Source organism: Orussus abietinus, unplaced genomic scaffold, assembly GCF_000612105.2.
Source record: "Orussus abietinus isolate OABI.00-Male unplaced genomic scaffold, Oabi_2.0 scaffold22, whole genome shotgun sequence".
Lineage (NCBI taxonomy): Eukaryota > Metazoa > Arthropoda > Insecta > Hymenoptera > Orussidae > Orussus > Orussus abietinus.
The window spans coordinates 448,328-577,156 of NW_019394596.1; the positions used below are offsets into that span (position 1 = coordinate 448,328).

Sequence of the window (128,829 nt, forward strand, 5' to 3'; positions counted from 1 at the left end):
TCGGCGTAACTCGGTATCGATTTTCCCGGTAAATCCGCCGACGAGAGGGCGGAACCCCCCTCGACGTGCCTAACCACCGATGCCGAGGAATCGGAGGGAGGGGGTTAATTTCCTCCCGCGAAGCGCGGCCCCGCGGCTTCCGCTCGGCGTTTCCGCGTCTTCCGCGCGGCCGGGAAAGAAGAGCGTGCCTCGGACGGCCGGAAACCCGGGGCTGAAAATTCCATTCATCCGTATTCAGGATACTTCGCTTCCTTCTGTCGAAAGCTGCCAGACAGGTGCACTTCGCATCTCAATGCGCCTGCGACCTGACTCTGGTCTGAAAAGCAAATGGAGGTGAAATCCTCCCCGAGACACTTCGCCGGGCATAAATAAGAGTCCCCCCGACCATCCGAAACCGTCGAAGACGAGTCCGTCGATCTCCGTCGACGACCCAGCTCCGTCCTTATAATGAATTCCCAAAAATTGGAGCGCAAACCGCGCGTCGTCCTATGTATATAAAGAAAAGAAAAAAGGGCCAAAATATCGGGGCAAAAGATAAGAACAAAAAGGGAGACAGAGAGAGCAAAAGCTAGATATCCGTCGACGGAGATCGTTGCGTCCCGAGGTCGACGTCGCGGCGCTAAGTGCTCCTTTGATTTTTCGCCGAGTTTGCCATCGCCGCTCATCGATCTCGGCCCCGATTACGGCCTTTTTATTTCCCCGGCTCTTGGCATCGGTACGTCGTTCGCAAATTAATCGTGCCAGCCCGTCCGCGGCGGTGTACTCCGGTTACCGACATTTCCGTCCGATTTGGCCGCACCGAAGGAACCGAGCCCGCCAGATTGGATATCGCGCCTCCCGTCGACGAAGTTCGATTTTCGATCGGCCGAGAATCGACGATTCGATTTTCACCCCGGGCCGAGATCCCCGAGGGAGACCACGAAGAGGGTCTCCCAGATCCGGAGGAATCTTAGCCAGACGATAAAATCGCGTGATAGGCCTCGAAAGCGAATCAATCGAGCCTCGACCGATCGATCGATCGGCCTTAGGATCGCCCTTAGGTGTTTTTGCACCGTCAAGGGGAGCTGTCTCCACCGTTATATAATACACAGGGGCTCGTGCATTATTCATCAAGCCGATCTAAATATCCGTTTCTTCCCGTCGATTAGATTCGCCGTTTCCTCGGGGGCCCGCGGTCGGCGTCGCGGGGAGGAGGGGGCCGACGTGGCCGTCGACGTCGGCAGGCGCCTCTTCTTCGCGTCCCCGTTTCCGTAACGACGGCTTAACCGCGCGGTTGAACTTCGTTAGAGGGCAGAGCCAACCAACTTCGAGAGCCTGTAGAAGGATCGGTCGAACGTGTCGGAAGTGCCGGAAGTGCCGGCCGCGAGGACGGGCGAATAAGTGGGACCGGAAGGCGAGGGTCGAGCGGGAATTATCGAGGACCGTGGAATCGCCTAGGGAGAGACATCAGGGGTTGTTTTTTTTCACCCCCGGGAAACGTACCTCCTCGAGGAGAGCAATAGTTCCACCCCGGTAACGGTTAGTCCGGCAGAAGTCGGTCGATCTCCGTCGTAGGATCCCCCCAAAGGGGTTGCATCCTCAAGGAGGGTAAAAGGATTCTTCCGCAGGCTCGCGTCCCTCCGGAAAGCGCCCCCTGGCTGGATAGTCGGTCGGCTTATCCCGGGAAGTTAGGAAGACGAGGGAGGTAAGGTAAGAGGGGGTGGCAAGGAGGATAAAGAAAGAGCGGGAGGCAATTTGTCCTCCACCCTGGAATAAGAGGACGGGCGGCGCGGAGGAATACCCCCGGCCCATATTTACCGAATGTTTCTCCCGGGCAGACATTTTATGCGGCATTATTTCTACCCAAGTACGGACCAGGAGGCGTCGTATAAAAGAGAGGCGCGCCGGGCCCTCCGCCTCCACCACCCACCCCCGGCGGAGTATCGGCGGAATTTCAAACTCCGGAGTTCCCGCAACACCGATCGGGGGGGTAGGTCCTCCATTTTCCTGGGAAACTGTTCCCGATCCCCGAGATTTATCGGCCGGTCCCTCGACCCGTTGCTCGATCGCTCGGCCCCGATTCATCCGTCCTCCCTCGGCTCCGGAATCATATCTTCGATTTCCTCCTCGTTCACCCTCCACGCGCCCTCCCACCCCTCCGGAATCAACGGCGCCAGGACCGGACGAGAGGGGCCCTTCAAGGACCTACGACCTAGAACCCACACGTGGCGGTGGCCGAGAATCCACCCTCGCCTCGATCCCCTAACGACCACCGACAAATTACCCTCAGGACTCCGGTCCGACTACTTCCTCCGGGCATCCCCGGATCCCGGCAGAGTGAATCTCTCGACGGGATAACGCGGGATCCTCGTTCGCGTAAAACCGGGATGGCGCTCGCAAGACGCGTTTCGGTTTTTACGAGCGGCGCCTCGCAAGCTCGGTTAATCGGGGGGATTTGATCGCGGGACCTGAACGGCGCCGGTTGAGGTCCGAGTATCCGAAATTGCCACGTAAAGGTCGAGTCCAACCCCCAGGTGAGGTCGCAAAGGGAACCAGGTAACGCGGAAGTCGAACGGCCAGGTCGAGGGCACGTTAAATCGCTCGACCCACGTGGGGGAGTTCGACGGCGACGCCGGCACCGGTCGGCCGCGACGCCGCGTTCCTCGCCGGAGACAATCGATAGTTACGCGCTCCGGATGCGTCGTCCCGTTCCTCGGAAGCCTCGGACCTCGGAGGAATGCACCTCCGTTGGGGGGTGCACTCGGAATGGGTGCGAGACTGGGGGCAGTCGAGGTGCCACCCCCCTGCGAGGCGTTCGGCGATGGAGGACCTCCGGGGTACGTCCAGGTCTACCCGGGAGAGGTTCGTCTCGTTAAAGTCGGGAGGTCGGTCGAGCCAAAAATCGAGTCCCTCCGGAAGGGGCGGTAAAACGGCAGGGGAAGAGGTCGCGCCAGGTTGTAAACATCGACTCCTGGAGAATGGGGAGCGCGGCGAGGGGTGGGGTGGGATTTCGGGAGCGTCGGAGATCGGCAACAATGGCGGCAGCGTCGCCAGGTACTCACGTATCGCTTCCGGCGGGTGGGCACATTGCCCGCGGGCGTCGAGTCCTCGCAGGGTCGAAGGACGAGCTACCGGGCGGCGGGCGTGCCGGCGCGGCTCGGCCGCTGGTCCGGGGTGGCGGTGTCGGCGGCGGTGGCGACGCCTCCTCCTCTCCGTCGGTGGGCGCGCATCCCGGGGCGAGGTCGGCAGGGCCGCCTGGAACTCGCGTCGCGCTCCCCTCCGCCGGGCGCTGCACCCCCCGAGCCCCGACGCGGTCGGCGAGTCGGCGGACTGGGCGCAGCTCGCGTCTCCGTCCTTCCCGCCTAGGCCGCGCGCCGCGGCGCGTCTCGTCGGGCCGCCGGCATGCCCGGTGCTCGGTCCCGCCCGCCTCCGCTCCGCGCCGCCCGGGGCGGACTCACTCCGGGCGAGGCCGGCGGCGCCACCCGGCCTGGCGGCGCATCGCGCGGTCCTTCCGATCCGATCCCGGCTGCCGCTCGCTTCCGCCCTCCCTCCGCCGCTCCGATCCGCGCCCAGTCTCCGGTCCGCACACACTACGCGCCGCGGCGCTCCCGCATCCGAGCTCCCTTCGATACTGACGCTACCCGCCTCGGGAAAGTTCTGCCGCCCCGTCGCGCTCCGCGCGCACTTCGGAGCCCCGCCGCGCGTCCTCTCCGCGCCCCGGGAGCCAATACCACCCCATGTGGAAGCCCCGACGCGAGACGGCGGCGACGAGTCGCGAACTCCGCCGAGTCCGCCCGAGCCCGCCCGAGCCGGCGCCCACCCCCACCACCGCCGCCGCGTCCGGCGCGAGCCCGAGCGCCGCCCCGAGAGGCCCAGTCGATACGGGGACTCGCGGTGCGAGCTCCTCTCGTTAGAGGGTGCTGACCGGCCGACCCGGCAGGGGCGCCGGCCGCGCGATAAACGCCCGACCGTTAACCGTTCCTTTTAACGCGCCGTTCAATTTCTCCGGGCTAAATAGCCCCACCGACCGCTCCGCCGCCTTAACGGCTCCCCGCCCGAGAATCTCCGCGGAGTCGATTATTTCCCGAGCACGCGTTTCCGACCCTCCGACCCTCCGCCCCGCCGACCAGGAGTTTACCTCTTCCCTTGACGAAGGTCCAACGACGCCCCGACCGCTTCTTTCCGTTTCCGGGGTGTCTTCGTCCTCTTCGAGGCGGTGACCCTCCCGCGACCTCTTCGATTCTCCGGACGAGGCGAACGAACCCTGGAATGAAAAGAGAGGGCCAAGTTACGAGGGCGTTAACGTCCATCCGGAAGCGCCGTTTAGCCGCCGTTAGGGAAACCCGCTCCGGTTAATCAAACTCCATTGTTGGCCGCGAGATATGCGTTTATCCCGCGTCGACGATGCGGCGAGCGCATCTCTCGTTACTCCGATGGAGTTCCCGCGATGTTGGCTTTGCGGTTCTCCCGGTAAAGAGCCTCGGCATGTAGACTTTTCGCGCTTTTACGCACCGCGCACGGCACCAAGGGGCGAGACGCCCCAAAGAGACGCCACGCGTCTCGGTTGCGTCGGGATCCCGGGAGCCATTGTTCCCGAAACGGGGACGACGCCGGAAATGATATCGAGATACGCGATGATTCCTCGATCGCGCATTCGACGATCGAAGAATCCTCGACGTCCCGACGTCGCGAGCGAAGAAAAATCCAGGCCGAGGGCGTCTTGGGCCCCTTGCGGAAAGACCGGAAATTCCGCTCCCACGGAATTTACGTAATCGCCGGCAAAAGTGCACCGCCTCTTTATACGAGCGGTATCAACGGCCGATAAACGCCGCCAAGCGTTTGATTCAATTTGCGCCCCGGTTAACGCGCTCCTCCTCGGCCGATAATTTGCAACAATATATATACACATACATATATATATATACATATATATGTATATACGTATTTACCTCTCTGTTTTTCTGCTCGAGCGCCGGAACCGGGTTAAGGTAAACCCCGAGTGATGCCCCCTATCGATAACCCGCCCGATTAGCCGACCCCGGAGTTCGCACTTCCTTCTGAGGCTAGGTTCCGGGTTCGTCGATTTTCGATTTTTCTTTTCCTCTCCACGGGGAATTTAAGTTAATCCGCAGTGCACCGATAAAAATGCCCACGTAAATTCACATAGTCGTTGGTCATTTTGATGCCACAATGAATTTCACTGAAATGACGTCGTCTATGTATCATCACATTCAGCAACTAAGTCGAGTCAATGAAAACTATAATGTTACATCTAATTCAATTAAAACTGCCCCGATACGGTAAACATACGACGTCACGCGTATTTATACATTTTCTAATGTGTAATTAGCGATGTTCTTTTTTTTCCTTCTTTTTAATGCAAACCTTTATTTATGAGGCACGCAAAAATGTATGCAAATTTCCCTGGATTTTTATCAGTGTAGGATGATCGGGGGATCCTGCGTGTTTGCCGATCATTAGTCATTTCGAGGTTCTGGCAAATATTTGGCCTCCTTCCGGGCCCTCGCGATACCGTTTGCCGAGGGGCCGTTTCCACGCGGGGAACAAAGTACACCCGGAGCAATTTCCGGGACACTTCGGGGGCCGCCTCGATGATAGATCATCGCGGAATCACTTCGAGGCCCCTGCTCCGGTGGAAACGCTCGGCTCGGGTTTCCCCTGACCGAGGGATCTCCCGTTTACACGGGCTGGTTTACCGGTTCAGGGTGGCGCCTTTACGTCGGCCGAGCTTAATTTACATGCGAGGCAAATACGAGGGCGCCGGAGTCGAGCCACGTCGGTCTCTGCTTGGACTAATCCTGGACATTATCCGATGCGAATGACCGCCCGTCCCGATTAGAGTGGGACGGCTCTTAGAGTTCATGCAGTTACAGATTGTCAGAGGAAGTTGGCCCCCCTGGGCTCGTTTTAATCCGCTTAACCCTTCCGCCAAGGTGTCCACACGGGGTGCGCGGACAGGACGTATAGAAGATGCGTTCCAATTTTGGGCCTCCACGTGTCTTCGTCGTACAGTCCATTCGTTGCATCTACGTATCTGGATGCACCGATGGAGTGTGCATCGAGAGTCATATGCCACGCAAAAGGTGAAAACGTATTTAATCCTGGCTCCGAGAACGATGTCAAAAGGGACGCCCGAAAAAATGGAGCACCAGGCTAAACATCGCAGATGACTAGGTCAGTGTTTCGCGCCTAAATATATTTGGTTTCTCCACTTTCGCAAAGATGTCGGAGTTAAGGACGATCCGGAGACTTTGAAGACTCGAAAAGACCAACGGGACGTTTCCCGAAGACCGGCGACAAGGGTGGCGTATCCTGGAGAGCCCGAGGAGAGGACGCGCCTTCGCAAGTGGTAATAACGAGGGCCGGTCCGACGCCGACGCCGGCTGACGTTACCGGGTTATAAGATGGTAATGCATACGGTGCGGTAACTATTATGTGTCGCGCGCCGGGCCGAGGCAGTTAAAATGGTAATTACCGAGGTAAGAACGAAATTTCCGACGCCACGGCGGTAAATATTAAACCCCCCTTCCCAGCCTAACCGATGGGGATCTCCAAGTCGTTAAATCGAGAGACAGCCGGGACAACATCCGCTCTTTCTCCTGTCTGTTAAAAAAGGATTACAGAAGAACAAAATTGGAAAAAAAAATAAATACATCTTAATTTATAAATAACGATTAAAGGAAGAGGTAACATCTGCCCCTCCTCGCAACCCCCCATTACAGCGGTGCACTCTGGTATGAGAGTTTCGGGAGAAATGCTCCATAATCAGCGATCAAAGAAATAAACATTAATTCCCGCGAGATTCTTCCCTCCCTTTCTTTCGACGAGCGTCGACCGCGTCGTTAAATCCGCAATCGTTAAATGCCTCGTTAAGTGCGTGACAACGTTTCATCGGCGATTCGCGGATTCGGTTTGATTTACGGCCACGGGTCCACTTCCGGTGCGGCTCGTCCGCTCGAATCGGCCGCAGGGGCCGAGGACCTTGCGGGAGCCGCGACGCGGCTCGATCGATAACGCTCGATCCTCGTAAAGATCCGACGTTAAAGTCCCGGCGATTGTATCGAGCGTCGACGGAATGTCAGACGGGACGATAATTCCCGCCACTACGGCGACGCCCTGGGCGCGTCCGCTCGGCAGCGTCGCGCGTGACGCGGCCAATTTCCCGCGAAAAATCGACGTCGCGTTTCCGTCTTCCCCTCGATCTGCCTTGGGACATCCCTCGTCCACCCGAAATTCCCGTCGCCCTCTTACATCGAGCCCCGGGTGCGATCGGAATTTTTTCATCGGGAGGCGGCAACCAATTCTCTCCCGCCGATCCTTCCGACGCGGAATACGTTTCCGTCGACGGATGGATGGTATCGCATCAGCCTGCGTTCCAGAGGACATGGGAACTCCTGAGTCGATCTTCCATAAAACGCCCGAGACCCGGGACCGCGACGGACCGGAAGCTGGGGAAACCGGAAGCGCCCCGCTGCGGCCGTTTCCGGATGGACGAGGACTCGTCGGCGTCACGATTGTCCCTAGTTACCGCAGTCTCGCGCGCTCGTGAATCGCCGATTACGAACGGCCGCGTCGGAGTAAAAGCCGCAATTGACGCCGCGTAAAGGGCATTTATCCGCACATCATTCGCAATTACTATCGCCCGCCCCACCCCCCGGAGGGCGGAACGTGTTTTCGGACTGGCGAGCTCAAAAATCAACTTTCCTGCAGTGTGCATTAATTATCACCCCTGGCTCTCCCGCCGTTCCATCCGCCCCGCCGTTTCGACCATTCCTCGCGGATTCCAGTGCGGAAACCGCACCGACGCGACCCCGGAAAAAATTGCGCGCGGAAGCGTTTCGACGGGCGTCGACGTTAACGCGACCAGTCGGGGGGGAAAAGGGGAGGCTTCGTTTATTCGCCCTTCCTCCCCCCGAGTAGTTGCATCGGGACGGCGGGATTCCGCAAAAACGCGCCGCGACGCCGGCCATCGCCTATTGCCGGCGCACTCGCGCCGGGGAAATCTGCAATTCCGCTGCGTCGCTCGGCCGGTGGTGTCTCGACGTAGCGGGGTTTTCCGCGTTTTTGCGGGAGGATCCGGCGAGTCCGCTGATAAAAGTGCACCACCGGCCGGATTTGCACATCCGCGGGTGCGCCGCGACGCTTTCTCGCCCGTAAAACCGTTATTCTAATCGTAACGACGATCGTTATAACGCCGGTCTCGGTAAATAAACCGCGGTTTATGCACCTTCGGCGTTCTTGCCGGATGGTAAGTCGCAAGTTTCGACCCCCCGCCGCGGTAAACCGCCCCCCGGCGACTCGGGAGACCGATGCACTTTTGAGTAATGGCGGCTGAACGCAGCGGGAGCACTCCCCTCGAGTGCGGGAATATATCGCGGCCCGACTGTCGTACGGAATCCATTGGAATAAGACCGTTAATATCGCTCGCGCGATTATATGCCGCGTCTTATACCGCAAGGCAGTCGGCTCGTTCCGGCTCCCCCGGATAAAATTCCGCTTTCAATGAAACATTCGACCCGACCGAGGGAGAAGATACCAACTCGAGGTGCGGATTCCATTTCCGATATCGAGAGGTCGATCTCCCCCTTCGGAGACATTCCCCCTGCAGGAAGCTCGAAACGGAGAGCGACGCGGTGCGGCGGAAGTGCCCGCCGTCGCGGCGCCGTGCTTGCCGCAGTTGCGGCATCCGCGCGCAGGTGCAACGCTAGGAGCCGCTTCGCGAGGTCGTGGTATCGTGGACACCTTCCGGTCCCTCATCGCGCGGAACCGCCGCGAATCCGGGGAGGCGGGGCAATTCCGCAGCGGCGACGGGGCCGTCGCGCGTCTGCTTTTACCCGCTATGTACTTCCATCCGTATCCCCCGAGCCCGCACGATGCATATTTATCATATGGAAATATCGGACCGGAGCTGGCCGCCGTAAAATTCTCCTCGGTACTTGAAATTTTCCTCACGGGGGCGAAATTCCGCATCCGCCGCAGGGAGATTCGCCGTGCCGTAGTCGAGAATTTCCGGAGGAATCCCGCGGAGGCAGCCCGAGTTCGCCAGGGTCCCTCGATCGCCATTTTCTGGCCTCCACTGTGAGAGCATCCCCGGAATCGCCGGGCCTGTAAAAATGCCAACAATCAGATTACTCGACGCCGCGAGGAAATCGCCGGAGTCGATCTCCGGTTTCGGAAAACGAGAGAATCGCGCCTCAAAGGCGGAACATGAATGTTTCATCCCGAGCCGGTCCAGTAAATCTATCGAGTGGTTCCGAAGCGCGCCAGCTGCGGCGAGTGGCCATCTCGTTCCGTATTTCCCTCCCGCCTAACCTCCCGTCTCGCGCAGCTGCCTTTCATTAGTATTCATTCGGGCGAGCCTGCCGAAACCGCGGCCCCCCGATGGCCGAGGTCGAGGGCGAACACGCGAGGACCTCCACGCATCGATACCCGAGATATTATCTCCGGCGCCCAATCAATGTCGAGCGATCGCCCCTCGCGACACCCCGGTATCGATACGCTTCTCGCATATGAATATAAATACAAGGAGTAGTGATCGGTCCCTTGGACCCATCCAGCCGGGGGGTCGCCTCCTGGGGCGGGATTTCCCTTTAAACGGGCGCATTAGCGGCCGCAATCCGGATCGATCCCGGCTCCCAATAATATTTTGCCAGGCCCGACGGCGCCCCTTCGCAAGGGCTCGCCGTGGAGAGGCCGATGGAGAGCCGATGGAGGGCCCGATGGAGAAGCCGATGGAGAGGCCGATGGAGAGCGCGCGAGGGCGGGTGGAACCGCCCCCGGGGTGCCCGGGGTGGCGGCGTGATCGGTCCCGCGCAGCTCGTCGTGTCGAACCGCTCTGGCGCACGCGCAGTCGCTATTGATCCTTCGGCGGTGGCTCGGTGCGTGGCATCATCCGCCGGGCAGTGGTCCACCGACCTTACGCACCTCCTTGTCGGTCCCTCGCTCTTCCCTCCTCGTCTCGGGCCGGGTCGTTCGCGAGACCCGCCGCCGATGCGCCGCCGATGGGCTTAGCCCTCCGCGGTGATGCTCTCCGGTCGACCCTCCGGCCGACTCTCCGGCACCCCGAGCGAGCCCTGCGAGGGGATCTCGCGCTCCCCGCGGCGCCGCTGCCTCGGTCGGTAAGGTCGCGCCCCTCCTCCGCGCCGGACCTGCACGAGCCCTGACTACTGACCAGTGGAAGCGGCCCGGCTATGCCAGCCGCCGCCGGGGACCGTAGCGCGACGAAGGCGGACCTCGACCTCCTCTCTGACGAGATTACGAGTACGTGCGCTCCCCGCTGTGAGTAGGGCTTCGTCTTATCGGCTCGATTCCCGTAACCTTCGCCGAGCCGGAGCGGGCTGACCTTCCTCGACCCGCGCCACTTCTCGCCCTCCTGGAGTGAACCCTGAAAGCGGTCATCAGTTACTCGGTGTCCCCGGACGCGAGGCGGATCTCTCCCCGTGAAAGGGACTCCCTACGTCCGGATGAAACGGACAGAGGGGAAGAAAATGGGAAATCGAAGCGACCTCCGATTAACTTTTCCCACGGGTACTTCGGTCACCTGGTTCTAGTTTCGCTTCTTTTAAGTGCCTCCCTATCCGGGAACCAAGGGAGAGGTCAGGAGCAACAGGTTCGCGATTATACGGGGAGGATGCCACGCGAAACGTAACGAGGACGGGTTTAATAGATGCTTACAGTTTCGGTAGTCGAGGCGATGCTTCAAAACCACCCCCGGTAGTTTCGCGTGGAAAACGAGGACTGTGGGTGGAATTTATCGTTTAAATTGTTTATGGGGAATTGAACCACCCGTTCCGTTTCGTTTGACGGTATAATAGGTTGGCGCCCGGATCCCGGAATGCTTCTTCGGGAATAAGAGTGCCCTTAGGGAATAATGCAGTGACGCTAGCTAGCGCGATAACTGAATGAGCATTGACTCCCCGGATAATCGTTCGCCGATCGATCCCAAAGTGCTCCTCGTTCGACTGCAACGGGGTTAACGATCGTGCACTTAGTTTCTCGTTCGGTCAATTTGATCGCGCAGCCACGCACGAGCGGATCGATCCTACCGCTCGTAGTTCGAAACGTCACGTCGGGTTACGATCAGGGAGTAACAGAAAATGAGCATCGGTCGCGAGGCTCGTTTGGACCCGTCATTGTCAGGGGAACTTTCGATTGGCCCATATTGACCGAGCTATTCGGGTCCATTGATCGTCGGTTCCCCCGATATCTCCCTGCACCTAGGCATGATGAGCACCTTATCGCCCCTTTGACTTTGAAATCGGTCTGAAGGGGTTTAATCGTTCGCAGGATGTTCCTCGAGGATACCACGTGGCTAGTGTACCAGGCAACTGGGTGAGATGTTGCAACACTTGTTCTTCCCGATTCTCGCAGCAGGAGTCTGCCTAGGCAATCCTGACGCCAAAAGACTGTACGATGATCTCCTGTCGAACTACAATCGACTCATCCGACCGGTATCCAACAACACGAACACCGTCGTCGTCAAATTGGGCCTTCGTCTTTCGCAGCTCATAGACCTGGTGAGGGATCCCTCGAGATTAACGATTACTTCTTCATTACCTAATGGAAGAACCTAGATAACTTCCTACCTCTTCGTCTTTCCGCAATGTTCATCATTCTAATCGAGATCGTTGTCCTGCATTCCAGAACCTGAAGGACCAAATCCTGACGACCAACGTGTGGCTCGAGCATGTAAGCGAAGAACGGAAGATCTCTATAGAATCTCTGATGGTGCTGGAATTGAGGTAGTTAATTGAATTTATGGGTCTCTTTCAGGAATGGCAGGATCACAAGTTCCAATGGGATCCATCAGAGTATGGCGGCGTGACTGAACTTTACGTGCCAAGCGAACATATCTGGCTACCGGACATTGTTCTGTACAATAAGTGAGTACTTCAATCGGTATTTCCTCCAGAGTGGGCAAAACGAATCGTCGTTTCAGTGCCGATGGGGAGTACGGAGTGACGACGATGACGAAAGCCATCCTGCACCACACAGGAAAGGTAGTGTGGACCCCGCCAGCCATATTCAAGTCATCCTGCGAGATCGACGTTAGGTACTTCCCTTTCGACCAGCAGACTTGCTTCATGAAATTTGGCTCCTGGACCTACGACGGCTTTCAGGTGCCCCTGCAAACCTAGCCGACCGCTTTAACCCTCCGTCCGTTAATAATCGCAACTGATGCTCCTATCTTCGACTACCATAGATCGACCTGAAACACATCAACCAGAACGTAGGGGACAACAATGTAGAAGTGGGTATCGACCTGCGGGAGTACTACCCAAGTGTCGAATGGGACATTCTGGGGGTGCCAGCAGAGCGGCACGAGAAGTACTACCCCTGTTGCCACGAGCCGTACCCTGACATCTTCTTCAACATCACCCTGCGCCGCAAGACGCTCTTCTACACGGTCAACCTGATCGTGCCCTGCGTCAGCATCTCGTACCTGTCGGTGCTGGCGTTTTACCTGCCGGCCGACTCGGGCGAGAAGATCGCCCTCTGCATCAACATCCTCCTCTCTCAGACAATGTTCTTCCTCCTGATCTCGGAGATCATCCCCTCGACCTCCCTGGCATTGCCCCTACTCGGGAAATACCTGCTGTTCACGATGATCCTGGTGGGTCTGTCGGTGGTGATAACGATATTCATCCTTAATGTCCACTACCGGAAGCCGAGCACGCACAAAATGGCACCCTGGGTCAGGAAGATCTTCATAAGGCGACTGCCGAAGCTCCTGCTGATGAGGGTGCCCGACGATCTCCTGAACGACCTCGCCGCGCACAAAATCCAAGGACGCAGATCCGGCAGATCCGGAGGGAAAAAGGACAAGTTCAATGCCGCTGTCGCAGCAGCTGCTCAATCCGCGTCCATGGTCTCTTCACCCGACTCGATCCGTCGCCAGCGAATCGAAGGTGAGGTCGACTCATTCCTTGATATACGCCCATCACCTCGGCCCGGTTCACTCGTGCTCACGAATCATCTCATCTTTTTTCCTTCCACGCTCTTCAGGGTCGTACGGTGACGATCTATTTCTATCAGGTTGCAACGGACTGCACACGACCACTGCTCACAATAGGTTCCTGGTCGGTGGGTACGGGGCTGGCATGGGTGGTTACAATGGTCTTCCTACCGTCATGTCCGGTTTGGATGAATCCTTGAGCGACGTCACGCCCAGGAAGAAGTATCCCTTCGAGCTGGAGAAGGCGCTCCACAATGTGATGTTCATCCAGCACCACATACAGAGGCAGGATGAGTTCAATGCGGTAAGGACGAACGGATATTCCACGTTTCCTGTAATCGACGATCGAGGTCGAGGAACGACTAGCAGCGATTCTTTTCAAGGCTGCTTCCCAGATGCCGGCAAAAAAAATTTGTCTCGACCCTCGTGATCTTTCCCATTCAGGATAAAATTGTTCTCTTTGCTGGAACTCACGTATATGTAAATGAGGTCTTTTCGCGTTTCCAGGAAGACCAGGACTGGGGCTTCGTCGCGATGGTTCTGGACCGCCTCTTCCTCTATATCTTCTCGATTTCTTCCATCGTCGGTACCATTACGATCTTGTGCGAGGCCCCGGCCTTGTACGACGACACGAAGCCCATCGACATGGAACTGTCGTCGGTTGCTCAACAGCAGTTCCTGCCGCCGAAACAGGATTTGTTCGACAAGACAATGTAGCCACTGCGCCGGACTACTTAGAGGTCTGACCTGTTTAATATTTAATATATTACCCGCCGTTAGACTACGAAATTTTCGCTGCGCTATACTTCTCGATTTTTTCATCGATTCTATACTCTTAAACGATTACTATTATATAAACGACTCGGTAATTATCGACACTGTACTTCTTATTGAGCCCATGTCGGTCGTTCGGCCCTCTCTCCGCCGTTCGGTCGGATCATGAAATAAAAGGAAGCTGATGTCTATCCCACCGAGTATTACTCCCTCTTCGCCATCCTCGCAATGCTAAAGTACACCGCAAAGCGTTCTACAAACGATACGTAATTAAATAAATTTCTTAATGAAAGTGCACACTTAAGGTACACCGATGACAGGACTTGGCACATGTCCACGATACAAGCACGTCACTGTACAAGGATTTAATTTCTCCTAGGACTTCCTCCCCTCGTCGAATATAATTAAGATCGTACTTTATTGTACTCGTAATATCCAGCGTACATTTTAATTAGCCGCTCAAAACGCGACGTAATTAAAGCGTCGGACAGTCTCACGCTGACTTAATTCAACAACGATTAAATCTTTCGCGACCACGCATCGTGTTTTTTTCCCTATTTCCTTCCCTATCGTCAAAAGGCATCCCCAAAATAATATTACATGCGTATAACATTCGAGTTAGTACAACATCGATACCTTAATTGTTCGTTAAAACGTACTTCGGTTCCAAAGAGATTTAAGGTTGTGCAGTAACCGCATAATCAACGACCAATCACAACCGCAGAAAATAAAATCCAGTTAGAAGAAGTAATCGCAACTTCCTCGAATTCCTCGTGTAAATTCTGCCAAAATAGTTGTTCGCTAAAAAACGCCTTTCGCATATCGGCAATGCGCGTTAATATTAATACGGTAGCTTCGCTTTATTGGTCTGCATCGTTATGCGTTCTTCCTTAAACAGGATTAATTCCTATATACATATATAGACTTGGGATGATTAATTTACAGAGTATTACTAAATTCACGGATAGGAAGAACGCAGAGTTGATGTCAATAATTATTAGTTTAATATTAACAGCTCTGCAATTTTATTTTCATCGGTGCGCTGAGGACACGAACGTTTGAGTGTACTTTCAGGACCATATCCTTATATAAACGTTAAAATGTACTTCTATAATTCTTGAATCATACAATACGTCGTGTGCACATGTAGCTGTACATATACAAGTATCTGTATACACAGATAAAGTACGAATAGCTAATCCAAGTACGTATGGTAAAAAAAAAAACTAAAAAAATCCGAAAATTACAAAACCTCGGTAATAATATAATTCGCGAGGGTGTACATACACTAACTCTTTCTGTCGGACTAACTACTGCTAAATAATTTGCGATCATCTCCCTTGGCACATCGAGGAAAGAATATAATTACTTTTTTTTTCTCATATTCTGGGAATAACAGTAGCTCAGTTTGAGAGATGATCTTAACGCGACGGAAATTTACTTGGACAGAAAACAGTCAACGCGGCACATACGTTCCTCTCCCACAGAGCTCAATATACATCTACTTACTCTAATCCATGAAAAATGTTCATCCATCAAAAGGTTGTAAAACGTCGTTACAAAAGGTTGTAAATACCGATACAAAATTCCCTATAGTACTTTACATACCACCTCGATAAACTAAACAGGGGGCTCGTAATAACTCGAGGAGCGGAAAGACCTTAACAACGGTAGTTAGTAAAAAAAAGAAAAGAAAAAAGAAAAAAAATGGCCGAGACAGTCAAAGTTTCGAGAATGGGGAAAAATAGTATCTCGGGTGATCACAGTCCTTTCTAGATAAACTCCCTAGGTTCCAAAATGAACAATCCACCCGTCTCCGAAGGAAGGCTCGGCCAAAAAGGAAACATTCACCACGTTTACTTTCTATTTCGCTCACTCCTCCATCATAAACACTGTTAAGTTCGTGTACAACACAAAACTAAACGTCATATCTTTGATATCACTTCGCCTTATCTATAACTAACTACGTAGCTGCCTAAGATGTACTTCTTAGCCTAATCAGAGATTCGTCGAAACGGAGACGCCTAATTTTAGAATTTCAAACCGCGCATCGGTGAACGCTTTGACGTACGCTATTTCATTCCACGTACTGTCTAAAAGTACGTGGAAGAAAGGAAAAAAAAAAAAATTGAAAAAAAGCGAGTGTCGCTATTGTTAAACGTTCGGGACTCCGTCGTGCTAAGTAACAAACTCGGCATGTCCGAATACGTATGCCTGAAGCGTAAGGGGACTAAAACGTTCAACCTTTCCAGGTGCCGATGTACGTTTTGCAATTCGGACAGAAGTGATGAACACTCAAGAAGGCACTCATACAATACGGCAGGCATGAGCAAAGACAACATCTGAAACACAAAAGCAAACATGATAGCACCTAAACGTGACGAGTAAACGGTAAATACCGAGGCGGGCGGGAAGTCGTTAATCCCGGATTATCTCTCCTCTTTTTACATCTAGCATAACGAGGCGACATTGGAGGAAGATGAAAGGAGGTACCAGGTACTAGGGGATCTAAACCCAAATCACACGATTCAATGACTACACCCGAGCCCGACTACTGGATCGTGAAAGGAAGTCTCTGCTATCGCTAATGCACTGCTTTACCTTCCCATAAAGGGAGGGAACTAAACCATACCGATACCCTAGGTGAACTCCGATTACCGCAATTACTTTTCTTGCCCGTAATTCGAAATGTGCCTCTCCATCCGCGAGGATATCCCATAAGATCTTTACAAGGTCGAGCAAAGAAAAACATCTCGGAATAAAATATGATCCATTTTGAAAATATGACCGAAAACGACGCAACGGCGTCCGCTGTACGCGCATGTATGCCGTGCTATACATAATTGCAGACGTACGCGTTCGCAGGCGCGCAATTGCGCTATCGGAATTGTGCTCACGTTGCAAAGAGCGTACATGGGAGGAGGTAAACAGCGAGGTAAAAGTGCGGAGGCAACGAGCAAGGAAGAAGTACGTCCAAAAACGGCGGATCACTGTTGGAATACAAAACAAAACCGAGGAACGTTCTAGGTGGCCTCTCCGCGGTAAAGGAGATGGTACGTAAGTTATTTACTAGCTATATAAAGAGAGCACAATTGGAGAACCGGTACTTGAATATTTTCCGCGATGCACCAGAAAGTTCGTATATTTTCGTTCGTCAGGTATGTAGAGCACGTATGCGTGCCCCGAAGTCGGTGCAGAGGTTCTGGAGCGTTATAAAAAGGCACGGCAGTTCGTTACGTATTCACCTGAAGAAGTCACTTCATCTAGAGGGAAGATAAAGGATACGGTAATTTCTGTAACACGACGCTTCAATAAACCAGGGAAGTTGACGCTAGCCTTGGCAATCCCAGTTTGTATTCGACAAACGGCGGGATCTCGGTCTTTACATATGCAAATGTACACGCTGTGTAATCGTGTTATCAGTCTACTCTAATTTTACAGGTAACGGGGCCGCAACAGTGAGTAATGCGCCTCACGGTAGAGTGCTGAATAATAATATGTTTCGCGAAAGATATGGCAAGAACTGACGTAACTTCACACTTGACTAATTGAATCATCGGATATAGATTTCGTATCATGCAAATGGTTTTCCTTCAGTTGTTTTGCCGATAAGGGCAATTAGTTTATCCAGAGACGATGATAGGAGATATACCCGACTTATGAAAAAGTAGTCAGGACTTCGATAAGAATGTAGCGTGAAGAATATCGAGAACAAATTATCGTACTTGTTGTTCCAGTTTTGGGAATATGTGAAATAAGACTTACCCAAGTAAGCAGAGAACGATACAGCAAATGTGTGCACTAGGTTGATGGTCTGAAACGGTTGTAGTCTTTATGTCCATGTGACACGTTGGACAGGTCATTTTTACAGGGTTTGATCCCAGAATGTAAGACACGTGATGGTGAACGACTCGTACTTCGGAGGGAGCGGTAAATGTTTGCGGGGGATTGTACGGAGGTTGTGGGAACCGATTGGTATCTTTTTGTCTTCCATCCGGTGGCCTCGTTATCGGTGCCTGAACTGGATCTGAAAATTATTTTGCAATATTTTTATCGTACCTCCCATAGATATACGGACATTAATTTAATAATAAATGCAGTAACTCTCTACTTACAAGGCGCTGGAGTTGGCACATTTTGAGTTCCCGAGCTACAAAATTGAGCGATAGCTTCTTCATAAGACGGAGGAGCTAATAAAGGTGGAGCAGACGGCTCGTTACTACTACTGGGATTTCCTTGATTCTTCTCCATGTCTTTCTGTAAAAATCCAATTTCCACGCGTTCCTTTTATTTTATTATCATTTATTCCTTAACACTTTATGGCATGTATACAATAAACAGAAGATAAGCTCAAATCAAGAGCAATTTGTAGCCGGCTCTTAATTACGCCATTTAACATACCATTATAGCACCACTTGCAAAATCCTAAAGAAAATGCAATTCCAATCGCTAACCTTAGATGGGAAGCAAGACAAACATAACCCTGACATCGACATATCTTATCTTTGGGTCATTTTATACTGAAAAAATTCTCATTGACGTAACGAGAGATCTTTTCTATTTCCAATCGCTCCATGCAGCGTTCATACCGGATGAATACGAACAAGATTTGCATTAACTCTTTTTGAATGCCAGTCGAATCAACCAAAAGGAATATAAAATTCAACCAAAATAACCAAAAACGTCTCTCTGGATATCACTCATCACCGTAGACCATTCCGAGAAGCTTAGTACATAAATGTTAGAGACACGTATCTACATATTCATAACAAAAAAGGCGAGCGTATCATCGAGGAAAAATTACGGGCCACTAAAAACTTACCGGAGAGGAAATGTTTTGTCAAGGACAGTATAATCGAGTATACCTGAGTCACAAGGACTACCTGATCAAGAGGATCAAGGACCACCAGCCTCACCTTCATAACAGGTCCAATCACTTATTGGCAAGGAACCGATACGATTTCACCGGACCTCGTTCACTAGTTGCAGAGTTACGAGGAAGTTCCTGGGCGAGCGAAAGGGAAAGCGTCCGGCCGACTTTTGGTTCGTGCGAGCGTAGACTCGTCAACGTTTGCTTTGGCGGGGCCGACTCTCCACGAGCGAATCGCGCGAACGTCACAACATGCCGCGGGGAAAAGGACGGAATTCCGTGACGCAAGCTGCACGCCAGAGATGAGTTGGGAGATTGCTTACTGGTAGGGTCGCGCGATCGCATCCTGTGCTGCCCTCTGGTTTCGTACGTTAGCTTCCACCGTTTTTTGCCCCCTATTTGCAGATAAAATAAACAAGGTAAGTGAAGAGTAAAGTCAAAGAGGGCGCCACGAGTGTTCTTCCCTTATCATCAAAAGCGGGCAGTGTCGGTAAGCGTAGGTAAGCCACCACCGTCAACTGCCGCATGGTATTACTATCACGAATACGTGAGCCGCCAACGGCGACTGGTAGATGGAACAGCCATCGCGAGTGCGCGAGCCCCTACCAGAAATTCGTTGCGCCGCCTTTGGGGGCAAAAAACTGTGAAAGCTAACGTACGAAATCAGAGGGCAGCACAGGATGCGATCGCGCGACCCTGCCCGTGAGTAATTTCCCAACTCATCTCTGCTCATCTCTGTAGATACATGCTGAAACATGCCACAATGCAACGGAGAGAGATAAATTTATCAGGATAATAATCCGTGTGAGAGAGCGAAAATATTACCAATGCAACTATTAATAGGAAGTACTTCAAGAATATTGTTTATAATCGTTTAATTTGTAGGTTAGTTCTGCTAGAAAATTATTCCATGAATGAGAGTGCGCGTTGCGTATGAAAACTGGCATTCGAGTATGGCTACATATATATATTGCTTTCGCCAAAAGGCGTCTGTAGCGCTCGCAAAGCGAGGTTAAGTTAAGGTATACGAAGGTATATTCGAGGTATATTCGGAACTACTTGCCTCTCTGACCTTCTCGATACGTTAGAGGGCGAGGTGCCGTTCGAGGGACAAGAAAGCAGTTAAGGAAGGATCAGGATGTTGCTTATCGACGATAGAAAGGTAAAGGAACATTCTTTTTGCCATGCAGTATATGATGGCTCAAAGGCACTATGTATTGTCACTTTGACATTTCTCTTAATAAACGTTTTCTACTTTCTTGTACATAAAATAAAACATTCATGACGTTTTGGGAAGCGTCTCTCGACAGAGAAACGAATATTTGAGATATTGAAGAACCCGTCACTGGGTTCGCTGCGCTTCGTAACTCATCGATAGTCAATTTAAAATATTCTTTAACGGTATACCAGTTACTTTTAAAAAGATACAATTATTGAAGTACAATAGACTAGTAAATATATATGCTACAGAATTTTAATATGATGGCAGTGATATAGGTAGAGTAATTAGCGATTGGATAATTGTCACATTTGGTTGGTAATATTGTACGTCATACCAGTCAAAAAAGTGTAAACAAGTTTTTGTTATGTACTCATTGACGTCGAGGTGACAATAGCACGAGTGCTTAGTTAAATTTTTTATTGCGCTCCAATTTTATTAATCCAAAATAATATATGTTAGCATTTCGACTAATAACAAATGTTGAAGTTTGTATTAAACGGTATAATCGTCCAGCAGTAGTAATATTCTTGTATATTAGGTCAGGTTGTAACCGTATTTTGTTAAGAGGTCTTAAGACGATGGATTCATTAACAAATATCCATTCTTTGTATCTGTCACTTTATTTTTAAAACAACCACTTCACCGCATTCTAATCTAAACGTTCCTCCTTCTCTACATTGATAGGATAATAATTTCTCTTTAAATGTTTTTAGGAAAAAAATCATATTTTTCACAATGCTTAGCGAGAATTGAGTATAACAGTCGAGATACATTATTTATAGGAGAACACAATCACGGTCTGGAGAAAGAGTAGTGTCTCGTACTCGGTGACCACTTTGATACCAGTAGAACGAAGAGAAGGAAAATCAAGTAAACCTTTAAACCTTTATTGAAATCGAAAAATAGCGCCTTAAAGCCTCAACTGAAGCATTGATTATTCAGTTGAGCACGTGGTGCGATAATTCGGTACACACGGTTGGAAGGACCTAGGAATATAGCGCGATAAACGTTGGCCTGGGGCCTGGTGGGGGAATCTCGATAATATGAAAATAGGAGTACTTAACGGACTGCTCGTAGCTATCGGTAGACAGTCGGATAATGACTTTATCGCCGATACGTTGATGCGTGGAGTTTTTTTAGTCAAATACTCGTTACTCCGACGGATAAGATTTCACGCATGCGGCTGAGTACGGATCCAGCCCTGGTCATGTTCAAAAGCCGCGGAGAGTACTTATTATCAGTGAGTGAATCAACATTCATGACTCATTCGTCATATGTACCTTTTCACTATCAATTCGCTAAAAGAATTCGACGCATTTAGATGACTAAAGGTTTTTTCGTTTTCTCTCTTTCGCTGCAAGTACAAAATCCGCGGGTTTGCTAGATGCGTACATGGGTGAATAATTAAAACAATTAAAATGATAACTGACTTGTCAGAAATTACTAGTGCGAGTGCAACGAAGTTCATCGACAAGATCGCCTCATAAGGGTGAATCCGGTGGAATTATTCCTCTTGTAACAATCGGAGGAAATGACTAATTATCGAGGAAGCCTAAAACTCATCAGGTGAGTTTATCGGCACCTTAAGGGGATGTGAAAGTGGCATCCGAAAGCTCAATCGTTCATAAAACATTTCTACGAGCTGGGTGTCTCAAATCGTTTCATACTTTAAAACGTGAATATGGAAACCCTAAGGTAGGTCCTGAAATTTCATTTTTTATAAACTATTTTTAAAATACCTATAAACAGATTTGAAAAGAATTGAAATTTCATGAGTTTCAGGACCTTCCTTATAGTCTCCCTATTCACGTTGTAAAGTTTCAAACTATTCGGTAAATCGAGTTGGGAGAAAAGTTTTATAAACGAAACCTCTTCGATGCCACATCACCTTAATTTCTCATTATTTTTCAAGGGCAGTGATAGGGAGTGCATGAAACATTGGCACGCGAATGTTCGGTTACTTGTTGATTGCGGTAATTGCATTTCACGATAAGACGGTTGTGAGGAAAGTCCTTTTCTATTTTATCTTTTTTAATTAATGCTTATCTTCTGGAAAGATGTCCCAAGATGGCTGCCTTAGATATTCACGCATTAATGTTTCGAATAATTTCTTCCACTGGCCCCGAAAAATAGTGAGGACCCAAAGTGTCGGTAAGTTCACCAGGCAAAAACTTAGTTTGCAATTAACCGGCGCGATAACGCAGTCTGGAGAAATCAATCGGATACGTCGATAAGATAAAAATGTAACATTGAGTGAAGCGAGAGGAGGAGAGAAAGAAAGAAAAAAAAATGGGTTACCGTCCTCGACGATGCAGTAAAACGTGTCGTGGCGCAATAACTGCACCGAGATCCTTCACTTGCACGAGATTGCACGCGCACGCGTGATCTACCTGGAAGAAATGTTACGAGTAAACAATAAATATAAATTTAAAATAACGAAGGAAAGGACCTTCATTTTATAATTGTTCGCGGTTTATGACATCTCGTTTGCTGGATTGTTCAGGACAGAACCCTATCTTTGAGTTCGAGGGTCAACCGGAGATAAAAAAGAAAGCTCATATTGGATATGTCAACTGACAAATAACTTTTTCTTGCGATTAGTGGACAGCCAGTCCGAAGGGGGAGACGGTGATACTAAAGTGGGGACCTAAAAAAAGCGAAAAAGGATAGGCTAAAGGAGAAGTAAAATGCAAATTATGGCCTGAGCCGCTCGCAGACGTTCTCAGGCAGCTGGACGGTAGGATCCGTTTTGAAAATCGACTCTGTGATAGGAGTTTTTTGTGGTGGAGTTCTTTTCGGCCGCACACTTTCTACTCGGGATGTTAACATACGTGCAGTTCGCGGTAAGAATAAATACGTTATCGGTTAACTCCGGCGTGGTGGAAAAGCATCTCCTAGGACTATCAGGAAGTTCGGCCGGAAGTCCGAATCTTCCTGGCTGAACCGGAAGCTCTGGTGTTAAGTAAAACCTGGTGTTTAATACGATTACACGTTTGAAGTGGGGAAAGGCACGAGGATCGTCGAGTCGCCTGCAAAAACCGGATGGATGTTTCGTCATTTGTAACAGAATGAAATGCGAAGCTCTGCTGACTTCGGATCTACTCGAACTGCGGTTTAAAAGATTCCAGTTTCTTGCACTGATAAAAATCTATGGAAATCTACGTACATTTTTTACCCACTTCATAACTTAAGTTTCACATGGGAAAGCGAAAACGGAAGAATTGCAAATTAGAAAATGTATAAATACCCCTAAAATTGTATATTTACCGTATTGATGCACTGTTTACTTGAGTTTAATGTAATGTTACATTATAATTTTGTATAATGTTCAATGTAACTTTCCTGTAATTTTTATTATGGCATCGAAATAACCAATGGTTGAGCATGTATATTGATATGGGCATTTTTATCAGTGTCGGTGAACATTTCTGAAGGCTCGTTGAAGTGAAACCAGAAGGGAAAAGTCTCTAGCTGGTCTTATAATTATTTTTCAATTTCACAATTTCGTCATTAAAGACGCGAATAAATAGTTTTTACTAGCGTCACCGTGATCGTAAGTCTGATTGAGGGTAAAGGGTTTGTCCTTCCGACTTTATCTCGTCGCGTTTCTTTAATACGTCTGCAACATTTGGAGACTGTGATAGAGCGTTTATTGGAACCGAACCAGCAGGATTTAGTGACATATTCTTAGCATTACATGCACGTGGCACGTGTTAAATGTCGCCCCTTCGTGTTGGGAAATTTGTAAGTTTAACGAATCGTTCTTGGTATAATGAGCGGTATGGAATCCACAACTCGACTTCTTTGCGCGTGGCTGGACGTCATGACATTGCGCAACTACCGACTGATCGTCGGTTAAAACGTGTATGTGTAATGTGAGAACGTGTGGAATGTTCAGCCCTGATACTATAAGGCCGTTTTGTCGTTTGATCCTAAACGAGTACGATAAGACTGGCCTCTAGCACGGTGACTCTCCTGTCAGTCACGGTCGATCCTATTTCGCTCCTCGACCGGTCAATGGCAGCATTATGTCAAATTTCCGTATTACACGAAATATTTCCAGAAGCTATGGCTAATCGATCTCTTTTTCCCAGAAATTATCCCTTCGGTTATTAAGAGCGCCTAAAGGCGCCCGACGTTTGGTCCAATATTGCCTGCACGGTCAGACGAATTTCGCCCTTATGTCGAAATGGCTTCGCGTTCAAAGGGTTAAAGACAGAACTCGTAATGGATCCGAGATCCAAGAACCTGGAATAGATTTTCTCGAATCATCGTAATTATCAACGGAATAACGTAAAGTCACCCCGGGGAAGCTCAGTGCACTTTATCAAACCGGGACTGTAAACTGATATCACGGCGGTATCGAAAGTCTGCGGTCTATAACTGAAACTTGGTAACAAAATCCTTGTTTCACAAATCGCCGATCGAGCGAGACTTCACGCGAGGGGTGAGACTCGCATCGAGGCGCTAAACTCGTCAGCAATTGATCAAATGCAATTATCAAATGCAATCTACGGAATTTAGAAATAAAGGATCACGCTTGATGAATCTTTCATTTGGTGATAACGATACGTTATCTAAGAATGATGCGATTGTATTACTTTTCACGTGCACATGGAAAAGTACCCTTCTTTTTCGACGGAACGAATTTTGACAAGTTGACATGTGACGTTGACACGTGCAGAGTATGTAAACACACGTGTACGCCCTTTTTCAGCAATCCCAATTTTGTTTAACTACAGAAGTAGGTTCTTCTCATTCTTAATTGTATAGGCCTTTGAATTGTGTAATCTGTCATTGATAAAATTTCGACCGAATTAAGTCTCACGAAAGGTACACGCGCTCAGCGTCCGTATTTGTGGTAATGTCTGATAATGATTACCTTAATTACATACGCATGGCTTCGTCGTGAAATCTCGACGTGCGTTAACAGCTGTCTATTGTTCCCAGCAGGATTCTCATTTTGGATATTATTCAAATTCATCTTTACACCGAATAGAATTTAAATATTAAGCCGAAGGAATTAATTGTTCGAAAAAGAAGAGATGAAAAAAAGAGACCTACGAAATATCGGAGCATGTCGGAACCATTGCGCCGTTTAATTACTCTTTAGGCGAGGTTTTCATTAAACGAGTACCGTCATTTAATGTGCATTTCCAACGTCCTTGGTATGTGGATCGTAATAATTGAATAGTCCCTGTGGAATACTCGCAATTTCCGCGAAACGTCCAAGTCATTACGAAATCATTCCCCGGAACGTTGCGTGTATCGTAAATGCTGGAAAAATTAATATCTCTCATCGTCTCTTTAATCGGATCATCCAGATGATATTTTTATATCGCTCTAGATTTCCATTCCAAACAATATTACGTCACATCGCACTTGCGTCGATACTACAAGTCAGTGCGCTATCGTTCAATTAGCAAACTCGTTACGATCTGTGAATTTAATGCTAATGAACGAATCCCTCGGTTATTAATAGCCGACGTGATTCCTGAAATTTTTTGTCCCAACGGAAGGAGTTAATTAATATTTGAGACAGTCTTTGAATAATGGACGGTTCTTCTTTAACGATCAAGCACATTCCAGGAGAAGAGGAAGAAGGAAATTTTTGTCTTGATTCAGTGGTTAACTCTATGAATGATCTCTCATGTTCTTAACTACTAAAGCAGAATATCGTCGGGGTCACTTTAATCGGGGTCGTTGTTATCACGCGGAGTTCCTCGAGTTCTTTCCTTTGCGTAAGCGGACATAACCATTTCACGTACATGGCGAGATGCCAAAACTCTCTCTTACGTCTCGATTTCGGTCGAGTTTCTCCAAAAGGTGAAACTCCCTTAAAACGTGTTAGCCGAGGAGATCTTAATTTTTTTTCCCTTTTTTTTTTCTTTTAAAGACCGACCTTGAGATTCCTCGATAAAGCTAATCAATACCCTCGAGTGCAACCAATGTCGAAGAGGAAAATTTATGTATTTTCCTACTTACTTTCGCTTCTTCCTCGAAGCCGAGGAATGATATCGTAAGGTCGATTTTTCCAGAGCTTAGGCTTCCAAATATCGAACCTAAACATCGGAGGTTCAACTCCACTGATGGATGTAATTTAAATTAATTATTGGGTTATCGGCGTTGGTCAATAGCTCGCACATCGTTAAGTCGTTCGTAAGGAGACATTATCTCGCAAAGGAAGTATATACAGGTCGCTGGAAATTTAATGAGATTCTTAATATTGAATTTTTCTCCAGTAAGGTACAAGGCACTTATTGGAGACGGTGAAGTAACAGAGAAAACATTTACAGGGGAGGGGCCACCAACGGAGCCCTTCCGATAGTCAGGCGTTTCGGGAAAGGACGAAAAGGGACGCACAAAATGAACTCCACGAGGAACTTTTGCGGCTCAAGTCGACGGCGCCGCTCAAGGATCAGGAACTCATCGGCCGCGAGCTCGAGGGATTCGAGAGACTTTTTGAGAGATTCCTTAAGGAAGAGGGCCCTCCCTTCAACTGGGATCACATCGAGAAATTACCACCAGAAGCGGTACGGTCCTCCTCGAGTGCCCTGGAATTAGTTCAGGCTTGAAATATCTCTGAAAAAATTCGAATATGCGCTAACTCAAGCCCTGGTCATTTCAATTAAACTCCTTGTTCGATCGTTCTTCAATTACTATCTCAATATAGGCGGTGTCGCGAGATTAAGAGCGATAAAGAGCGATCAAAGGAAGGACGTTCGACGGCTTTGTGTATTGTGTTCTTTTATCCTCAAGTAAAAATTCCTGCCGATTTATGTGTAACTCCGTTTGTCTTCGGGTTTTAGGTGCAGGATTATGATACTTTATCTGTCCCGAAGGCTGAACTAATTAAGGACATGTTGAATAAACTGATAGTGGTGAAACTGAATGGAGGTCTTGGGACTACTATGGGTTGTCATGGACCGAAATCTGTTATCACCGTCCGCAATGATCTGACTTTCCTGGATCTCACCGTGCAGCAAATCGAAGTGAATATTAATCTTGGATAAGCCCTTTAAGCGACTTTTTCCCACTGACCGATTGATTTAAGATATTGATGTAGATGTATTATTTTTAATCTTATTGAGATTGTTTATGGGTAGCACTTGAACAAAACCTACAACGCAAACGTCCCACTGATCCTGATGAATTCTTTCAACACCGACGAAGATACGAAACGGGTCATCAGGAAATATAAAACGATCGATGTGCAGATTTACACGTTCAATCAGAGCTGCTATCCGCGCTTTGATCGGGAGTCACTTCTACCTATTGCTAAAACTTACGATGTGCACGGAGACATCGAGGCGTGAGTTCTTTTTGGCGTAAACTCTCTTCCTCGTTACGAGGCGTCTCGTAGAAACTGAAAGTTCTTTTCATTTCAGGTGGTATCCACCAGGACACGGTGACTTCTACGAGAGTTTTCAAAATTCTGGACTGTTAGATCAATTTATACAAGAGGTAATGAAAAAAAGATACATCAACGAGCGATCAGTACGATAAGGTTTCGCTTGACTATTTTTTTTTTGTTGTATCTTCAGGGTCGTCAATATTGTTTCATCTCTAATGTCGATAATTTGGGAGCGACCGTTGACCTGGGCATCTTAAACTTATTAATGTCACCACCCAATAACAGCTCTCCTGAATTCGTCATGGAAGTGACGAGTAAGACGAGAGCTGACGTAAAGGTAATATCGCGGACAGATAACTCTTATTTATTGTTCTGTTTTTGTCACTTATATAAGCTAGTTCATTTTCATGCAAATGGATAAGTTCAAATGTAAATCTTTCTTGGTAATAGGGTGGCACCTTAATTCAATATGAAAAGAAACTGCGACTTCTCGAGATCGCGCAGGTACCTGTGGAACACGTGGATGACTTCAAGTCCGTGAAGACTTTCCAATTTTTCAATACAAATAATTTATGGATCAAGCTTGATGGTATGGAAATTCGTTTCCTATACATTTGTACTCTTTCAGGAAAAAATATGAAGAATAATCTTTTATTAGAACGTATACGTCCAATAATTTTGACTTTGCTTTTTGCAGCCATTAAAAGGGTACTCGATGAGAGGACACTTAATATGGAAATTATTGTCAACTATAAAAATTTCCCTGGAGGAGTAAATGTCATTCAGTTAGAGACTGCAGTTGGAGCAGCCATGAAATCGTTTGAGGCTAGTTTGGGTAAGCGTCTTTACGCAAATGAACTAATTATCGGAAGAATCTTAAAACAATGACTGTCATAATTCAATGCTTTTTTTATTAGGTATCAAAGTACCACGTAGTAGATTCTTGCCAGTGAAAAAGACGTCAGATCTGTTGCTGGTTATGAGCAACCTTTACAGTTTGCGCAATGGATCATTGGTAATGAGTCCTCAACGCATGTTCGCCACAACGCCCATCGTTAAGTTCGGCGACCTTCATTTCTCTAAGGTACCTTGGAATGACAATTAACAGTTAATACAACCGTGATAAGTTCTGAATTTATGAGCATTAAAATTCATGAATATTATTCATGCATGGAATCGTGAAATATTTGTAATGGATAATTCAGATAATTTGAATGAAGTGATAGTTAATACACGGAAATTTTGTCTTAGGTGAAGGAATTCCTAGCGAGATTTGGTACCGTTCCTGATATTCTGGAGTTGGATCATTTGACAGTGTCAGGTGATGTCACGTTCGGGAAAAGGGTTTCTTTGAAGGGTACCGTCATCATCATTGCCAATCATGGCGAACGTATAGATCTGCCCTCGGGTAGCATCTTAGAGAACAAAATAGTATCTGGTAATCTTCGTATTTTGGATCACTGAACGATTACAAAGCACTTCGACTTCTTTTATAAAATGTACCACTGGCCAATAATCGAAAAATGTGCGAAGGGCTGCACAATTACTCTACGGTGGAAAATGAGTCCTCAACGCACAAGCGTGTAACTTTAAAAGTACTCTATATAAGGTTCTTAGTCCAGTCGCTTTAATCATGTAACTATAGTATAAACACGGTATGAGTTTTTCACGATTTTCTTCCAATGTGATATATCATGACGAAGGTCTTGTTTAATATCGCTGGGTCCAAGAAAAATAAACTCTCCATCCTCTTGCTCGTGCCTGTTTCCTAAGTAGAAACAGCTTTTTATTGTACATTGTCAGGGTGTTAGCGTGAAATCGAAGTCTGATCTATCTATTTGTCAATTACATGTTCAATTAAGGTAGTGTAAAATTTATCTCGACGCTACGCATCGGATCAACGTCTAAATCTAGATCTTATAAAGATACAACTTTACGAATTACGTGGATCCTGGTCCTTTCTAGTTTGTACGAGGGTTGCTCAAATGTAATGTCCGGATTTTCATTCCGCGCGAAATTGAAGATCACGAAGGCGGAATTAAATTGAAGGAATAATGGTACCAAATATTCCGGGTACCAAAATGAACTTTGCGAGAGCACTTGCCTAGCCTCGGTAGCATTACGATCAGGATGCCATCAATCAGTTGTATACTTGCGAGCGGTGTGATCGACGCTAAAGAAAATGTAGTACTTAACTTGTAGCGACTTATGATTGCTTGGCAGTGATACCGTGGTGATAACATTCTTCCGTAACAACGCACTTTCTCGATGCACCGAATGATGGCATTTATCGCGCCGCTGTTTGGCACGGGTTTGCTGAATCGAACAGAAGGGCACGGTAGCCTGAAAGAATTTGAGAGATTACTTTTGGAACAACCCCGGTACGACAGAAATCCTGCTTCTGCATTTTCCCAAGACGCGTGTCGCGGTCAACGAGTCACGCGTACATTATTTAACGCTAAAAGCGGTTTCAAGCCTCTTGGGACGTTGTAGCCATCGTAAGAAAAATCATCCGTATAAAATACCTCGGGATGCTTAAGGTATTCCTGAAATTAGACTCGGAGATGTGACGCTATGTATATCTAGAATACTCTCGGGCAGAAGCTTGAGTATCACGGCGAGTATTTCTCCCGGTTCCAAAACCGTCGTGAAAAAGTAATGCAGACGTCTTGAAGTTTAGCATTTGCGATCGCAGTATCTACGACCATTGTCTAGTGGGCGCCTAGGTATTACAATTCTTAATAACGAAGCCTTCGATCGTCCTCCAAATTCTCCTAGAATTTCCCCCTTACGATCGAATATTTTATAATCACTCGCTACGTCCAGTGGCCTTCGGAATACTACTTGGTAGTGCTACGTACAAGTGTGACTTTGTTAAATCATTTACATCTTAGTCTAGACTAAGCTTAGCTCCTTTAACGCTAACTTTTAAATTTATATCACACTAAAGTCCCCTATTTCTGCACGGTACCCTCCACGGTATCGGGCACGGGTCGAGGGATGTGCAGGTCTTGTTTGCGGATCCCTGGAAGAGAATGACGGAGTAGGATGAGTGTTAAAAGCCTTCGCCATCGTTACCGAAGAAACGTCTGTTGGAAATCCGTTTAGGGACTCTCACCTGTCATTGCTTGGCAGCTTTATACCTCGCGAGCTTCAGTTGCACCGGGTTAGATACTTTCATATGTACAGCAATGTCCTCGACGGGAGACTCGCGTACGTCCTGTCCACCTACTGATATTACCCTGTCGCCTTTCACGATTTTCCCACTCTCTAACGCACTGCAGCCTGCAACCTGTTAAAGCAAAAGGACTCGTGATAATGCGAAAAAGAGACAGAAAAGTATATTTGATCCCTTACCATGTCCGACACGTAAGCTCCCTTGCCGCTCTTGAAGCCAGTCAAGCAAAGACCTATTCCTTTGCCAGGTTTCTTTTGAAGCTCAACATCTATCTCTTCCGGTGGTTTCTCATCACGAAACACTATCATTAGTACCTGAGAAATATTGACAATGTGCTAATTAATCCAGGCGATTTAATGGTTTCGTTTTATGCAGCGTCCAGGAGCTTAGTTATACCATTTCTACTCGCCATAAAGGAACGATTGAGTAAGGAACATTTCTTTTTTTTTTCTCGGGATATATATTGAAACATCTTACCGGGCCCACGGTCACTTTGAGGACCGCCTCGTGTGCTTTCGCCTGCTCTATCTCCTTAAAGCTTTCGTGACACATCTCGATTATCTGATCCCCCGGTTTTAATCGACCGTCCTTTCCTGCTGCACCATCCGGAAACACGTCGAGTATGAACACTCCACCCTGAAAGCAAAGAACGGAGTGAAATCGTTCGTTCAAGAACCTTACCACGATTCGAGTATCTCTGGCATATCTTTATCACCGTTTCCCACGCGAGAAATGTCCATCGAGTGGCATTTTTTTTACGGGAAAACGGGAGAACACTGAGATTTTTCTCGGTCTTACCACAGGAGTGTCGGATCCTCCCGTTACGTCGAAGCCGATCGCTTTATCCTTATCTTTCGGGAATTCAATCGTCGTTTCTCTTCCGACCAAGATTTCGCAGTCTTTCGGGTCTTTCGGTGGTTCCGGTTCTTTCGGCTTCTCGGGCTCTTTCGCTGAATGAATTATCGGATTCGTTTAACCAGTTTTAAAAAAATCCCACATTCAGAGCGATCCCCTCTTATACCGTGCACTTACGTTTTTCTTCTACCTTCAACTCTATTCCTTTGGCCTTTGCTTCCTCTTCTGCTGCTACTTTACTTTGGTTCGGATTGCAAACGGTTAGCCTCACAACACCTTCTGTCTTCTTAAGAAGATTCGTCGCCTGCGGGATTTAATTCATCAGTTCAATTGTTCATTGTCTACCGATTGGTGTGAAAATTACCCGCTTACAGTGCACGACACTCTTTGCCAAGGATATGTGGTACTTAGAAAATCGTTCTTTCTACCTCGGATAATAAATCATTGTAATCGTTACCTGGTCGTAGGTAGATCCTAGAAGGCAATCCATGTTCACGGCGAGTATCATGTCGCCGACTTGCAGACCAGCCTGAAACATTGAGTGGACATTTCTTTTTGTTTTTTGTTTTTTTTTTTTTTTGCCGAATTTCATTTGGAACTCTAATGACGATATCTAGTGGCTATTGTTTTCTTGCGATGCTGGAGCGAATTTACCATTGATTATACCCGGTTATAGGAAGAACTCGGAAATCAATCATGGACGACGGGGCTCTTCTATTTACCTGTTCGGCGGCACTCCCTTCCTGAATATCCGATACGAATATTCCTTGCCCGACTTCGGCGTGTTTCCCTTCAATTATCATAATGCCCAAGCCGTATTGACCCTGCGCAGAAATTAAACGGGATGTTTAAAGAAACTCTCTCGTTGCACCTTTAAGAAAGCGCGGCCCTATGCTTGCCTTCTTCACGGATATCAGTCGCACTCCTTTGTACTGATTAAAAAGTTCCTCGTTCTGCAAAACGACAAAGGACACGTTTTAGACGTCGATCCTTATTAACAAGATTTACGGGGTATTAAACTTCGATCGCAGTAACTTACGTCGTCGATGGACGGTGGAAATTGTACGATCGGCTTCACGGCGAGATCGTTCAGACCGGAAGGCTTCCTGAAATTTAATTTCTCACTTGAAATTATCCCGGCTGAAAATGAGAAGATGTGACATCGCGTCCGGGAGATATTTCGATTAGAAATCAATCTAACCGAGGGAGACAGAAATCCAGAAATCCCGTAGAATGCCAGGAAAATCGTACCCGATATTTAACCGATCCACTTAGACTTCGTGTTCGGCACTTTTAACGTTATTTCATAAATCTTGGGTGTCGCGGAAAATAGAGCCGTACTTACCGCATGACTACGACTTTGAATATGGCACCGGGCATTCCCTTAATGACGGCAGAAGCGTTCAGGTGACATCTGCCTTGCAATACTATACCGTTCACCTGGAAGGAAGGAGAAGAGCAAAATAAAGAAAAACTATAAATACCCGAACGCGTTCCTACCGTGAAATCCGGGCATGTATACGGCGCGACGCGTGACGTCGAAAATCTCAGAGGGCAGAAAACTCCGACATTAAGAGGCGAGGCCGGAAAGAGAAGAAGTGCCACCCATGCGAGGTGCATAAAATTCGTAAATAACATACCTCCAATATCTCGTCCCCGATCTGTAGGCCTCCGGTTTTATGAGCAACGCCTTTCGGATTGAGGCCACATACAAAGACGGCCATCCTATTTCTGTCTTTATGTCCAGCCAACGAAATGCCCAAGCCCCTTCTGTCCTTCTCCAACGCCACCAATGCCACAGGGTGTCCGGTCCCATGATACTTCTTCTTTACTTTGTCTGGAAAGAGAAGTCAAAGATTTCGAGTTACCTATGCTCGACCTGGCGTTTCCCTAGGTTCTTCTCAATCCGAGGCGATAAAACGCCCCGCTTTATTTCGCGTTAGGAAAAGCTCGACTCCTATTCTCGATTATCATGGGGATTCCTTTCCCACGCGGATTGATCCCTATGAAAAATGATATTTCCCGCGGAGTAGCGCGATTGGTCAACGAGTTTACGATTAGAGTAGGAGGGAAAATCTTTAGAGAAATATATGAGAAAATGGTCCGACCCATTTGCAGCCTTCCGGAGGGTCTGCGAAGCAGGAGGGAATCGAAGTGATCGATCGTGCTCGAGTTAAAGCGAGGAATGACTGGGAAGTGTCCTGAGAAGACGAGCGCGATGATAACGGAGGACTAGCTTCCCAGTACATTGCCAAAGGAGCAATTTTATAAAATCCCTGATAAGTCTATTTTCTGACCCATCGGAAGTGACGTGAAGTCCAATATGGATACCTCCCCAAGGTACTTAACCTGGGCTCCCTTAACCCTTTCCATATTTTTCATTTAATTCCAACAAATTTCACGTTTCTCGAATAATATTCCTTGGGACGTTATCCATATTTTTAATTTAACTCGAAAAAAATTCCACGTTTCTCGAGTCACGGAATATTGCCTAGAACATTTTCCATGTTAACAATTTAATTTGGGGAAAAAAAAAGAAAAATAATAATGTCAGGTTTTTTGAGTTCCTCGAGCGCTTCCACGTGTCGTTTGATATTGCTCGGATATCCCCTGCGATTCGAGATGAACGAAACGCCCGGTATATATGCCTCCTCGGCGTGTATATTTACGCTCGAGTGCTTTCAGCGTATCCAAAATTACGATGGCGGGTACACGTAATTTTCCTCCGTGCGAAGGCCTAGGAATCGCGATTTTAATCCCTTCCTAAGGGGCTTCTCGTGCGGCCGGCGGGTCGTCGAGCAGCGATCGGGGGTGCGACTCGTTTCAATAAGAAAAGGACCGGTCTCTACCTCGATGGGAAAACTCGAAAAGATTCGCGAATCGCCCTAAGGTGCCGCAATCTCGACCGATGGCCGCTTAACTTTCCCACCGGGGAAACCGCCGGGAATTTCCGGTTGCGGTTTCCCTCGATTTCCGCCCTCCGTGTGGGGGAGGGCTGCGACCAAAGGGGTCCTTCTCCATTAATTAGGCCCACGCAAACCTAATTCTAAGTGATGGGTCCGTCCACGTGTGCGAGCATTTTCTAAGTTAAAGCCAAATGTCTAAAGTAAGGCGAACGTTTACTCACTAGCTGTGTAACCGAATTCGTCTTCCTGTTCCGTATCCGCTTCGATCTCCTCCTTAGTTCGCTTTACGTTCCCCGCACTTCTCCTCGAGATCTATAAAGTTCAGAAGTTTAGGCTTTTCGAGGCGTCTGGAGGGGTACTCGTCTAATGGGAGGTCAATTAGATTTACGAGCGAGGCCTTGAGCTCGGTACTTGGGATTTATCTTATCCCATCTGGGAATAAATGATAGCACGTAATATCGGAGGTGTTAAGAAGTCTAATCAGAGGCTATTTATCGTCCGAGATGCCAGCAAAATTGGACTCGCACTATTTTTCCCTCCTTACTTAAAGTCCACTTCAATTTTCCCGAGAATGTGTGGGATTACAATATGAAGCCTATTTCGTGGTTAAAAAAAAAAGAAAAGAAAATGATCTCATTCAAAATTGTTTCAGCGCTATTTTTGGATTTTCTTTTTCCTCTTATTTCAAGTGCGACTCGGTATATGATTCTGGGCCAAGGAGTAATTTCATAAAAATAGAGAGAATCCAAGACACTGGGAAGCTCACTCGATAAAAAGCCACTTTTGAGCGCGGCTGGTTATTCGTTAATTTCATGGGATCGATTTACCCCTAGTAGCACAAAATATTTATCTTATATTATCTACGAATATCGTACATTTCGTAAATATTTCGCCGACATTTGAAATATTGCAAAACTTTTTCCTGCGTTTTAACATTTGATGTTAAAACGCAGGAAGAAGTTTTGCAAGTTTTAACATCACATTCGATAATACTCGAAAAGTAAAAAATGTATATATATTATGTTTATAAATTATTCAAACTAAATATGTCATTGAGATGTTTAGCAAATATTTTAGATATCTTCAAATTAAATCTACAAGATATCTTGAAGAATCTGTCGCTTGAAATATTTAGGAAAGATTTCAAGAAAATATTTATAAATGGTACTAGGGACGTGGAATTAATGGCGAATCGATTAAAATTCTGTTATCCTTGAGGTATCTCGAATCCGGGATGGCCTCGGGAGGAAACTTATTCCCCTAAAACGTCCGGGAATCGTACGAATGGGCTTTATTCGTCGCCTCGAATCCCACTGGAAGCTGCGCTAAGTCGCTCAAAGGCGGAAGCTTCGCTCGCGCTTTTAGCCGGGCAGTTTGAAAGAAAGGGCAAGCCTGAAGTGGCTCGAAAATAAACCGCGAACAGCTTCCTCACTGACGTCACAAACCTTCCACGGAAACGTATCGGGAAATCATTCGAGATGCGCCTTCGGGCGATCGATCTCGACCCCGAGCAGTACCGGGTCGATCTTGAACGCGCGCCGATAAAACTGTCGTAAAAGGTTCTATCTCGTGCGAGATGTCAAAAGACGTTCCAAATCGGGCCATCCGTTCTCCTTAAAACGTGCAGATCAATTTATCGACGGCCATCCTAGCAAGAGCATCCACAAGCTCGTGATAAAACGCGACGCGAAGGTCCCTTTTTAAAAATGTTGGAAATGACACATCGAATGATACTTCTTCATATGGAGAATTCATTAATAACTGTTCCACTTTACAATCTGAATGTGGAGGGTATAAGGAAGGTCCTGACACGCGTGAAATTTCATGTTTTACAAGAGTTCTTTTTTTTTTTTTTTTACAGTACAATCCAGTTTGAAGAAAAGCTTCACGAGCGAGAGAACTCCTTGACGACGCTTTCGCATCACCTTAACAATGTTATCGTTAACATGCGGACGAGTTTTGATTGCCTGAATATTTCTTTAGTCGGGAGCTCCACAGGGGAGGCAGTCAGGATGTTTGAACGGAAACATCTCGCCGGGTAGATTTAATGAAAATTATCTTAACAGCAGACGTAAGCAAGGGTACTCTCGCTTCAATGGCGGGTCTTTCGATGGCTCTTCGCGGGCAAAATCCTAGAATAATGGCTCCGCTCGCGAAGCAATCAATTTCGCCGAGAACCTCACCTCGATCCCAGCCTTCGTGTACACGTTCCCCTCGAGATCTCGAGTGTCTTCCTCGTCGGAACTTTCGTCCGAGGAGTACTTCTTCTTCGGGGCCTCCTGCTTCGGTTTCGGAGGTGGCGGCTGCTCTTCGCGTTCCTCGGCGACCTCGCCGAGCGTTCCCTTCGGCGGAGAAGGGGCCTTCTTGCGAATTGACTTCTTCATGGAGGATCTGGAACCGCGTTAATGTCCCCGTAAATTTAATCAGCGGATCGCACCGAACTGTCCGATTCCGCGGGAAACGATCAATGGGCATTGGATTTACGAGGCCGAGCAAAGACGGTGCACCAGGTGCAGCTCAAAGCCCTGGATTTCTCGCGTACTATTTTTCTCCACTCGCATTTCTAATTCATCCATACCCATTTTCGCATCTGAACGATTTGACGTGACTTGAGAAAATTATTAAGGTAACTTAGGACAATAAGGCCTACGTGGGTAACAAATGTGCAAATTAATTCCCACAGTCAGTTGAATCGGCAAAGCTCAGAAGCATCATACAGCGATTTTCTTTTTAAATTACGTTTCCATTTAGAATTGTATTTTATTTCTATGGTGTGCTACCGAAGGGAACATTGTTCGCGGACACCCTGCTCATTTCCCATTTCCAAAATACTGCATATTTTAGGTTCTACAAGCCTTTTAAGGTATGGTGGGCCGTATTACCCCAAGTTACCTTAGAAGATAAATATAAAGGTGTAGGAGGTAAAAATGATCAATAAGTTCACCTTCGCGCTGCCGGTCCGGCTCCATCCACGCCTCTTCTACTCGACTGTCTCCGAGAATCTGTCCTTCCGATTCCGGTCCTATTTGGGTCTTGCACTCCTTCCTGGGGAAAGAGACGGCTTTCTTGATTCCGCGGGCTTACTTTTCTCCATTTGCATTGAAATTAGCTCGGGGCACCGACCTGTATCACTTCCGGCGACCTCCCAGGCGAACTTTGCTGCTTTTGAAAAAAGGAAGTCGTGGGAGTTCCCATGGAGACCCCACTTTGGTCTAGGAAATCCCTGCTTCCTTGTCTGGCGGTTCTACCGTCGTTCCTCCTTTCATCCTGCATTCGTCTCTCATCCTCGGGACTCTGTACCGTCCATGGAAAAATTAGGGAGTAATTAATTCTTACGTCTCTGTGTACTTAGAAATTACACCTCACTAGGCGTTCCTCTGATCTCTGACTCAATTGGTCCAATGTAAAATCCTGGTCCAATGATGTGCCTTATTAACCTCTGACCCGATCGACGTACTTTACCCGAATAAATATGCAGGGGACGTAGGAGCGAAGGCGCGCGATTAAGTCTTACGTCCGTGGACGCGCCTGATTCGTTTCTTCCGAAAGAACAGGGACGAAAATGCTGATCGAGGGATTTCGGGCCACGTTTCGGGGGCATAAATTGCCTTCGGGGAAATAACCGGCCCCTGTGAGGGCCAGGAATCTACATTTTGGAGAGAATCCATCTTGGAATTATTCTACGACCGTCTTTTCGACGGCGCTGTGTTGGGCGTATAAAAAGATCGCAGCGTTCGCCAATAAATGTGGTTTTATCGTGACCCAGTGGCTCGGAGAAAAAATTCTTTAAGATAAAACTTCCTCCTCGCATTGCACTGGATATACTTTGTGGGAAACGTTTTTCGAGATAATGCACCGTTGGGACGGAAAATTACAATTTTTATGTACAGTAGATTACACGTGTAACCCCACAGACACGTCTGAATCGCTCGTGAGGAGATACCGAGACGAAAACGCTGATCGAGAGATGTCGAGGCACGTTTCGAGGGTACAAGCTGCCTTTGGGGAAACAACCAGCCCGTGCATGTGACAGAAATCTCCATTTTGGAGGGAAGTTCCTTTGATGTTATTTCATAAACGATTCCTTTGTAACACAGTACCCAGCAAAAAGGAATCGCGTTGTTCTTCAATGAACGTCATTTTTTGGGGTATCACTGACAGATAGGAAAAATTGTCTGGGATAAAATCTGGTCTTCGTAGTATGCTCGACACGTTTTGTAGGAGACGATTTTTGGTATTATTTGTCGTTAAGGTAGGAAACGCGTTTTTTACGCGAAGTAGATGGTATACGCGAGGGCACGGGCGCGTCTGATTCGCTTGATGCTGAGGGAAAAGCTGACACAGGAATTTTTAGACATTCCGAGGATATAAGCTGCCTTTAGGGGAATCATCCGGTCAACGTGGGGGACAGGAAACCGCATCTTGGACGACGTCCCTTAGGGTTATTTTATAAGCCATCCGAATTTTATTCCCGCATTAAGATTACATATCAAACTGCACTCGAGACATTTTTGACGCACGTACGTTCCGAGGAAACAACACGATACCGCAAGACATTTTAGATGAAACTTATCCGCCATAGCAGTTCATTTTCTGTGTAGAATATTTCTTTTAGATAGAGTGGAGAATTGCATGCATTTGGAGCGTAGGAGTAATATCTTGTAATACAGTAGTGCAGGTTCATTTATGGCTGGATGATATAAAGAAGTTTTCACGGCACCACAAATCAGGGAAACTTTCCGTCGTAACAAGGCGAGATATAAGAAAACGTCCCAGACGAAACTTGTTCCACAGATCCTTGTTTACAACTTTTATCCGAAACATTTTTTTATACTACGCACGGGAAACTATCTATCCACAAAGGAAGGGGGCGTCGGTTAGGTCGGGCGTTAAAATCGCGGCGAGGCCGCCGAAAAAGGGACGTAGGAGCTCGCGCGCATGCATGGATGTGTAACCGTGTACGAGGCGACAATGACAACGTACGAAGGTAACATTTTTCCGTCCAAAGAACCGTTGCATCGCGTGTCGGGGATGGACTGAGTCCAGTGACAGAGCCGGCAAAGCGGGCACGGGGTGTTGCGCGAAAAACAGGGAGAGGGTTGAATCACGGATTGGCTTATGGTGGATGTGAGGAACGGGTCGGATGCAATAACGGGAGGCACCGTTTATCTCTTTAACAGACCGAACACCTAACCCATATATGCCGCCGAAACTCCCTCTTCCGATTATTGGAAATCCGGCCTCTCTGGACCATCGGTGCGGCACGTCGATTATACCAACACCTATGCGTGCATAATTCCCTTTACACGTGGTGGAGGCGATTCTCCTGTGCTGCGGCGAATGCGTTACTTGGGATTAAAGTAACCGCGTGGCCTCGTATATATACCGATAAATTAATTAATCCATCTGTTTTATTTATCCCTCGACGTATTTCCGATTTTCTAAGGCATGTATTTACATCATATATACATTAGTACTAAAGGAGGCAGATGCGTTGTCTGCCATCATTGCAACCCTGTGAGGATGGAAATGTCCTGGAAACATACGCAGATAAATTTCCAAATTTCTTTGGTACTTGAATATTACTCACGCGTGTACACATTCGATTTATTGATTGGTAATTAGAGTCCGTAACTGCGGATTCTCTGTGAGCTGATTTTGAATTTTGAAATTGCGCGTCGGATAGCATGAAAACTCGTTTCAGGTATTTCATGTTTCTTTTCCATTATAACCTGGATTCTATGCCCCGAGGTAATCATCTGTATCGAAGAATTCTCCATTCCGTGCCCATGCCCGTTACCCCCAACAATGAGTAACTTTCGTCGTACTCGCAATTCCGATTTCTGCTTTCCTACGGGAAAATCTGATTTATGTCCCTCGAGGCAGAACTTTGATATTCGTTGATTTCTGCCTGTCTGCTCGTCCATCTACTCGAATCAGAGCTAGTTTGAAATGCATCGAAAAATCTACTTACGAGTAATCCGATATATTACCGGGGGCTTAAAAGCAGCACCTAAGTAACTGGTATCCGTCAACTGGTCGCGGAATAATAATTTCACCCTTGTCGGGAAATTTTAAAACGTCGAAAAAGGGGAAATCTTATTTTTTAACCGCATTGTTGAGAGGATATGAATTGTCAGAGGCATAATACATAAGAAACCTTTGGTTTAAGTAATCAGAGATATATAGATTTCCCTTCGCAATATCACGGTAACCTATTACGCTCGCGTTGGAATTAAATGTACATGCCCTGAAAAGGTTTTTACTGTCAGGGTAAATAGATTAAAACTTGTACTTTCGACGACCTGTTTAATGGCTTAAACGGATTCCCTCTCGGCCCAGGGAGGAATTGAAGGTGGAATTTCACTCTCCCGGTAAATCCTACGGCAGCTAATTTTATTTTCCACCCAACTGTAATAGAAGCAACATATTTTCAAGGAGGTTTCTCCAGGCGCTCGTGCCTTTTCCATTAACAAGGAATCCCCCAAAATGGTTAGTTTAATATTGGTGCCTGAAAGAAATCCCAGAAGTGGGATTGATGGCCGAATCGTTGATTTTTCTGTGCTAACAATTTATACGGCTAAAGAAAATATTCCAACGTGGAGAATCAGCTGTCGTAATCGTTTGCATATTCCTGTCGAATTCGCTTCTCTTTGAAGCTCCTCCGGATGTAAGTCGCACAATCGACGTAATGCACGCTGTTTATTCCTTTTAATGATAATATTGCTCCGCCGTGGGAACGGCGAGAAATTAGATCTAGAATTGCTGCGCAATTGGGCCGGCTAATTCTCCGCTAGGAGGAAAGTGAAGGCGTATTTGTGCAAAGAGGAATTCCAGGAGATCTCTGAACGAGCGTGGTTGATGCTTCAATTTAACTCTCGCCACTGTTCGCACATTCAGGCTAACCAGTTCTGTTTGAAGCTAACCAGCGAATTAACTCTCACACTTTCAGAGCCAACAACTGCAGGCTAGTATACACCAGGTCGAGCCCGAGGCTCAAATGTTTCTTTTTTATTTACCGCAACTCCTGCACTTCTTTTTAACCACATTGGACTGGGAATAAAAATTACATTTCGTTAAAAGGAGCACTTCTTTCCTCCGTACCGTTGATTCCTTTATAACGCGGTTAATACGTTACGCGCTTTATGAATTCCCATAATAGGAAATTCCGCTGTACGAGAGTTTTTTTTGCATAACGAACATAACGTGTTTTGTTATTTGCCGCGTTGTACGAAGAATCGCGTTATGGGAAATCCCGTTTGAAATAATATGGCGTGAAATAACTGATAAATTCATTTTTTTTTTAATTTTGACTTAGACCACTTTCATAATTATGGGCACATTTTATCAATTAGGCCCTCTATACTCGGAAATAAGGGCTCGTTCGCGTCAAAACGAGGTATTTAAAGGGCAGAATTTCGAGCCAGGTTGATGGTTCAATTGTGAAATCTGCATTCAGGCAGATTGCCCTTAGACTCGAGCTAACCAGGGGATTAACTCTCGCTCTTTGAAAGCCAATAACTCGCAGGGAGCGTTATGTCAGAAGGAGGCTTTTATTGGATTCCGGCAGGTCCCCTTTACATCCGGGAATCGATTCGAGTTCGAGTTCGATTCTGGCTCGAGTCGAGGACGAATCGACAGCTCGCCGGAACAAGAGCTCGTCCGAGCTCGAGAGACCTCGACCTGACGTCCGTTCGGATTCGGACAAAGTGGAGGATTATTAATGGCGAGCCACTTATCGGACATGGGTGGTCATCCAGGATTAAAGACTCCGGAAACTCCGGCCTATTACTCGGCGCGACCGGAACTTCCTAAATCTATGAGAAACGGAAACAAGGAAGAAACCCCCAGGATCTAGCCCCTCCTTTTTCGCCAAGGACTCGGGTCAGATTCTCGATGGATTCGATCCCGAGCCTAGTTTGATTTCGATTAAACTTGAATTCGAATCCTGGAATACCGCCCATCGGACGTGGGCAGTAATCAAGGACCGGAAACATCGGAAATTGATTTGATTCGACGGAACCGAAGCTCAGGATGCATCGAGGCTTTTTGCATCGGCAAATCTTGACAAATCGTAGGAAATTCCTGGACTTCGATTAGATGGTCATGCACGGATTTTTTAAATTTTCGTACAGGGTCGAGAGGTCCTGTTCGGACTTGGTTAAAATATAGGAAGAGGGATAAATAGCTTATTGGATGGGAATTGTTTACCAAGGATCTAAAACACCGAATTTATTCCAACTCACTATATGGGAATTCTACCCCAAGGATCTAAAATACGGAATTTACTGCAACCCACTAAACAGAAATTGCATGCCAAGGGGATAAAATACTAGACTTATTGCAGCTCACTAGGTACACCAGGGGGCGTTGAATTAATCTATAAAAATTGGGAAATCCTCATAAAACTTGTTATTTATACCACTTACTGGACACTTTGGAATTCACGGAAGGGAGAGATTTAACATCCATTCCGGACAGTCGAAACGGAGGATTGTCGGGGTTAAACCGCTTATGGGAGGCGATGGGTAACCAAGGATCGAAAACACCGGGAGCCCCGGAACTCACCAAATGCACAAGAGACTGCACCAGGAGACACACAGGATTTCCGGCAGCCTGGATCACTTCTACTGCACGTTCGTGGGTACTGCTTCGCAAGTCCACGCCGTCCACCTCGATTATCCGATCTCCGGTCTGCAATCGAGGAGAGAAAACTCACGTATCGTATATTCGGATAAAAAGTGCATGCCCCCCTGCGCTAATCGAAACACTGACCCGATTCATCCCACGTAAACAGACCGTAAATGCGAGTTCGCGTCGAGTGGGAGGAAAGTACGATAAATCGATGTAACTAAAAAAATGTTAATTATTTGCCAATACTCCAGGGAAATACACGAACTACAGAGGTCGAGTTGCAGACCGATTTCAATATCGATAGAAATTACCGCACAGCGAATTCGCCCTCGATACAGATTTATCAAACTCGTGGTTCATTACCCCGTGACATAATTCACTGTTTTATTTTTATCGATTACATTCCCGTGTCCATTAAAATCCACGAGCACTCTAAATCGTACAGATTTAACTTTCCTCGCCGGAGTCTCACATTTCTCGGTTTTCCAGGGCCAACCGAGTTACGATGGCCCGGGAATCACGGTGCACCGCCATTCACGGGAGAAGTTTACAATCGAAGCACTTTCACCTTCTACGTTTCTCCATTCAAGTCCAGGTGGAAAAGGACTCGTTCCTCGGAGTCTTCTCGATTTTCCTTCATTCAACTTCCCCGAAGGGTGGCCGCTTTTCCCGCGGATCTCTAGTTTCCCGCGAATGAAAATGTATATTTTCCTCGAATGAAAATGATCTGCACGTTCCTCGAATGAAAACGATCTTTATTTTCAGTCGAATTTCATCGTTCCTCCTCCAGGTAGCGATTTAACATCCGCGGATCTCGATTTTCCCGCGAATGAAAATGTACTCTATTTTCCTCGAATGAAAATGATCTGTACGTTCCTCGAATGAAAACGATCTTTATTTTCAGTCGAATTTCATCGTTCCTCTTCCAGGTAGCGATTTAACATCCGCGGATCTCGATTTTCCCGCGAATGAAAATGTACTCTATTTTCCTCGAATGCAAATGATCGGTACCTTCCTCGAATGAAAACGATCTTTACTTTCACTCGAATTTCACCATTCTTCTTGCAGGTCGCGATTGAACATCCGGGCCTCGCCTCGTGGCTTCCGATATTGCGTAGGTCGTGGTTCCGACAGGTGCGGCGGTAAGGAGAATCCCGCGAGTTCCGCGAGTTCCGGCGGACCTCGGAGTGGAACCGGCGGTTCCAGCGTGCGGCGTCTCGCCGACTAGATCGAGGAACAGATTCTCTCCCAGTCGCTCTTACCCACCCTCGCCTCGTTCCCTCTTTGCCCTCGACTGCTCGAGGAGGCAGCCCAAGCGCGCCGTCTCTCTCTTGCGCCCGGCACCTCCGTCTCTCCCTCTTTCTCCGATCCTCTCCTAGCCACCTCTCCGGGTCTCGCCAGTGTCTCCGTCCCTCCGCACGAAAGCAGGATATATGCTTTCAATCACGAAGAGGCCGAGCCATGTGCCGCTCGCCAAGGATCGGGCCATTGTTGCGCCCCAAGAACGGCCTCTCCGCTGAACTCCGTCGAATTGCTCCGAGTGATGGAACTGCTCCTACTCGACGATTCTTGCTAGTTTTCCATTCTAATCGACCCCGTGTCCCCTTAAGGACGACATTCCGCCGATTTCGACGATTTCGCCCCTTATCCATCGCGGAACCCGCGCGCCCCCGATAACACCGTGCGCGCGCCTAGACTAAGTACCCTTTATTCAACCCTTTGTAATCCATTTTTTTTCCACCCGAGGAAAAACTGATTTAACGTGAATTTCCCGGATAGTAACAATCTGACTTTTAACTACTTATCGTGAAATTAAGGTGATGTGAAAGTGACGTCGAAGAGGTTTTGTTTATAAAACTGTTCTCCCAACTCGGTTTACCGAATAGTTTGAAACTTTACAACGTGAATAGAGAGACTGTAAGGAAGGTCCTGATACTCATGAAATTTCAATTCTGTTCAAATTTGTTTATAGGTATTTTAAAAATAGTTTGTTAATGTTGAAACGACTTAAGACACCCAGGACGGAGAAAAGTTTTATGAACGATTGAGCTTTCGGATGCCACTTTCACATCCCCTTAAGGACTTGAAAAATATCGGCTGAGCTACTATTGACCTAGTAGATGACAATTCTCGCGGACGAATTCCGCCGGATTTCTTTGCACTGAAAGATCCCTCTGCGATTGTTCTCTTTAATCGAGCCGATGCTTATTTTTTAGATTTCTGGGACTAGCCGTAATTGATCTCGATTTACGTGGACATTTCTCGGCAGAAGCTTCGCGTTTTTTCTTCCATTTCGCGAGCCTGTGAAAATGTAACGATCGGTGTTACGGATGTCCCCGCAATTGGGGTAGATGTTTTGTTAATTACTTTAAGGCATTTTTAATATTGTTCCTGCATTTCCGTTCTGTTCCTTCCGTATCTCGATTCTGTCGCTTCCGTACCTTAACTCGGATGTAGTCAAGTTAGATTGCCTTACGAGGGATCTATCCCCAACTCCGACGTTAGAGTTCCCTGTAATTCTACCGTAACCGGGATGTCTACGTTTACACGGCTTGGCCCGGAAGTTGGGAAAACTCCCCGGGAATTTTATTCCGCCTGGGTAACCTGAGCATCGCGAAATTCTAGAATCGCCGAGGTCGCAATTGCACTGCGGGCGTAAGTAACGCCGCTATTACGTTACACGTCAGAAAGGAGCTGCCAACTTTTCGGGGCATCCATTTGCAATGAATTAAAACATAAACGGCGTTCCATTTAACAAACCTGCTCCGCAGCAGTTCGAACGAAATTACGGTTGATTAAATGAATTTAATGGAAAGGTCTATCGGTGCCACGGGGTGTACCTCATTTGTATGTTAATACAAATGGTTTATCCACCACCCTGTCCATTCCCTTTCAATTTCACAAAGTAGAGCCGAACGCGAAAGGGGGAATCTGCATGTCTTAAAAAGCGACTCTTTCAAAGCGACTGCCATCTATTTTCTTTTATATGATTTTTTCAGAAAAATCAAAGGCGCCGCTGAAGACTGATATTCGACCGCACGGGAGCGCTAATGGCTTTGTCGAAAGATCCAACCGGAAGGCTCAAAGAGAGTTTTCCACTTTCTCTTTTTCTTCCTTTCTTCGTACTTTTAGGTACTAACGAACTACTTTTCAGAATTTTCAATGAACTTTAAGATCTAGGCCGCCAAAGTCGCTCGATTTGACTCACCTTCAGCTCTCCTGTTCTTCCGGCAGGACTGTTCGGCAAGACGTTCTTGATGAAGATGCCGGATATATTTTGAGTGTTGCCCGCCTCGTTGCACAGGTCGACCTGAAACATCGACCGTAAAAGGCGAGATACCGAAATAGTGCGGAATTTATCCGCAGCCTCCTCCAAGGTGAAGTAATTCCGGATAATCCGGGAATTTCGCGGATCCGCGCTTTCCGTCCTCCGAGGAACAATTAGAGAAGTTAGCGAACGAGGTGGAAGACACCTCGACCAATGTCTTCGGCAAAATCGATGGGAGCACTCGCAAATGCGGATTCTAATGGCCCCGGAAGGAGAACAAGTAGACATTGTTGTCACGAGTTGAAATTAATGTACCTACTTCGTACTCGTGTACTTGATAAGTGATCTATGTGCCCGAGGTACCGATATAATGGCGATTTTAAATCATCCGAGGTAACCGTGGGTCTACGTAACTAACTTAAATATCTGTTATCTTTTGTTATCACGGGAGAGATTATTCTCCACCGGTTCTCCCATGGGAATACTCGTCATCTCTCGCGTCTTTACAGACAGGAAACCGATTTCTTTTCAGTCAGCCGCCCTCTTTTGAATTCTGTATTTATACTCCAGAAAACCCTTATCGGAAAGTCCGATAAATCGATACATAAATACGACAAGGTGCCAGGGTGACTTTCGTCCTTTCTCAAGGAACCCCCTCGAGGCATGAGCCACATCCCGCCGTTTACCTTGATAACAGAAAATGTTTAAGGATCTCAGCGAAAAGAAAGGAACGGAAAAGCAAAGTTACTCGTTCGACGACCAAGCACCGTTGCACGAAAATATAAAAAAATACGAAAATATGAAATATTAAAGAGCTCAAGAAATCTCGCCATGACTTTTCGCGAGATGACGAGGATTGAACGTTTACCTTGATAACAGAAAATGTTTAAGGATCCCAGCGAAAAGAAAGGAACGGAAAAGCAATGTTACTCGTTCCACGATCAGGCACCATTGTACGAAAATATCCAAAAATAAGAAAATATGGAATATGAAAGACCTCAAGAAATCTCGCCGCGACTTCTCACGAGGAGATGACGAGATTTGAACGTTTACCTTGATAACAGAAAATGTTTAAGGATCCCAGCGAAAAGAAAGGAACGGAAAAGCAAAGTTACTCGTTCCACGATCAGGCACGTTTGTTCGAAAATATCCAAAAATAAGAAAATATGGAATATGAAAGACCTCAAGAAATCTCGTCGCGACTTCTCACGAGGAGATGACGAGGTTTGAATGTGAATCCGTACCTTTCCCCCGACGATGCTGAGACCAAGGCTGGACTTGGGATCCCTGTAGATCTCGACGAGTCTTTCCGGGCCCCAATGTTTGGCCCAGACAACGTTTCCATCTCTGTCCCTGTACCCATGGGTGACCGTCATCTCGAGATCCTCCTGTGTGAGCAGAACGACAGGAAAGGAGTATCCTGGACTGTCGCAGGAGGACTCGGAGCTCTCGAAGGCCGACTCCCGAGGGCTCTCGAAATCGACACTGCGTTCCGGGCTTCGAAACGCGACCCTGAGGGAGGTCTCTCTACCAGAGGACCTTACTTCATGACCAAACGAGGACCTCGACCCTGGTAGGGCCTCGAGTTCAAGATCAAGGCCGTCTCCACACTGGACAGCCTTGGATTCCTGCTCGGTCTGGACCTCTGCTTCCTTTTTAGGACTCGCTGGGAAATCTGGAGTTCTATAGGTCTCGGTGGTCTCTACGATCTTGTGGTCCTTGCTGGGAAAAGCCTGAGGGAAATTCTCGGCGTAACACTGGGTGCTCTTGTTCTCTCCTTCGGTTTGGGTCTCGACCTCTCTTTTGGGGCTGCTCGTGGATTTCTGCGTGCAGCTCTGCTTTAAGGCCCTTATCGATCTCTCGGGGCTCTCGGTAAGGTCGCACTGAGTACTCTTGCTCTGCTGCTGGGTCTGAGTGTCGGCCTCTCGTTTGCTCTTACTCGAAGGTCGTGTCGAAACTGTCTCCTCCGGAAAGAGCTCTTCCTCAGGGCGGATCGATCCCAGGGGAGACGTCGACTCCTCTCCTCTCTTGGCTGCCTCTTCCTCTGGAGCGAATTCGGGGACGCGCCAATCTGGGGAGGTTAAATCGAGCACGTGAGTTTCCCTAACGAGCCTTCTTCTCGGCTGGACTCTTATTTCATATCTGTCCCCAGGAATCTCCCAGGGAACGGAGAAGCAAGCTCTACTATCGACATTTTGCGGGAAATCGAATCCATTGTTGCGCTCTGGACATTAGCCACGACGATTGGGAACAATTGCTGAACGCGGACGATCTTCTCTTCCAATGTGATTAATCGTTAATAAAATATCTATTAATTGATCGAAAGAGGGGGGAATGAAATAGTCGAGGGTTTAGGTTCGAGAGAAAAATGATTTCTGCTTGGAAAATTAGTTTTATCACTTTTTGGAGTAGGTCTTACGTACCCGGCTCTGGACCAGGAGGGCCTTCGACTTCGCCTTCTAGTGATCTGGTCCTCTGGAGATACCGCACGTGCTCCCTTTGTCTCTCTAATGCCTTCTGATGTTGTTCTTCGGCAATAACGTCAGATGTCAATGACTGCCTGAAGTCGAGGTCTTTGGACACCCTCTGTAGAGACGTGTAATGCGACTCCGACGAAGCCCAGGAGTCCTTCGGGGTTTTCCTCACCGATAAGACCTTCTCCTGGGAGAGTTCCTCCGGTAATAGTCTGCCCAAATTTTCGAAGTCGATATCCTCGGCCGAGCTGGGAATGCAAATTCGATCTTCACCCGGCGGATGAGCTTTCTCCTCCCCTCGCAAACTTCGGGCTCTTCTCAGAGTAGCGAGTCCTCTCGTCGACGAAACTTTTGGGCTAGAAATCATGACCAAAATTATACTCACGTTTCCGTATTATTTTTTTTATTTATTTTTTTTTTCTTCGTAATTTCTGCACGATTTAGAACGTATCTACGTGCCGTTTCGATTTTCATCTCGACCTGAGTATCCGGAGGAAATTGTTACGAGCGGACGTTACACGTACAGTCGTTTGGCTTACCTGAAAGCGAACACTCGCGGAATAGGAATCGGGATTTTAAAGCAAAGTAAAAGAAATTTAAAAGACTACTTGCGAGCCGCTTTCATGTAAAACAGTTAATTGACAATTCCGGTTGGCTCGCCTAGCTCTATTAAGGTATTTTAAATTTCATGATTTGTCTCTGTACTTGTTTCTATGCCCATCGAAAATTTATCAGGGGAGATGATATAAGAAGCGATTGATCTTGTTTACTTCCGCGCTTAAATAGAATCTGTTGACGTATTCATCTTTTTATACGAAACAATGCCAGTTTACTGGCCGTCAAATGCAGCCGTATCGACGATTTTGCTTTTATACGAAATGCGTAATCGATCCTGTGTCATGTTTGTCTATTTCAGGCGCCCCTTGGCACCGACGGACTCTAAAAAAGCCCCGCCATCTTGGCGGGAAATGCTCTACTCGAGATGAACGCAGAACTCCACGTCGGAGGAGACAAAAACAGCCAGGAAAACCCGAGTCCTCCTTTTGCTCGCTAAACATACTAGACCAGGTTCTACTAATCACCTGATTTTCCCAGCTTATCTTCCTGCTTATCAATCATCCCTCGCAACCGGAAAATCAAAATTAAAATCAGCCCAATATATATGACGATATATATACGTATACACGCATATATCTCGTTCTTCTCCACCCCATAAGTGGCGACTTCACCACGACGGATAGCTATATACCTCCCTCCTTTGCACAATTTTACATCCAAGTACGAGGAGGTATTCACTCAGGAAATTATGTATTTTAACGCCCGAAATCACGTGGAGATCAGCTGGACATCGTTTGAAAATCACCGAATACTGTCACAATTTTATGGCCAAACGTCACTTGTTACCGAATCGCATTGTTTACCAAATGAAACCAAAGGCAATCGGCTCTGAAAGAAGGAAATCATTTTCACTGATTCCCAAGTGAACAGCCCCTCGCCCAAGGTTCGATTTAGAGGAACTCTAGATCTATTTTTTTATTTTTCACCATTTTTAACCAGTTCAGTTGATTACTCACATACGAATGTCGCGTTTCCGGTCGACGGTCCCTGGTCTGCCGCGGCCACTTCCGGTTAGGAGCGCGATTTGGAAAGCCGGCGGGATATTGGCGGAAGAGTAGCGGAAAATCGTCGGAAAATATTTGGAAAATCGTCGGAAAAATCGTGGGAAAATCGGGGAAAAATCGGCCTACAGAGGCGAGGCTGGAGCTCGGCTCGGTAATAAACAGAGGAAGGCAGGAAGAAGGAATCTCACCGGTCAACTTGGGGGCTCCCACTGTCGCCGTCAGGGCGGTCGTGCGTCACTGCAAACTGGCTTACTCTGATCTAATAAGCGGCCCTCGCTCGGTCATGGAATCCCCGTACGTCGTTATTCGCCACGTTACGTAGGGCTAGCCAGGACAGGTACGTGAACACAGGCCAAGTCCCCTGGAATCAACTTTTTTCGACTAACAAGATTTTTCGGCCGACCCCCGCCACCCACCGACACTTTGTCTCCGAATGGAAGTCCGTACTTAGTTTCAACGTTTTTCTAATGAATTGCCTCGAAAACGAAAAAAAGTACTTTTTGGAACTACCCGATACCACCTAAAGTTACCTATCACTCGAACATGGGATTTTAGACTGAACCGATACAGGGTGGAGGCACACATTTGTTGTTGGAATTTGTATACTAGAAATGTATGAACTTGTGCGTTAAATTAATATATTGTCGGAGAATGGATCAATTTACGCTTATTAGGGGTATTTTGCGGACGGTGGAAGTTGGAGGGGCGGGTGTAGGTCGGAAATGTCTGGGGTGGATTTTGTGAATTCGAGAGAGAGAACCAGCCTGGCAGGTAAATTTACACGGAAGAGGTACCTTTTGGCTTATCCGAGCCCGGCTCGGTGAGGTTCGCGGAGCAATGGCCCTTTGTTGCCATTTCCGCGTGAATTGGCGACCGACGACCATACCGAGCGCGGCTTCGATCGGTGCTCATTTGCATCAAATGATTAGCCCCGAACCGGGAGGGGATGGAAGGAGACCGAGAGAGGGGCGGGACGAAAAGGGTGAACGGGAGCACCGGAAGGGTAGGTCCGGAAATCGAGTTTCCTTCGGTGGTTGATACCGTATCCTCGGAATCAGACTTCGAGTCAATGCCAACAAAGTCACGGATAGGACAATCGGACAGAATGTCATTAATCCGATGAATAATAACGAGAACTCGTTCGTTTAATTATCACTCGCAGGGGAATGTTCGAAGTCACCCTTCCAATGAGAGTCTGAGGATTAAAACGAATTATCCGATAATTAGTTGGACTAATTTCGTCATCCCAATTACTGGAAAAGGTCGCCATTGATTTTATCCTCGCCATAATTTGATCCCTTCTCATAGGTTTTAATTTGACGGTGTAAATGGGATGGATCTCACCCAGTTAAATTCCAGGGTGGTGAAAATGTATCCCCCGTTTTTATTAATATTATTCAAAGCACGGTTATTATTAAAGAGCAGGAAATATTAAAACAACAAAGAGACGTTAAAATGTCGCCTCGGCAAACAAATGCCTCGGAATGCCCTCACCAGAGGCGGAGAGGAACCGTAATCTCCGACCTCTCTCGTTTTAAATTATGATAATCAAATATATCTGCGGGAATGATATTACCGTGGTACGCGTCCCTCCCTCTCTTTTTACCGCTCCAGCCTTCTCTCTTTCTCCTTCTCTCTGGGGAAAATGCCGAGAACGCGCAGCGTCCATTTTTCTGTTTGGCTTCTTCGGGCACTTTCCCATCATTTTTATAAGTTCCTAAATGGATTTCCTTTCACAGCAGGGGACTCCGAGGGACTTAACTTTCTTAAACTGCAATTAGCAATTAAGCTTAACCGAACTTCCCTCCGTGCAACGGGAAGACTGACAAAGTCCGTAATTTAAATTTTTATACACGTAGCGCGACAATTTTTCCCTCATTTTCCTCAGACGCCTTCGAACGGTTTCTAAATGCAAATACCGCATAAACAGCCAGAAAATATTCATTCGTACTTCGACAATTTTTCCCTCATTTTCCTCAGAAGCTTTCGAACGGTTTCTAAATGCGAATACCGCATAAACGGTCGGAAAATATTAATTCGTTTACCTTATCTCGTTTATTCCGGTAGAGATGGCCCCACGAGTCACCGAAACGGGCAGGATTTAATATCATTAAATGAAATTTAATTAATAAAACCAGCTTAGGCTTTGGTGGAGGCGTTTTATCCTCGGCTTATTTCGTCGGAGAACCCCGGAGTACATCGGAAATGGGGGAAATGTCACTTCCACCCTCGTTCGAGACAGTGCTCTGCCTCACGTCCCCGATTAGCTTGGAGTTTAGTAACTTCAGTAAGTTTAACGTGTATACACGGCGCTTATCTGGATTCCGCTTAGAATACCGAATAATTTCTATGGGTGCGTTTTATTCGCGGTGAAACGCGAGCGTGACGAGTCTTGCGAATCGGCCCTGAGTACGAATTAGACTTTAGGTCATTTCTTGTTCCCTATGCGTTCATGAAAGTACTATCCAACAAAAGACACTTTCGCCATTTTTGCCGGCCATTCCACCCTTTACGATCTAAAATTCAGAGATTATTAATATCCCGACGCAAAACGGGTATTCGGTGACATTAAGGTTTATAAAGTGCGTTATCGAGTAAAATTCGTGAAAATGATTAAGACATTCAGTACTCCTATTTTCTTCCTCATTAGAGATGCCCTCACTTATGGGAATCTTCTATTTCTGTTAAAATCAGAAATTTCTAACGATTCTCAAGAGAGATTTTTGTAATTTTTTTTTTCATATCTGCCTTTAATAAATTGTAGATAAGTTTAAGTACAGAGGTATGTAGAGTTCTCACCTGATTTCGGAGATTGACGAGGCTTCGGGAGATCTGCGATCCGAGGTCGCTGCAGGTTCCTCTGCAGCATCCCGATCTAGGGCGTCTTCGAGGGTTGCGCTCTCTCTGAGGATTTCCTGGGCCAGTTGGCCAGGTTCCAGGACTCTAGTCGCGTCGTCTTGGGGGTCAGGACATCGGACCAGGTCCTTGTCCCTGGTCCTGGAAAGTGGCGGCCTCGGTTGGCCCCTGACGCGTTCACTGCCGATTCTGGCAAGCGTCCTGGTTCCCGCAGCGGGGAGCGCGTCCCTATCGACGTCCAGCGTCGGCGCAGGACCCACCTCCTCGTCGGGCACTTTCGAAAGGTCGAGCAGGACCTCCGGTTTGAGGTTCCTGCCGGAGATCTTGCGATCGTCGGGTAGTTCGGCCTCGTCGGAGGCCAAGGCGTTCTCCGAGGTGGACTTGGAGAGGCCCGAAAGCTGCAGCTGGAGCTGCTCGTAGCCACCCTCGGGTAGAGCTGATTCCGAAGGAGGAGTTCGCCTTCCATCGAGCCTGTCCAGAAGCTGATTTCTCATGATCTTCGGTGGTGAGATGGACCTGATGCTGGACTCGATGGCGATTGCCGCGAGATTGCTGGACACTTCCTCCACAGGGACGATCCTGGCAGTTACGAGATGTACCTCCGGTAGGATCGCCACCTGGTCCAGGGGCTCCTCGTAGAATATCCTCTGCACGTCCTCCTGTATCGTCACGCCCTTTTTGACAACCTTCCCCGGCGAAAAGACCTCTTCCACCCCTGGAGAACGTTCGGCGTCCTCTCCGACGCGCCTCTCCGGAGGCTCGACTTTCGGTGACTTTTTCACATCCTTCGGCACTTTTAGGGCAAAGATCTCCTCCGGGGATGCCTCGGCAGGTGGTCCGAGATTCGTTTCAACGTCTATCGAGGTACTGGCAAGGATTCCTTGGTCCGGAACCAGCTGGTCGGCCTCTGAAGTTCGCGTCGCCCTGGGCTCTTGCGACCTTGTCATGAGTTCGGCAGAGGTGGACGGCTCCGATTTTTCCCGGGGCTTTTCCGCTCGCTTTTCGGACAGTTGGCTCTCCATCTGATGCACCTCTTGGCCGAAGACCGAGCCCGCGCTGTGCTTCGCCAGGAACTCGGTGACTCTCTCGATGCTCTCCTGCTCCTTCAGGAGTGTCCTCCTCTCCTTGGCGGTCCTAGTCCCGGAAGGCCCCGGGAAATCCTTCCTGCCGGATGGACTCTCCTCTTCCAGTCTCCCCACTCGAGCTTCCTTGCGAGTCCTTGGAGCTCTCTTCCTTAGGGACTCCTGATCCTTGGGGATTTCCTCCCGCTCTGCGAGCTCCTTGGCAACCTCCACCTCGAATTCAGGCTCTCGCTGTCCCTCTTCCAGGAACTTCTCCCTTGCAATGGTTCTCCCGACTTCTGGGGGACAAGTTCCCATGGACTCTTTCCCTCTGATCTCTGGATATTCCTGGTCGACCTGGCCTTTGATCTTCACGTGCGGTTTCCCCTCTGGCACCCTCTGGCCGAGGTTCCTCTCGAGAGAGGAGCCAACCTCCGGGTCAAGAGAGTCTCCTGGAACGACATCGATCGTCCTGGGCTTCGATGCCTCGCCCTTCGGATGCCTCGATGTGGGCGACGAGACGGGAATGACAGACTGACCCTCTTCTTCTAGCGCTTTTTTCCCCGTGAACCAGGTCCCAGAGGACTCTTCCGCCCCCTCTGACGTCCTCTTCTTCCGCGGCGAGGACTCGTCCTTAACAACCCTGGGCTCCCTTGAAGGCATCGATTTTCGAACCCACGATTCTTCAAGGGTCCCTTTTCCTGCACTTTCCGATGGATCGCCAGGGGTTCCTCCAGGTGACTTAGGTGGAGTTAAATCGGGACTTCGGGTCGGGGTCACCGATGAGGCATCCTTGAAGTTCTCGTCCTCGTCGGTGGTGCTGCTCGCGTCCTTCGCGTCCATGGACACGCTGTCCAGTCCTGGGGGAACGAATTCACGCAATTTCGCTAGACAAGGAACTAAAGGTCCCACTACGTTACGAAATTACTATATCCTGCACCTGCTCATTCTATTCGGAAATCGGAATAAATGCAAACTCCGGGAAGGAAATGTCGGAATGATTAATTCTGTACTGTGACTTCTTTTTTTCGGCTCTTTGCATGTCGCGGCATCTATGGTGTACCTTAGTGGGCGGTTTTGTCATCAAAGAGATTAGGAAAAAATTATGGGAGGCAGGTTAATTATGGGACGTGATTACCTGATCTCGACGAGGGGAAGTCTTGCAGTTTCGCGGCACGATCGGTCGCATCGCTCTCGTCGGGCAAACTTCGACTTCGCCTGAAGATGCAGATCGGTTTGACCAGCTGAACAGCCCGAGTGCATGTTGCGATCGCAGGAAAAAGATCACAGAAAGATATTCCATTAGTACCGCCACAAGGAGCACCACGAGATGGGGACAAACTGGCTCGAATATAGCACGTGGATTATGAAGCCTTTACGCTACGCGCCGTTTATACCTTTTAAGACTAGACATTGCGCTTTAACGAGACTTCCGTGACTACGCATATACAATAGATATTGGATAGAGCGGAATATTAGAGGCATATTGTCTAGAGCCCATTTTTTCCCCTGGCATTTATTATTAATACACGACTTTTCTACAGGTTTGCCATTTTTCTAGAACCAGGGAAAAATACGGCATATCGAGGGAATTATTTTATATCCAGTAAGTTTTAATTCTATTTCTTTTTTTTTTTTTATGGTCGATGTAGGATGCTAATATTTCCATTTATACCGTGAATAAGGGAAAATATGTAAGGTTTTAGTTATATAGCGAGCTAACGAAGGAGGCGAAATACAAGGCGGGGGTGTAGTACGAGGGATGCAATTACGTTTTTTCACCAGCGTGATTGACGTTCCGCGATTATTTCTCCTCTTGGATTTATTTTGCAAATGGCTGCTTGAAAGGGGGACGAAGTGATACAGAGTTTTTCCTTTTTTTCTCGGCGATAAATGTGGGTTTTTAGACCCCAGGAACGGAATACATTAAAATAATAAGGAGGGTGACATGTACAGCTTGGCTAGCGGCGTAATTTGTCAAAGGGTGCGTTACTTTCACTCTCGAGCGGTCCATTTTCTATCGGCTCTTTGTTTTTTAAGAAGGGGCGGGAGAACTCATCTCAATGACCGGATAATGTCTCTTTCCTAAGAAATCACGGCGATGACCCATTTGCAAGCCGAGGGAGATTTCTTGGGTCGTTAAGGGTCATTTCCAACTGGCTTTTCATTTTCGGAAGTCCTCGAAACTCCTTCGTCGGATCTTCGACGTCGCCTCTTTTGGAACTTCATTTTTCCACCCTAGACATCTCTAAAATAAAATCACCCCTTCCATCCTTCGAATTAATCGAAATCACCTTGCGATAAATCATTCACGATCTCCGGATACATTTTAGCGTTTCTAATCGAAATCATGAATTCGTCGTAAGAATATCATGAAATTTTAATATTAATGGGAAAATTCAAATTTCATACATCCCACCGCACATTTTAGCGTTTCTAATCGAAATCATGGATTTGTCGTAAGAATATCATGAAATTTTAATATTAACGGGGAAAATTCAAATTTCATACATCCCACCGCAGACGGAAGAGGGAAATCCGGTGTGAGAGGAGCCTTGTGTACTTACCTTCCCTTACCGCGAAAGTTACGACTTACGACTTCTGGTCTCGAGTTCATACTCTAGAGCAAGACGTCTTACAGAGGGCTTTAACTCGTAAGTACCGTCCCACACGACACGGTTCACTCTTTCTCGACATTCGAGGGGCGACATGTACGTCCCTACATTCGTACATGTCGTCTGGCATTGCCCTAGGTGAAAAGCCCCGGGATATAAATCGACAAACATACGACCAAGGCGATGCCAACCGTAACGTTTGCGAGCCGAGTTTGCAAACGTACCGCGAAAACTCATTGAAATGAACGTAGGTACTCCGATATGCATATTACTCGTGACAACCCAGATAGAAATTCATGATCATCATATGATGAGATAAATCGATTTACAAGAAAATTTGCATACCATTTGCTGCATAAAGTATCTGCAATGTATGCACGCATGATGGAGAATAAATTTCGGGAAAAATTTCCGGTAAATTTGTCACGTAATGGCTCAAATGTGAGCCACAGACGCCGCAATTTTTTATCGGTAATGCGTGTGATTAATTTAGCTATGCTACGCGTACTAACGTCGAGACACTGCATGTACTTAACTTTGTTTCAATTTTTCCATCACTGTCTATCCGGGGAATGTCTTCGGGAATTTCTGAGACAGAGGCTGAAGTCAAGGAAATCTCTCGGGTAATTAAATCAGGGTGGATATGTAATTACTTTTAGAAATACTCAAAACATTGTAAGGTACTAAGGTGGATTAGGTACAGCATCCTTAGGGATTTTTAAGAACTTCTTCGGCAGGAGGTAGAAACTCCCTCCGAAGTAATTGAAATTGTTTTCAGAGGAGCATTTTTAACTAGGTGACGTTTATGCAACGTCTATGCTCGGACACGACAAAAGCCGTATATCGACGAGCTTTCCTAGGCCTGAATTATTTATTTCCAGGGCTTTGTCGGCCACTTTTGGGTGGCCATAATATTCCACGTTTTTACATTACGCCGTTCCACGGAAACATATGATACATTTCCTTAAATTCGGAAATATTTCATTTCCATCACTGAACAGAGATTTATATTTTAAACTCGGCTCGCCTCTTACGTAGCCACGTTATGTGCGTTATGCATGTAGAATGCAAAACTGAGGGAATAAGTAAAATGCAAAAGTACAGGCGAGTATCGGAGACGCGTAAAATATCGAGCAACTTCGATATCGAATGCACATAAGGGCAGAGCTTTCTTCCTGACAATTTACCCGGCCATTTCGCGATATCACCGCTTCGCAGATATTGAACGAATAATGCGTCTCGCTCCGACGTTTGTCCTGTAAGAGATCCAGATAAGACTGCCCTCGGATAAGGCACCGAGTACGTACGCACGATACGAGTAGTTTTTCCGTATCGGGGCGATATCGTAAATCCCCGACAGAAAATTCCTCCTGCGGTGGGAGAATCGCGTAACCCCCGGGGAATTTCGCGGTGATAAATCGGCCGGGATTTCCTGGCTCCGCGGTGATACCGATGGGCGGTATCACGCGAAAGGGCGAAATACAAAATCGGTACATCCGACGGGACGATAAATTAAAATCAATCTGGAAAAATAAGAAGGGGAAAAATATCGAGTAGGAAAAGTAAGAGTTAATCGGCGGAAACCATCGCAGGATTTCCATTGAAATTCCTCCCGATTGCAATTTCATCGCCCCCTGGACGTGCAAGCAACGCCGGCTGAAAACCCGCTCTCACTGTATGTTACTAATTGACTTTGCGGAAATTAAAATACCGCCGGGTTAACGAGATTTTTTCCCCCTTTTTTTTTCTTCCACCCACCTCACGGCCCGTGTTCACGTCAGCGGTTCGGCGAGTTCATTTTCGCCGTGGTTTTACCTCCCAGGGAAATCGTTAAAAATCGAGGGAGAGAACCTCCACCCGCGAGGGATCGGCGAATATTTCCCGGGATATGTCTCCGGGGAGCACCGATGCGTTAAATGCGACCTAATGGTCAGAATTACGGGAGCAAATTGGACAGAGGCATGGCATTAATCACCTCGATTACGAGTGCCGGCAATCCGAATTTCCGAATAATTTCTTCTTAAGGATAAGGAGACGGAAGAATAAGATCTTCATATAGGTTCGAGTGCGCAATAATGAGTAGCTTTTTCTCCCAGCAGGGATATCTCGTAAATATTTTAATAAAACTAGTTTTACTAGTCGAAAGGCCTCCCTTTGCTTCAGAAAAATAACTTACTACCTCCGTATGAGCTTTTAATTGTTAGGGGCTCGGAAGGGAAAATTTGATAATTGATTTTCTGGTAATTATGGTACGTTCGGGTGTTTTTGGTCATATTGCTTTTTTCAAAAGGGTGATTACTCATAACGATACCTCTGCAGTATTGCCTATTGACATCAATAGTAAGTCGATATAAGCGACGCAATATCGAGGATGTTAACGTGCAAATCGGAGCGAGTTATGTCGCTATGTACATCATCGGAAGACACCGATATGAAAGTTTTCTCACCAATCCATGACATACGGGATCTCTTATTTGTTCCGTCGAATTATTGCGAGATATCATACGCCAGGAAGCTTTAGTTCTCGAAGGACGTCCTTTATTAAATTCGTAAATCTCGAAGCAGAGCTCCGATGGATGTACGTCCGATGAAATGCAATCAGTGAAAAGGTCACGATATGTTCATACACGTGCGGTGCAATAAATCGATATTAATATTTCTCCACGTGCTCCTCATATCGGCGACATGATTTATTTATAGAATCGAAAATTGCGGACGCGATATGGAAGTTGAAAAGCGATAAAGAAGGATTGTTCGAATGAAAGGAATTTCCCCGAGTGGTCTGATTATTTCATGGATTACCTTCGAACGGATCGCATTGTCGTTCATATATCATATCAATAGGAAATATTTCATAAGCATGGTTCAAAGGTGCACCTTCCAAGGATATCTATCCTTAAATGGATTATTTTCTTAGGCGTGCTCTCGCAATGTCTTACCTTCTACGGATTTAAATGTCAAAATTGTTCATGCTGAAAGAACAATTAATCGTCCGTGATTACTTCTACAATTAGCATTTAAATTCCTGGGACTATTTTACAAGAATTACGGCAATATTATCCTACGTTTAACAGCCCTTAACAGCAAGTGCACATCAGGCTTTAATATTCTGGAATTTCTCGTTTTACTGGCGAAATCTCCGGTACTTTACGGCCGCGTAACTTTTCATGCACTCGTTATCACTTTTACCACTTTCCTCTCGACTCTTCTCGGACGATATACCTTATCGAGTTAACGACAGACCACGGCGTCTATTTAAAACAGTTCCATAGAAAGTCACCGGTTAATGGGATGTCTGCACTTCGTTTTCAATCGATAAGAAGGGAAGCATCCATTAACACGCGGTTCTCATTAATCCATAAACATAGCCAAAACATCCCTCTGAATTTACCCGAATGAGAGAACAAATAAGTGGTCCAATTTCTTGCAAATAGACCTGACTTATTAAAATCCAACTGAGGGGAATAATTAATCCATAAACATAGCCTAAACATCCCTCTGAATTTACTCGAATGAGAGAACAAATAAGTCGTCTAATTTCTCGCAAATAGACCTAACTTATCAAAATTCAAGGGGGTGTCTAAATCAATCTACATTGCGTTTAATCGATCGCCCGACATGTTTTCATTTCTTGATACGAATCGATTGTGTCATTCGATATGTAAAATCGACTGAATGTCAACCCTTGCGTAGGGAAAACAGAAAACATGGTGGAAACCTCCGACTTCTTGGCGTTCCAGCTTAAGCTCGACCGAAGACTTGGTTATCAATTTTCGCGATGGGTCCTCGTTATCGGGCCGCAATATGACTTTCCGACGATACTACCCGATATCAGGATCAATTTATCATCGGGGATGTATGCGGATAACGTAGGTGTAGGTAACGTAGATTCTCCAACGACCGAGGGGACTATCAGGGCTTCCACGGTTTACCGACTCGTTCAGCTTGCAAATTCCGGAGAGTAATGCTCCTGCATTGCACCGTACTCGCGTGCGAAGCTGCAATTGTAATCGTAACATCAATTATCCTGGACGTAACGTGGCGATTTCGTATCGATTTTCCCATCGCCGGCGCAAAGGGATTGTGCCAGCAAAAAGCGCAATTTTTTTCCCTCCCACGCAGCCACGTGAATAATTCCTAGGAGTTAAAATCCGACATCATTCCAGTAACATGAAACACAAGAAAGGATTTGCAAGAAATTCTAACGAGCCATCTCGGGTAATGGTCGATTTTTACCGCGGAAAATAAAGTATGGTTTCCCTTGCGCTCGGGAGAAATTTCCCCGCAAAATGTGTACGTTCTTTGGGCGAGGAAAAAAAAAAATAAAAAGAAGAAGAAGAATCTGCCGAAATGTGGTAACACTTGACCGACCTAGAACGCGAAACGTTTCTATAATTACGTGGTACCGTATTTCCTGAGTCCATTAAAATGTCCGAAGTTAGAAGTTACGGTCTCGCTCTGGAACGCCTTACGAGCTGCAGGATGCGTTACGGGCCACACATTGCCTGATATTTTATTGCACCAACTCTCCCGGTATATCTAAGCTAAAAATACGCGTCCGGAGCGAAAAATTGGGCAGCCTCGCTGAGAGTTTATGTCCGCGGTTACACGAGAGTTTCAACGATTCGAGTTCTCGCGACCCGCTCCACGGGAAGTTACGTATATATTATGAAGTTACGTATATATTACGTATTTAAGTTACGTATATATTACGTATTTAAGTCACGTATAAGCGTTTAAATGCTTAAGCAATTATACGTATTGGATATTTTAGCGTATCTCTTGCACCGAGGGTACTCGAACACACGTATACCTGCATAGGAAAGAAAAATACACAACAAGCGTTATACGGATTTAAGTCCCCGAGAAAATTAATCACGGATCCTTACATGACTATCCCTTATACCGGACAATACTATATACCATATACCAGAAAATATGATATACCGTCCCCTTCGTCTCGGTGAATTTTAGTGAAAACAATCACGCCAAAAGTCCGTCAGCCCTTTGATAAACCCTCGTCGCTCGTGCTGCGACATCTAAACAGTATCTAAAAATGATTACGCATACGCATGCAAACTTCGCCCAAGTAAGCCATAACCACTCCCAGCAATATCTCTTATCACATCCCACCAAGGCAGAGCCTCTGCAAGTACAAATCACCTCCAGGCCACAAAAACCTCTTGAAATCGGTCATTTTCCAGAATCCTCGAGCATGATCCTCGTGGCGACATCCGGCAAATAAGAAGAGCCCACAGTATGATCTTGCAACCCTTTAATTTGCTCAGCCTCAGGGGCGATACACAATAAATCATCACACACGAAGTTGTACTTACACGAGGACGTTAAAGATACGTATATGCATATGTATATATATATATAAACGATAATGGAATATGTAGTTTACGTGTACGTGTATATCCATAGAAATCACCAAAATCGTCGTAAAAACCACTAAGCGGGAGTCGCCCGGTCCCCGTGGCCGTTCGCCGGTCCCTCTTCTTCTTCTTCTTCGGAAGCGACGCCGCTCGGCCGGCCGCCATCTTGGATCGCCTTGCGCGCTCAGAGGCCCTGAAAACGAAAACATCGAGCTGCACTCTAAGCTCCTCGATCGCTCGAGCTACCGGCTAGAGAAACTGACAAGAAAGGAAATGAAAAGAGGAAGAAAAAGCGATACTATTCCTACGACTACCTTCGACACTTCACTCGCTTTAGATCCGTCGTCTTGAGGACGTTACATCATACGTTACCTCCGTCGAGTGAGGCTCCTCTTAATGCACGGCCCGTCGTCGCCCCGCGGCGATGTTAGAGGGAACATGCGTCAAGGTGGGTGACATCGATTTATACTTATGTCTCTCATCGAGAAGGGAATACGTATGCGTGCGCTCGGCGGGTGCACGCTCCCTTATTTTGTCCCTAGAAGGTTCCACCAACGCGAGGTCGCGGAAAAGCTCGGGGGCGCCGGCAATGCAGATTCCTGCAGATTTATGCAGGACCTGCAGGCCCGACTCTCCAGGGAATCGCAGGTTTCCGAGCTCGACAATTACCCCGGGAGAAATTGGACAACGGTATAAAACTGATAATTAATTATATACTAATAATGCGTCCAACTAGGGACAAGAATGCCTCCTCTTCTTGCACCGGCGACGCCATGAGAAGGCATTCGTGTCCGCAGGACATAAATGAAGTATGACCGGTTCGTATGTATCGTTTAAAGTGATGTGAAAGTGGCGTCGAAGAGGTTTTGTTTATTAAACTTTTCCCCCAACTCGGTTTACCGAATAGTTTGAAACTTTACTACGTGAATAGGGAGACTATAAGGAAGGTCCTGAAACTCATGGAACTTCAATTCCTTTCAAATTTGTTTATAGGTATTTTAAAAGTTGTTTATAAGAAATGAAATTTCCCGAGTTTCAGGACCTACCTTAGGGTCTCTATATTCACGTTTCAAAGTATGAAACGACTTGGGGCACCCATTTCGAAGAAAAGTTATATGAACGATTGAGCTTTCCGATGCCACTTTCACATCCCCTTGATTATTAATAAATCTGTAGGATATAGGGATGACTTTTGTAGGGGATGTTTTTGTCGTAATTTACTTTTTGGAAGAGAACAAGGGGGAGCTTCGCAGAGAATGGAAAAATGGGAGGAAGAGGAATCCTCGGTAATTTTAATGCAATTTGCAATCTAGGTGACGGCGTGAAGATGGTCTTTAGACGGAGACTATTGTCCAGCTCGGAGGGGTATTGTAATCCCTGGAAATCGGTCAGTAAGTACGCTCACGTTACCTTTAGCTAATTCGTCTTTCGGTATTTAGGGTAGTACGACAGGCGACGATATTCTTGAGTGGGGAGAATTGCACGTTACACTGAAACAGTTTCTATTCCATTTTGTTCGGTTAATGTGTCTACTTTTCTAGAGCACTAACGGAGAGTGTTGTTCGCGACTCCTCCGTCTCGGGAGGAGTGCATCGAGCTCACCAATAATTGTTCCTTCTGAACGAAATCCTCCACTCGTGTCCTCGTATTCTTTATGCCTCGAACCTCTCTGCGCGTCCACTTTCAAACTAATCCTCGAACTCTGAACTTCCTGTATTAATTTCATTGATCTGTATGTACGACACAGGACACAGGTCACTGGTATGAAAGATGAACACCGGAAGCGGTCTCTGGAGAGAGGATATCAAGCCGGAGGAGCGAAGTTGCGAGTCGGGAAACTGGAATTCAAAAACTTTCGAGGACCCCCGAAGAATTTCTTTGGAAGTGCCGTAAGACGGAAGTCCGATATAAGCGAAAAAAAAAAATGACCCTTTAAAGGAGCGCCTCCGTTGACTCTTTTTAAGCCCTCGTAAAAACAGCGGTCGATGCATCGAGCAACGTCGGCCAGGAAATAGCAAGGGATCGATCGACTCCATTGACGTCTCCAAAAGGAAAGGGAATATCGTCGAACGGCGTACTTTTGATAAATTAAGGGCCGAGGCACGAGGAAAAGATCCCGGAGACCTTGCCTCTCTGTACCTCGTCTTTAATTCCGACACTAAGTGACTCAAGGGACCCTCGGAAAAATCTGGAAATCGAAATGGGACAACCCCTTAAGGATTTCCCACAGAAACTACGGATACGTGGAAGGGAGAAAAGGTGCACGCAGCAGAAATGTAATTTTTTTTCTCTGTTTTTTTTTCTCTCCATAATTTTGGCAATGAATCCTTAAGAAATCACTTTGGAAAGCTCGCTCTTCCGGGGAGAGTTTTTCGCGGATTCGGTGCCAAAGCCATAAGAACTCGTAAATTTCTGCCGAATGTTGTATTTCAATGGGGGCATTTTAAATTGGGCATTGGCAAACTGCGCGAATGGGACAGAAAGGACCAGTCGGATGAAATACGATGTCGCAAAGTACCGGCACATCGCACCTCGGCTAAAATTTCGGAGCCCTGTGGCTACTCTCTTTGATTTCCCTTTTTTAATGGCCGACGGGAACAAAAGAGAGGAACGAGCGCCAAAATGGCTGCCCTACGGTAATTAGCACCCCCTCGGTCGTATGACATAACGATCACAGGACGCCGGCTTAAAAGGAGTCTTTCAAGTGTCAATGCACTCATAATCGACGCCTACGGTCGTACGAATTAATCACCTAATAAAATCGAGCCAGAAAAAAAAAAATTTCTCTGGTCTAACAGCACCTCGAGTTCGTCGTGAACTTATCAATTAACAAAAAGGAAGGGCAAACCCTTCCTGATAAATCCTACACCTCCGATTGAAAGATTTCAAAGGTGTACCTATACCTTCGATTAAAAGTAATTAAAACATGTACCTATACCTGTATGTTTCAATTTGTCAAATTATTAGGGCACATCTCGACTCTCGTTAGACCGACATTGTAATGCAATTACCTTCCTAATCCTAGCAGACTAACGTTACGAATCGACTGATAACAGAAAATTAATCTGTAGAACGTTTGTACTGTTCATTTCTCGTATAACTCTCTATGTCGAGGATGTCCAATTCCTCTTTCCTTCTGCCCTCTTCTTTCTGGCTGTGTTTATATGGACGCGTTAAACCAGGATTTACGTAATGCAGATCCGACCACGAGTCTGCAGACGTAAAACGGTGACTCGACTTGCGGCGTTAAGAGCTCCGATTTTCGGGGTTCCTAAATAAACTAAGGTATTGTTAGGCAAAGACAACGCGGCTCGGTATTAGTAAACTGGTGCGATACTGCCTCGCCAGAGTATCAACTAGCTCGAAACTTCGCTTTAACTCCATTACCCCAGTAACCCAGTAAAGTTGCGGTTAAGCGCAAATCAGACGGCAACGAAAACGTAGCCTCACAATCTACGTCAGCATTCTGCCCGGGCTTAATTGCCGTAATTCATTCCCCGATTTTCCAGCTAGAATTTAGCTGACTATCGAGTACAATGGATAATTCGTATCGAGCTGCAAGAACCGATTACCGTGGGTTCAGGTACCGCTTAACATCTAGAAGCGAACTGCGAGTGCCACATGGAGGCTCTGTACAATTGTGATAAGAACAATTGTACCACGCCAGATAAATTCATCATAATTCAGGGAACGTTTCGATGCAATGGTTGGTCAGTTAAAAAAAACCTTTGCGCGTGATTTATCGCATGAAATGAATTAAATTGATGGATTTCAGAGGCTATCCGAAGCCCCCCGAAATAAAGTTTTCGATGCGTGATTAATGTTAATTAGAGGCCGCTAACTACCCGAGGTAAATCGCTAATTACCCGAAATTGAGATCTCTCGTGCTCGTTAACTGGATAAAAATATTCCGATGTTACTCAACGGGTTTAGCAACCATTAATTGGCGCCGTTAATTCCTCGGTGAATGTAACACTCGAGTGTTAACTTTTGCCGATCGTTAAGTCCCCAATGGTTAAATTGAGATCTATAGAAAATGTTTGTACCTGGCTTGAAGGTGCGATACGTTAATGTCGATGAATGCGTATGAGAGGATGGGGCGGGGGATGGAGGGTTGAATAAAAGAAATATAAATAATGCGTGCAGCATCCCGTTTATTCAACGCGACAAGTACAAGGCTTAAAAGTACGACGTATCGCAGATTCGAGACCGAGTCTTAAGGTGAAGTGAATCGTTCTTATATATCGACAGCTGTTTCAAAGTATATTGAGTATCGTACTAAATGGCATACTCCATCTGTCGTTTTCGTGGAATAATTGTAAAGAAACCAAGTAAAACTCCAGAAATCCCCTGAGATGATTTCCGAGGCCCTATTAACTTCAGAGGGACCCCCTGCGCCATCTATGATTTCCGCGTCAACTAAATTTTCTCTCCGAGAGCTCGTATTACCGTCGTTTTGGCATGGAAGCGCGTAAAGACACTTTTTTCCCCTTTATCCCGTTCAAATGCGAGTTTCGCGATTACCAGAGTGTTCTAAATTGTCGTACAATTATTCTGACACTTTCGTTTCTCATATCAGAGCCTTCAATAATTGGGCATCGAACGAGATATGAGAACTCGGCGGCATTTTGGTTTTGATCTCGGCTAAGTTAAAAAAGACTTATTTGCAAAAATCCACATTTTCTAAGTGTCAGGATAATTCCTAGGTGTCGCGAATCACGTGTCAAAGTTTCGGACGGTTTGGTCCAATACCCTTAAAAAAAAAAAAAAGAAGTGTCTTATTCGAGTTGCGATCGATTTGAGGGTATTTCACTTCACCTTAAGCTCTTTAGCGGCGAATTCGGGCTGTTAATTCCCTCGATTATCCGCACAGCGTCATCGGGTGAATCCGCATTTCCGCGGCGGCTTTTCAGCGGAAAAGCTCGCGGAAAAGCTCGCGCGAAAGGTGGAGGTACCCGCTGGAAAGGAGGCGGCCTCTCGTTGTGACACCCCGTCCGCGAAATTGAATTAGAGGACCTTTTCTCATACGGCAGAGGTTTCCCTCGACGGAGAGCGAAGTTTCCCCGCATTTTCTGTTAAATTACTTTAACGAAGACCACGTCGGTGCTTTCGACAAACACCGGCTTAGTGATGTAACCGGAGGCTTTCCCTCCTTTCCAGCAGGCGCGTCCACGTAATGATTAACCGAGATGTACCGTGTAACCGTAAAACGGCCATCCGCTAATCATAATGAATCGTTAATTAACAATTTTACCGCGCGCAATGTTCCCGGGGTCGATTGACGCCTGATGTTACGGCACTTTATTTTTTTTTTCTCCCCCTTCCAAGTGCCCGAAAGAAATGCATGCACCTCCTCGTTGAATAAGCGAGGACGACCGAAGCTTCGGCTAGGGCGGTGCGTGGATGAGAACGGAAATAATTAGATAAAAAATTAAGAGGACGGACATGATGATCAACCAAAGGCACGTAGGTGTGAGGATCGTTGGGCGACTGATAGTACTATCTATGATTGCCGCACGGAGGGTTGGAAATAAATTCAGATTATTCCCCTCCACCTTGAGAACTGTATGTGACGGTCCACCTTCTAACTCTTAAAGGTACGGCTTACTTTCGTTTCTTAAATTTAAATCCGATCCCCTCCGACTGGCTTTAGCGTCTGGACTTTCCTCGCTTAATCGGAAACTTCCCTGATAGGTAGCTTTTGTAATTCGACACGACTCGGCCGACCTCTTTAATAGTCGCAGTGCATTAAACTTGGCTCGAACTTCGCGTTAATCTAGGATAAACATTTCCATAATAAGGACAGCCTCCCGAGGAGTAAGCTTCTCCCTGCATAGTTTACCCTGCGGACGGGGCAACTTTACCGAATATTTGCATACTTGATTCTCGCCCAATTTTTCTATCTTCCTATCTTAACTCCCTCGCAAATGGCGGTTCGTTTTTACCGCGAGACAAGGGACCTCCCGGTGGAAATAACTCGTGTCATCGCGAACGCGGCGATAAATTAGGCGGTATTTCTGTAAAAAGGAAGCCCTAAAATATAGGTATAAATGTACTTCGACAACCAGCGGTAGCTAAATGTAAAGATTAATACCACCGCGACGGTAGAAAAATCGTAGACTCGTTCAATCCGTCCGGGCCCATACTTAATTCTAAACTTAACGATATAATAATCGAGCCTACTTGAAGTCGTACGTCACGACGTTAACATCGGACTTCAAGTGCAAAGAACTTAGGCATTCGCGTGGCTCAAGAGTTACCTCGAAAGGCACTTTGTCCATCATCTTCCGACATAGGACCTAACAGTTCTGGTAGACCTGGATTAATATAAAGCACCTCGATCTCTAAAATTAATAAGGCGAAAAGCCGCCCCCCTTACGTTAGGCTTCGTAAAATATATATATATATATAGTACCTTCGATATAAAATATTTCTCTTTCCTATTACCAAGTCGCGCCAAGTCCCAAATACAGGAATTAATTGAAATCAATCGTATAAAGGGGGCGAATATTTTCCAGCCAATAACAGTCTCCGGCGATAAGAGTCAGCGGTGGCAGTGCAAAATGCGTAAGACCTTGTCTAAATTGAAAAGGCCCGACTGCTCGGAATCACCTGTGCACAGGTAAAGACCACGTGCGTAGCTACACATCCTCGACCCGGTTACAGAAATAAAATTAACTTGCTCATACTACTCCGTCATTTGAAGCATCATAAGCGAAAGATTGATCGCTCGGCAAGGGTTCCCTGGTTAAGGGAAGGCATAAGAGTTTAGTTCTATTTTTGCAGGGTGTATTCTGGGAGCTGATGCCTCAATACGACCGGGTATCCGCAGATGGGGACGTTGCCCTTCGGTGCATACCCGGTCTCGTTGACGCGTTAGTCTCCGATATGCTTCGTCCTAGACCAGCGGATAACTCGTTATCAAGCCCTTTAAGGATATGTATAGGTATGTATCACCGAGACTAAGTCGATATTTAGAAGCTCTCCGACTTGACGAGGTTGTGCTGGTGTTGCAAACCCTCGATCAAGTCCATGTGGTTGGGCGGATGGACAACGTTAACCTTTCTCTCTCTAAAGTACTCTCGCCTCTGCCTGCGACTGTCCATCACCAGGAGCACGGTCGCCTCGGTATCTTTAGTCTCCCTGACCTCGACCTGATCAACTTGATCGCTCACCTGGGCAATGCTATCCGGGATGGGCAGAGGCTTGGCCACCCCGATGCGAACGGTGCCCTTCGGGGCTCCCTTCAGGGCCTGCACGGCTTGGTCCAAGGTCGCGTTCTCCAGGGCGATGTCGTTCACGAAGAGCAAACGGTCACCTGGGATCAGCTGACCGTCCACCTGGGCGACTCCACCTGGGACGAGCGATCGTATCACTATCACAGTCTCGTTGGGGTTCATTGGATCCTGGAACAACCGAGGTCGAGGTCAATGTTGGGCCGTCTCGCTGAACGAATTTGCCATCCCTTCCGATGGAGTCGCAACTTCAACTAATGCTACAATAGAGTCGAAAGAAAGATACATCACGCGGAAAGCCATGAGAAAATAATTCACTGGAACGGATTAAGAATGTCGGGGTAGCGAGGGAGGTTAATGCTGTTAAGTACAATATTCTCGCGCACTGGGGCTGTTTATCTATCACAATTGCCCGGTTTCTCCACTTGCTGTAGTCTGGATGAAACAGAGAGCGTATACAGTACACCGGTTTAGCCGGGAATTTCTTTTGCCTGGTGGACGAGGAGCTTTACCTGATAATCCAGTATGGAGAACCCGAGTCCTCTCTCTCCTTTAACTAACTCGATGATCTGGGGCTCGGAACTCCACATTGCCAGTCCCGTTAGAGGCTCCAAGGAACGCGATTTCATTTTATTCAGACTGGCGTCTGTCACGGTCGCCGTCGTCGTCGTCGATGCCAACGAGCCGTCAGATTTGGCTTTCACCAAACGGTCCATTGCTGGTAAAAGATTTTGCAGCGAACCGCCGAGGATACTCTGTGAGAAATATTATAACAGGTTGTATAAAATCATGTTCTATGTTCCTCTCCTTTTTTTTTTTAATTCAGTAATCAAACAAAAAATAAAAGATAAATAAATTCCACGGGTTCTCACCCTCGTCTGGAAAGCAGCTTGATGCTGGGCCGTGTCGATTGGACAAAGTGGATCCTGAGAAGCGATATTCCTTCCGCAAACCATCCGAACGTGAATGGGCAATTCCTTTAAAACACTCACGACTTCCATGTGATTAATGCCCAGCAAACGATAGCCGTTCACCTAAAGAGCACGATCAGTTCTATCAGCTATTAATACAGTTCTTCGTCCTCGAAGCATAGGATCGTCTTTTAGATAAGATAAATACTCCAAATATATTTCTCTATTTAACCCAGGGTGTAGATGATTAAAATTGTATTGTGCATTTAATTCCACCGTAATACGCGAAAGTATTAAATCACAAGTTTGCAGGAGAGAGTGCATTACCTCTAACAGCTCATCTCCGGATCTTAAAGTCCCGTTCTGACCAACTGGACCCTCGGGGAGAATGGACCGTATATAATGATGAGGTCTCACCTCCTGACCATTTTCCACGTCGACCGTCCCTTCCAAACTTATGCCCAGGCCACTACCCTCGGCAAACTTCTTCAACTGAGCCACCTGTAGAGCAGGAATTATTAAATCTGTGTTCATCGCAATCGTGATCGCACTTTCCCAGGCCCATTCTTTTCTAGAACACCTTCGCGAATAAGGGAAAAAAAAACCCTGGCATTCCGGGATTTCCGGTTCCTCGATGAACCTCCCCTCGGCCAGAAAATTCATCTCTCGGTTCTTTTTCCCTAAATTTATAAGAAAACTATTTATATGGAAGTTGCGCAGCGCTACTTACATCCGAGGTGAGAGAAATAGGAACGATCGGGTGTAAGGATTTAAGTCGCTCGTATCCTTCTTTTTTTTTTTTTTAAGCCAGCCCATGCTTACCACAATCTCGGTGTCCGGACCAACGATTTTCTGCCACTTCGCCTTGATAGCCGCCCGAATTAATGACGTCAACTCGCTAGAAGGGTCGCTCAAAAGGGCCTCGACATTCGCGGCGTCGTCCAACTCGCCGAAAGAGTTGATGCTTTCGGCCTCGTGGAGGACCGCGCTGTCGACCGTCGTGTGGGACTCTCCTTCCGGCTCGATCTCCGTGGTGGTCTCTCCGTCCTGACAAAAGAATCACGCCGTGGAAGTGCCACTGAATTCTAGCTCCAGGTAGGACGAAAGTGCTCGCGCTAAGTAACGCACTTCCACGATTGACCCAATAAAAAAAAGCAACATTCGAGTAATCAAGTGCCTTCATACTTCCTGCCAGCACAGTTCACTGGCCGTAATCAGTAGAGTGTACCGCGTTCTCGAGGATGCTCGTCTCTCCCAACGAATGCGTATTTATTTTTATTTTTATTTTTTTTCTCCTACTTTCGAGCGGCGTTTCCACCCTAGGAATTAATTATTGCCATCCGCAGTAGAGAAGAAAGGGGTCAAAGGAAAGAAAAAATGAAAAGAAAAGGAACGAGATCACCATCGGTACCCTTGGCGTGCGCACAAATGTGCGCTGAATTTTTCAACGTAGCTTCAACGGCGTGTCGCAATTACCGGGGCGCGCTAGCTGCACTTAGCATGATTGCTGGCACTCGACATTTAAAGCCCTCCAGAGTTACGGAACGCGGCCTTGGTCCTTCGCGAGCGCGACATATTTTCGGAGGTATATCAAGATTCACGTGGGGCTTTCAAGCCCCCGAAAATTCCCTTTCAAAGCTCCCGTTGCCAGTGCCGCGCTGCAGCCTGGGGATATTACGTCGACGCGGTGACACGACGGGGGAAAAAGAAATAATCCCCCACCAACTCACCGCGCTGATCGGGAAGCTGGGCAGACTCGTGATGGAAGGCGAGGTAGGCTGAGGAGGTCTCAGCTCGCTGGCAGCGATCGCTTGCTGCAGTTGTTCGTATTTCGGTCCCCGGAGGTATCGCTCCAAGCATAACACCACGGTCTGCCCGGTGCTTCTCAAAACTTCCACAGCTTCGTGGTTGGAGTAGCCCTGAAGAGAGTGGCCGTCCACCTCGACAATCCTGTCGTTAATCAGGATCTTATTGCTCAGATCGGCGGCGCTGCCTTCGCTGATGCTCTTCACGAAGATGCCGGACAATTCCTCTGCAACGTATCAAAAAACAATTGCATGACATAAACTGGAGATATCGAGGAAACCTGCCGACTGGAGTGCGCGTAGCCCTTAACCCAGGAATACGCCGGAACCTCTGCGGCTCCTTAAGAGTGCTCAATTGTTTTCCCAATCCCCCGTGAAATCCATTCTTCGAGACGACCAAATCCCAGATAAATCCGCGTCAAATGAGACCCTCAGCCGAGGACACGCCACCCAAAGAACGTCCTAATAGAGACACCTCCGAGGCGCGAAGCTTCGTGGCAAAGTTCCAGCAACCTTTCTCGCAGACGTATCCGGCGATGGTGATCCCCAGTCCGTAAATATCTTTCTTCAGCTCCACGGTGAATCTCTCCATCTCCGGGAGGGCATTAACGTCGAGGGGATCCATGGACAGAGGAGGCAGGTTGGAAACCTGGGTCGACCCTGGGACGTTCTGCACGGTTCCAACGGAGACCGGGCTGCGTACGACGTCCATGATGAGACTTGGCCTCGTCTGGGAAGAAAACGGACACGAAGACGTATACGATATATCCGATTATGGGTCCGACATCTAGAAGGGATCTCGATTTTTCACCATAATCACCTGCATCTCGATGTCGGCCTCCTGAGAGTACGCGTATCCATTGTCGTAGGTGGACTCGTCCTGCGGGGGCCTCGGTCCGTAGGTTTCCGGAGCATTATGCACTAAATGCCTGTCCAGCTCATCTGGGTCACCCAATATCTTGGTGGGCACGATAGGGGCGTGACTTCCGAGTGCCTGCAAGCATCGAGAATATTGACACACGCGAGGTTCGACCTATCTCCCGATATATTGGACTCCAGGTCGTTCGACCGCTACCCAGCCGGCAATTTCTCCATCAGGGTCCTCCTGCAAAGAGACTCGTTATTTTTCCGCTATCAATTGCCGGATTATTAATACCGCAGTGCCGACTGTACCCATCCCATGTGCGTGAAAGAAAGATTTAATCCCCGCTAAACGGAAATGTATAAGGATTAAATTCTCCCCCGTTGCGGGCGCATCCCAATGAGCCCCTTGTTTCCCGGTTTATCGGTGTCCGGACGGGTTACGGGCGCAGGAAATAGCTGACACGAGTTCCGCAGCCTGGAATCACTTTTATCCCAGGTCCCCACGTATCGATACTCGATCCCAGGAGCTTCGGGACGAAACCCCGAGGCTTAGTGATCCCCGGAGAGGGACACGACCCGTTCAACTTGGACGTTCGTTCGCTTCGGTCGTCCACTCGGGGAAGATTAACGCGTCACTCGCGAGGACGAATTCCGGCACGTAACAAGGCAGGATTTACGGAGGCAGGAACGCAGAAGCTGGAGGGAATGCTCGACAAAGCGCGGCTATCCTGATTGCAGGATGCCCGAAATCCCACTAGCTCCATAATTAAAGGAAAAATGTTCACTGAAAACTTAATGGTAACTTTATCGATTAATCATATTTTGGTATCGATATTTAACCCCTTGCCCTGGAATTACATAGACTGATTATAGTATATGAAATACTAGTTTCAGGTGGGCTTCTGCCAATTAATTCCCAGTGCAAGAGGTTAATCAGGTGCCGCATGAATGACTTTACCTGACTGATAGGTAGGTACCTATGTGGCATTCACTTTCTCGTTATATATTCGGACACTAGAGGTATTGCCTTAGTACAGATAATTGAAATAAACATTTTACCCACCTGGTAATCAGGGGAGGTGGGTTCGACGGGTCTAGCGACAACGAGGCGCACGTGGGTGCCGGATTGACGTAAAACAGCTGCGACCTGTTCACTGCCCATCCCGCGCAGGTTGACGTCTCCGATCTGCAGGATGTGGTCGCCGCTCTGGAGCCGATTGTCCTGGAGACGACGAAAATTAATCATTCTTCTTAAGAAATCTTCATCCTAAATTATAGACCAAGAGAAGAGCGGGCAACTTTGTACAACGAATCAAGACGAAATGAGCGTCGATCGGCATATCTACCCAAATAATAAGGTATTTCGTTGGTTTTAATTTATAAAAAAAAAATGAAATAAAAAATGTGGAGGAAACCGCGTCGGAATACCTGGCAGCTATTTTGTGGAATACCCCGGCTAGTTACCGGTGTCTATGCGGCATCGAGCACGATTCAATGGGCATAACCACCCGGAACTGGAGAGAAGCGACAGGCGGGGGAATCCGCGCATCCGATTCGGCGTTTTACGAGGCGATCGGCCAATTTCCGGGCCCGTCGAGGGAGCCAGAGCTTTGCCGGGGCCAATTTTGAAAATGCTCCGGAGCTTTGAGCCGACTCGGAAAAGGAGAAATCCACCCTGGCGAGGAGTCGTCCGCGGGATTTCCTCGGTGGGGGCGCGGCCGGGAAAAAGCGCCAAGGGTGGCGGAAAAAAGCGTCAGAGGCGGCGGGGAAAATCGGGGCTCCGGTATTTTCATTTTGCCGTCCTCGTTTAAACTTTACGGGCCGGCTCCCTCTCTCTTTCTCTGCCTCCTCTTAAGCCATATTAAAGCCTGTCTGGTCGGGTTGTCCCGGCCGACAATCATCTCCCCCAAACAGGCGGAAATAATCAACTGTCTTTGATGCGAACAAAAGGGTTTAATCATCCCTCGGCCAGTCCCTTGGTTCCTACCCTCGGAGGACATTTCCTACGGGAGACCCTTTGGGACGATATCGAAAACGACGTTTTTACCCCCAGGAAGGCCGGCTTCGACGGAATTGACCATGGCCAGAGAGATAGAGATAGAGAGAGGGGAAGAGAAAGAGGAAAACGGCCTCTCGTTAACCGACGATGGCCGCCATTCGATTGCCATTTATGCAATATGATCGCACTGCAGCGCGAAACGGCGGCCTGAGAATGGCCGAACTGTGTGGTTTTCCGGTGGCTCTTTATTTTTTTTTCCCCCCGACGAGGTAGTAAAATTTGCTTTTGCCCAGGGCCGCACCGAGAACGGATATGGGCCTCCAAGGGGAATATTTTCCGGATGGGGTATTAAAATGTGTCTTTGTCGAGGAGCCATCATTGGCGGTGGTGAAAGCACCAGTTTGGAGCTTTGGAGGGACGTACTTTTTGAACGAGTAACTCCAACCTACCATTTCACGGTCCCTCGCCTTTCTCGCCGTCCGGAATACACGAGTCGATTTTTCGAGCCGATAATACCCTATTTCCATAAAGAATCGGGGGATCCGGTTTGCGGATTTCCACTCATTGCCGGATGGGGCTGGATTTCATATAATTAATGATAGCTTGTATTTCCTATTAGCCCTTAACACTCCAAGTGTGTCTCTCAAGCACCATCGATGTGCGGAGTTCTACTCCAAGTCTTTCAAGCACCACCGACTTGCAAGTAGAAGTATGATGAGAATAAGTTGGAATAGCCAGTCGATACTCACAATTAAAAGTCGGAGTGTCAAGGGTTAAACGGTATTACGTAGCTTTTGTTTTCTGTAAAGTGGAGTGGAACACGGAAGACGCGTCTGTTAAGGGGGTAGTAAACACCAAGGGGAGATAAAACCGGCGTTTAATCCCGAAATAGGAAGGAACGAGATCACGCGCCATTTCCGGGAGAAGCGGTGCGGTGCACGCTCGTTAACGGCCGCCGTAATTGAATCATGTTCTACGCAAAACTACCGAGGGATTTACCGAAAGAAATGCAGAATCGCAATTCCTTCCTCCGGCACAGAGGGAGAGATCGCACTCACGAGGAAGGAGGATCTCTCTCTCGAGGCAATTATTAACGAAGATCGTCCCCGTGGCATCCGACGAAGCGTTAAGTGCCATCCACGGCACGGACCAATTTATTTAACGAGACTTTCGAACGACCTAATCAGATCGAACCAGGTCGGGCCGAATCAATTTTACCGCGCTTTCTCGAAGCTCGATCGATCTTATCGCTCTGCTTCTCGACTTTCCTTCTCCATAAGGAGAGGTCCGGACGAATTAGCCCGATAAGCCCTTTCGAGCTTGGGGATCTCTTGAAAGGAAAAGTCGTCGACTTGAATTATACCCTTTCTCCTCCGTAGAAAGTATTAAACTTTCCATTGCCGGCCACGTTATAATTTCTCCACTCTCGGGACTATCTTCTGTCCTTCGATGGGCATTAATATCATACATTGACGATTTACCTCAAACTTGTAACTTTGTAGCGTCATATTAAAAGCTTCCTCAAATTTCAGAAGTGACAATTTTAGCGGAAAACTGACCACACCCGCGTATTCAATTTATAACGTATGTTATAAATGTTGCTTGGAAGTGTCATAAAATTAGTATATCACGTCTGAATAAAACCTCTCACAAAAGATTTATAAAATTTCAATATTTTTCTTCTTTATCAGTGCAAGGGAAATTGGCGGTTTCTGTCGATACCTTCTTCTAAAAATCAATAATTTCCCGATAATCTGTAAGAATGTTTTCCTTTTTTTTTTTCTTTCTCCTTTTACTTTTACTAGTTTTACACTCACGCGATCGGCCACACCCCCGGGAAGTATGGTCTTGACGACGACGCCGGTGCTGCGGCCTCCAATGATGCCGAATCCAAGACCGCTGCCATCGTTGATCAGGTTGATCACTTCCACTTGTGCCCACTCTGTGTTTAACTGCAAGGATAAAGAGAAAAGAGGTAGTAAGAGAAAAGGAAATCCTGATTACTCGGCCGAGCCGGCTGATCGAACGTCGGCGCTTTTTTAACGGCGAGTGTCTCCCTTAGCGGAGAATTTTCCGCGGGTTTCCCCCTTTCTTCCCGCCCTCGGATCCCCGTTGCGGAAAGCTCCCGTCGAAAGGGCGCAGGAAATACTTGGATAATCCTTCCTGTAAGCCGCGATCAGCGTTTTAACACGCCCCTGTTATTACGCGGAAGATTTACGCTCCGGCCCAATTAGCAAATCTCGCTTCGCCTTCTTTTCCTTCGCCCGGACTGGGACGGGGTTTATTCCCTTTTCATCTTTTTCTTTTCCCCCCTTGCCTCAATTTCCACCGGCGATATTTCCCGACTTTATTCGCCACTCCGGAGGGATAATTCACGGGGCTATCATTTCCCAGTAATTATCAAACTGACGAACAAAGTGAATTAAGGGCGGAGGAAGCAGAACTCCTGTGCGTTAATTTACCCCCGCGATGTCCCTCGACTTGATCGGATATTGTAAATAAAAAAATATTCCGGGAATTTATCATTAAACTCGTATACCACCGAGAGCCTGGACTCACAAATTAATAATAAAGATGCACCGAGAAAAATAATGCCATTGAACCAAAGAGATATTTCGTCAATTCAGGGAAATATCTGACTCAAATAAATTCCAATAAATTGGACGCAACGTTTATTCGGAATAATAAGAATTTATTTCCGCTCAAATGAGATTAGAGTGATTTTCTGTTGGAAGGCATCGGGAAATATGATTTATGGAACTCCCGCAGGATTTAGGGGAATCTCGAAATAATGAGCGAAAGGTGGGACCTCGTTTTCGCGATTATTCGGAACACCGATATTTCGAGATTCTGGGGAGGTAATTAGACCATATCCTATCATTGAGGGTATTAACTGGAACATTGGATCCGTGAATTCGGGTCTCCGGTCCCATAATTAGAGTTATAATGGAGTTCCGATACGCCTCTTCGTGTAAGGGGGAGACTTACAATCGAACTTGTAAAGGAGTCCCGATGTGACTATCCATTTCCAGATGCGACTTGCGCGTTAACGCAATTACCATGGCTCATCTAAATCCTCGACTGCGGTCGTAGTCGTTACACCGATTTATTCCCTAACTTTGACGGCGTAATCGCAAAACAATTGGCCCGCGGTAAAACACCCTACTCGTTAGCATTACAAATGCGTACGTTATCAATCGAGGTTGACGGTACTTCACGGAATTTCAATTTCAATTTCAATCGCCTTATCAAATGTCGCAAACGGTCCTCCACTCTCGTGACTAGAAGATTTCCATTCTCCAAGACCGAGCCAAGATCGATAGTCCATATAGTACGTAATACAAAATTTTTATCCATTAATCCAATTCACTATTTTCATCATTTTCCACCCTCGACAATATAGCGATCGAAAAGTCTCACCCTTGACCCGACAATTATTTCTTCAATCAAGAAATGGTCTCATTGATCCGTTCGGTAGCTTCCAAATTGATGCGTTTCCTCGAGTCGAGTTAAAAAACTAGTGATTAGCTAATCAGGCCGATAAACTCGCGCGGCAAACAGTTATCAGGCGCACGTTAAACAGTGAAACGTCCCTAACGGCTGGGAAATGAAATTAGGTCCAAGCCCATCGAAGGTCGATGCCGAAAATGTCGGCCCTAACGAAGCGTAGGACGTGCGGACATCCCGGAAACGTTTGGAACATGTCCCCGGAGGTCCGCGAACAGGTCCCCGGGGATGGTGACCGTACACCCGGAAAACCGAGCTCTCCCAGGGAAAACTCGGCGACCTCGTTCGACCAGAAAGCCAGCCAGGAACGATCTAGGGACTCGACCAATGGAAATCGGATGAGCCCTCGAGACTACGTGCAGAGAAAACATGGCAAAAGAGGGTGAAAAAAAAAAAGGGGGCGCAATAAAATTCCGGCAATAACGAGGAACTTCATTTTTTGCCGAGACCAAGAGCGATATTGGTCGTCGGTAATTTTCGCGAACCCTCGAAAGATGAGGAGCAGAGACAGGACCTCCGGAAACCGGCAGAAAAGGAATAAAATAAAATAGCTCGGGAAATTTAATACCGACCATAATCGTGATACCAACTAAACGATGAATCAAGCCGAGGCAAATGAGATTCACGAGGGTCCGAGGAAGTAGGGGTAAAGAGCAAACGTATTTGCAGTTCCCCCCAGCGCGACCCCCCGCCGAGTTGAAAAGTAATTCAGCTCGTTATTTGCGGGGTTATTTACGACTGGGCTCGCGGACGGGGGCCGGATTTGCCAGAACGTGAACTACCTCGAGGGAGATAATTCGCATCGGGGTTATTTACGGGGCGTTGCGGATTTATTCCGCGTTTCCGGAGACACGGCGGCGGCGACGACTGAGCGGCTACCGAGATTTACAGGAAGCCGCGGCTTCGACATCTGGATTTTCGGTAGTACGGGAGAGATTCCCCATCCGAGGAGCTTTACAAACATCCCCCACGTGTTCCTCCGATCTCCGATTCCGGAAGGATCTTAGACGAAATTCGGGTTAATGATACCGCCTGTTCCTCGAACGAAAAGAAAAAAAATCAATGGGAACTCCCCCCCCAAGTCCTGTTTCGACCTATCACTCAATTTTCCCACCTTCCCCGCGATCCTTCCTCCACCTTTTCCTTCATCGCACCTCCTTCATATCTCCCAATCAAGTTCAATCATCTGCCTCGACCAATTCCCCCGGCCTCGGAAACGCGATCAATGGAAACCAATTGCTCGGGACAAAAGGGGGAGGTTCAAAAAGGGGGTTAACGCGGACAATGTCACGTCGCCCTCCTTTTTGGCAACTCCTTCGTCGGCAAGTCCGAGGTTCCGTTTGACTTCGCGCGTTAACCCCTTCCCTACCCGTTGAATATTTTCCGTTTCGAATACCGAGTACCGGGGAAAATAATGAAATTCCCGAAGCTGCAGGTTGCCGCAAACTCGTATTGTTAAACCAAGGATAAAAATGATACAATTTGTGCGCCCCGCCGATTAACAATTAGTGAGCCAACTAAGCGGGACGTGATTCACGTCAGCGGCGATCGGGAATAGAATTTGAAATGACGTGAATTCACGTCAGCGGCAATCGGAAATGGAACTTGAAAAGACGTGAATTCACGTCAGCGGTCGCGAATGTGTGTTGCCTATTCTGAAGTTCCGATAGACGAGCACCCTCGCCTGGAACGATGTCGGAACCGGGCCGGTAAAGTCGGTCCCCTGCACTTACCACCATGTCAGAGCCAGTCTTGGAGGTGTCGCTGACGGCAGAGGGGCTCCTCTCGACGACGAGGCCTCCGGGTAGCGGCGTGGAGGCCGGGGTAGGTGTTAGCGCGGGGGCAGCGGGGGCCGCGGGGGCAGGGGGAGCAGCGGCGGCCGCGGGGGCTGCGGCGATGGTCGGCGGCACGGGGGTGGCGGCCGACGAGGAGGCATACAGGGACGGCTCCCTCTCGGAAGTGCTCCGGTTACCCGGGACGCCGCCGCCGGCGACGGATCCCGCACCTCCTGCTGCGGTTGTCGAACTCGACGCCCCGGATAACTCATCCGTCGGCAACGAGCTCCCAATATCTGGCAAAAGAAATAGCGTTTAGAGTCAGACTCGGCAATCTCTCCAAGAAGGCTTAAGGTGATATGAAAGGATCATTATATATACACATATATATAATATATTATATATATGAATGTGTCAATATTATATGCATGTATAAAAATATTTATGAAACTATTCTCCAAACTAGATGCACCGAATCATTTGACAATTTTACACGTGACTGCGGTAGAGTTTCGCCCCAAGTACATATGCAGGGGCGAAAGACGGATCACCCTAATTCCTGGTTATGTTTCAGCCAGTCCTTGTTACTTTCCAAGTATCACCACCCAGTACTCGATTGTTTCCACCGGTAATCTTTGTACGCGATAAAAGTGTTGACAACGTGGATATTGTTTAAAGAACCAACACATTCGGTGGCACCGAGAAATGATTTCGTTGGAGGGGTGACACGATTCGCCGGATGATACGACTTGATTAATGATAATAGTTGAGGGACGATTATTTATCCATGAGGGGGGTCTATGGGGCGAAGAGGGCGTAAATAAAATAAAAATAAAAAACGCGCAAAAAATTAAAATGAAAAAAAAAACAAGAAATGATTTCGGTGGAGGGGTGACGCGATGCGCCGGATGATACGACTTGATTAATGATAATAGTTGAGGGACGATTATTTATCCATGAGGGGGGTCTATGGGGCGAAGAGGGCGTAAATAAATAAATAAAAAAAAATAACGAGCCTACGTACGCCTCGTACTAGGTACTACGTGCCACGTCGTAAGGCGTGTATGGCGTGAAAGGGGGAAAAATAAAAATCGACAGCAGGCGAAACGACGAAAACGGCACCAAAGCAGGCTCGGGGGAGGGCGACGGGGCTCGTAAATCCTCGGAGGAAGCACGCAACGAGTACGGTTGAGCGTGGTCAGGTGTTGTAAAGTACGGCAGAACTAAAGTATTAAAGTAGACGACAGACTTTGACGTCGACCGGTCGTGAGGTCACGTTATTGCACGAGGAACATTCTACGGGGGGATATTTTCTGTTCTAAGCAAAGCGTCCAGACATAAAAAGAAAATAAAATAAAATAAAGAAAAGAGGAAGAAGGAAAAAAAAAAGAAATCGCGAGCAAGTCACGTACCGAGCGAGTAATGGGCATATGAGGAATACTTTCCGCCCGGAGGTAAACCGCGTAAAAATGCCGTCGAAGAGACTGCGAGTAGTTACTCGGATAGACTACCTCCGACGTACATCCTTATCGACTTTGAAACGCGAAACACGTCGCGAAAGTTTCCGCAAATTTGAAAAGTGACCAAGTACTGAACGTGCGCCCGAAACCGGGGATCTCCCTTCTAAACCGTAAAAAGAGGGAAATATAAATAATAGAAGTAGTACTCCGGTAACCATAAGTCGTACCATCTCTTATTCGCTGAATTTGGATTTACTACCCGGAGAAAAGAATGCCATTGAAGCAAAGAAATATCTTGTTCAATCAAAGAACTACTCGAGTAAACTCGAATGAATTGGATGCAACGTTTATTAGGAATTACAATTTATTCGCGTGAAATAATTATTCTTGAAATTAGTAAAACATTTCTCTGGTACCATTCAAGGGAATACTTTTTTTTCCTCCGCCAGGGTAGTTCCTAGGTGTCGAGTAGAGACTTGAAGATACCAGGAGGCCGTGTACCGAGCTGGAGTCCCTCTCCACGGGAGGAACATTTCCACCGTGGAAGTTATAAACCGGGAGAAATAGGGAGGAATCGGGAAGACCGGAGAAGAATGGAGACGAATGGAGAAGCATGTATAGAAATGGGGAAAAATGGGGGAAAATGGCACGGGGAGGAGTGGAGAGAAATGCCGGCAAAGGTTGTCCGAGGAAGGCGACGGAGTCGTCGATCTTCGGAGTCGAGTGCCGGAGAGAAGGGTGCGGTCGAGTATAGGCAAACTGGCAGCCCGCGAGATGACCCACCCCCAGGAAGTCACGTATCACCGGGCGAACTTTCCTCCCCGTGGCCTCTGATACAGGGCCGTAATGGATGGCGCGGTGCAAAACCTCGATTATCCCAAGTGTACGGGAATGGACGTGCCGGGGCCAGTTAATGGAGACTTATGACACGGGAACATCTTCCCAGGATAACGATCTCTCCATTTGGGATCGGCAACCTGTGGACAATGGGGAACAATTCGCCCAGTGACGTATCACTCTGGGGAGCCGCACATCGTCCACGTGGTACCGCGGCTCCCCGTGAACAATGTTATTACATTAGGAGTACATTAAAATTGAATAACCCCACCTCTCCTCCCCAGGGACATATATATTTATACGCGCTTAGAAAATAAATAAGTCCAAGGCACCGGGATATTTTCTTGCTCCTTGATCTCCCCTTAAGGGTGGACATTGTAATCCTGGGACGATGCAGGTGAAACATGTAATATACATAATAGTTTTTAGGTGAACCGTCATCGTGAACTCGCGTTGCCCCCCGAGAGCACTTACCGTGTCAAGATGTACCGTGCCTTTAAACGCGTCGTAATGAGCCTCGGTATGGAGCAAGAAGTGCTCCTCCGTACAGGTACAAAGTGATAATAAGCAGGAGGGAAGGTCAATTATTTAAAGTGCGCGAGACCGGGCTCGATCGATCTCGGAAATGGAGATCGATCGCATTGTCGAAGCATGGCATATGCAAATGTCTCTCCTCGGGATATCGATACCCTCGCCGAATTGACAATCCAGGAGACCCTATGAATAATGTCGGTAACGGGTGGAATATGTATTCCACGGCGATAATTAATATACCCGACGCATATGATAATTAATGTGCCGGCATGCAACGAGTGGACGGTAAAGTACGGGGCGAACAATTGAACCGTGCTCCGTTCTGAGGATCGCCAGGATTTCACAGAGGAATATGCCCATAGGGAGCGTTTTCAGCCCCCCAAAGAGTAACGAGCAATGAATTCGACAATCGAGAAGCTACATTACCGTACCTGAAACACAATCTCTGAGAACATGATACAAGCCCCCGATCCGGGGAATTATTTCTAAATCATATTTCTACGTCCATTAAAGTAACCCTGTTTCAATTCCACTCAATCAAGAATAATCCTTGCCTGAATTATCACCTGGTCAGGGCACAATGCCGGAATTAAATCAGCGTACGTACGTGTGCATTTTCACAGGTGCGGCGCATTTTTCTAATTTTTTATCAAATTTTACGAGAATAGGATACGGTGGACCTCCGGAGGACTAAACGCACGTCGTGGGCGTAAATTTTCCGTGAAAGCGGTTCTCGTAAATTCCCATCTCCTATATTCCCTATTTAATCGGGATTAATTTTACAGCTTTAGTCGAGCCTTCGTTTAGTCGGCCAGGAAGTACGTCCCTATCGGGTCTATCATGGATCCAACGTGGAGAAAGATTCCGAGGACACGGCATTGCTCCAGGAGCCGTGCTGCAAATTCTCGATGCAATCTGCATGCGATTGCAGCAGGGAGGCCACGCGAGCAACGAGGGATGGGAACAATAACGCTTGCAACTTATTCCTGAATAATACTCCCGGGGGTGCAAATAGAGGGCGATATAAATGACGAAGCCGATGCACCCCCGGCATTCGAAGTGGCTCAAAGAACTGTCTTATTTTCCCCCATTCCTCGAGGCTTCGTTGTTTCCTCTTCTACAAAATATTCTCCCCCTACCTCAGGATAAAACTAAAGAAACAAAGAAAAGTGCAGTGGATACAACCGACCGGAATATTTCAAGACTTCCCCATCGAGGTTGGTAGAGAAAAAAAAGAAAAGAAAAAAATAAATAAAAGAAGAGGAGACCCGCCAAAAAATGCAAGGAAAAACCTTTGAGATGTGACTTATCCGTCAGGTCCGTTCATTCGACATATTTCCCGGATGCGGACAATTCCAAGGGTCGCGGATATAGGGAGATAACCGGGAAAAATAAAAGGGAGAAAGAGGAAAGGATTCCCGTGCACTCGGTGTCGTCTGGGATACTCTCTCCCGCCCCCAAATCGAGGGAAATAAAGGAAATTCCGTGGAAATAAGCAAAATTGCGTTCCCTCTCTTAGGGGGGGGGGGGGGGGTGAATTTCCCAAGGCTTGTATATACAGGGACACGCGAGGGGTGGAATTCGCCCCTCGGGGGTCCCTCCTCGGAAATCATTTCTTAGCCCGCAAACCTCGGGATTTCGGGATGCAAAAGCTGCGGGAATAATGCCGGAGGAAAGGCCATCCCCTGAGAAGGGGGTGGCCTTTCATCGAGGGGGTCGCGATTATTACCTTGGGCGCTTCGTGCAACGACTAACTCGACGAGGCCGCGGGCCTTCTGGAGGATGGATATCGCCTGCTCGTGGGAGATGTTCGAGTCCAGGGGCTGTCCATCTATCGCCAATATTTGGTCGCCCTCCGTGAGACGGCCATCGCTGAAACCCAAGAAATCTCGTAAAGATATCGACCTGGTGCCATCGCAGCTGATAGAATACCCACGAGGAGTTACGCGAGGGGTACAGAGAAAGATGGAGAGAGATAGAGGTCGAGGGGGAGAAAAAGGAAAAAAAAAAATCCCCCTACCACGGGGTTGGACCAGGAGGGACAACTTAAGTGGGAGCTTGATGGAGGGAAACGTCTCGCAGGAGAGGAAAAGCCTAATACATTTTTTTTTTTCTCCCCCTGCCCCAGGAATATTCCCCAACGCGGTTCGAGTGCCTCTCTTACTCTCAAAGCTCTCAGAAATGAACTTTCTCTTACTCCCGTGATGCGGAGTTTTCTTCTTTCTTCTTTTTTTTTCTTTTTTCCTTCCCCTTTTTATCCCGAAGAGAGGAAAGTCCCCGGGAACAAGTTCCCGGAGAAGACCCGGACAGAGGATGATTTAATGCAGCCGAATGCACCGAAAGGACCAGGAGGAAAATATCTCGCAGGAAAAGTGACGTTTAACAAGGGAGGCCTCGTTTAATCGAGACACTTATTTCAGGAGTACCGACGGGGTAATTTTATACGGCTCTAATGACAGACCGCAGTCGGACGTAACGATCGAACTTATTATACGTAGAGGGTGGGACTTGATAAGCTATTTATATTTTAACCGCAGCGGATTACAAAACGAGCCAGGATTGGCGGTCTTACGGCAACTCCCGAAATATATCCAGGGTTTGCAAAATCAGGTTACCCCGCAGCCCAATTTATCCACAATGAGTCGGGCCCTCGACCGCATTCTGGCTCCACTCGGCTCCGGATTGGTAGAACGATAATCCCCGGTTTGAAAAAGCCCTTTTCAATTAAACTTTGTAGAAGGGAGAGGGGGGCGAATTAAGCGGCAGCCAAGAGAGGGAATAACGCGCGCGAACAGGGGCCATGGATAATATATGCATTTCCGGTCCTTCTGAGCGAGCGAGGCTATGCGAAAGTTGATCAATAATTAAGTGCATTTATTTCCGGGCCAGCGTAAAAAAAGGAAAGGGAAGAGATTTCCTGCATTTCCCTCGCGGCCATCCGAGCTGAAGAACCCCTTTCGCGCCTTTTCTTCGTGCGAATAGCGAGGCGCCACAAAAAACGGGGAATTAAAATGAAGAGCGGCTGCAAAGCGAATACTTCGATTCGACCAACGAATCGAGAGCTTTATTGCGAGTACTCTCGGTAACCGAGAATATTTCGGGGGATTTCAAGTCGAGCGAGCACGCGACGCGATTTATATACCTACAAAATGGGACGAATCGTCTCTCCGCCGGATTCCAACTTCCGCTTTGTTTGCGATTGGAAGCTGAATAGGCCGCGGTTTGGTAAATGTACCTTCCGGTGACGATTTATCCCCGGTTGGTTCAAAGCGAGACGCAGCCTCGAGGAAGTAACGACGGTAACGAGACTAACAAAGAGGAAGGAAAGGAGGCGCGATCTTCCGTCTCCTTAATTTCTCCCCCGGCGGAGTAATTAAAAGGTTATTCCGCAATTGATAAGCTCGGTGACAAAGAGACGGGACTAAATACAATAAGGAGCTGAATTGACTTCAAGCGAGTTGAGTTTTAATTATACGATTTAATTGTGAAATACTTACAGAGGGTATTACTTGGGTCTCCAGTCAAAGGGTTCCGCGAGGGAACTTCGGCCTAAGACACGGGAAAATGTGATCTCCGTTGTTTGTGGAAAGAATTGCGAAAGGAAAAGGGATGGAACGAGGGATGCAAACGTCGAATCAAGGGAACTCGGTAAATGGGATAAGGAGTTTGATCAGATCCCAGGGAACAGTATAAAGGTGTATGAAATGGCGAAGCAAGTCGCAGAGGCGGCAGGGGTCTTTTCCAATTTTCAGGGAATTTTCCGGGGAGTCCTTCCCGCGAGGGCGGGTGGAATGTTTCCCAACACTCGGACGTTTTTGCAGGAGGTAGAACCAACCCGACCGATGAAGTATATCTCCCGTACTCGTTAAAAGTTACCCGCTCGTCTCGGTGGAAAGACAGGGACGACACGCGGAAACTCCCTGGGAGGCGGGGCCGGAAGTTTCGAAGTTAACGTTGAAATTTTCAATAACCTAAGGAGGAAAACTTCCCGAACGACGCGACCTTAAGGACGAGGCAGTTAGAAGCGCGCCGCGTATAAATCTCGCCGAGGGGCAGATCGCTGGGATTTTCCGCGTCAACGCGGCGGAATATGGAAAAAAGTCCCGGACAAACGTTGTTCCACGCAATCCCCCGGCCACTTTTTGTGGGAAGGGTTCCCCCCCTAACGCGCGCCGTTTGCCCGGAAAATCGAATTTACGAGGGCGACCACCACCCGCTCCCGCGTTCCACGGAAAAAATAAACGTAAAGAACTGTACATATGCATATACACTTAAAATGTGATATTATATTTTAACGAGATGCGGCACGGAAAGAAGATGCTCTTCGCTCGTTATGCGCAGCCTACGGCGGAGACATCCACCCTGTAACGGCGTTTAACGTCGTTTCAGAAGGTACTCGTATAACGTCGAACAGCCGACGTAGGGCCGTTTTACGCGAGGACGCGTCGCTTTTCCCGGGCTTGATTCATCGTGATTCGCTCGGTGGAGTCTCCCCAGAAAAACGAGAGCCAGGAATTACCGCCCCCGAAAGCGCCGGTCCGAGTTTCCGCATCCGGACGCCTCCCTACCCCTCCTGGAGGAATCCTAACCCCCGTGTGCAGAGATCCGTATACCTTCCCGTCCTCTCGAAAAACGTAACTACCCTCCGGAATATTTCCGGACGCTTTTCAAGGGGCGTCGAGTGTTTGCCATGGGCACGACCGTGAACAAAATTTTCTCGGCGACGCTCCGTCATTCGCGGGGAAAAACTTTTCACTTGGATTCGCTCCCGCAAAATAACTCGCGTCCCAATTACTAGGCCCGCTCATACCACGGAACTATCGACTCCGACCAGAAGCTGGCTTGGCGATCGTTTCAACGAGTCCAACAGTTGAAACCCGACCATTGCGGACTTTTATGCGATTTTAATAAATTTTTTCTTTAAATTCTTGCACTAAGGTTTAAAACGATTCGACACACCCAGTTCGGAGATAAGTTTCATAAACGAGACCTCTCAGACGTCACTTTCACATCGCCTTAAGAATCGACCGAAAAATCGACAAGTTCCGCACTAAAAATAGCCCAATCACTGGGGAAAGTACACATGGCGATTATTCCCACGTTTATCGGGAAATCTTGGAGTTTATCGACTCAGCTCCGTCATAAAACCCGAGAAGAATCGGGATTTTACGTCGGTACGTCGGAAACCGTGTCATCTCATTCCGGAGATAACGAAGTACGGTCGTTATTTCACTTGAGAATTTGTCACTTGTTCCCTCGGCTTGGAGGAGCATCCCTCGGACGTGGCGGCCGAAAAGGCCGATAAGGGGAAAGATAGGAGTATCTTGAAATGATGTTATTTCAATCACCGCGGCCCTTTAATAATATCAGCCGAGTGTCCCTTTAAATTAAGGGCTTTTAATTAAAACCGCATTAATCCGCGAGTTCTCCGCGCACGGCCGAGGAGTTTGCCCGGGGCAAATCCGACGTTAATAATAGCGCGATCGCCGACGGAAACATACGCCAGGAATATTGCCCGGATTTAGCGTAAAATCCGTGTCTCACCTACGAGACCGAGGCGTTTGTCCCGAGTTGTAACTTAGTTTAACGCCAGGGAACCGTCACGAGTTGGTCCAACAACTTTCGAAGCGCGTTACGACTTCGGCGAAAATCCGCTGCCCAAGCAGCGGTCTAATTTCCCTATAATTCCTCAAAATGCGTAATCGCCCTCAAACGCAACTTTTCCAGCCCCGCTGAAGTACCATGTCGCAGTACTTCAACTGATAACTCATAAAATATAAACATTCTCATGGGAAGTTTTTCATTCAGGCATGGTACATCAACTTTATGGCATATTTCCAAGAAATCTAAATGATTGATCGAACCACCCGAAAGGGTGGTTTAAGTGATTATCTTCGATTTCGTGTCGGTCAACGCGATTCGACATAATGGCGAGGAGAAAGCGACAATCGGGGTGGATATACACGTCGCATCGCGGAAGGGAAGAAAAGCCGTCTCACCGTGGAGGGGAAAACAAGGCCTCGCAAGAAAGGCAGAAGAAAGGGGTGAGAAATTCGCCAGGGGTGGTCGGGGGTGCGATCGCGGAAGCGGAAGATTTCGAGGGAAACCGCCGGACGGACCGTAAAATAAACGTGACGTTTGGATGTAGCTCTTGCGGAGAGGAGAGAGGAAGAAAAGGAAGAAAAAGGAAGAGAAAAAAAAAATAAAGGGAAACACGGCGCGGGGAAGATGAAACAGAGGGGGAAAATGCAATTCCGGGGAAGAATTTAATCAGAGAGGAATTCGCAATCGTAAAGGCGGTTTATGCGAATGTCGCGCTTTCGAAGCCTCCTGGGTATGGATGGATAGGAGTCCACGTGTTTCCGATCAAAGGGTGGCACGATAGGTTCGATTGGTATCGAACGCGAATCGGCGCCAAAGGGGAAGGGGCAAAAGCCTCGAAAAAGAGAGAGAGATTTTTCAGGAAAAAATGGCGCCGCAAACGTTACGACGTAATAAATATCCCAAAATGTGAATACCAAATGCGTACCCAAGGGATGTGACCCTGGCAACCTGGTATTTTTTTTATTTAAAATTTTTTATTTAAAAATAATCTCACCCCTTACGTGCCACCTCGCAGAAAACGGGGAGAAACGCCGGAATGCGCGAGACCGCGCTCAAAGCAGAACGTCAAACTAAATATTAAAGCATAATCAGGTTAAAACTGCGACAGCCGCGTCGCGTTTCGAACAGTATACTTTCCCAAGTGCGACTGCCGCCGTTTGATAAAACCGAGAGCTCGTCGCATGGGAAGGATTAGGGGTAATTTTCGGTATTAAAAGAAGAAATGAAGAAGAAAAAAAAAACGAAAAGAAAAGAATTAGGAATCGTCCTCTTTTTCTCTTTCAAGGAGTAATCACCTCCTGCGTGCTCGCCCCCAGGGGAGGTGGAGGCGCCATAACCTCCTGCACGAAACGGCCCTCAAAGCAGGGCGAACGTTAAACAAAATATTAAAGTATAATTACTCCTTTACAACCCGAAAGTCACGTCGCGTTTCGAAAAGTAATATCCTTTTCCTGCCCACCCCCCTGGCATGTCCTTGCCAGGGTCCCCGATACGCCATCGTGTGTTTGGCGCAATTAAAAGTCCCCTTTATTACCCGCGCGAGATTAAATGTAATTATTTTCGGCGTTGGAAAGAAAAAAGAAGAAGATGAAGAAAAGGTTAGAACCTCCTGAACGAACTTTATTACATTTTTTTTGCATCTTCCGAAGGAACAATCGCCTCTGGCAGGTTCGTTCCCGAGGGAGGGAGGCATCGCTCATCTCCGCAGGGGATGAAACGGAGCCGCAACAGGAAGGGGCGCGAGTTTCGCCGCAGCTCCGAGCCGAGCGGAAGGAAAAGCGGAAAGGTTGCGGAAACGGAAAGCTGCGAGCGGGAAAGCAAATCGGGGCCGAGGCGGAGGAAGCGGCGGAAAAGGGACGGAAGCCGAATCGCAGGGGCGGAAAAGAGACGGAGAGAGAGGCACAGAAGCCGAATCGCAGGGGCGGAAGAGAGGCCCCGAGAGAGAAAGAGACGAAGGGAGGGAAAGGGAGAGAAAGAGGGAAAGAGAGGGCTCGCGTGGTTGCCGTGGCGCGATGTTGTGTGTTATGTATCGATCTTAGCTGGAACGGACGGGGGCTCGAGCAAACCATGTTTAAACCTCCCATGTAGACCGAAGAAACGCGGGACACGGCGAGAATCGACGATAATCGCCGATAACCCGCGATAACCGGAGAAAATCGACGGGAATTGCCGCTAACAGCTGACCCGTCTGGGCGAGATAGGCGATCGCAGACTCGGAGGACACCTCGTCACTTAATCCAGACGAGCCATTAAGAGACAAACTCTTTCCTACCCCTCGATAAATCCAGACAAACTTTTATTAAATGAAACTATTTTCCGAGGAAAAAGAAAAAAAAATCGCACGCTTGCATAAAATCATACAACAAATATTACAGACAAATTCAGACAAACCTTCATTGGAACTGTTTTCAAGAAAACAAAACAAGAAAAAAATCCCACGCTTGCATAACATTGCCTACAAGGTGGCAAGGGGTCGGAGAATACGTTAAAAAGAATATTGAATGAATAAATAAATTTCTGGAGGATACAAATTATTCCGTGAAAGCAATATATCGGTACACGGTGGTACATGGCAGTATATGGCAGGAGAAAGTCATTTCGTTCCGTAAGAAAAAGAGGGAAAAAAAAATGATTTTCCCCCCGTGCCTCGTGAGATAAATAGCCCTCGATTGAAAGGTCCTCCAGCATCCCTTCCCCAGGGTCCAGGGTCGAGAGGAAAAAGGAAGGGGATGACTGCCCCGGCGCTGCATATTCACCCCCGGGTGGAGGAAATGGCCGCTCGTGATAAGAGCCGATGACGGGGTCCTCGGGTCGAACCGGAGCGTCTCGCCGCTGATCTTGGCCGTTCCGTGCCCCGTGATAAGGGCCCATATATTAAGCCCCGAAGAAGGGGGGGAATAATAATTACCCGGTCATCACTTTTTCCCGGGAGCTAGGGGATGAAACGGCTGTCCTCGCCGGGAGCGTGAAAGCCGGTCGATGGGGTTGTCGGTCCTTCTCCAAAGAGGAGGTGCCCGCGGAAATGTTAATTATTCCGTTTCATTTGAGGCGAAAGGGGTGGCCTTTTTTCATACGAGCTCGTCCACGGGCAAGCGTTCCCGCGGATGTGCCGAGGAATGAGGAAAAGGTAAGGGGGCGAGGGAAAAAAAAAAAGAAGAAAATAACCAGAAAAAGAGAAAGAACGAAAAGCAAGCAATTATCGAATCGTCCCAGATGGAAGGCAACTTCTGCCTTTATATTCCGAGCCGATAACGGGGGTTGCTTCCGGGCTCGTCGCCTTGGGGGGTCCTTTTCCCTTCGAAGGGGGAGTTATCGGCGATTGTTAATTTTTTTCAGGCTCGGGGCGAACGCGCCAGAAGGGAAAAGTTATTGGCAGCGATTTTTTGTCAATCCCCTCTCGTCAGCCAATCGACAGTCTGAATGGCTCGCTCCTTCTCCGCATGTTACTGAGGGGGTGGCGGAAGATGACTTAAGTATTCATCTTGCTTGACAGAGGGGGATTCCTTGTCGAACTTGATGAAAGGAAGAAAGAAGTGTCCCATTATCGAGCCGCCCCAGATTGAAGCAGTCTCCTTGCATTCCGAGGGAATAACAAGGGGCTGCTTACGTAGTCGCGTCCTCCAGGGAGGATTTACCCCGAGAGAAATGGCTATTTCACCGGTGTTATTATTTCCTAGGAGTTTATTTAATTAACCCGCTCGACCGTCGCCGATTCAGGGAGAAATTCGACGGGGAGGGAAGAAACGAGCGATTGTTGATCTACCCCAGATGACGAAAACTGCCGCCTTTATATCTTGAGCCGATAACGGGGGGAGGTTGCTTCCGGAGTCGGCGCTTCGGGGGGTGTTTTCTTTTTTCTTCTTCTTCTTCTTTTTTTTTTTTTTTTTCCTTCCACGAGGGCGAATTATCGTTGATTGTTGATTTTCCCTGCGCGGATAAAGGGGACCTTCGAGAGGGGGAGTAAAAGTGACTACAGGCGATTGTCCGGCCCCGGAATGGGGCGATTCTTCCGGCAAAGACGAACCGTTGCCTTCGCCCCCTGGAGAGATAAAAAGAACAAAAAAAGAGAAAGAAGGAAATAAAAGCCAAGAGGAGAAATCCATGAAAAATTCAACCTCCGAGATAAGCTCTTGTCCGTGCCTTTGTGTCGGCCGAATTTGAATATGTTAACAACCGGATCCTGACAAATGGACCCTTTCATATCGCCGACTCCCAAAAGCATCCCCCTCTCGTTCGAATCGAGGGTCAACCCCAGTACTCGGCTTTGGGGCGTTTTGTCTTTTTTCCAGGAGAATCATGCCGGATTATCGATCACGTTCCCTCGCACACGAGTGGAAATATGACCGAAGGAACGGGGATGAAAATTATTTTCCCTCGCACGGGGGTGTGGCGAGGCGATTTTCCCCGGAAAGAAAAACAGCTGTTACCAAGATTAGGGTCAGCGGAAGAATTACGCCGGGCAAATTTTCAGGTCTCCATTTCTTTAAGGTCTGTGTAAAGCTCGTGCTATCAAAGGAAATGGGCGACTTTTTCGCTGATAAGACCTAACTACGGGAAAACCGGGTGAAAATCATTACCGGCGATTTTTCCTCGTCGCGGGAGAACGAGTCGGTTTCTTCCGGGGAAACTGCCCTGGCAAACTCGCGCCGAGCGAATCTATTTTCCGGAAATAAACGGCCCTTCCATGCCGGAAATGTTCTTAAAAATTCACCGAGACGAGGGAATTGTTTAATTATTCATAGAGCTTGGCCCTATGCGCGGGAGGATCGTAGGAGAAATCGTTATCGGCGATTTTCCCGCCGACCAGAAAGCCCGACGTCTATTCCCGAAAAAGGGGAAGAGAGACAAAAAGAAAAATCGCCCCGCTGAGTTAAAAGGTAGGCGAATGAATTATGCCGAGTTAAACGGAGCTTCCGTTTGCCCGAGGTCGAAAGTTCGTACAAATTTCTACGAGCGATCTTCCGAGAGGCGAGGGAATTGTTTAAACATTCATGCCGAACCTACTTGGACCGCGTCGACAGATTTGGGGGCGTTTTTCGCCCCGTTACCGGCGATTGTCGGTCACTGTTCCCCAGGCATAAGAGAACTCACAGATCCGAAGGGAATTAGGTAAATATCATTATCGGCGACTGTCTCCCCTTCTTTTTTTCTTTTTTTCCTCGACCGAGCGAAGCAATTTCCCCGAGAGAAAAAGCAGCCATCGCAAAGTCGCGGCAAGCAAATTAATTACGCGGGGGTTGAACGGAGCTTTCATTTCCCGAAGTTGGGAAGTTCGTAGGAACTGGATTAACAAAGTTACCACACCGAGGAGCGAGGGAAACACCGTATAAAGATCCTTCGTTAATCCGTTTTTTACGTCGCAACGTCCATTTATTAGCCCAGAGGTGTCCCATGTCACGGATAATAACCATCCCAAAGAAGCGCCGCGGAAAAAAGTACGGTCTCCGTGCTTTCACCTGAGAATCTTTCGCGACGCCGATGGTTAATGCACTAGAGAGAAAGGGAGGGAAAAAAGGGAGCGAGGTAAAAAGGGAATAGGAGGAATGGAAGGCTCATAACACTCGGTGCGCGTAGCTCCGAAAGTAATACAGCAAGTGCTTTTCTTCTTCTTGAAAAAGTTCATTCCCGTGCAGACGTCACCGCGTCTCGTCCGCTTCAAGTGTCTCGAGATTTGCATCTTGCGGCGCATTATCGTCTTCCCTACTAGATTTCCCAGGTTGCAAGAAAACACGAGGTCGCGGCTTTCCGAGCTTTCCCACTCTTTTCCTTTTGCCCCAGCCCTTTCGCTCCCTTTCCACTCTCACTTTTCACGACGCGTTTCCCGGGACGCAGTGAGCTCCTCTTCGGGATCTCTGAAAGTGCGAGGAGGGATATCGGCTCGTTGAATTTTTTTCCGCCAGACTTGCCAGGCGGTATTTCAAGATTCGATTTATCCTCGACTTTTCCGTTTCGGAATAATTTTCCACCTCGACGGCGGGGACTTTCCGCGGACTCCCATTTCTTTCCCCCCGCTTGCAATTCTGACTTCCTCAATATCCCGTCAGATCGCGACCAAAAAAAAGTGACCGGTTCATTTCCTCTCTTTTTCTTTCCGTCATCCCCATCCGTGGACGTGTCATGATTCGCCCGTGTTTCCCCGTGTTATCCCCCTTTCTCCGGGATCCTCTAGGTCGAGGTGGGAATTTTTACACTTCCATTTCCACTTTCCACTCTCGCTTTCGCAGCGCGTCTCTCGAGGTGGGGTGCACCTCTCCTGACACGTCGACGGGGGGAAATAAGAAGTCGATCTTCCTTCTGTCAAATGAACGTCTAATTCGCCGCGTCGTATTCCCGGATTCTCTCACAGCCAATGAATAGATTGAAAATCGCAAAGAAAAGATTTAGCAAAAAAATAAAAAAAAATATATATACACACACATACACACATCATTTGACGGAAGCGCACTCGTAAAAGCAGAGGCTCGTTCATGGATACCGGACGGTTGAATTAAATACCGTATCGCGGAGAGATCGATTAAATCAATCGAAAATATCCAGTCATCGAGTGGACCGTGAACCGAGTTACGAAATCAATCATCGTTCCGCTTTACAGGATCGAATCAATTTGCCGGAAAAACATGACGACCGATCGAATTAACATGTCAAAGCAAGATACTTACAAAATCGCATTAAATCGCCCGGCTTTATTCGGGTTCATTAATTTCGCGGCCGTTATCGATTGACAGCCAATTAAAAAGCGACGTTTCTACGGTGCATCGAACCCCACCGCTATCCATCTCTCTCTCTCTCTCCCTCCTACCCTCCTCAGCGATTTATTGAAAAAGTAACCGCGTCCCGAATGGAAACGTCAGACTCCTTGTTCGTGAATATTATCCCTTCCGCGTTTTCCTCTTTTTTTTTTTCTCTTTTTTTTTTCTCTCTATACCGGCCGCAGTTTCGTCGCTCCGTCATGCCCGATGAAAAGAGCTTTGCCTGGATATTCTACATCCTGAAACGGGAAGAGCCATTGAAATCGGCCACCCTTTACTTTCTCTGAGCCGCACGAGAGTTGATAAAATCGGAGTACAAATTAAATAAAAAAAGAAAAATGCCTGTCCATCAGGAAAACGAAGCAGGAAGCTCGGCGAAGAGAAGAGAAAGGAGGAATTCAAAAATCGCCCCAGAGTACGTGAAATATTTCCCCGGTTTTCCCTCATTTCCACGCGAGCCTGATTATTACGTCGACTTCCATGAATGAACTTTTCCTTGAAATAAGTGAAACACAAATATCGACATGCTGAAAGATCCCAGTTGCCAATATCGCGTTTGGCATTCAATTTGGGGACAGATTTGACAGAGGCCCAAATTTCGGAGTCGAAGTCAAGCGGCGATAAACAATAGCGTATGGTTTTAGCCTCCTTGGAGAATATTTTTACCTGGGAAATTTTACCGACAAATTACCTCGACCGCGTGCTCGAACCTTCTTTTTTAATGAGTATACCTAGTAACATTATAAACGGTTCAATGCTGCCGAAATTGAATTGCAAATGCGTGCGCGAAGAACCCTAAGAAAATCCTATCGGTCAAATCGCAAGTCCCAGGACTAATCCGGCTATCGAGTCGATATCTCCACCCGGTTTCGCAATTAATACCAACTGCCCTATCAATGTACAATCGATGCATACAATCCCGGAATGGTTAAAACACAGCAACGAAACTAAATATCCCTCCATTGCTTGGCGTTTCAGCAAGGATCGAGCCAGGCAATTCTCGCGCGTACGAAAACGTTAAGTCGCGAGTGCTAACATTAGGAACCCGCGCCTATCCGGTCGATACCTTCGCGCTGCCTCGAAATAAATACACAAACTGCATTCTGCCCTCGAGGACCGAAAGCGATGGCCGATAAAGTCCCGGCGCGAGAGGGAGAGATAGAGCTCGTCCTCGAGGCCTCGTCGACCGGGATACGTCGAGTCGGCTCGGCAAAGCCCTAAGTGCGCATTGAATCGCAAATATCGGCTCCTCCGGATTCCTCTCGGCTCAGCCCGAGGCCGTTCTCCGTGTCTCCTTTTAAATGAGTTCCCCTCCCGAAGTTCCTCTTCGATCGGCGAGATCGGCCGGCCGGTCTTGTAGGTAAAAAATACATAAATAAATGAAAAAGAAAAAAGACCTGGAAAACCTCGAGCGAATCTCGTCACCGAAGAATCCGACAAAATGTTATCGGCGAGTTTAATTGCCGGGAATCGTCCAGAGATCCTCGTCGCCCCTGTCCCGATAGACCCCGAAGAAGGTTCCTCACCCTAGTTTCGCGATAATTCCCCATTTCGATATCATTTCCCAGTCTAGTTTAATGTCTGGCCGTTCGCGATCGTCCTAAAGTAACCAGACCCCCGGCGATATATCGACTTCGAACCGACTATCTCTGCTCCTCCTTTATCGGCCCCTTCGTCCCACTCTCGCGAGAATATCACCCTCGTTACGGAATCGCGAGCACCTGTGTGCCGAAGTAGTTGAACGTTCGAGCACCTTTCGACCCCTCTCGCTCTTCCCTCCACCCTCTCGCTCGGTCTCTTTATGTCGCAGAAGCTCGATATTAGGTGGCCCCGAGGTCTTTGGTCAAATGGAACGAGAAAAGAGGTCCTGTCGCCTGGGATTTCCTGGACTTGGAAATTCACTCGGCACCGGGACACCCCAGGAAAATATTTCGATCGCCGAACCCGGCCAGGTGGGCTCCGAGATTCGTCCACGTGTAATCTGGATTGCTTTCGCGTGAAATTGCCGTATTATACCCTCGGCCGAATTTCCCGACATTCTGAGACTTCCGTTGGAGAAATTCACTCGACGGAACGACACGAGATAACCATCCCCGAAGGGGATTAAACTCACAAATCGCGGTAACTCACGGCAAGGGGTGCCGCGGCATAATTCAAACGACTCGAGTTATCGGCCAGTAATTCCATCGTCAACTCGAGACCATTCCCTAAGTCCTGGCCCCTCCTATTCTATCTCCCCCTTCTTCCTTCGCAAATGTCCGAAAAGAAAGAGCGAGAGATACGAAACTTTCCATAACATTCCGAAACTTCCCGAGCCAAGGAGACACCGCTCGTATACATTTCAAGATTCGCTACTATCACCATTCCTTTCCTCTTTATTATCCCATGCAACGTTCATATATTCCCGGCGCTTCAAGTTTTCCCGCCCAACTTTCCGCATTTATCGTGAAATAACCTCCTCGCCGGTTCTTTATCTCTTGGCAGCTTACCGAAATCGAGGATATCCGGAGAATAAGCGAGTTGAATCGACGGGATAAGAAAATCTCTCGCTTTCGTTTTTCTCCCCTCGACTCGTGACAACCACTTTTATTAATATTTATTTCTCAGCTGCTTATCGAAATCGGGGCCAGCCGAGGATGCTCGAATAGATGGGACGATCAAATTAATTATCTTTCGAATCGATTGAATTTTATTTCCCTTTCTTTTTCAATCGACAGAACGATCCAATTAATTTTTCGCGATCTCGTTCTCGTCATTTGATCGAATGAACGAATATTCGTTCCGTCTAGGAATGTAGGAGGGAAAAGAAATCCTTCTCGCATTAATTTTCGTCGCCTCGTACACGGGGACGTGATCATGTCGCGGGCAACTGCAACGACTCGTAATTACGACGGTGGAGTACTCAGCTCCCGAGGGACACACACGACGAAGTATCGGCGTAGCCGACGTATTTCGTCGTTAATATTTAAAAACGAACCCTGGCATACGTCCATGCATCATGCTGCCGCTCGATATCTAGGTGGAACACGGCACGATAATGATCGGACTTAATAAATATTTTATGAATCCCAGTCGGCCAAGGGACCGATCCTGATATCCTCTGCACGTCGGTGCACCGAAACTCCGCAAAGTCACCGAACTCAAGAAATTGATATACGATGTAAATGTAATGGTAAAAGCCGGCCCGGTAATGTAATATCATTTTAACGTTAGCTTAAAAATATTGAATACTAAAGAGCAGGGCCCAACACCTCAAAAAGAAAATAACATGCACGGTGAGAACTCACCGGACTTCGTAATTTTGCGCAGTCAATAGGAGCAGGATATCAAATTCAACCACTCAATAATTCATAACTAAGGAGAAATTTCAATTATTTTTGTTAAAGCTGCCCCGGTAATATAATACCATTTTAACGTTAGCTTGAAAATATTGAATACTAAAGAGCAGGGCCCAACACCTCAAAAAGAAAATAACATGCACGGTGAGAACTCACCGGACTTCGTAATTTTGCGCAGTCAATAGGAGCAGGTTATCAAATTCAACCACTCAATAATTCATAACTAAGGAGACTTTCTGTGTCGAGCACCTCCAGCAGCGCTAAACCCAGCCATTACGTCTTTGATTAAGTCGTTACCGGAATCGCGAGAGAGATTAATCCCATAAAATAAGGACGAGCCATCTTTTACCGCAATCCTCGAAGTTCCCCAAGCAAAGTCCTCCAGGAAGAGTCTCAAAGCCGTATGCAAAACAATCCCCCGGCATGTCCAGAAATTCTCCCGCAATTAACGCCGCGATTACATCTCCCCTTCGCACGGTTAATATCGATTTAATACCGTAAGGTTAATACAGCCATTACTATTCCTCCCCCATAATTCCCCCGGGAGAGATATTTCAGCAAGGCGAATGTAACGAATTCGCGTCAATTTGTCTTATTTCCCTTTTATGTCCATTTATTATCATACATCAGAGGACCTCCGTTCCGCATATCCTGCATATCGCCATCCTCTCGCTGGCTGTATCTTATTTCTCTTTCTCCTCAAATACGGGATTACCTTCCTAATCAACGCCACGGAATAATCCTCGCAAATGGACGCACCTAATCGACCCTAATCATCTTATTTCCCTTTTATATCCATTTATTATCATACATCAGAGGACCTCCGTTCCGCATATCCTGCATATCGCCATCCTCTTGCTGGCTGTATTCTTATTCCCCTTTCTCCTCAAATACGGAATTACCTTCCCAATCAACGCCACGGAATAATCCTCGCAAATGGACACACCTAATCGACCCTAATCATCCCCTTCTTTCGCGATAAATTCTCCCCCAGGTCGATAATAAATCCAAAAGCGTGCCGAGCCCATCCATCATGCAAATGTCTTGTTAATATAATATACGTAACATATATCTTGTTAACACAAATCATTAATTAACCACCCGCGTATTGCAGCGCGATAATCAGCATACTGTTAAAAAAAAAAAATGCGTAAAATTCACACACTCTTTACCTACGTAAGGTTGTAGTAAAATCATAAATTAGACGTCTTAACGAGTGAATTGGCGTACATTTATCATAAAAATCCGAAATAAATTTATAATTTCATAACGTCGCGTTGTGATTTCACGAAATTGCGTAGAGAAAAAGAAACATAAAAATTCGACATTCGAAAGCCGCTCAGGACGTATTGTTAATAATTCTTTTATACGAGTTCTCATGGAAATATATCAAATGTCGGGGAAATATTGATAAAATATAAGGGATATATTTTGCACCCCTAGGGGAGTAGGAAATTATCCCCTCGATGGATTTATTCGGGGAATATTTATATTCGTTCTCTTTGAAGAGGGTAACATTCTTCTCGAGGTACGATAGAATCGAGGCTCGATAGCTGGCTCCATCGAGAGCAAATCGAGTTAAGCTCCGGGGAATTAACGGGGATATAAAACGGCTCGTTAGTACTTACCGATACAGCGGGGACTACAATGGAAAGGAGATCTCCTCCCCCTCGACTCTGGGCGCATCGGAGATGGAAGTAAGTTGAAAATTCATAGTCGATTACGTGGGCGCCTCCCCTCTTCAAGTAAGGACCGCTTCTATGGCTCGATGCTTTTTCACCCCTACACGCGACTTCCCTCCCGCGGAAAATTCGGCGATTCTTCACCTCGCTCGATCTCGATATCTCGGTCGTCGAGGTAGATATTTAACGCGAGGTCGAAGCGGCATCCCTCAGTAAGGTTTAAGGCCTTCCCAAAAGCCGCGGGACCTTAGGCCACAGAATTCGAAGGCTCAATAGGAGCCCCTTGGACGGTAAGAATCCCCTTAAAGTTTGATGTATTATTTCTCTTTTTTCGAGTTCCTTTTCCCCTTCCTTTTTCCAAAGTTTCTTCGCGTCGGGAAACTTTGGACACGGTCCCCAGGTGGGAGCCGAGATTCCAGAGCCAAGGTATTTTCGGGGTTTACGAGGCTCGGGAGTTTTCCCGGAGATTTCATTAGCAGTTAGACCCCGAAGACTCGCTCGGATTCGATTAGATCTTGCAATCGAATGAAAGCGAGGCGTCTTTTCACGAGAGAGGATTAACATTTTCAGATGAGAAAACGGGGCTTCCGGGGGGTGACTCTCTCCTCGGGGTTGATTCGGGTCCCGAACGCGGAGGAAAAAAAATCTCCAGAGTGGAGAACGCAACGCCCGAGGGACCGGGTGCCTTCGAGAAGTTCCCGAACTCCCGAGATTCTCGGGGGGGATTTCGTTAGCGGAAACGCGTAGGGCCCCCCTAGTGATCCCCCACGGACCTTGAGGCCGGTCTCGAGGAAAATCGGTGTTGGATCGACGGGGCAAAAAGTGCAGAACCGATCCTCGTCCAAGCAATGCCGATACTCGAGTAGGCAAACTCGAGACAAAGCCAAAGAAACCGATTAGCAAATTTTGCTCGTCCCAGGTTAAAGCGGTTCCGGGAGTCGCATAAGAAAGGATGCTCCCCGACATCGGGTAAATGTCCAGGATCGGCGGAAACTCCCTCCTGGCCTCTCCTCGCCCTCCCGGTTTGTCCGAAGCCCCCGAGAATCTCGAGTTTTCCGATAGCCCGACATTCCCGAAATTCGGTCCCCAAACTTCGAGATCTTCTAAGTGCCCATCCAGGTCGCCTACGACCGCGATCGTTCTACGCTCCGATGATCCCACACCTTGAAAATCCCTCGGTCCGAGCTTCACCCTTACATCGCCCGTCCACCTTATCAATGAATATCGAGGATCCCGAGTACGCTACACGAAAGCCCCTACAACTAAAACACCCCGGCATGGGAGGACGGTCCCTCGTGAAAGATCCGACATAAACTTTTACCATCTTCCTCCATCTATATCATACCCTATCGGCGCAGTGAAAACGGAAACACCCCCTCACCGGAAGGCCCGACACACAGGTTGGGGATGCCGACAGACCGCAGGGGGTAAATCCGCACCTCGACGCCCGGAGACCCGGCGAGGTTCGGGTATCTCCTCGACCTAGGCCGAGGGTTTCGTCCCCTCGGGGAAACACCGGGAGACGCGCTCGTCCTAAGGCACGGCGCTGGGCGTCTCGCTCGACGGACGCGGGCGTCGTTTCCGGCGGTATTATCGGCCCGGACCTCGGGCAAGGAGGTTAGGTGCGCCTTGCGGGCGGCGGCGGGACGGGGGGACGGGGGGTCGAGGCCGGGGGTCGCGCTCGCGTGTGGCCTCGACAACGGTCCGCCGAGCACTGCGCGAGGTTGCCGACTCCGCCGTTCCACCACCCGGTGCCGCGCGCGCCCGCGCCCCACCCCACCCCCCGCGGGAAGCTCCCCGCAGCCGACGGGCATGCGCAATGAGGCGAGCCGACGCACACTAGACCTCGCGACACGGTGTCGGACCGTCTCCTAACCCTTTCCTGCGCCCTGCGCCCGGTGCACTGCCCTTATCTCCTCACCCTGCGTCCTGTCAATGACTCCGCGAGTTGCGATCTGTCTTTGACTCCGTGCGATGTCAATTGTCACTGACTCAGTGCGATGGGACCTGTCATTGACTCCTTTGCGCCCTGCACCCTGCGCCCGCGGACCCTGCCCTGCCCCAACTCTAACCGATATCTCCTGAACTCCGACCCCTAGAGCTAAGCAACCTCATTAACGCCAGTATCTCACCCGGCGTTCCCCTGGACAGTTCTACCACGGAGCCAGAGCCGTGCTCCTCCACCGTGACGGAGTCGCTTCCGGCACTGACCTAGCCCACAGGCTAATGCGAGCTAATGTATCCGGACATCCGAAACGATCTCCGCATGCATGATAAATATCTAGCAGTTAGTATCAGAGTGACTCTCGGCATATCGATGATTTTTTTTTCAACGTTTAACCGCGTTGCGTAAAATGTGTATATTTATTAAGGGTCACCTAAGGGGTAAGACAGCGGAAAGAGAGGTTCTAGAAATTCCAGTTAAATGTCCGATTAGAGCACGGAGTCACGTTCCGGGGTAGTTAAAGGGGGGCGGTGAAAAGGGTTAATGACGCGGTCGTGAACAAACCGCGGGTAAGGGTCGATCCAGGATTCGCGAAGGTAGGGTTTGTTGGAACGTCGGTGCCTAGCCGCTCGTCGACTTTGGTCGGCCACCGAAAACCACCTGGGACGGTCCTAACGACGCGAAAGGTACCATAAAAAAAAAAAGAAAGAAAAAAAAAGAGAGAAAGGGTTGACGAACGCGCGGGGCCTGATTATGTCGTTAAATTATGAAAACAGTCATCAGGCAACCCTTTCGCGCGCCCTTCGGCGCGCTTAGAATGCGAGGCTTTGCTCGCCCTAGGGGCATAACCCACCCTCGTTGTATCAACCCCTATGAGCCAAACAACCTCAATTAACGCCACCACCTTACTCCGATAGAAAATCGGAGTCTCGAGCCTGACGATACAGGAGACGGTAATTTCCTATTCGAACAAATATGAAAAGGGAGGAGAGAGAACGGAGTAGAGAAAGTGGTGGAGGACCTCGGAGTTTGATTACGACGCTGGATCGTGATAACACTCGTTTTCTGGCCCTTTCCTGCACCCTCGACCAAAGCACCAGCAAGAGTCGTGCCCTGAGAACAATGCCACCCTCCTCCAGCCATCTCGCCCCGAGTGTACGCACCCCCCGCGAACACCGCGAACAAAAGGCCATAAAGGCCGCCGTTAATATTTCATCCAATTATGAAAATAATAATGCGACCTCGAGGACAACCTACGCGAGACAGGAATGCCTGCCATTACGAAATGAGTCTCGGGTTGGAACCTTTCAGCGACCGGCTTCGGTATTCGGGTTACAAGAACGAGCATTGAAATTACGCTGAATAGGTTTGCTTAGACCAGAGTTCCTCCAATATGCGTAATCGGTCGAAAGGCCATTCACTCGGAAATCGGTGATAACAATATCCTTCTTTGAGAGCCGACTGACTTTGATTATATACGATAAACAACAATGCGATTCGGTAACTGACGGTCGGCGTTAAATTCTGCCAATCTTTCCGTGATTTCCAAACATTTCCAGGGATTTATGCCTGGGATTTCCAGCTGATTACCATATGATTTCGAGTATTAAAATCCATGATTTCCTGGGTGAATACCCTATGGTAATCGGCCATTCGACGTGGAGGCGATTGATTCCTGGCTAGGAAGGATAAATGAAATACAGGAAATACCTGGGCGCCACATATCGAATCAACCCCTGCAGGAGCGGATAACACGGCAGGTGCGATAAACAAACCACCCCTTGTTGAACCCTTGACTAACTTCGATGTTTTCGCAACCCTTTAGCAGGGGTTGGTTCTCTACACGGTGAGGTTCGTGGTAACGGCCCGCCCTAATCGTGTACACGCACCAGGATCACGCGAATGTCGATGCTCTGGTAAGGGAATAGGCCTATTATTCTCTAAATAAATAGAGATTGATATAGTTTCCTAGTTGGGAATGAAATTCGTGGCTTGGCAAAGCGGCGAGGCGGACTTGGCCGGAAACGTTGTTACGGTTTAAAACAGCCGAATAAGTCGCCCCCGACGGCTCTCCAGGAACTCAAGTCCCCTGATTCGATAAAGTCGGCGGCCCGACAACCGTTTTTGTTATCGAGTTCCGAGGTCAAAGGAATTAAATAGTCAGGCCTGGATAAATAAAGGACACGAGACGCCAGACGGAGCGCCGGAGGCGCCTAGGTGCACGAAGCCAACCCCCACAGATTATACAACAAGCACGTTAAGCAACGACACCCCTTAGACGCCCTCCGACGCATTCGTAGCCCTTTACCAGGGGCTTGTTCTCCACACAATGCCATTCGTGGGGAGCCCCTCCCCGATTGTACACACCTCCAGCAAAGACCACGAACTCCGGGGAAGTCAGCCATTCACCTAGACGTGGTGCTCCCCTTGGCAAACCTTCCTCACCGAAACAGTCTAATCTTCGAAAACGACACCTCCCTAAATAAGCCCCTTAAATAAACAAAGCGAGTGAATAAATTTAATCGAATGTAGGGAAAGAAAAGAAAGAGAAAAGAAGGACAGTATCGGGGTGCCTAACAGACCAGGAAATCCGAGGGTCACCTGGAGATGGTGTTCCCCGTGACAACCCCTGACTCCTGAAAATGGCTAATCTTGGGAGACACCCTCCGAAATAAGCTCCCAAAATAAACGAAGCGAATGAATTAATTTAATCGAAGATGTGAGAAAGAAAGAGGAAATAAAGGATAATATTTACAGAATCCTGGAAACGTTTCACCGTTTCGCTTCTTCCGGAACTCGGCCGGCTTTATTTCCCCTCGCCTTTGCCCGCGAGACTCCCTGGTCATTCCGGCATCCCCGTGAACCCTTTGTCCTCGGTCGTTTTGACCCCGTGAAAATGTACGTGAAAAACCCCCTCCAAGCCCCGTTGATTGTCCTCCCAGAAGTCGTGATAAGCCCGGAAGAAACCATCCGCGCAGAAAGAACACCCGGGGGATGTTCCCCGGCCTCGGAGGTCCCTTTGACCCCTGAATCAAGAGGGGTTGCAAAGCTCCTCGAAGCCGCCCTCGACTTTGCAGGCAAGTTTTCCCAGTTCTTAACAACGAACAAGACGAAATGTCATCGACTTTGTCTCACCCCGTCGAACGGTCCCGACTCGGGCGAGGAGTAACGACGAGGTGGAACTCTGCGCGGCGTAAAATGAAACGTTGTTAAGTGAAAGGGGATATTTACTGCTCTCTGTAACGAGGAGTAACGAGGGCCGGGCGCAATCGAAAAGAAAGCAGCGGGATAATATTCCGAGAATGCGAAGCCGCGCTCCTACGGGGAATGAAAGCCCCCGATTTGAATTCAACGGAAAGGGACATTTCCCCGACAGTCGTTCCTCCGTCATTTAAGATTTCGCCCTGCCACCCCTTTCGCCGGGCGTAAATAGCGCAGCAACTACCGGGGGAACAATCCTTTGAAAGCCCTCCGACGGGTGTACGCGAAAAAGTTTCTTTCTCATTTTTAAAGCGAAGCCGGGAAGGAACCTTGAAGTCGAACGACAAGGAGCACCCCGGCGACAGTTTCCACGAGAAGTTACCCCCGAGTGAACCTCCTCGGCAGATTTAAAAAGGAAAAATGATGAGCGCATTAAAAATGACCGTCACGAGGCGAGTGCACTGCCTATTATTCTTTTTTTCATCCTTCTTTCAATCCCACAACGTAACCTATTTAAAATCAAGCCGCAAGGATCGCGTCATCATATTCGAGGGGGTATCTCAAGAAGAAAATGGGAAATTAATTATAATCCCTAGGATATTGTCCTCCCTCTTCAATGACCTAAGGAGCTCGTTAATATTTTCTAGAGACCGAGCACATTAAAATGAGAACGTGCGAAACGAATGAAGTTCCAGGAGCATTGTTATTAATTTCACGACACAATAACCCTTTCCTGCCACCGGGGGAGCCCCGACCGTATGAAATCCCATTCGGGCGAACTTTATCCCGGCTTTGAGGAGGCTGCAGAAAACCCAAGAGGATACCACCCACGTACACAGGGGGTGTATACCGACATCCCCCGTAGACGTTTCCCCGGCTTCTCGAGTTCGCTCCTCCTCGGGAATACATACACCCTTTTGTTCCTATAGTGCGTTGACCTACCACCGCGAACGTCTGCGGCGAGTTTCAATATTTCAGTGGACTCCTCGGAGGCTGGAATGGACAGCTACCCTCGAAGGAGATCGATTACTTCGAAATCGAGGAAGAAGCAACCCCTGGCCCGGAGTAGCTTCGAGGAGCGTCCTCTGACGAAACGCTCGATCGACGAGAAAAAACGCTCCACCCCTGGTTAAAGGGATGTGAAAGTGGCATCCGAAAGCTCAATCGTCCATAAAACCATCCCATGAACTGGGTGTCTCGTCCTTTCATACTTTAAAACATGAATATGTAGACCCCTAAGGGTAGGTCCCGAAACTCGAGAAATTTCATTTTCTATAAACTATTTTTAAAATACCTATAAATTCGAAAAGAATTGAAATTTCATGAATTTCGGGACCTTCCCTATAGTCTCCCTATTCACGTTGTAACGTTTCAAACTATTCGGTAAACCGAGTTGGGAGAAAAGTTTTATAAACAAAACCACTTCGACGCCACTTTCACATCGCCTTAAAGGGAAAGATCAAGCTTCCCAAAGAAAATACTAAATGTATCCGCAATAACGATCGTCCATAGTCACTTGGGACAATTTTAATTCCCTGAACATTTGTATTATTTTTTTTCTTTTTAATCTGGATACCGATTGGGAACGAAAAATCAATTGGAAAAAATGAAAGGAGAGATTTAAGGAGAGAACCACCAGCGGTCCCATTGTTCCATCGGGATGGCGCGCTTCTCAGCCGCCCAATTTTGTCTATAAAATCGAATTTGATGGACCGTAATGGCACGTTCGAGGTATTCGGCATTGCATCCTTTTTCCACGGTCGGGCACTTTTCACGACTCCGTTCCACGCTCCAGTTGGCGATGCACGAATCGATGTCGCCTTTAAAGGCGCTCGCCGGCATTTACGGACCAATCGTTCGGCGGTAATTGCATTTGTGCATCCTGTCGACAGCGAGACCTCTTAAAGCGTTTGAACTTAATCTACTGGAAGCCACGAAACGTGAAATATTTCCGTTAACAACCTGGAATTATATGGGATTTAATGGAAATGGAACGTGCGCCTTCTCCACAAACCGCGAACGTCATTTTCCACCTTGACCGTGGTTCCGGTTCCAACAATTACTTCTAAATATGAAAGAAAAAAAATAAATAAAAACAATTACCGGAATACTTATAAGCCTCATGTTCCAACGTCGCAAAGGTACGCCTGGATATGTCGAGAAATTAGAAAAGAAAAATTGATCCGCGCACGTTTTTCGCGTTTTCGCACATCCACCGATAAAGGATTGGGGTCGGAATTATCGACTCGGCTGGCAGGGTAAACCGGGACGTAATCAAATCATTGCAAAGCACCATTATACCGATTCGTTGATCGATGCAGTTTTCTGAATAGCGGTAGCGTCATAGAACTCACCGCGTGATAAATGAAGTTTACCGTGCAGCCGAGCCTGGAGGATAAAATCGATCGCAAAAGGGTTCAGCAAACGAGGAAAAACGCTCGAGGTTTAAACAGTGATTGGGATCGCCGTAAGTGTTTCACTCGCACGACCTAGTTAGATGCCTCCTGGTGCGTTAATACGACGGATTCGACGCTAAGCCCGGGAAAGGGAGAGTTGGAGTGCTCCGATGAAAAGGCAGGAAAAATCACGAGGATAAATATTCAGAGCGCAAACGTTTCGGAGGAATACAGACCGGCGCGTTTCCTTTTATTTCCATCTGATTGCAAAGCCAACGCGAAAGATCGGAATTATATAGAGAGAACTTCCCAGCCGAAGCTCGCGACCAAATATTTGCGCAGTCCCGAAAGGCGCTGCGCAAATTAATCCTCGGAAAATTTTCCAGAGGGCTTCGCCAGGCGGAAAAATCTGAATTCTATGGAACCATCTACCAAGGACCCGGAAAATTGAATCCAACGCTCTCATAGAATCTTACGTACGGAGTAATCGGGAATTCGGGATCGATCGTGAACTCCAATGAACGTCAATGAACATCAATGAACATCGAACGCGTTTAGGTCTCGCTGTCGATTCTTCGATTTCGGGGATGCTGCAAAACGTGCCATTTAGAATTTAATGTCCCACTTTATAGAGATATCGGAAGCTTCACGGGCTTGACGTTTTTTCCTGCCTGAAAAGTCTTTCAGGTATTATGCAAAAACGAACCTAGTGCCTTTACGGCGCCTCCTCGCTTTACAGTGCAAAGGTGACGCGGTCCTTTGACCACGTCCTTGCGCGCTCCACTAAGCTCGTCAGAGCACTTTGGTAAATACATACTTACTTCAAACGGTCTGTAGATAAGCGCATAGCAGTAAAACGTCGCTCGAGACTCCGTTAACCTAGTTTTAGGGGCTGCGGCTCGAAAAACTCCAATTTTATGGCGTTTGCCAGTCAAATCACCGGACAATCTTTGCCGCTTTAGGAGACACATCGATCGCGGCTTCTTAGAAGCTGATTAATCAATATTTACGCTCCACTTTACATGATAACGTTTGAACCATTGAACCATTCCAATGGCAATGAATCGTTTCGTTTAGAGAAAATAAATAACGAATCTCCCAACATCGAACGCTCGTAAATGTGGAAAAAGAAGTAAAATGAACATTCCACTGATAAGAGCTATAGCGTTCGTCATACCTGATATGTTTAATGGGAGTAGTCTAAGTATGCAGTAAGGCATTGGAAAATCATGTGGAAGTGGGACAAATCAATCATTAACCGTTCAGCAAAGATGGCGGTAATCCGTTTAAACTCACCAGCCTGCAATGCCGTTGGGCTGTATTTCTTGAAGGAAAATGCCGAGTTCCCCTTTATCTTTGCTCCGCAATCCTACGACGCTGAATCCAAGACTGGTGCCCTCCGGTTTAAATAACTGAAAGGAAAATGATTTTTAAGCTTATACCATTAAGATATGCATGAATTGAGAATACATTTAAGTTAATTTAATACCTGCACGGTGTAGACATGTCGTCCTTTTGAAGCAGCTTTAATGACTTTCTGGAATTCCTTGGCATATGTCAGAGTCGTTATGGGAGGCATGCCGACATCGTCCGATACCAAGCTCGGGCTTGTAACCTGAACAAAGTAAAAAATACGATATCGTATAAGTTACGTTGCAAAATATTGATATAAAAAAAATTGCAAGCCTACTATCTGTTATTTAAGGATTTAAAAAATTCACCTGAGCACTGGTGTCCTCGCTGCTGCTGTGCACTAACTGAGCGACCGGTACTCTCTGATCCTCGAGTTCGCTGCTGTCTTGATACAGATCCTGATATAAATTCGGTCCCATCGGTTGAGCAGGTGTAGTCGGCAGTGATAGTTCCAACTGCCCACCAAGATTAATATCAAAATCTCCTGGTAAAATCGAAGGATGCTGACCAAGTTGAGTGTTCAACTCGGTCAATGAATCCTGAATCGTAACGATACTGCGAAACACTGGATCCTCCAGCAAGGAAAGAAGAGCTTTCAGATCTTGGCTCGTATGCATCTGAAGCTTCGGGTCGTCGCAATCTTCCATGCGCTCCTGAATATGTTCCAGTAAATGGAGAGCGGTTGATATATCTGAATGAAACAAGAATATAAATATAAAATGAAATTTTCATCACCTAGTGCTTCACTAATTATCCGTGCAAATTTTAAGTAGTTACCCATACCTGCACTTAAAGACATTTTGATCTTCCTTTTGTTGTCGACAATTACAAACGCTAATAGATCTTAGCTGCTAAGCACTGGAAGAACAGATACCAAAAATTATTATAGACCTGTATCCCTTAAAGTTAATTCCCTAAGTGGAATAAAAAATCTACAAGGAAGTATTCCATGCAAACGTTCAATCCAAAGAAACTGTAATCAAAATTCGAGCAGAAATAAAAATCTTCAGGAAATCAATATAGACAAGCATGACCTTGGCGATTGCAATTCGCATGCGAGTCCATGTTTGCTAGTATTTTATCGTAGAACTGGAGGACGTAACACATGGACAAACATGACAAACAAGGAATTAGCATTTAATTAAAATTACGTGCAACATCAGAAAGTCATGCTAGATCGATTTTCAAAGAGACGCTTTGAACCAACAAGAGGAGTTTCCAGCATCTACCTCTTGAAAGTTCAAGGCTATCAGACGTCGGAAAACATTTCGAGAATGCAACGTTGAAATATCACAAGTAATCATGTCGGAGCATTCGTGAAATTCCTTTTCCACGATTCCACGAACTAGCCCAGAGAACATTACATAATTATCATATTTCCGAAGTACACGAATGCAGCTTACATCCGTGCAAATGCCTTCCGTCATTTCACACACACACGAGGGAACTACTTGCGCGGCAAATGCCGTTTTATTGGGCACCATACAGCATATTGCACTCACACTATTTATACTTCGCGATATTCTCTGCCCGCTAGATGTGCAAGTGTACGCATCATTCCTGAGCATCGACCAAGAATTCCTAAGGGATTGACGTTACTTGATTTTACGCTCGTGACAATTCGGCCGGGTTCGGGGCAACTCGTTCGAAGCCTACAATACTAGATAGAGTGGAAGGCAGAGATGAGTTGGGAGAATGCTCACGGGCAGAGTCGCGCAAACGTGTCCTATGCTGCCCCCAGGTGGAGGATCTGAGTGGCTCACGTATTCGTGATGGTAATACCATGCGGCATTTGACGGTGGCTTACCTACGCTTACCGACACTGCTCGCTTTTGATGGTAAGGGAAAAACACTCGGAGCGTCCTCTTTGACTTTACCCTTCACATACCTTATTTATTTTATTCGCAAATGTTACTACATACAGGCAAATACAGGCAAAACTACAATTTTTATAAGTCACGGAAATTAATGAAAAAATAATGAATGTTTCCTAGGGAACACATAAAACCTACATGGCAAGAGATACCGAACGCATAGCTTAACGTAGTAAAATGGGCAACGAGAACCGCATTCTTAGGATATACAGAACATCCTGATACTTCTGGAAATTATTTTTGTTATCGGGGACGTCGGACGACAGAATTTTCAAGAACAAAATCTCATGGAACCTCATCCTCTAGCGTCGGTTGCGTAATGTTAATAAGTTACTCTCAAAAATTAACTATATGTTTATTATTCGGTACAGAAGTATGATTATTACGTAACATTCGACAATTTTCGAAGTTCCTTTCTTCTTCTTTATTAGGGTTCTTCTCCTCGTTCTTTCTTCTAAATATTTAGGGAGGTTCTCATGCGTCTTCGGGTTCTCCTCTGCAATGGGTTCGGGGGTCCTGGTTAATGAACAGTCGAAGGGGAGCTCGTGGAAAGTTCTGTTGGCGGCAGCGGGGGCGGAAGGGACTGTAGAGAAGGCGGGTGGCGTCGTCGTGCGTCGTTTAAATTTGGAGCGGCGTGCCAGGAATAGACGCGCGCGCCTTCTTGCCTTACCTTACCGAAGCGATGCCACGGCGCGAGAGGCGCGTCCGCCCTCGCCGGCTCCTCCTGCCCTTCTGCCCGACCTGTGCCCTCCGTCAAGTTTCTACACCCTCCGCAAAGCGCGCCATTCTGTCGGTGCAACGACCCTTCGACACATCTGAAATCGACTTTCCCCCACAAGTGATAAAACTTTTCGCTAAAACCTCTCGAGTGTTCGTGAATGCATCCGTCACCCCTTCTAACATATTTTGAATAGAATATAATTAACACCACAAGAATAAAATAGAATTAAGAATGACAGAAAAAGAAGCTTCACAAGAAGTCGTCACATTTCCGTTGAAACTGTGAACTTTTGAATCGTATTCTGTCCGAGCCTTCTTACCAGGTAAAATTAAATTATCGGGACGTTACTCGCTAGATTAAATATTTGTTTAATTTGTAAACAACGTTCTCAAGTATGTTCATAGATTGCACCGGTGTTGCAGTTTTGATCGATCGCTAGGTTAATTAGATTAATATCGATCGCGTGGACTAACAAGCAAGTTCGTAGGTCGCCATCTTTCTTTTCCAAGCCGAATGTAATAGTCGGTGAAATTCGTTTCACTCGTCTCCCGGGTGGCTTGTCGCGTTCGAATTTCAAAAGGAGGGTCATCCTCGAGAGAGACGTAAGCCATCGATTTATAACTCCCACGCGGTGAATCGTTCGTTTTTGTTTTTTTTTTCCTCTATCTTTTCACGTAAGGCAGTTCGTGTTTCCTGTCCCAGGCGGCGCCTGTCTTTTCGGCTAACATCGGTTACCCCGTCGCGACGAAGGAGACGAATAGAGACATGGAAATGTATTTGTTACATTTTTAGAAGGGAGCGTCAATCCCGAAGAGGTGGATCCATCGAGGCGCGAGTGCTCATCAGCCGAAGGAAATGGGCGTGTTTTTTTTCTTTCTTTTCTTTCTTTTTTTCTTTAAGGAAGATCCCCGACGCGGTTGCCTCTGAAGACGTCTCGACGCCTTCGCCGGTAAACTGCCGGAAAAGTCATCCTTAAGAAAAAGCACGTGTCGACAAAGTAAGGGCGGAAAGGAGCTTGGCATTTACTTTGATAAGAAACCCTTCCTTTCTTTTACTCTCATTCCCACGAAAACGGAAGCAGAACTCATTTTAAATGCAGAGAATAAACTCGCCGGAAAAATCCCGACGACGAGAAATGCAATTCAAGTTGGACCGATGGAAATTTAAGTTTGCAGCAACAAATTAGTGATTAATCTTTGTATAGCATTACAAGCATTGTTTCCGTGGTGGAGTAAAAGAGGTAGTGTCTCGGAGTCGTGTTAACGTAACAAGCGGAAAAGAATAATGCTGACTGACTGGCTCGAAAAATGGAATTACTTTATTCAGGTCTATATGTATCTACTTGTAATTTACTGCAAGGCGCACGTGTGCCAACAAAGTGAGGGGCATTTATTACTACAGTGGATGTGAGTTATCCTCCAAAATGACAATTTCTAAGCGCTCCTCGCTTCCGTCGCCGTCCGTCCACCCGGTACACTCATATAATTTATCCGGGTATATATATATTCGCAGATTTTTCCAAGGAATAACACAATTAGCAGCCACCATCGCCCCGTACATCGTGGTACCAAGTGACCGAACGATCTGAAAAACAAACGATATCAAAGAACAATACAGAAAAAAAAATTGTAAAGCGCAACCAAGTGGACCTCCTCGTTGTAGGGTAACACGTGTAAGCAAACACTGCAGGCTGTGTGTGAATTCGAGGATGACCACGTAGGATGCGAAATTGCGATCCCGGTAATTCATTTTTCCCGGTAATCCACGGAACCATCAGGGAAACGCACTTAGGGTCATATTACATCCCGGGTGCTCCTTAATTCTGAGCATTACAGTGTCCGCGTTATATCGTTAGATAAATGATGCGCCGCATCTTTGCGCCCCTCGGCTCTTGCCTCGAAGGAATCTCTTCGGCATCCGAGATCCGGCTCCGATACTCGTTAGTCACGATCTCGAGCAATCCGTTTGCCGAGTTTAGCGCCGACAGGCCGAGTCAAGCCTTTGCTCCTTCCTGAGTAAAGTGCATGCCGATCCGTGTGGCCCCTTTCCACCCCGTATGCGCTTTGATACCGCGCTAGGTGTTATTTTGAAATAGGAGTGTATTAATGCCCCGTGCACCGAGTTCCCGTTTTAGGATCCTCGCACTTGCAACCGAGCCGCTAGAAATCTACCGGAAGTTCCGCGGCGAGGGCCGACGTGTGCATCCGCGAAGTGCAGGGTGCATACAGGCTGCGCCGAAAGATCCGCGGAAGTTTACGCACTCGACCAGTCGGCCGAACTTTCCTAGACGCTTTGTCTTGGAAAATCGGGAAAAATGTATGAAATTAAAAAAAAGAAATGTACCCTGAGTGAGTCGGATTTGAAATTAACCCTTTAATATCTTACATGAATACGATATTAATTTGTCGCTTTGAATGCATGGGAATGGTGGGGGCCACTATAATGGCGCTTCCTAATCAAAGAGTTAATTGATGGATTAGCAATTAAAAATTAATAGGCTCGTGCTCGTACAGATCTCGGAATTTGTGTGGATTATTATTTTTCTCAAATTTCAACCGTGTTCGGACTTTGGAGTTAGGTTGCGTTTTTTGGATTTACCCGAAGGTTTACGCGCTCGATATCGCCCTGGATGTTATTTTCAAATAGGAGGGTGTTAATGCACCGTCCAACGTGCTCCCGTTTTAGTATCCTCGGGCTTGCAGTCAACCGGCGCAAAATCGAGCGGAAGTACCGCGGCTTAGGGGAGAACGCGCTTATAAATCCGCAAAGTGGCCGCAGCCAAACGCACGGCTCCCGACGTGGAGATCTCTGCTCGAGTCCCCGGGTATCCGTGTCGTGGAATTATGCCCCAGGAAAACGACATCCCACGGGCTGATATCGGACATTTCCTCGGGGATCTTGCAAGCTTGCGTTTCCAGGAAACCGAAAGACGCTTTACACTCGCACGGTAACCGGCGGTGTCTGCTTCCGTATTCAATCGCGCTGAAATGAACCGTAAATTGCGACTCGTAAATGTTATTACGAGTTCTGGTCTCACCGATTACGAGGCCCCTGCACCGTGTTGCTCCTCCTCCCTTTAAGAAACTTTGTATTCGGTTCCCAGTTTCGGGTTTCCGCCGCCATTAAAATCCCCGTCGTGGAGACGCGTCGTAAAGAAGTATCAAAGACGGGGTAATTCCGAGCGAGGTCTGGGAAATCCACCCGCAAGGATTTTAGACACTCACAGAAGTGCAGGAATCGTTGAGAATCATTATTGTCTTGATGGCTATTCTTCATTTTAGCGTTACCAATGTCGAGGTGTACTAACGCGAGGTGCGCGTCGCATTCAAGATGGCCGCCGATTTCACTCTCTAAAGGATCAACGAGCCGTAATTTCTTCGAGATATTGATGGCCGGGGCGTGGGGTTGTCCAGGAAATATGCCAAATAGAGGTAATAGAGAAAAGGGAAGACAGTTGAAGAGGTAAACCAAAGTCAATGTATGCTCAGGAGCTCAGGGAATCCCGCTCGCCCATTTAGACCGGCAGCATTCGCTTCGAATTAGTACGCGCGCATAATTGCCCAGATGGCTCGGCTTTATTTGGGCGACACTAAAATATGACGACATCCGCTTCCCGATGTCGTTCCTTGGTTATTCTTGTCCCATAGGAAGTTACCGAGAGTTTGGTTGGTCATGCTGTTCGCGCTTTCGAGGGCTCCGCAACGATTTGCAATGGACCTCGAAATTAACTTTCGATCGGCGCCTTGTGATATTCATTTTTTCTTTTTTAATCCGTGCCGCACGGTCGATTGAAAACCGCTTAATAAGTTTCAACTATCATCCATAATTATATAGTGAACGTTAAGTTGTATTTATCAATGCACTTAAAAAATTCTTACTGAGCAGATGAGTGCTTCGGGAAGATAAGGAGAAAATTACAGAATGTTGAGATAAGGGGAATGGACGTAAATAAATAGTCCTTAAAGATTTAATTTAATGGTCTTTTGAGTAGCGTTAAGTCCGGAGAAAGCACTATCTGATGAATATGATTCGAAAACTGTAGATTCCCCTCGATAGCCTAATAAATCGAACAGGGAATATTGTTCAACGCACAAATACGCTCCGCGTGTAAATATTTATACGGAATGTTTAAACCCGTCCTCGGACGACTGAATTTTTCATTGATCGCGAAATTGCAAGGCATTAGCGATAGATCCGATTCCGTGGTTCTAGCACTGCGGAGAAAGGAGCGCCAACTGTTTCGCTTTCCAGACTAAACGATTCCGAAAATAGGACTACGGTATGTGTTGCAAAAATCAGACCCGGCCAGCTTTAAGCCAATCCGCGAAAATGTTAGCCCTAACCAAGAATTATAGCCAATTCTGCCGAATTACTCCACCATGGGTAATTGTCAGACTACTATATGTTAACATTACTTCCTCTTACACCTCTTACACGGAATGGGTGTACCACCCCATTACCAGATATTAATTTCTCGCGAAAACGGATTAATTAAATTAATAATTCTAAATGATTAAACAATGATGAGGATCCGAACCGCACGATGTACGTTTATGATTTGCATCAAAAGAAATCTCGAAAATTGATATTAGGGCGAATTTCGAAGTTATCGGCTTTCGTTGGCGACGCCTAGGAGTTTACTCCGAAATACACGTCCAGGATAAAGATTTACGAATTCGAATCGGCCCTGGGTCGTTTAACCGGGAGTAATTACCTGAAAATAGTCCCTCTTAGTCGGTGGAAAGCTGGTAGTTTTCAGCAGCGGCACGTCGCGGATCGAGCCCGGGTAATTATTCGTGTGTTTGGAGTGTAAACGAGGGGCTCGCTCCTGTTCGAGCTTTCCTCCAGCCGGAAGTCCGCGCCGTCTTCGCGATCCTCCTTCTCCGACTTCCATCGACGTCCGAAGCTCGTGTTAGGTCGTACAGGTTCCTAGAAAACTAAATCTGCGGTCAAACGTAAAGTGGAAAAAGAAAAAAAAAATGTTAGTTCAAAGATCCATAAAAACATGGATTTCTTGATGAAAGAGGAAGGAGAAGGTAACGCGCAATGGCGGACACGAATGCCCTACCTAAAGGTGATATTTTGCCAAATGCCGTCACTGGTGCAGGACATCGAGAATTCTTGCCGTTGATTTGAACGGCTTCAAGGAGGAAAGTCGGTCTAGGAGCCGAAGAAGGCCTCGAGAAGGCGAAAGAAATCCGAGATGGAAATCGGCGAAGAGGCCTCGAGGAGGATCTTCCGCTTCGGCGTTTACGGAACCGCCGGTCGATTTGGGGATAATATTTATTCCGGAGGGATACAAGTGAGTCTGGAGACAAGCCAAGGACCGCCATTGGCTAAGAGGCGACACGACACGCCTCGGGGTTATGAAAAACATATAAATCTGTCCGTTGTGCCCGCTCGAGGAGGCGAGAGGTTAGCGAGTGTCCTCGAGGGATCGGCGATCGCGGATTAATCCCGGCTTAATCGCGGATTATTCCTGGATTATTCGCGGATCAATCCCGGCTTATCGCCGTTCCCAAAGAGATGCCCACCGCCCTTGATATTTTGGATATCTTCGATATTTATTCTGCCAACAGGGGGAGGGAACGAAACGGATTTAACGTTTACCTCTCCGTCGTTCCGGCTGAGTTATGGGACAAGAGCACTTCGATAATTTTTCCAGGCCGAATAGCGCGGCGTAGTAATTGGCCCAAAACTCGAGAATAGACGAGGCGAGCCAGGTGGAAATAGAATCGGAATTAGAATCTGGGGGGGACATTCGTTTCCCGGAGGGGAGAAAAAGAAAAGACATCCGCGGTGAGATATGCGAGTTTACGGTGTCGTGCGGCATTGTCACCTCGAAAGGGGTTGAAAGGACCACCTCAGGAATTAGGTGCACCAAGTGACGAGACACGTTCACTGTCACCCCGATACGCAGGGTGGCTCGATTTTGAAACGACCTCACCTAGAACGAGTACATTGAACTAGCATAATGTGACCTGATAATTACCATTCGTTATGCAGGACGAGGGTGTTTGAATGAAGCATTATATCCGGCTAATTAGAACAAGAATGCGGCGTACCCAAAATTGCCATTACCGCAGTACGCTCGTCAGTTAAGTGAGAGAGAGAGAAAAAAGAGGCCGGATAAAGTTAGCGGTTACCGCCTATTAATACCGGGACATCGTTCAATTATCTAAAACAAGTCCTGGGAATGGTGTTTAATTAATTAAACCGAGAATTCGATGTACACAAGATAGTTATTACCGCGGTAATGGCCCTCGGTCAAGAGAGAGGAGAAAGTCGAAGATCGGCCCTCGCGGATACGAGAGAGAGGGAAGACCATAGGTATAGGGGAGCGGCTGTCGCCTATTAATATCAGGATATATTTCAATTAATCAAAATAAATCGGGCGAGGGATCGCGCGCGCAGGGCGGCACGGGGCGGGCGACGCGCGTGCGCGAGGCGTCGGGACGCCGCTCGACGGCGCCCGCCGACGCCTTCTTGAATGAAACGACTTTGGAGAGTCAGTCCTCGAGCAGGCGTCCACCCTCGCACTTTGACGGGTTTTACTCCCTCAGGAGGAGACGGGAGTGATTTCCCGTGGGATATCTCGGCTCCTGGGAGGCGCGTCTTCCCGCGACACGGTAGGATCGGACAGGCGTCGCGACGCCTGGCTTCGGCCTCGGCTTCTGCATCTCTCCCGCTGTTAGATTTAACCCTTTCCATTCTTTTAGCTGTTCCGATCCCTCGCCGACTCTAACCTGCCTGTTGATATGACCACGCGTTTGCTACCTATACAATTTATGTACACCTTCACGGAATTGGCCCATTTAAAGTAAAGGAATAAGGATTTACTTGAAAATAAAATAGCTCGCACTCCCCGGATATCGCTGGTCTCCTTTTCGATATAGATTCTTTACCTTCTATTGTTTAACATTGATACGAGTGGCCGTTCAGTGTGACGCTATCAGGAATTTTTCCATTATTCCTGGACGTGCTTCTTTCAGAGTGGTTTTTCGTGTGCTTTTATGCAATCTTCTTGTACGAATGGGGAGTGGGATGTACCCATCGGACTGGATTTTCGGAACTGGAGGGATTGCCTGAAGTTTCAATTGTTTATGTGACCGGGTAATGTCGGTCTCGCATCCGCGCGATGTGGGGAAAGGGTTGGAATTTTCGGAAAAATTTCTTTTCAAGAGTACGGTCTGGTAGAGTTTTATCCTGAAATTTTTAAACATTGTTAACTTGTAGCCGTAGGTTTTTGAATGATTCCTGCTGCGCCTAATTCCGGTATATTGTCACTTGATTTCTCTCTCCGAGTTTAATTCCTATATATATATTGATAATCGAGAATAAACGACACAATATATCAAAATTTTGTATCATCGGGTTAACGGGTCGTAAAATTGTTATCAAAAGCAGGTTTCAAAAGTGAATTTAATTCGAGGCTTCGGTTTACGGTAACCTCAGGGGCGACGCGATGGCGCGGGCAATTACGGCCGATTCTGTGAGCTCGTTCAGCCACGTCGTTTTGGGACTCTATAATAATCCCCGTGGTCTCCGTAATAATTTCAGCGTGCTCAGAGAGTGCATTGTAAACATGCCAACTTGAAGTGCCGCATGCAGAGGTGGCTGCAATAATGTAAATCGTGAGATCGAGCCTCGACGTGTGGCGCGACGAGGGCGGAAAATGCTTTCATAATGAGAGCGGCGAAGCAATTACCGTCCACATAGCATAAAACGTGAGAATTATCGAGGTCCTGGGAAGCCTCGAGAAAGGAGAAATTCTCAGACCTGATCCCAACTCCGACGACCCTGAAAAGATCTCGTGGAGCACGTTCGCGTTCTATTCTGAATCATGCGCGTTATACGGATGTACAAGATGACGTCACGAGAGAGAAACTTGCCAGGAGAAGATTTCCTCCAAACATAATTCTAGAGAGACCATCTTTACCTTGGCGAAATTAAAAAAAGAAAAGAGAAAGAAATTAAAAGTGAGGATATTTCCCCGACCGCTTCACCCGTTTAATCTCTCGATTCATTCGTTAACTTCAATCCAAGCAGTTTAATAATTTATCGCCTCGCTATTTTCAAACGTAGTATTTATTTGCCTTGGCTGTAAGCCTCTGGATATCCAGTAGTCTAATGTTAATCCCGTGCAAAAACGTTAACGCTTCGGTGTACCGTCCTTCCTTCGACGCGTGTTATCCAAGATGGCGGCCCTTTCGCAGCATGACCCAGTAGACTTTCGGTTTTTTCCTGGTAACTAAATCCTCCTCGAGACTAATTCTAACGTCCCGATGTTCGCGTAGCGACGACCAATCTTCTCTTAGCGATTGCACGTGAAATTTACCCCAATTCACGCAAACGTCCCTGTAAAACATGCCACCGTTATCGTCGGAACCGTAACCATTCATCCGCCGTTCCGCGCGGCGTTAACAACACCCCATGTACCTGCAATAGTAACCGCAATGCCGCATGTCTTGTTCAACCCTCTATTTGCGTAATATTATCTTTACGATTGCCATTAGAGCAATATACCGGAGCCATTTCATTTGTCGCCATATACCACTCCTTTCGCGTGTAACACCCCCTCATTTCCGCATGCCGGCGCGTGCACGCGCAATATCGTCGCTTTATCATTGCCGGGCTGGCGGGTATTTCTGCGCTGCGGGCGTTCCGCGCGGAACGCGATCCTGCTAATCGGATCCGCGAGAAGCCGGGGCCCGTCGGCGAATTTCCCAGCGGCGGCCGCGCCAATCCAAACAAACCGCCGACCTGGGAAGATGCAAGATACAATCGCGGGGGGATAAACAATGGTCGCCGTTTGAAGCCGCCGAGAGGTGGCGCGCCGTCCTCGGGGCCGCCGACGCCATTTGTCCGGAGGACGGCGTCGACGAGGGCGATTAGCGCCACGACGACGTCGCGCCTCTCGCGGCTCGTGTCGCGCAAATTAGCGTCCTGGCCGGCCGGTGCTAATTGTTTGGACAGTCGCTCGCTACGGGGAGAATTGTCGGAGTAAAATATGGCCGCCGCTCGAGAAGGATGCTCTCGTTTGTCTAGGAGGCCTCCGCGTGAACCGGAACCACCCGGAGCCTCGAGTTCCTTCCTTTTTCACTTTTCCCTTCGCCGAGGTGCCGAATTATCGGCAAAAAAGATTGTCCTTGGACAAAATGGCGGCGTTTCTTCGCCGACGTCCTGGAAATTAGAAATTATAGGGCGTTATTCTATGTACGGGACGGCCTGGTGAAAATCAAGGGAAATCTACGTACGTAGGATTATCTTTAATTTACCGAGGGTGCTTAACGTGACCACGTAATTTCACTGCAATTCATCGTGGTATCGGAATAACCAACGATTCAGTATGTAAATTTACATGGGCATCTACATCAACGCGTAACAATGCTCCTAGCCTGGAATTACACGTCGCTCTCCTTCTCGAATTATGGAGTCCTGTAAAATATTTCTCGCCGGTTGTAACAATTAATCCAGAAGTAGTCTTAGAAAAATTAGTCGTACCGAACTTAACCGCACCAGACTATCAAGGATCTCTTTCAACGGCGATTTGTTAACCGTGGAATTTTCTTGCGCCCTGTGTAACGTATCATATATACGACGGTTGGTGATATGGGGCGATGCGAAGCTGGAATTCATAAAAATTTGGACACGTGGGGCCAGATTCTATCCTCGTCGATGACGAGGCTCTAGGGGGCAGCGAAGACGCGAGTTCAAAGAGGATTCGTATGGACGATGTAACGACCTACCATAACGACGGTCTCAAAAGAGGGACAACAAAGACTCTCGGATTCAAAGGGGATTTCGATGCGTGGCGACGTGACCTCGGGTTGACGGTTTCGACGACGTCATCTCGAAGAGTCACCTCCGGAAAGGCTGGCCCGGGCAGAGGCAGGTCGGCTGGTCCAAAACGATTTCGCGGGAAATCTAATTAGGCGATCTAACCCAACCGTAAGGAAGGTAGCTTACTTGTACACCACTCGAGACGACGTATGAAGATCTGCATTCATAGGCACACATATTTACGGAGGGGGGGGCACGCGAGATATCGAAGAGGTATATAGGATATGAGTGAACGTTACATAAGGCGAGCTTAATATAGCCAACACTCTCTGGACCTTAGCCATATTCATATGCCGTACACACGCACGACTATACACAGGAGTGCACGCATCATTCGTAGGTGCGACACACGCGTGACCTTAATAGTGCTCACGTGCACGCGTGCACGACACGCATACGCGCCGACGCAGCCCGAGTGCAGTCAACTCTGTATGCGGAATTATACATACATCCTAACAATCTGGAAGAAAGATAAAGAGTAACGCCTATATACATTCATTGTCTACGGTTTAACTCTATTTCGAGGCCGTGGAAAATGTGGAAAATTAAATTACCCGCTCTAGGAAGTATTTCTTCAAATCGGGTTCTTGCTCGATGTGGGCTCGCCAGAAATTTCCTTATTTCTTATCGTGACTTTCTATGGACATAAACTCGCGTGGGTATACATGAAAATCCCGAAAATCCGTCGCAAGCTCGGCCTTAATTGTGTCCACGTGGCTGCGTGCTCGCCACGCACGTGTTACCCTGCTAATGTGGTCAGAATGTGCTTACGCGTGCTGCAAGTGCGTACCATGACGATCGGGAGTCACACGTGGTAAGGTCAGGACGTAAAACGGTTTCGAGGGATGTGAAACTGTCATCGGCTTGCCGTGTAACGTGATAACCGATAAAGTTCTTCATCCGTTGTTCCGAATCCTTGTTCTGAAAAAAATGATTAGCTTTATTAAATTATGTTAGTATTAAAAAATTATTAACTTTCGATTAAGGGGATGTGAAAGTGTTCCTTATAGCCTACGTACTCACGTGGGCTCTGAGATTTCCACTTATGAGATTCCAACTCATGAGACTTCAACTTATTAAAAATTTCTTCATGAATGTTTTTAAGGATTTCCTATAAAAAATGAAATTTCATGGGGGTCGGGATTTTCCTTATAGCCTACGTACTCACGTGGGAAGGATTGGATCGAATAGGTACACGCAGTTCGGAGAAGAGTTTCATAAACGATTGGCCCTTCTTTCGCATCCGCTTAATCATAGATTTGCGGTTCTTATTTTTTTCTGACTTACCATTAGGATCGGGCGGGGCTGGTGGCCGATTTTCAAAAGCTGCCTCGCATCATAAGTGCTGTCTGCTTAATTTTAGACCCTGTCATGAGCCAGGGTGCGCTAAGCCGCCGACTTTGTACGCTGGGCCGGCAAAACGTGGGATGGGAGATTAAACCACATCCTACCACACCAGGGTCGAAGAATCCCGAATTCGAATTCCCCTCCACCTTGACCGCTCGAAAATTCCCTAGAAGACGTATGAGACAAAAATTACTTACTTCTCAAACCACGCCACTAAACCTGCTCGCATTTATTCCCCCGAAATTCAACGCAAATCGGTCGCTAATTCTCGCTAAATGATTTACTGGCTGGACGCGGAGTGTCGTTGCATTTCGGCTCTATTTTATCACCGCACCGCACAACAGGCAGTATTCCATTAAGTCAGCTGTAAACTCTCGACTAGGCCCGCTATCGCTCAAAACCTTTGTCACGAAATGGAAGAAACATTTACGGGGCATAAATAATCTGCGTAATGGGGCCGTGCGTAGATTACCCGACGCGATTTTCGCGTCTGTTTTGACTGCCGGATAGGTGGCGAAATTTATACACGGCTCCACCGATATAAACTCGATCACCGGAAATCGTAAATTTAACCCGTTAACGTCTTGCTTTCGGCCTGGCCGCCGTTTCCGTAATTCAATAGGCAGCTTTTTTTGGTAACACTCCGAGCTCGTGTGCCGTAAAACATTATTTATATTACATGTCCAGGAACAATGGCTAGATAAAATCGATGCAGACCTTTAAAGGTCCATAATTACGCGCGAATCAATTATTTACGGGAATCGGTGGAAATCCAATGGTGGATCTTGGAGATAGGAAAGCAAAGTTAAGCCGATCGACGTTAATGCGGCCGCAACGACGTCGCAACGGCGTCGCGACGTTACGCGAAGCAACGACCCGCTGGGAATTCCATTATCGAAGTGTTTCGTTATGTCGCCTCGACGTCGTGGGTGGTTTTAACGCTTTGGCGACTGCTTCTTTTTTCCTGGATAACTCGATAATGTTTCCAGTACATCCACCGCCCGACTAAATAAAAATAGGTTAATATTAATATACGGAATAGTAATGTAATAAATGTACCCAGGTCTCGCCTTAAATCCTGCGTTGTAGCTCCTGAAGCCTTCGTGGAGGTCCTTCGATAAGGATGCCAGGGTTGTGCCGGTCATGGGAAAGGTGTTGGTCGAGGATGTGTCTTTTTCCGCTTTGCTGCCGCTGCAATGGAGTTCGCCAGCAAAGGGGAACAGGCCGATCCTCCCGCACGAGCTTTTGTGACCATCTCCACAAGAGAACAAGAATTTAACCGAGGAGGGTTGTCCGAGGAAGATTCCTTTAAAGAAGCCTGTAATGATAAGGGGCGTCGCAGGAGGAGTAACGAGACTATTTGAAGGCTGGAAAGCCTGGAAGAGAGAAACTGAAGTCGCCAAAGGGAAAAGAATTCCCTCCTTCGCGAGACTCGACTATCCAATTCTCGAGTTGGTACGGATAATTTTTTTTTTCGCACACGAATGGATTTGCATGAAAAAATGTGCATTGTCCCTTGAATATCCTACATGGAACTGTTAATTTCCCATGCGAAAGTTGATCGTATGAACTCGAGGATTGGGACTTCTCACCTGTTGCGTATGTGATTAGATTAGCCATTAAATCGGAGACCAAGAAGGACTGTGAGGCGGCATCTTTGAAGCTCATATGGAAACCCGAGTCAAGAATTAACAGGTCGTTTCCTATGTCAAGGTACTCCATTTGCTTTTGACACAACATGCGATTTCCCGCCTCTGGATCGGTTTTAACAGCTGCGGGAAATTCTGAGCAAATATTGCTAAACACTGTCTACTTCAATTAGCATGCCCAGTTATACACCCTCCGCGGGTGTTCGTCTTGTTCGACATTTCTTATTACGAATCTCAATTTTGGGAATATTAAAATATCTTTAAGGTGATGAGAAAGTGGTGACGAAGAGGTTTTGTCTATAAAACTTTTCTCCCAACTCGGTTTACCGGATAGTTTGAAACGTTAGAACGTGAATAAGGAGACTCTAAGGAAGGTCTAGAAACTCATGAAATTTCAATTCTTTTCACATTTCTTTATAGGTATTATAAAAATAGTTAATAAAAAATTAAATTTCCCGAGTTTCGGGACCTACACCTAGGGTCTCCATATTCACGTTTTAAAGTATGAAACGATTTGAGAGACCCAGGATGGAGAAAAGTTTTTTAAACGATTGAGCTTTCGGATGCCACTTTCACATCCCCTTAACGAGGGATTTCTTTCCAGCCTGGACATCGAGCACTCCGGAATACGTCGTTTCAGGTGAACGATCGTCATTTTCTCGAGATGGAGCTGCCTAGAAAGGGTCGAACCGACTCTCTGGATGTCTCTGGATTCGGTGAAGCCTGGAACGAGGATTAACAGCCTATTCTCGACTTTGAGGTATTTCCGTCCTGTAGGCGTCGGTCCCTGATGCGACGCGTGTTCGCCGCCCTCGCGTAATGTAAGCCAAGCCGAACACGTCTCTCTCACCGGGAGAATAATGTCGGCGCGAGCTGCTCCTTTAAATCACGAGCCTTTGAATCGCGACGCCGGGAAAAATTGTCAACTCCGAGCCCGACGACGAGAGAATCCGTCGACGGGGCGCGGGAGGCGTCGGGACGCTTACCTTCGGCCTCGACATACCGCTCTGGCGTCCCTAACGAAAAAAAGAGGAAAAAGAAAAACACAGAAAAAAGAAGAAGAAAACTCGGCTATAAATAGAGAAATCTCCGGATTTTCGGCTCTCCCCCCGCAGCCTCCCCGATAAGAAAATTCTTATCTCGTTACTTTTTAAACCCCGACATAATAACCGGGAATCTCACAACTTCCGCGAGGAAGAGTGGACTTCCCAAGAGGACTGTCAATCTTACACGTGGTACAGATCCGACACCCATATATAAAATGAGCTTAACGTGAAAATCCCATTGAGAGAAGTCCAGGAGAAAAGCCATAATTATATTTCATTTGTATAGAGAAATCATCGCCATCGGGATGATGATGTCAGACCTGGTCGGGGCTTTTATCGACATATTTATTTCAGCTCGGAGTCCTTATTCATCGTTTATCCTGACGTACGTGATGGCCCACGAGGTGTCTCGAGATGCGAACATCCGAGACACGTGCGGAACGGTCCGAATATTTGTTTTGCCAATCAGAGCCATCAAGTGTCCCGCTAAGCGTTTGTCACGCCCAACCCGCTACGGTGCAACGGTGGAGTACCGGCAATTTCACGAATAACCGTGCAAAACGGTGACATTTCAATTAAGAGCCGAGGAACGCATCCTACGCGTACCCGGCCGTGTAATGTGTCGGCGTTGCGGTTGTCTAGCAAGAAGAGCTCCTGTAAACAATTTCCTACCGAATTCCACTTTTCTCAAACGTGCCATTTTTGGTACCGCACATTAAGCGAGATAAGTGTGATATTTTTCCGAGCCTTAAAGGTCCGATTTTAGGTAGAAACGCACCTTAGGTAAACGTCAACGAGTGCAGGAGATAACATAAAATCCTGAAAAATATTTCAACTGGATAGGTGGAGTCGAAGATATGAGAAAAGGTCCTGGCTAGGCGTATTTAACGAGAGTTTCCTCTGGCGAGCTCGGTTTCTTTTCTTTTTTTTTTTCGCTCTTTCTAGCAGCATTGGAAGAGGTCGCGCGTCCTTTGCCGCCGCGGCAATTCATCGCACTAAAGCGACCCTCCATTTCGGTGGTCTCCGGATAAAAAAGCTGGAAATACGCGGTTAGAGGGGCCGAAAGAGTGGAAGAAAGGCTCGCGGGAGTCTCCTCGTCTCTTTGGGTGTTGGTCTCGGGGCAGATCGGAGCACTTCCACGCTCCCCTTAGCGCGTCTCCTTAACAACCCCATAACTAACTCGGATCGTAACTTCGGTTTAAATTTAACCCCGGTTTACCCCAGCGGCTCCCCCGGGAGCGAGCTGCGAATGGCAGCGGCGTTCCGGATCGTTGGCCGAAAGGTAAAAAGTCACCTAGGTCGGAGCGGGCCAAGCGACGACGGGAGATATAATCGACAAGAGAGAGACCGACCGAGGCCGGCCGAGATGCGCGCGAGAGAGAGGGCGCGAGACGCCTAGTCGGAGGGCCTCTTTGATAGCGCGAGCTTTACGAGCGTGTCGCGAGCGACGACGTCAAGCTCGATAGCGCCCAGAGAGGAAACGGTGGAGACGATTCTGGTTTCCATAAAAAATCCCACGATTTACGCCCACGCGAGGGAATTAACCCGAAAAAGCTGGACTGACGCAGAGAGGCGTCTTCTTCGAGACGCCGAAACCATATCTGGAGGAGGATCGCTGACTATCCGACTACTGATAACGAAAGTATATAGAGCTGTATTTAAAAATCCAAGATGGAGCTGGATAGATTGTCCATAATCGTCGACCAAGGTTTTGGCTAGACGAAAGGAAAGGAATTAAATTCGTTAAAACTAAGGAGAATCACTTCTTACATACGTGACTTTGCTCGCACCTGGTACCACCCGATCTGGTTTCGCACCGTTTTACCCTTCCATTTGATTATTACCCAAGTTCTTGTTCCATATATCGCGGAATAACCCGTCGAGTTAAGCGGAGGAGACAGATTGAGTTATGAGTTTCGCGAGTTATGAGTCCCGATGTCTGTCGAGCGGAGTTACGTAGCTGGCGCAATGGCGGACGAGCGCACAGGTGTCGGCGTCGCCAAGATGGCGGCCCCCGTAACGGCGAGCGACGCCGTCGCGCTTTCTTTGCCGTCCCGTCACAGTCCGCCCCGAGGGTCGTAAATTAAGGCCGCGACTCGCGTTAAAGACCAGAAGGCCCTCCTCGAGGTTGACTTTGATATTCCGTCGATGTAAATCTTCGGGTCTGAGGCGTCCCTCTAAGGCCGCTTTAAGGCACCGAGGGCTGGGTCGGTTTACGACGTCGGACCACGCGCCGAAGTTAACGCTCAACATATCGCTCGTGTTTACACCGGGGATAACGGCGAGATCCGCGACTCGGTGTAGAACCCGGCCACCGCGATATTCTCGGATTCGCGAGATCCGCCGGGAAAATCGGTGACTCATGCGCGGATTATGCGCTTCGGACCTTCGGCCGGAAGTCGTCGGAAGGATGCAGAGGACGTTGATCGATGGCTCGCGGATTTATTCTCGGCGTTCCATCGTCGCGGATTAATCGCCTCGCGATATACCAGGGACCTCCTATTAGAAATAGTTGGACGCAAAGTTCACATCAAAGCGCTCGAAAGTTCGCTTAGTGGAGAGCCGTGTTGCCGGGGGTGGGAGGGTGGCTTTCGGCCATGTTGGTTTCTCGATGCGTTTCGGTGTCGGTTCAAGGGACCCCATGAAATCCTGCCTGGACTGGGCCGAGGAATTCTGAATCTCTTCGAGAGCTTTTCCAGCCAATTGTTTTGCCCGATCGTTTTCAATCCTCGTGGACCATCGCTCATCGCCGGGCATCTTTAGGGGCGTCGTTTAACGACGCTTAACGACGCGGTGGAATTAGCGTCTCGACGAACTCGGCGGTGGGTTGCTCTCTATTTCGGTGTTAAGTAAGTCGAGCATTTGCAGTCGCGTTAGTAAAACAGGTCGTAAAAGTGCGGGCCATAGAAAGTTGACGTTTATGCGCCGGTAGACGGCTCATGGACGTCTGGTCGTGCGACGCTGAGAAAACACAGGAATTCGTCACCTGTCTCGGCAGCCAAGCCCAAAACTGGTGTTTTACGGTTCACGTTTGGCGTTAACGTCCATCCTCGTTAATCATTCTTGGGAGGC

General features: G+C 47.5%; 6 protein-coding genes and 1 long non-coding RNA gene across 18 annotated transcripts; 2 read left to right on the forward strand and 5 right to left on the reverse strand.

Annotated features, from left to right (window-relative positions):
• Positions 1-10,205: 10,205 nt before the first annotated feature.
• LOC105702101 (acetylcholine receptor subunit alpha-L1) lies at positions 10,206-13,855 on the forward strand. 2 transcript variants are annotated; one of them, XM_023432843.1, is made up of 8 exons: positions 10,206-10,260; positions 11,287-11,516; positions 11,644-11,688; positions 11,773-11,882; positions 11,939-12,119; positions 12,203-12,908; positions 13,036-13,259; positions 13,463-13,855. In XM_023432843.1, exons 2-8 carry the CDS (start codon positions 11,337-11,339, stop codon positions 13,670-13,672), a joined length of 1,656 nt encoding a protein of 551 aa, XP_023288611.1. In that variant the 5' UTR covers positions 10,206-10,260; positions 11,287-11,336; the 3' UTR covers positions 13,673-13,855. The 2 variants fall into 2 exon arrangements, with proteins under 2 accessions (XP_023288611.1, XP_012284824.1); XM_012429401.1 differs by having other exon boundaries at positions 10,216-10,278.
• A 273-nt stretch (positions 13,856-14,128) lies between these two features.
• On the reverse strand, positions 14,129-18,878 carry LOC105702103 (lipopolysaccharide-induced tumor necrosis factor-alpha factor homolog). 3 transcript variants are annotated; one of them, XM_012429404.2, is made up of 4 exons: positions 18,552-18,878; positions 17,845-17,986; positions 17,495-17,756; positions 14,129-16,071 (listed from the first exon to the last, which is right to left on the reverse strand). In XM_012429404.2, the coding sequence occupies exons 2-4, from the start codon at positions 17,978-17,980 to the stop codon at positions 15,969-15,971; spliced, it is 501 nt and encodes a 166-aa protein (XP_012284827.1). In that variant the 5' UTR covers positions 17,981-17,986; positions 18,552-18,878; the 3' UTR covers positions 14,129-15,968. The 3 variants fall into 3 exon arrangements, with proteins under 3 accessions (XP_012284827.1, XP_012284825.1, XP_012284826.1); XM_012429402.2 differs by having other exon boundaries at positions 18,646-18,877; XM_012429403.2 differs by lacking the exon at positions 18,552-18,878 and adding an exon at positions 18,131-18,545.
• Positions 18,879-19,526: 648 nt separating this feature from the next.
• On the forward strand, positions 19,527-28,929 carry LOC105702010 (UTP--glucose-1-phosphate uridylyltransferase). 3 transcript variants are annotated; one of them, XM_012429201.2, is made up of 10 exons: positions 19,527-19,761; positions 26,118-26,354; positions 26,631-26,813; positions 26,928-27,133; positions 27,210-27,285; positions 27,366-27,512; positions 27,626-27,764; positions 27,873-28,010; positions 28,093-28,259; positions 28,427-28,929. In XM_012429201.2, exons 1-10 carry the CDS (start codon positions 19,738-19,740, stop codon positions 28,637-28,639), a joined length of 1,530 nt encoding a protein of 509 aa, XP_012284624.1. In that variant the 5' UTR covers positions 19,527-19,737; the 3' UTR covers positions 28,640-28,929. The 3 variants fall into 3 exon arrangements, with proteins under 3 accessions (XP_012284624.1, XP_012284623.1, XP_012284625.1); XM_012429200.1 differs by lacking the exon at positions 19,527-19,761 and adding an exon at positions 20,896-21,061; XM_012429202.2 differs by lacking the exon at positions 19,527-19,761 and adding an exon at positions 22,566-22,664.
• On the reverse strand, positions 28,924-48,245 carry LOC105702009 (multiple PDZ domain protein). Its single transcript, XM_012429199.1, has 19 exons — positions 47,261-48,245; positions 45,957-46,058; positions 42,683-42,808; positions 37,238-37,408; positions 37,059-37,159; positions 36,298-36,505; positions 34,336-34,426; positions 32,849-33,045; positions 32,554-32,648; positions 32,248-32,314; positions 32,108-32,161; positions 31,931-32,032; positions 31,666-31,737; positions 31,386-31,512; positions 31,152-31,303; positions 30,831-30,989; positions 30,533-30,667; positions 30,294-30,467; positions 28,924-30,200 (listed from the first exon to the last, which is right to left on the reverse strand). The coding sequence occupies exons 1-18, from the start codon at positions 47,390-47,392 to the stop codon at positions 30,297-30,299; spliced, it is 2,262 nt and encodes a 753-aa protein (XP_012284622.1). The 5' UTR covers positions 47,393-48,245; the 3' UTR covers positions 28,924-30,200; positions 30,294-30,296.
• Positions 48,246-48,431: 186 nt separating this feature from the next.
• LOC105701933 (titin) lies at positions 48,432-57,928 on the reverse strand. The gene is made up of 3 exons (XM_023432835.1): positions 55,168-57,928; positions 52,912-54,889; positions 48,432-48,846 (listed from the first exon to the last, which is right to left on the reverse strand). The coding sequence occupies exons 2-3, from the start codon at positions 54,870-54,872 to the stop codon at positions 48,432-48,434; spliced, it is 2,376 nt and encodes a 791-aa protein (XP_023288603.1). The 5' UTR covers positions 54,873-54,889; positions 55,168-57,928.
• A 3,976-nt stretch (positions 57,929-61,904) lies between these two features.
• LOC105702008 (patj homolog) lies at positions 61,905-110,923 on the reverse strand. Of its 5 annotated transcripts, XM_012429196.1 has the most exons (18): positions 110,780-110,923; positions 110,061-110,135; positions 109,586-109,968; positions 109,354-109,479; positions 109,161-109,276; positions 84,679-84,821; positions 80,077-80,414; positions 76,654-76,788; positions 73,901-74,059; positions 72,794-72,967; positions 72,487-72,703; positions 71,899-72,200; positions 70,991-71,215; positions 70,496-70,669; positions 70,130-70,291; positions 69,770-70,012; positions 69,198-69,428; positions 61,905-62,215 (listed from the first exon to the last, which is right to left on the reverse strand). In XM_012429196.1, exons 2-18 carry the CDS (start codon positions 110,074-110,076, stop codon positions 62,207-62,209), a joined length of 3,153 nt encoding a protein of 1,050 aa, XP_012284619.1. In that variant the 5' UTR covers positions 110,077-110,135; positions 110,780-110,923; the 3' UTR covers positions 61,905-62,206. The 5 variants fall into 5 exon arrangements, with proteins under 5 accessions (XP_012284619.1, XP_012284618.1, XP_012284616.1 ...); XM_012429195.1 differs by lacking the exon at positions 61,905-62,215 and having other exon boundaries at positions 66,157-69,428; XM_012429193.2 differs by lacking the exon at positions 61,905-62,215 and having other exon boundaries at positions 66,157-69,428; positions 110,681-110,923.
• A 2,327-nt stretch (positions 110,924-113,250) lies between these two features.
• Positions 113,251-117,114, reverse strand: LOC105701992. Of its 3 annotated transcripts, none has more exons than XR_001104263.1 (3): positions 116,941-117,114; positions 116,587-116,801; positions 113,251-113,456 (listed from the first exon to the last, which is right to left on the reverse strand). It is a non-coding gene; the product is annotated as an uncharacterized LOC105701992 (long non-coding RNA). The 3 variants fall into 3 exon arrangements; XR_001104262.1 differs by having other exon boundaries at positions 116,587-116,809; XR_002762236.1 differs by lacking the exon at positions 116,941-117,114 and having other exon boundaries at positions 116,587-116,875.
• Between the last annotated feature and the right edge of the window lie 11,715 nt (positions 117,115-128,829).

What these genes read in the sequence shown, in the direction of transcription:
- LOC105702010 (XM_012429200.1), top strand. Translation starts at nt 20,999, where the DNA reads ATGCGGCTGAGTACGGATCCAGCCCTGGTCATGTTCAAAAGCCGCGGA. An exon ending in AGAAATTACCACCAGAAGCG is followed by an intron (nt 26,355 to 26,630) that starts GTACGGTCCTCC and finishes TTCGGGTTTTAG; the next exon opens with GTGCAGGATTATGATACTTT. An exon ending in ATCGTTTGAGGCTAGTTTGG is followed by an intron (nt 28,011 to 28,092) that starts GTAAGCGTCTTT and finishes TTTTTTTATTAG; the next exon opens with GTATCAAAGTACCACGTAGT.
- LOC105702009 (XM_012429199.1), bottom strand. Translation starts at nt 47,392, where the DNA reads ATGACGGTCACCCATGGGTACAGGGACAGAGATGGAAACGTTGTCTGG. An exon ending in TGCAGTCTCTTGTGCATTTG is followed by an intron (nt 37,409 to 42,682) that starts GTGAGTTCCGGG and finishes TGGACGGTACAG; the next exon opens with AGTCCCGAGGATGAGAGACG. An exon ending in TTCCACCGTCCATCGACGAC is followed by an intron (nt 32,162 to 32,247) that starts GTAAGTTACTGC and finishes GTCGTTTTGCAG; the next exon opens with AACGAGGAACTTTTTAATCA.
- LOC105702008 (XM_012429195.1), bottom strand. An exon ending in GCGAGGACACCAGTGCTCAG is followed by an intron (nt 109,480 to 109,585) that starts GTGAATTTTTTA and finishes TACTTTGTTCAG; the next exon opens with GTTACAAGCCCGAGCTTGGT. An exon ending in AGGCCGACATCGAGATGCAG is followed by an intron (nt 72,704 to 72,793) that starts GTGATTATGGTG and finishes TTTTCTTCCCAG; the next exon opens with ACGAGGCCAAGTCTCATCAT.
- LOC105702103 (XM_012429402.2), bottom strand. An exon ending in TGTGCCAACTCCAGCGCCTT is followed by an intron (nt 17,757 to 17,844) that starts GTAAGTAGAGAG and finishes AATAATTTTCAG; the next exon opens with ATCCAGTTCAGGCACCGATA. An exon ending in ATCGTTCTCTGCTTACTTGG is followed by an intron (nt 16,072 to 17,494) that starts GTAAGTCTTATT and finishes TTTGTGTTTCAG; the next exon opens with ATGTTGTCTTTGCTCATGCC.
- LOC105702101 (XM_023432843.1), top strand. Translation starts at nt 11,337, where the DNA reads ATGTTGCAACACTTGTTCTTCCCGATTCTCGCAGCAGGAGTCTGCCTA. An exon ending in TTTCGCAGCTCATAGACCTG is followed by an intron (nt 11,517 to 11,643) that starts GTGAGGGATCCC and finishes CCTGCATTCCAG; the next exon opens with AACCTGAAGGACCAAATCCT. An exon ending in GACATTGTTCTGTACAATAA is followed by an intron (nt 11,883 to 11,938) that starts GTGAGTACTTCA and finishes TCGTCGTTTCAG; the next exon opens with TGCCGATGGGGAGTACGGAG.
- LOC105701933 (XM_023432835.1), bottom strand. Translation starts at nt 54,872, where the DNA reads ATGGACGCGAAGGACGCGAGCAGCACCACCGACGAGGACGAGAACTTC. An exon ending in TCGTCAATCTCCGAAATCAG is followed by an intron (nt 48,847 to 52,911) that starts GTGAGAACTCTA and finishes CATGATTTCTAG; the next exon opens with CCCAAAAGTTTCGTCGACGA.